The sequence below is a fragment of the Diadema setosum genome, chromosome 6 (genome assembly GCF_964275005.1).
Source record: "Diadema setosum chromosome 6, eeDiaSeto1, whole genome shotgun sequence".
Taxonomy (NCBI): domain Eukaryota; kingdom Metazoa; phylum Echinodermata; class Echinoidea; order Diadematoida; family Diadematidae; genus Diadema; species Diadema setosum.
In genome coordinates this window covers 41,628,633-41,772,811 of record NC_092690.1, presented here as the reverse complement: position 1 = coordinate 41,772,811, position 144,179 = coordinate 41,628,633, and the positions used below count along the sequence as shown (strand labels likewise).

Here is a 144,179-nt window from a genome sequence, read left to right as displayed (position 1 = left end):
TCAGATGAGGTAAAGGTGCTTAAACGTTGTCAAGTCAATGCATGGTTTAAAAAAAAATCACCTCCCATAGACATAACACGTAAACTTGTCTGATTTTGAGTCTTTACCTTTAATCACAATTTCTAGTATGATGACGTCATCATATTTCAAAACCATCACATGGCCTTGAAAGGCAAATGTTCAAAGTGCAACATATCTGAATTTGGGGTAATATTGAGCTTAAACAACAGAGATACGAGCAAATGAATGTCAGAAACAGTACCTCAAAAAAATCAATTCCACTTTTTTATTTAAAATGACGATATGATGACGTCATCGCGTATTCCTGGCAATACTGATGCTTGGAATGTTACTTACAATTCATATACTTTTGTAATATGCAATAGAAATATAGGGTCAACGGACGATTTAAAGAGCTATGGCGAAATAAACAAAGACATGTTTTTTCACTATATTTGCAGAAAGACGCGCACGCGGAATCTCAACTTTGACGCCAGTGCATTCCTTTGTTATAGGTCGTAATCGATCGGAAATCAATGGATATTATTACTCAAAGTATCAGGAATCCAAATCAGTCAAAAAAATTGCATTTTCATGTTGCTTACGGGCTCTGCGTGCGAAATTGCGCGGACGGACGCGCACGCGAGAAAATGTTTGAAACGCTTAAAATTGTCTGAAACTTCGAGATTTCCCATTGGGAAGTCGTTTTGAGCCTTTTAAAATTTTGACGCGCGCTTACGCGCGCGTAATGATGACCTGTGTAACTAGCGTTAAAAAGTAAGATAGAGCGTGACCTGAACTTCATGTCCACCGAAAATGATACAGAAATGACATCTAGTTATGAAGTTATGATCGATCATGTGACAAGGTCCGAAAATCACAAAATGGCGCCTAGATGACGTCATAGATATGTAACTGTCATGAAAACCTTATTGTGGCTAGATTTTGTCATGAGACATGTTGACTGAAAATGTCATGTTATTTCGTAATGTCATTCTTGAGATATTGACGACACAAAATTGTCCAGAAAGAAAGAAGAACGAGACATGAAAACTCGTCACATTGAGGACGAGTTAGGTGATACGCTTGTGGTCATCAGATGACGGTCATCTGTGATCGACAAAGAAAAGAATGTGATATAGGCACCTTGAAGTTATATTGAGCGTGCATGCGAAACCGTTTCTGTAACCACTCGGCCACGGGTCATCCACGGAAATGGTAAGACAAAAAAAAAAAACAATGTATAGATATAACAGGGGGAAAGTCAATGCCCACTCAACTAACGTGGCCTGGTGAACATCTATTGCATTGCTAGACGGAGAAGCGGCCCTGTAACGACTGAGGTCACTATGCCATTTCTGGCAACTTGGGAAAAATACGTCCCGCAGACATAAAACCTATAATCGGCTGGTTTTGATACCTTGCCTTTAATCACAATTTTCAGTGTAATGACGTCATCAAATTACAAAACAATGACATCGTCTTGAAAGACAATTGTTCAAAGTACAACACCTCAGTCGTCGTCATTACATACTATGATCGGTTTGACAAAGTCAACCTGCAAAATGTTGCTGCAGTCGAAGCAATGTGGTCTCCAACACACAAAAAAGAGGGATATGGCGTGTGTGTGTGTCTGTGTGTGTGTATAGGTGCGTTTATATACGAACGTGATTTCTACATGGACGAATATGTAATACAAAATTGAAGAAAAAAAAGTAAAATAAAAAAAAAATGTTTCGTGATCTTGTGGGGTTTGAACCCGCAATCTCACGTCTCTGAGACGGCGCCTTTAACCACTCGGCCATACGTCTCGACGAGAAAATATGGGGAACGTAAACTTATGTATGTGAAAGATACATGGGGAATCGTTTTGTCCACATTCCATTTTCATTTTCAGTTTTAAACTGCAAAATTGTCAATCTGATGAGGAGATTTAAAAGAATAAAATGCATGATTACTGCAGCTTATTGTCTCAGCTACAACATATTAAAGTTTCAGAGGAAATGAAGCAAAATCAGCTCAGATAAAGGTGCTTAAACGTTGTTAAGTCAATTGATGCTTTTAAAAAGAATCACCTCCCATAGACAATACACGTAAACTTGTCCGATTTTGCGTGTTTACCTTTAATCACAATTTAAGGTATGATGACGTCATCAAATATCAAAAGCATGACATGGACTTAAAAGGCAAATGTTCAAAGTACAACATATCTGAATTTGGGATAATATTGAGCTTAAACAACAGAGATACGAGCAAATGAATGTCAGAAACAGTACCTTAAAAAAATTAATTCCACTTTTTTGATTTCAGATGACGATATGATGACGTCATATTGTAATTATGGAAATAATGATACTTGAAACGTTATTTTCAATTCATATGCTTTTGTAATATGCAATAAAAACATAGGGTCACCTGACGTTTTAAAGAGCTATGGCGAAATAAACAAAGACATTTTTTTTCACTATATTTGCACATAGATGCGCACGCGAAATTTCAACTTTGACGCCAGTGCATTGCTTTGTTATTTGTCAAAATCGATCAGAAATCAATGGATATTGTTACTCAAAGTATCAGGAATCCAGATCAGTCAAAAAATGTGCATTTTCATGTTACTGACGCGCTGTGCGCGCGAAAATGCGCGGACGGACGCGCACGCGCAAAATTGTTTGAAACGCTTAAAATTGTCTGAAACTTCGAGATTTCCCATTGGAAAGTTGTTTTGAGCCTTTTAAATGTTTGACGCGCGCTTACGCGTCCTAGATGACGTCCTAGGTAATCAGCATCAGAGAAAGAAAGATAGAGCGTGACCTGAACTTTATGTCCACAAAAACTGATACAGAAAGGACCTTTAGTTATGAAGTTATGATCGATCATGTAACATGGTCCGAAAATCACAAAATGGCGCCTAGATGACGTCATAGATACGTTACTGTCATGAAAACCTTATTGTGGCTAGATATTGTCATGAGACATGTTGACTGAAAATGTCATGTTACTCCGTAATGTCATTCTTGAGATATTGACGACACAAAATAGGCCAGAAAGAAAGAAGAATAAGAAAAAAGACAGATTTTGACAATCACAATAGGTGATACGCTGATAGCGTATCACCTAAAAAGACAGATTTTGACAATCACAATAGGTGATACGCTAAAAGCGTATCACCTAATAAAGGGGCGCGCGCCCGGTGCGATCCCCCTGGATCCACCACTGGTCTTGAATTTACCCCAACTCCGCCGGGGACGCTGCACTCTCTCGCTGGGCGCCATGAACACCGACCGTACCCCATGATAAGCAAAACCAGACATCTCTACTATCTGACTGTTGTCCCCACGAGATATGAAAGTCATTTTATCCCATCAAGTTTCATAAAAAAGAACACGATCCTTTGTTCTGTTTTGTGACTGAATCTAGAAACTCTTAGACGCCACGTTCAATAACCTTTGTCCGAACCCGCCTTCCGAAATTGCAGGGCCCTGGGTATCGGCATTGCACCAACATCGCCCAGGATATACTCACATTATGCCATGTGAAAGATTTAAGGGACACAAACCTCTTAAGGCGCTTTAAGTCTATTTCAACTCTTCCATACAACACCCTGTGCTATTATTAAACATGACATACAGTAGTGTACTCTGACTGAAATAAAGACAGTGTTGAGATCATCATCACATGCACAACTCATTATTCATTGTACATGTGACTTGAATATTTTGTTCAGAGTCAGTGCGAAAAAAACCCACCTCTTATTTCATATTTCAATCAGAAACTACAGTTGTCCTCGCGTTATTCGTTTGTTATTACTATAGGGCATATCAACTATATCATGTTTGAAGTTTGAAGTTTGAAGTTTTTATTAGCAACAACATTTGAACATGTACATTTCAATTATTATGCAATTGTATTTACATACATGTATGGAAAAAAATACTTATCTATTATACTCCTTTACAATAACATGATTAAATGAAGACATTTGAGATTTAAATGTGATACATGTAGCGTAATTCTACAAAGTTGTTGTTAACAAGGAAACCAAAAGTTAGCACACGTGCTAGTCGAGATTGGTCACCTTGATCTTCATACTAAAAGCTAAACGCAAACGAGAAATTATTACATGGTTGGTTGAAATGGCAGTTAATATTTAAATACAATGTACATCATATATTTTATAACATAGAAAACTAATTATACTTGATACAGTATATAATATCTATTAGAGAAGGAAATCTGCAAGGCATTTACGAAATGTGGATCTTTTGCTTTGTTCACGCATTTCTCGTGGCAATGTGTTCCAAAGTTTTGGACCTAAGTAAGAAATCGAAAATTGTCCCTGTGTGGTTCTAAATTTTGGTAAGTACAACATTCTTTTTTCATTTGTTCTTGTCCTGTAAGTATGATGCACAATTTGACAATAGTCATACAAAGGGTGCGGAATAGTACCATTGCAGAGATCGTACATAAATGTTAAAACTTATGTAACCTAACAACATCTAGAAGTTTGAATCGTTGGAACAATGGTTCTGAATTTGTTCGTAAAGTCGAAAATGTTATAGCTCTCAGAGCCATTTTTTGAGAAATATTTATACAATTTAAGTGAGATTTGTAAGTACTGCCCCACACCTCAATACCATATAATATGTGTGGTTGTATAAAAGATTTATACAAAAGCACAAGAATGCGCTGTGGAACATACTGTCTTAATTTATACAATACACCTACTTTCCTTCGAACACATTTATTTACCAATTGAATGTGAGGTTTCCAAGTGAGATGACAATCAATCTGAGTTCCGATAAAGGATGCAACACTCACTTCATCAATGTCTGCGTCAGATAGTTTTATTGCACCCCTCATCGAAACTAACTGGCGTTTTCTTCTGATTACCATATAATTTGTTTTCTTTAAATTGATTGTAATTTTATTGGCATTACACCATGTTTGAACTCTGTGCAGGTTTTCATTTACTTCATTCACATCTATTTCTTTTTGGCGAGCAGCATAAGTATGACAAATATTTGAATCGTCGGCAAACAATCTGAATTCAAAGAAAGAGCAAGAGTGTGGCAAATCATTTATAAATATCAAAAAGAGTGTAGGCCCCAAAACTGACCCTTGCGGGACACCACAAGTTATAGTCTTCGGTGTCGAGACCATTCCTCTATAAGATAGCAGCTGAGATCTGTTGGACAGATAATCAGCAAACCATTGAAGTGGAATTCCACGAATACCATAATGAGCCAGTTTACATAGAAGAATATCATGATTTATCGTATCAAAAGCCTTTTTAAAATCTATAAAGATACCAAGTGTTACTTTTCCTTCATCAAGTGATGTCATTAGTGTATTTACAAGATCAATTAAAGACAATTTCGTACTGTATCTTTTACGAAAGCCATACTGGTGTTTATAAAAAAACATCATTGGACTCAAAAAAATCAACCAGTCTATCATTTACAATTTTCTCTAAAACCTTTCCAATTATTGGCAGAACGGAGATAGGTCGGTAATTTCCAGGGTCCGATTTTGGTCCTTTTTTATATATTGGTGTTACTTTGGCCATCTTTAAGGGTTGAGGATAAATTCCAGTTTCTAAGGACAAATTAAAAATGTAAAGCAATGGCTTACAAACAAAACTTGCTGCATCCTTTAATAATCTTACTGGTAAATTATCATATCCATGTGATTTCTTAGAATCTAATGCAAATAAAATATCGAACACTTCTTTCTCTGTTACTGGCCTCCAAAATAACGATTTATTATTCTTTTCCCCCAAGAATTCCTTTAGATTAATTTGTGTTTCAGGAATCTTAGTGGCCAACTTTGGTCCTACAGTAACAAAATAGTCATTAAGCTCTTCTGCTATTTCTTTTGCAGAAAAAACAGATTTAACTTCATCAACTTTACTAACCACCAACTCTTCAATGTCTAAACTGGCAGTATGTTCTTTACCAGGATTTAACAACTCATTGACTATTTTCCATGTTTTACCCGAATCTTGTTAAATAATTTCATTTAACTTTCATTTTCACATAAACCATTTCAATTTTTGATTATAACATGAGCTTTTGCCTATAATACCTTATAGATAACAGAATAAGAAACTAAAGAAACAGCCCGTAATTTAGGTGTCATATTTGATCAGGAAATGTCATTTCGAAGTCATGTAACTCATATTCAGCGGAATGTTCGATATCAGTTGCGTAATTTAAGTTTCATAAGGAAATATCTGTCTAAATCTGCAGCTGAGATACTTATTCATGCTTTGATTTCTTCTCGGTTGGATTTTTCGAATTCATTGTTGTGTAATCTTTCAAAAAAAGATGTCACAAAACTTCAACGGTTGCAAAATTCTGCTGCCCGATTGTTAACTTTTACTAATAAGTTTGATTCCATGTCACCAGTTCTCCGTTCCTTACATTGGTTACCTGTAGAAAAAAGGGATTATTTTCAAGATTCTGTTATTAGTACATCATTCAGTTCATTCTTTTTCCCCAATATACATAAGTAATTCTGTTCAAAAATACAATCCGACACGAAGGCTACGTTCATCATCAGATGCATTCTTACTCCAAACACCCAGAGGGGTTACGCCATTTCCTGACCCACTTCATCTGACACACTCTTTCTGACACACTTTTTTTGCCATTCATTTTGTACACGGGGCAGTTTTCATGAGACGGCCTCTGTTATTGGCAACTGTGCTAATGAATATTCATCAGCCTTGCGATAATTTTTTCATAATGAATCACTCGGTCTGATTCTGTGTCTGTGATTGGCTTTTAGCTATTGACTTACGCGTGATATCGATCTCCTCAAGGGGGTCCATGACGATATCTGATTACCAGTGTGCGTGTGTGTGTTGAATTGCGTTTTAGTGCCAGTGAGTGTGGCATAACTTCTGCAGGTTTCCTGTCCATTTCTCTCTCTTTTTCTCTCTTTTGCTTTCGTATCATCTTATCTCTGTTATTCTTAGAGTACAATCGTACTACCACAAGTGTTTTCCCCCATTTTTTGAAGTGATTATCTCGTTTGTAACAATTTAGAGGTGAGTTTTTGTTCGAGTGTTTGTTGAGTTTTTTGATTGAACACGATGTAGATTATCTACGTGTGTGCGAGAACATTCATGGTACCCACTCGTTTGTTTCCGTGTGCATTTTTACCGTACAGTGTCTTCATCGTTCGTCTTCCAAGCAGCGGGTTTTCACCCTAGTTTTCCTCAACGTAGTTTTTTACCTCATTTTTTTTTTTTTTTTTTTTTTTTTTTTGCGGTGCAAGATGTTCAGTGTATTTTTTCTACGGTAAAATGCCATCGTTGATGATCTCCGTGTATTCATTACTAGTTTTCTACCTCCGTTTCATTTTGTGTACAACTAACATTGATCTAAAGTCTAACGTAGTTAGCTACAAAGTCTGCGATGTCTGTATGCTGATGTGTTTTTGTGAGCTGGGAGTGACTATGGTGGGAATGATATTCAGGGTTTTGCTGTGGTTGAGATGATAGTGATGATGATCATAATGATTCTGGTGATGATATACGAACCCTTTTGATGATGCAATTTATTTCGTGTGACCATGACGTTGATCATTGATGGCGAGAACGACACGAGTAGCCTCAGCCTAGGCCAAGGACGAGAGTGACACTGTCCACGGGGGCTGTTGCTAGCACAGGAGTGGTCTAGACCTAGAGACCTGCATTTAATCAGTTTTTTTTTAACCTTTTGGTTGTTCACTTGGGTTAGTGCTCCAAAAATTCGTTTCTCTAAAGAAACTCAACCAAAAGCTTGACAATAAGGTTGCCTCAGGGCTATTCTTTAGTAAATATTAGATCTAAATGGCGATGCTAATTTAGTTTTCATTTTAAGAACTCGATTATATCCCATTTTTTTGCTCATTTTTCAAATGATAAATTATTTAGAACTGTAAATTTACTTAAATTCTGATGTACTGCATTCACCATTGTAAAAATCAATAAAAAAGAGCCCGCTGAGCAGGTGTTTCATTCTATCCTTTTCATTTCCTTCCTATCGTGTTGGTTTCCTTCCTGTCACTTCCTTCTTTGACCCTGGACGGAAGAAAAAAAAAAATCCCATCTTGCCATGTAAAGACAGAACACATACCATCATGAAATATTATGACATTAGAATAGTTTTAAAAGATTATGTAAGTCATCAAAATTCTTGTGTGTGAAAATAGATAATAAATAAAAGGTGATTTCTTACAAAGCAGTTCTTTCAAATGTCCAACAGCCTCAGAACAGCTTCGATAATGAAGCTAGTGAAATCTCAAAACTATCGTGGCAACAAGTGATATTGATAGGAAATTCTGACAAAAACTGTCACAACATTTGACGTTTAAATTTGTCTAGTTTTATTGGATTAGGTCATGAAACTATAAATGCCACCGATAAAATCACAATCGCTCTCAATTTGAACAGAGGCAGTAGGGTAGGAATGACTCAGCAAACAGCTGATTATTTATGCGTCGTATCCATGGGCAACTGCGGGGTAACTGGAAGAAGACGCACGAAGTTTAGACTCGAGTCAAGAACTATTATTTATTATCAATTTTTTATTCAAAACATTTTTTTTTTCTTTGGATTTCAGAAAAAAGGTCAAAATATTTCATATTACGCTTCTTAAATGTATTATGAATATAAATATGAAGAATTTTTATCGTGATTTCATGAAGAATTAGAATTATTATGAATATATAAATACTAGACGGGCTGAACAATGAAGTCTAATTTTGCCCCAAGAATTTGCAGCCCACCGTACGTGCTGGTGGTGCATTCCTAGCAGGGAGGCTTCCACCTCCCTGTTCCTAGCGTTCTTGCCGCACTCTCCCAGCCACGTGCAAGCATGCATGCAACAGTCACCAACAGTCACATAGAGTACATGTTTAGCTACTTCACCGATCTCACTCCTGATCTCTTGCAAAGAAAACCTTTACAAGTGTAGAAAATTCTCTCGAAACTAAGCCAGACATGAATTTGGAACATACATTACAGTGTCAAGACCTTTTCAGTGGACTTTGTTTTCGCTATTTGTCTGTTTAGCTCTCGAATGTACGACTTCTTACGTCCGATTTGTTTTTTACCTTACCACGGTACTGTTTTTTCAGCCCCATGCTTCCTCCATATGCACACATGTTGTAAACACACACAAGCCACCGGCACCGCGATCGAAGTTTGAGCGATAGCGATAACATGTGTGGAGCAGACATGCGGATTTCAGCACAGATGAGTAGTTGAACGTATCACGATTGTAAAACAAATATTTTTCTATGTCTCTGCCAATTTGAATTAGGTTATCTAATCATAGATGGATTACGATTTTATTCTAAAATAGATTAGCTATGGCAAGAATTTGCTTACATGAGAGTTATTTGATAACATTGCAAAATAAAACCCCCGTCATTGAATGGAATGTTCCAGAGCTATCGGGGGGGGGGGGGGTGGGAGCATGAATACACTTCGCGTGTAGATCGCGCCGTAGGGAAGATCGCGCCCAAGTTCACTGCCGACTTACTAGGCAGGCACGAAGATTACTAGTACACAGAGGCCCGTACGTGGATGGGTTAAGCAGCTGAAAAAAAAAGGTACTGGAAGCCCACGTAGTAGCAAGGCCTACACGTGGATGGGGTTAGAAATTGCCGCGCGCTTCCAGCTCACCAGCTCCTGGCCGCCTCTTATTGGCCGGCCTTGAGCGCGACGTTCGACAAGCCATACCATAGTCTTGAATATTCATTAGCACAGTAGCCAATAACAGACGCCGTCTCATGAAAACTGCCCCGTGTACAAAGTGAATGGCAAAAAAAGTGTGTCAGAAAGAGTGTGTCAGATAAAGTGGGTCAGGAAATGGCGTAACCCCGCACGAAGTTTAGACTTGAGTCAAGAACTATTATTTATTATCAATTTTTTATTCAAAACATTTTTTTTTTCTTTGGATTTCAAAAAAAAGGTCAAAATATTTCATATTACGCTTCTTAAATGTATTATGAATATAAATATGAAGAATTTTTATCGTGATTTCATGAAGAATTAGAATTATTATGAATATATAAATACTAGACGGGCTGAACAATGAAGTCTAATTTTGCCCCAAGAATTTGCAGCCCACCGTACGTGCTGGTGGTGCATTCCTAGCAGGGAGGCTTCCACCTCCCTGTTCCTAGCGTTCTTGCCGCACTCTCCCAGCCACGTGCAAGCATGCATGCAACAGTCACCAACAGTCACATAGAGTACATGTTTAGCTACTTCACCGATCTCACTCCTGATCTCTTGCAAAGAAAACCTTTACAAGTGTAGAAAATTCTCTCGAAACTAAGCCAGACATGAATTTGGAACATACATTACAGTGTCAAGACCTTTTCAGTGGACTTTGTTTTCGCTATTTGTCTGTTTAGCTCTCGAATGTACGACTTCTTACGTCCGATTTGTTTTTTACCTTACCACGGTACTGTTTTTTCAGCCCCATGCTTCCTCCATATGCACACATGTTGTAAACACACACAAGCCACCGGCACCGCGATCGAAGTTTGAGCGATAGCGATAACATGTGTGGAGCAGACATGCGGATTTCAGCACAGATGAGTAGTTGAACGTATCACGATTGTAAAACAAATATTTTTCTATGTCTCTGCCAATTTGAATTAGGTTATCTAATCATAGATGGATTACGATTTTATTCTAAAATAGATTAGCTATGGCAAGAATTTGCTTACATGAGAGTTATTTGATAACATTGCAAAATAAAACCCCCGTCATTGAATGGAATGTTCCAGAGCTATCGGGGGGGGGGGGGGGTGGGAGCATGAATACACTTCGCGTGTAGATCGCGCCGTAGGGAAGATCGCGCCCAAGTTCACTGCCGACTTACTAGGCAGGCACGAAGATTACTAGTACACAGAGGCCCGTACGTGGATGGGTTAAGCAGCTGAAAAAAAAAGGTACTGGAAGCCCACGTAGTAGCAAGGCCTACACGTGGATGGGGTTAGAAATTGCCGCGCGCTTCCAGCTCACCAGCTCCTGGCCGCCTCTTATTGGCCGGCCTTGAGCGCGACGTTCGACAAGCCATACCATAGTCTTGAATATTCATTAGCACAGTAGCCAATAACAGACGCCGTCTCATGAAAACTGCCCCGTGTACAAAGTGAATGGCAAAAAAAGTGTGTCAGAAAGAGTGTGTCAGATAAAGTGGGTCAGGAAATGGCGTAACCCCGCACGAAGTTTAGACTTGAGTCAAGAACTATTATTTATTATCAATTTTTTATTCAAAACATTTTTTTTTCTTTGGATTTCAAAAAAAAGGTCAAAATATTTCATATTACGCTTCTTAAATGTATTATGAATATAAATATGAAGAATTTTTATCGTGATTTCATGAAGAATTAGAATTATTATGAATATATAAATACTAGACGGGCTGAACAATGAAGTCTAATTTTGCCCCAAGAATTTGCAGCCCACCGTACGTGCTGGTGGTGCATTCCTAGCGTTCTTGCCGCACTCTCCCAGCCACGTGCAAGCATGCATGCAACAGTCACCAACAGTCACATAGAGTACATGTTTAGCTACTTCACCGATCTCACTCCTGATCTCTTGCAAAGAAAACCTTTACAAGTGTAGAAAATTCTCTCGAAACTAAGCCAGACATGAATTTGGAACATACATTACAGTGTCAAGACCTTTTCAGTGGACTTTGTTTTCGCTATTTGTCTGTTTAGCTCTCGAATGTACGACTTCTTACGTCCGATTTGTTTTTTACCTCACCACGTGGTACTGTTTTTTCAGCCCCATGCTTCCTCCATATGCACACATGTTGTAAACACACACAAGCCACCGGCACCGCGATCGAAGTTTGAGCGATAGTGTGGAGCAGACATGCGGATTTCAGATGAGTAGTTGAACGTATCACGATTGTAAAACAAATATTTTTCTATGTCTCTGCCAATTTGAATTAGGTTATCTAATCATAGATGGATTACGATTTTATTCTAAAATAGATTAGCTATGGCAAGAATTTGCTTACATGAGAGTTATTTGATAACATTGCAAAATAAAACCCCCGTCATTGAATGGAATGTTCCAGAGCTATCTGGGGGGGGGGGGGGGGGGTTGGGAGCATGAATACCCTTCGCGTGTAGATCGCGCCGTAGGGAAGATCGCGCCCAAGTTCACTGCCGACTTACTAGGCAGGCACGAAGATTACTAGTACACAGAGGCCCGTACGTGGATGGGTTAAGCAGCTGAAAAAAAAAAAGGTACTGGAAGCCCACGTAGTAGCAAGGCCTACACGTGGATGAGGTTAGAAATTGCCGCGCGCCTCCAGCTCACCAGCTCCTGGCCGCCTCTTATTGGCCGGCCTTGAGCGCGACGTTCGACAAGCCATACCATAGTCTTGAATATTCATTAGCACAGTAGCCAATAACAGACGCCGTCTCATGAAAACTGCCCCGTGTACAAAGTAAATGGCAAAAAAAGTGTGTCAGAAAGAGTGTGTCAGATGAAGTGGGTCAGGAAATGGCGTAACCCCACCCAGAGTAAAACATGGGTATGGTGATCGTGCTTTTTCCGTTATGGGACCAAAATTGTGGAATCAGTTACCTCTTCAGTTAAGGGAACTGTCATCTACAGAGTCATTCAAATCCAAACTTAAAACTTATCTGTTCCTTTCATACTGAGGACTGTAATTGCTGTATGTCATTAATATTGGATCAATATTGTATTTTTAATTGATATATGTTGTATTCTTTATTTGGTATATATTTGCTTTTGTTTACCGTTTTCTTCTTTGTTGAAATGTTTGAATATGTATATGCATGTAAATATATGATATATTTTTTCATTTTTGAAGCGCCAAGAGCACTGAAAAGTGGACCTGTGCGCTATACAAGTAGCCACTATTATTATTATTATTATTATTATTATTATTATTATTATTATTATTATTATTATTATTATGTAGACCACTTCGCAGATGGCAGTTTATTGTTCAAATTTAATAATTCCTAATTTAAACCACTGAAACAAACAAAAACGTATAAAGCTATAGGTATCCCCCACTTGCGCGTACAACTTTTATGTTGACAATGTCCCTCGAATGTTTACAATGTTCTCTCACTGCAAGTATTAAGAAATGTTTTAGGCGCTGTCCATGAGTACATGGTATGTGAATGTCCCATTATGCTGTTTTTCTCAGTTGACTTTTGAGTGCTCATGCGCAGAAAAAAACTTAGAATATTGGTCTAGTGACATGTTGTCATTTGCATATATCGAAATTTATTCAGGAAAGCAAATATACATTTACTAAATGCTGGTTCACGTTACCGTAAATGGGTCCTCTGTTCATTCTCTTTCTACTCTTTTATCTCCTACTTATTGTAGCTCCCAGAACTCACTCGATATCTTTTTGACGCTCTCTGTAGTACATCATGTTGCGTATACTCTAGAGTGGGGGTGCTGTGGCATAGTGGATAAGACTCCCGACTCCCGATCAGAGGACCCGAGTTCGAATCCCGCCCAGTGCTTACATCCTTGGACAAGATGATTTTACCCACTGTGTCCCTCTCGACCCAGGTGTATAAATGGGTACCTGGCAACGCTAAGGTAATAATAATAGCAGGGCCCTCTGGTAGAGCAGTGACAACACTGAAGAGGCTACCCTGGGTAAATAAGACGATATTATTATTATTATTATAGAGAATAGACACAACACACACACAAACACACACACCTGTCATGAGAGGGCAAACTGCATGCCGCTCCCTGTGTACATCACTCCCTCTCCATAGATATAATACGTGAACTAGAACAATAACAAAAAACACAACTACAATTATATAGTTAGTGATGAATTAGTGTAGAAAAGCCGTGTTGATCGATGAGAGTGATAGAATATGAAGAGTTTGTTTGCAAAAAACGATAAGTCCATTTTTGAAGATTTTGAAGTACGGTCTCTGTCATAAAGTACAAAATAATACCTTTTAAATGATATATTGGTCACTACATATAAAGGTACAATTTTGAAGTTATGGTCAAAAGAAGCAAACATTTACTTATTATTCTCTTTATTTTTCTTGACCTTTAATCGCAAATATCTCCATTTGACAAATATGGACTTATCGGTTTTTGCGAACAAACTCTTCATATATAAGTATAGTAAGAGCATATTATCTCATATATATATATACCAACGCTATTTCTAGCATTACACTGAAATGCCCAATAAGAGGTAGTTTGGGAAAATGTACATTTAACAAAGAAAGTTTTATCTGACTGTCCAACAACAACTCCTTTTACGTTGTATTTGTTAATATTTGTGTGTGATTGCTTTTTATTACATTTTTTCTTAGACCGCATTAAGTCCAAATCCAAGTTTGCTATTTAAAAAGAAAAAAGTTTTGAAATGAGGCATACATTTGAAAAATTGCTAGGAAGAAAAACAAGAAAACCTACATTATCTGTGTTTCATTATTGAGCACACCAAAATAAACACATCATTGTTTGTTTGTTTGTTTGTTTGTTTGTTTGTTTTTCACGTGGCGTCGCAGTTCATCTCCCCGTAATCATTGCTATTGTTATTGTTATTGTTATTGTTATTGTTATTGTTATTGTTATTGTTATTGTTATTGTTATTGTTATTGTTATTGTTATTGTTATTGTTATTGTTATTGTTATTGGATGAATGTTACAATCCAAACTCTGGGGGCACAGATTCTACTCCCTCTATAGTGCCTACTTTGGAATAGTCTCAAAGCGTCAGGACCAGTGATGTTTACATAGAAGGTGCCATGATATTCGTTCCTGCGACATTATGTTTTGTTGCTCCCAAATATCTGCACGCTGAGCCAAACAAAAATTCAAATGAATTATTTCCCCTTTCAGGAAGAAATTAAAAAACATCTTTTAGATACACTGTGATACCAATGCTGACTCACAAGCACCAGCCAATGTCACCCGGGCTACCACACTCAGCAGACACTGTGTAGGTTTTCACATTCACAAGTATTGCAGTAGATACAATACAACCTGCACACTAACAGACCCTATTAAAGACCACAGCATGCAAAGTGATATGTTCACACATTTTATTTGTTTCCAACACATGGAAAAAATAAACGTTTAGCACAAACTTAAAAACAAACTAAATCTTGGCACGTCTCCTCGTTCACATCAAAATTACAGAAAACAACAGAAAGAATGAAACAGTTTTAGAGAAACCTTCATTGTTCTTTAAATCGATGGGAAACGCAGATATATATGATTTAATTTAGATAGAAGAGACACGTTTTGTGTCCTTAACTTGTCAGTTAAGGTGTCCAATAAATACTTAGTTATCCTGGCAATATTCATGAGCAGTCTACAGATTCAATAATAACATATCATTCATGCCAGGTAAAGAATACTCGTCAATAGTCAGTGGTATTCATGGTAGTACTGATGATGACTTAAAAACCGGCCACTGGAAAGCGCTGCTAGGATTTCACCGACACGTCCCAAGATCTCCGCCAGGCCGGCAAGTCGTCGTAGTGATGACCTGTTCAGTGGTAACACCTGTCGTAGCATTAGTGGTAGTATCTGTTGTAGGTAACATGGTGGTAGCTGTTGTAGGATTAGTGGTGGTATCTGTTGTACTCTCCACGGTGGTAGCATCTGTTGTTGATTCCATGGTGGTAGCCACGGTAGTAACTCTGGTAGTGGTGGCTGTGGTCTGACGTGTTGTTGTTGTTGCTGCAGTAGTAACTACCGGACGGGGTGGTACAACAGGCCGTGTTTCCTCGGACGAGCCGCTATCCGAGCTGCTTTCATCCGAGTTACTTCGCCTCTCCCTAAGGAGCTGGAAATGGTCGGCGAGTCTACTCCTCCTTCCTGGAATATAAGACAGATCAGAGGGGAATTATTATGTTTCCATGGTGAAGAAAGGAATTAGGCACATCGTACTGTTTTAGTGATTAAAAAATTATTGAAAATATTTCATTTTCACGAATTATACCATTATTTTGTCACTGCCATCACCTAGCACTGCGTATTGGCCCAATTTTCACACATGAAACATACATATTCCCAGTATTGCGTGCTTGCCGTCCTTATTTTGATTAATTTACCATTCATAGATTCAAAGACGATCCTGTAGCTTCTTATTTTTTTTTTCAAATATGAAATTAATTTTAGGTATAAACAGACGGAAAAGAACTGCGATAATAATTTCAAAATGATAAATATGCCTACCCACATTAACAGGCAACAACATTGAAATTAATCAATTGTTTTTATAGACGGATTCAAATGGCTAGAATTGTTTGACATTGTTGATATTACTACTGGTAAACATTTCCAAGTAAAGTTGTCAAAGACTTACCCTCGACCAACATGACGGTCTGGAGGACACAAAGACCCAGGAGGACAAGAAATGACATGGCGGACAGCTTCATCTGAACAGACGAACAATTATAGATATCCTTTTTTACATTTACAATCAAATATGGATGGAATTATAGCAGATAGTTAATAAATTGCACCGCAGCATCCATTTGAATCGTTCGACCAGGAAATACAGATTGGGATTTTATATATATATATATATATATATATATATATATATATATATATATCAACAAACTGAATGAAATCAAATCAGATAACGGGAAAAAATGTTAGACAAAACAAAACCAAAAATTCCGTATTTGCATTTAGGTGCTAGTATAGGGTATCTTGGCAAAAAAAAAAAAAAAAAAAAAATATTGTAGCCCGTAGAAACTAATACAATGAGCTTTAAAACAAACGTACAATATTCTTAGCTGTTCGCATTGTTTCCAAACCTTCTATCAAAAGACATTGAAAGTTGTACTTTGTCAACCTATGTACTGTGCCGCACCGCTCACCCCAAGTCACGTGTTTCATGCACGATTCTCTGGTTATACTGGGGGGGGGGGGGGTTGGGAGATTGAATGCATGTGAGACATTACTGTTGTTGTTGGGGACGCATAAAATTGCCTACAACTCTTGCCCTTTTTACTTTATATGATGGAAATGATAGAGTCGGTCGAATCATGTACATGAATGCACTATTATGATTCATCCTGACTATAATGTGGTTTGTGCAGAATTGAAAGATCAGTGGCTGTATCTTCTGGCTAAAACAACGTAAGACTGAATATTAATCAGGTATATCATGCAAACTATACAATATATAATAACAACAAAATACTGGTTGAAGATTTCAAACTAAGCTAGAATTACTTGTGTTATTTACAAGAGTTTAAAATAATGTAATCTACTTTGCTATCTTGCTCACTCATCTAATATGTAAGCATGATGTTATATGTCTTTAATTGGGGAAAATTATAAGAATAATGAAACTTAATTATGAGAAGCATAATTAGGTCGGCAAATGAGGATAAACGTTTCAAGTATTTCCAAACTCTCCTAAAGGTTACATAAAGAACGCACAAAACCACCTCATGTTCAAGATCACTTTAACAGATTTTAAACTCAAGCAAAATATGCAAAAGTTTCATGAAAAGTGGACCTAGAATAATGAAGTCATAGTCCTACTTACAAAGTAAATGACGTCATGATGTTACGTCATAAAGCCGCTACATTCCCATTTGGTTTGTGCGCAAAAAAAAAAAAAATGTAATTTTTTTCTGGTCAATGATTTAGAAATACTCCGTGCCCCTAACTCGATGCCCCTAAAAGTCATCCTATAGTGGTATATAGGTTATGACAACACGGCAGTTTCATTGTGCAACAGAACAAGTTTTCCTATACTGCTTTCAATTTAGATTTAATAAAAGAATTAGATGAGGTAAATATCTGTGTGCATATTAACAGAAGACTCATAGTGCAATAACGTCATTGCATCGAATTTTCGTTTGTGATTGCAACACAAATTATATTGCTTTGTGAAAGCACGTGAAAATTAGTATCAAGGGAATGTCTCATCTTATGGCTGTCTCAGATAAAACCTATACCGTTTGTTTAGTTGATAGTATTCTATTTATCAAAGCAAACATGAAAAGAGGTGGTATTAAACTCTCAAAGAATCAGGCATAATCCAGGGTGGAATGTCTGTCTGTTTGTTTGTTTGTTTGATTAGTCTGACAGTCTGTTCGTCTTTCTTTTAAATGGAAAATCATGATTTTCTTTAATAGAGTGACTGGTTCATGACATCGTAAAATATAGATAATAATAGATAACCTGATAGCTTTTAGTATCAAAAAGCATTTGAAATGTGCTCTTCATCATACGTTTTAATTAAAGAAAAAAAGCGTTGGTACGCATTGATACATACCTTCAATGGATAAATGACTCTCGAGTTTGATGGCAGATCAATCACTGAATGATTTCTCACTTAATAGACCTGGCACGGCTTGGTGATCTCCGAGCTACAATGCTTCATGAACTGACACTATCAGGAGAAATCACTGATATTTAAGGACGATCAAAATGAAACATCAATCAATTTTAGTCCACCGGAATTTGAACAATGCGGTCGCCTAAAACCAAGGAAAACCCCTATATGAGTCTATAGCAATGGAAGAGAAAACTTCCGGTGTTACAGAGAGGACATAGAGGCGTGTAATCAATGATGTAACTTGTGACTCGGCATAAAAGTTGATCTTATTTTGATCTAGTCTCAAGGTCTGAGTGATTATCTTTTCCACTGGTTACGGACAGGTGACGAAAGCAGGTGACTGTTTCCAAGATTCCATCCTGTCGCAGTAGAAGTCAGTTTCCGCAGACAACAGATTTATTTCCTTTTTTATTATTTTCTTTTTATATTTGTTTTAACGCCAACTACTGCCTTATATGTGAGTACTGGGTGGTGACATATACCTAAGCAGGCCAAAAATTAAGGTGAAGCAAAAAAAAAAAAATATATTCACCTTTCACAAATTCGGGCGAAATTCATATATTCTTCAAAAGCGGCATAGGTAGAAAAACTATTATAGCTGCCAAAGCTGACCGGTATAGGGTGACATACTAATTGTTCATTGTCCTTTTACTTCCCTTTTGCTCAGTTTGAGCCAGGAGAGCTCATTTGTCCCAAATAGTGATAAGTTTGAAGTATTTTTACTCGTTGAGTTCTCGGATGCATGTTTAAAGTTTGTGTAGTGGTTGCTTTGTTTGGTGGGTGTAGTTCGTGTGATTGGTTCAATGATACTTTTGACTTGCTTGAGCATCCAATTTATGACGGAAACCATTAATGTTGGTGTTGCTGGGTTAAAGTTTATGATTGAATTAGAGTGACAATAATTTTCAGGAGGATACGATATACATTTGACTTTATCAACTTACATATGTCTTGACATTTCTCCTTTGAATTGGAAACTTTGAATTGGAAAGAGGCCAGAGCCACGCCCGGCCTATTATACGCCGAATATAATATAATATGATATAATATATATATATATATATATATATATATATATATATATATATATATACATATATATATATATATATATATATATATATATATATATATATATATATACATGTATATATATATATATATATGTATATGTATATATATATGTATATATATATATATATATATATATATATATATATATATATATATATATGTAATACTAGTCGTGACAGGACGGAGGGTACAGAGGACGTAGCGTTTGTTCAGTTTACCAATACCGTCTTCGTCAGGATTGGGAAATTAACGTAACAAAAACCTACTAATTTGCAATAAAATTTAAAGAGAAAAACAAAATAACACAAAAGAAAGCAAAACAGTAACATGACATGAATTATCATGCACTGCACCAGAACTGTAATATGACATTAAATCAACATGCTTTTTGCTTTATTCTGTTCAAGTTTTGTTGCAAATTGGTACCTGTTATGTTGGTTACGAAAGTCCTGACAAAACCAGTAAAAATGTGGAAAGCCTGGTGTTGATAAATGATAAAAGGCATTAAAGTGAACTAACGCTACTCTCCCTGGCTCCTCCTTCCTGTCACAACTATACGAAATAATGCAGCACCCATCACGTACGTGGCCAAGGCAACTTAACGCTATGTATGCTCGAATATGATATATATATATATATATATATATATATATATATATATATATATATATATATATACATACATACATATTACTGTTTTATATATATATATCGTATTATATTTCGCTCAGCGACACATACATTCTGACTTTATTGTTAATAAATTAAAGATTAAACAGACGAGATTAAGATACGACCAGATAAAGGCATCGTTTCACTTGATCTATAAATATGTTGCCTGTGATTATCATTTCATTCATTGTTTCTTTGTTTGTTTGACTACAAAGTTTCATTTCTGCCTGCTCTACAGTTTGACTGTTATAGAATGTCCAAATTACAAGTCAGTCAATGTAATACCCCTTACAACATGTTGATCTTCCCGACTACTCTCTCCTAAGCATGAAAACAAATCAACACATGCATTTCCCTCCCACCTCCCTTCTTGCGAGAAACCCAAAGAAACAAATAAATACTGAGTACTCTTTAATAGAAGATCAAGGGGTTGTGTTCTTGTGCAAATTTTGTATTTAATATTTACAGCGTGCTAAATGCAAAGTTGCAAACATGTAAATAGGTAATCGTAAAAACATGTTAAGTTTTTCGAAATGGCTCACATTGATACTTTCACTTGTAGAGGAGACATGTTCTAAGACTAGATTTTAAAAAGATATAAGATAAAAACAAATATTGTCGTTGTGATATACCCTCTGTAACTGACTATGACTATACTAGGTGAAAGGATCAAAATGCGAGTAAGGGTAACTGTGTGTCAGGAAGGTCACTAGAAGGTGCAGCGAATGTTTCACGTTATCCACGCGGTTCCCCACAACACGGAAACATTAGAAAAAGTCAGGAAGAACTTTAGAATACCACTTTAAAAAACAAAATCCTAAGTTGAGAAGAATTTTAAAATATAGTTGGACGACTTCTGGTTATCATGGCGACCATTGGAGTGGTCTGCTGAGTGGCGCCCTCTGTTGTGAGTTCTTCACTGGTATCTGTTGTAGGCCCCATGGTCGTAGCTGTTGTAGGACTAGTGTTAGTATCTGTTGTAGGTTCCATGGTAGTAGCTGTTGTAGGATTAGTGGTGGTATCTATCGTTGGTTCCATTGTGGTAGCCATTGTGGTAGAAGCGGTTGTGGCTGCAGTTGTTGGTGGTGTAGTTACAACCACAGGTACAGGCCGTGCTTCCTCGGATGAGCCGCTATCCGAGCTACTTTCATCCGAACTACTTCGTCTCTCTCTGAGGAGCCGGAAATGATCGGCGAGTCTACTTCTCCTTCCTGGAATATAAGACAGATTAGACGAAAATTATTCAATATCCGCGTAAAGATTAAAAACTGACAAAAAACCTTTATACCACAGCCAAGATTCTAATCACCTAATTGAACATTTTCGGTTTTTCTTTTCTGTAGGCCTATTGGACCCTCACAGTACATAAAATCGTATGTGTTTCCACTTGCCACAATCAACTTTAGAAACAACTGCTAGTCAGTCTTCCTTTTTTTTTCTGAAATCTTTTTTTTTTTTCATTTTCATTTCAATAATCTACTGTCCATATCATGGATATTTCTTTTGTTCATATACTTTTTACAAAATGAAATATACAATATACAATTTCATAAGCAGCATTTAAATTAGGGGCCTAAACATAAGAGAGGCAATTCTTTTCTTCTTTTTTTTTTTTTGGCCATCATTATAAAACATAAAAAAGTCTTATAACATATCTTATATCAACATCTATATTCAAATTACGCTTAACATATTAATATAAACTTTAGATACAACGAAACTATTATGGATGATAATAGAAATACAAACAAGCAAATACAGAGGAAAAAGTTATTTCTTAGCAAATACAAAGTGACTGTTATCAGCACACAACAGAGGCATAAACAAAATTTTATGAATGACATTAAATAAATCAATTCTTTCAAATTGCTGATGTTAATGGGAAGAATTTCCAAATAAAGTTGTCAAAGACTTACCCTCGACCATCGTTACGGCATGGAGGACACAAAGACCTAGGAGGACAAGAAATGGCACGACGGACAGCTTCATCTGGACGGAAGAACGTTAAACACAGATATCTTACTTGTTTGCAATCACTTATCCATGTTTACAGGTAACATACATGAAGATTGTTGATCACAAGGTATACAGGTATACATTAAAATAGTTTGTTAATAGGAAACATAAAATGAACTCAACCACCACCCCCACCCCCCACATACACACAAACAAATAACGGAAACTAGGCAACAAAAACAAAAATGCATGTAAAGCAATCAAAATTCTTGAATTATCATAATTATGGCAAGCATATTATATAGACCTACGTGTGTCATATCTCGAAGATTAAAGCTATTGTGCAGTATAGGCCTATAGTGAACCTAAACATTTACATACTTTTTTGCACGTTTTTATAAAAGCAATTAAGAGATGCCAAGGTTATCACGCACAGGTACATGTCGGAATTGGAAATAGGAGTTAAAGGGACATTCTAGACGATTTTCATTATTTCACCTCATGTAGTACAAAAATCGACAACTCCATTTATAGATTTGTTGAATTTATCGTGGTTCTTGAGCAGAGAAAAAAAATACTTTGAAAAACCTTAAACAAATAACACCGAACAAGGATGATGAAATAGGAGGTTCACTACTATTTCAGAAATGTAGCAGTGTAATTCCATTACAATACCGCTTGCTTGCGAGTTCACCTGTGTATAATCTATGCATGCCTTCTTCTTTTGTTCTGCTTCTTTGAGCCCCAACTCATGCATTCTTATGGTGACTCTGCATGTCATCATCCTTGTTCATTGCAGTTTGTTCTAAATCATCCCAATCAGTATAAATTCTGAAACTATGTACTCAGTAAAACTAATTTATGGTTGTTCAAATGTAGAAATCTGAAAATCATCCGGAGGTCTCCTTTAAGTAAGAAGAAGAAAGCTCAAGATACGAGTCAGTGCAAAGGACTTGTACTGTGTTTCCTGTCAATTAAAAATATGATAATAAAAACAATAAACACGAGGACACGAGAGTGAACACTTTAAAGACAAGTCACAAAACCTGCTCTTGAAAGTGAAAACGAATACAAAAACAATTTTAAAGGAATAAGTCAAACAAATTTCAAATCAGCTTGTTTCAATCAGCTATCCTGCAAGTAGCCTTAATAGAAAGGATGAATGCATAGGCTGTTTTCAAATTTATAAACTAAAACAAAAAAGCAAACAGCGATATACTCATTTGGAATAAAAAAATACTTTTGTAAAGATTCAGTAATTCTTTGATGTAAGCAAACAGTACTGGGGAAATCTCCGAAGAGAAGAACAAATCTGGTTTATTGCCAATATTTTCTCTCTTTTTTTAAGTTCAAAATCACTATAATAGTTCTTTGAACATGTTGAATCGCGTATTTTACTTGTGATTTGGTAAAGTATTTGCAAGAGTATTAGCATAAGTATTAGTATCAGTATCAGTGATACCAGATTCCTATTGATAACTTTCAGTAACCATCTCAATCAGCGTGCTATCAAAACCATTGCCCTTTTCAGCTATGTTCCCATCAACAAAATAAAACTCTGCAGTAAAGCGATTAACATACCTCCGCTATCTACGGATGTTTCGTCCTCTGTATACGCTGTTAGCAGACGACTAATAAAAATCAATGGATCTGGAACAACTTACTTTGTGATATCCGAGCTGAAATGTGACTTCGACTAGAAACAATTTATGAATAATGTTTATCTCAACGCTCGAAATAAATACCATCATTCATTTTTTTTTTTTGGACCGGAATTTGGACAATGCGGTCAGCAAACGCAGAAAACCCAGATACGAGAATGGAGTGACCATGAGAAAGGACATTACTGAAGAAATGATTACGATAGTTTCTTCTTTCTCTTTGTTTTTAAACCTCAGAACTACTAGTTTCATATAACTCGTTAGCCAACAAAACAAATAGATAATTTTGCTTTTATTCCAATGCCAGTGTAATTTCCTTTTCGATCGAAAACGGAAGCAAGACGGCTTTTCGAAATTCTCATGTAATTGATTAAAAATAAAACACTATAAATCTATTTCGAAGCAAATGAAGAGATATATTTCGCAATTAAGAAAAAAAGAGTTCATTTTTTTTTTTTGTAAGATAAGCGATGTCATAATGTCATTAATTGGCTACTTAGTGAGTTTACTGCAAAAGATTTGGCTTTAATAGGTGTCATGTTTAGTATCGTTGTCATGGTAACTGTTCTCGTCAAATTTCAGGGATGCTTCTTATCATGTCTTATTATCGCTTTCTTTTTGTTTTGTTTTGCTAGTTTGTTTTTTTGGTAATTAGGTTATATACAACTACACACACACACAAACACACACACACACACACACACAGTCTACACACACATATACATACACACATGCCCTACACACAAAAAGGGCAAAGTGTGAACGCCTCCAGCTCTTTTACACGATAAGACTATGCAATAACACACACACACGCACACACAGTATTACATAGCATGATATAGCGGTCTTTAATTCTTAAATAATCTTTCGTTGAATTGATTTCATGCAAATTAATTTTACGAATCATAAACGTTCATTTTCATGTATATAAAACAGATGATTTATCTGAAAACAGAACTCATAGATGTACATGTTTCCACTTATTGCTTTCAAAAAGAACAAAGATTACCTGTAACAAAGCCAACCTTTAAAAGATGCTCCTTGATATAAACAAGTAAAAACAACAAAAGGTAACTTATACTGAAGCTCTTTAGGTTTCTTACTCAGACTTGCACTTTTTAGCCTTTTCAATATTTTCTCGAAGCATTTTTACAACGAATTAGAAATGCTGGTGACCATCATTCTCATAGGCTACTTGAGAAGATGTGTGTGATTTCTGTGAACATAATCATATCACAAAATTCTGCTAATTTTCATAAATTGTTCTCGATGGAATATTACAGATTCTAACCATTTCTCAAGAATATAAATAATCATCATCAGAGGGAGATGTGTTAATTGACCAACTCCCAACTATATTTCCTACTTTTCAAAACTGTCTAGAAAATACGCCACACATTGACATTATCACTTTATACTCCTCAAAACAACCCCCTGAAAATAAGCAATGAATCGAATGCCTTCGTTATCAAAGCAATGACTATTATGACTTGTGTAAAACTTTCATCATATTAATCATCTTACCTTTCATATGATTGAAAATATCAATTATAAAAGATTATCTGGTTCTCCAAAATTATTCATTCCAGTGTTCCACGTCCACCAAGCTTGGCTTTTTAGTGGAACACTCTTTTCCGTCGTTATGATTACTTACTTTGTTGTTACCATGACAAAGTTTGCATTGTTTTTTTTTTTTATAAAATCATTCGTGCACATAATTTATATTGCATTCGACGAACTGTATTATCAGATGAATGAACGTCAAATTGACAATTTTTTCCCGCTTTGAATCATGTTTTCTTTTTCTTTTGTAGATGGAAATAAATAAACTATTGAATGAATTGAATTGAATGAATCTTTCAAATCTTACCATAAGTGTAACATAATGTATTCTCCAGTTGAACCCCCCCCCCATTAAAAACACACACATACACACACACACACATAGACACACACACACATACACACACACAAACACACACACACACACACACACAGCAAATATTGGAACCACACTACGTCTTGCACTCAGACACGCACACTTTTTTTGTTTTTCAATGATATTTTATTGATTTCATTCAAATCATTCATAAATCAACCCATTCTGGGTGTACCATGAACATAAAACGGTACAAATGCCATTCAAAACACAAATCCATTTATCAACTTATACTGCCAATCATCTCTCTTCAACATGACAACTCGATTATAAATCAATCCTACTGACCATTTCTTCACGAGAAAGTATGAACATGTACAAAAAAATATATATATATTCTCTGACTATACTGAATCATGTTACTCACACTCACAAGGGTATATACATAAAAAAGCAACAAAAATACGTTATACAAAGCTAGAATGAAATCATTTCATTGAAAATCAAATCCCCATCCCCACCAACCCCGATTCACTGAAACCTACCCCACACATACACCCACAACCTCCACACACATACACACCAAACACCAACACACATACACACCAAACACCAACACACATACACACATACACCCCACGCACAAACACACCCGAAGCGATACCACCTTCTTTCCTAATGAAAACGACTTCCAAATGTTGATTGATACGTAAAACATACAAGCGTGTAATGGACCGTATGCAGAAAAGCATCGTCCGCCCGCACCCAAATACCGCTCCAAATTCACATTCAAATTCATCAAACAAAACTCATCAAACTCCTAACTGCTGATAAAATCCTATAACCTTTATGCCAAACAAAAACTTACCCTCCCCGCACGCGGCCAATAACACATTATATTGCCTTCACCACTGATAACTACACTGTACTAAAAAAAGAAAAACAAAACAAAACAATACTTAAGCTCTTGTTTCAGAAACATTTTCCCATTTCAGCAAATGTAATCCCAACTTATTTCTTTTTCAAGCAATTTCTTTTTCTTCATCCCGAAAGCTTATTATTCTTTTACAAATTTCCTCAAAGTAGGATTTTTCCCTCAGACCTAGATCTAAAGATAATATATTTCAAAATGAAGATTATTGTATTATAAAATTTTACTTTTGGATCCCTTCCCATAACGCCAAAATGAACATCTCTCCACTCTATATTTCGAAGATCTGCCATCTCAAAATCACTACTCGCTCTCGCACACACACACACATCTCTTATGATACATGACATTCAGTATCCTCCCCTCCCTCTCCTTGTATTGGCTGATAATGTTCCCATCCACATCGGTATCATTTAGCTACGGTCAATACAGGGTATGATTTATATATCACACGCCTCAAATACAATGAAAAGTTCAAGTCTAGAATTTTTGTGCACCATTATAAAGGAATACATAAGGTGTCATCACTTTGGACCCCACCCACTTTTTTTTTAACCCGGAAGTACGTATGTGGCACTAAAAAGAAATAGATAGCGATCTTAAAGTGTGAGCGCGGTAAGGTTATGTTTTTCGGCTGAAGACCCCCCCCCCCCCCCCCTCCCTTTTTTTTTTTTTTTTTGGGGGGGGGGGGGGGGCTTGTCAAGTGGAGATGAGCTGAGGACCTATTTTTTCCTTTACTTGTTAGCTCATGAAACCCAGAAGTGGCCCCCTCCCCCCCCCCCCCCCACCCCCACTGTTGAAAACGCTCCGCCGGCCCTGATTAGTACTGATGAGTAGAAATAGGCCAGTTGACGTTCATGGGCACTCCTGGCCCAAATCTCCCCTACACTGAATAGCAGATGGTATGATTGGTGGCTCCATGGTAGCTGTGGTAGGAATTGTCGTTGTAGCGGCAGTGGTCTGACGTGTTGTTGCAGTTATAGCCGCAGGTTGAGATACTGCTTCCCCAGACGAGCTGCCACTCGAACTCTCCGAGCTACTTCGCTTCTCCCTCAGGAGCCGGAAATGGTCGGCGAGTCGACTGCTCCTTCCTGGTCCGCATATTACAGATCAGAGAGAAATTATTCAATCTCTATTCTCGTAAAGAAATTAAACCAAAACTTTACTCATTACTAGTCAGCCTGTTATACTGCTCATCGACGAAAAAGTGTGTTACTTTCTGTATGACATGCATACGATTTTCATTTGTTTAAATTTGGTGCGTCATCACATTAACCATGTAAACTCGGAGACTGTATAAGAAGAAAAATGTACGTAAAGCCCATTTTGGAAATATACCCCTTTACTGTTATCAAACTTTTCATTCTTTTTTTTAAATTTTTCATGCAAATCATAAAGATAAATTTAAATCTTAGCATCCAACAAATTCAAATCTGTCTAAAACTACAAAATTATTTTCCCGACACTGTATGACTTTCCTGATGACTCATCACAAATACAGTATAAGACCAGAAAGAGATTGCATTTTTCTTTTTGCCGTCACCATTTCCTCTTTGTTTGCCATTCACAGACTATAGTGGGTTTACTTAAATCAAACAAACAGTGATAACATGAAGAATGACCTTAATAAAACCATGTAGGCCCTATATACATGAACTATGATTTGATCATGAAGCAGAAATAAACGGCAACGACATTTAAATATGTGATAACTAAATTTCATGAGCAATGTTTAGAGTGTAAAGTCCGTTTAAACATCGGGTATTTCCTGTGGAAAGTTTTTAATTAAAGCTGACAAAGACTTACCCTCGACCAACATGACGTCATGTAGGACACAAAGACCCAGGAGGACAAGAAATGACGCGACGGACAGCTTCATCTGTGTAGGGAATAAGCGGTAACGCACATAATAAGGTTATCATACTCGTTGGCAGTCACATATCAATGTGGGAAACATTCATAACGATTTGTAACCATGGATATAAAAGTATTCATTTTAATCGTTTACTTAACGATTACCTTCGCGCTTTATGAAAGAGCAAATGGTTTATCTCTCTTAGAAAGCAGGAGAAATGGTATTATCCTTAAGATTATGTCGGAAAAAAGGTTGGAGGAACGTGTACTTTTCATTTTCAGAAAAGGGAATTCTCTTTATGTTTTGTTACCGTTGTCCTTTTGTGACATCGTCTTTATTTTGTAGTATCAAGAAAAACAGTGCTGTACGTTTAATCACTCATTTACATGTTTCTATGTATTTTCCCCTGTTCAAGCATCACTCAATATAACTTTGGTCAATTGACTTTATATCATGTCTTGTATGGAAGGAACCAAATCACATCAAGATAATTGGAGTCTTGTTAATCAGAGATAGGGGCACCGAACTCCAAAAATGCATGGTTTTTAAACAAACTGTCCGATTTTCCTCAAACTCCACTGACGTGTGTTACTAATGTTTCTGTATTCACTCGATTCACACGACATATATCATATGTGGGTTTCATTCTCCTTTTGAAGATCGACTGGGTAATGCAAACCAGAAATCCATCGAATCATTAATTAATACATTGATCTCTTAAGTCACCAAGATTATTTATAATTATCGTGCGATCGTGGCGATGTGCAAAAAAAAATAGTAACGATATCTCGATGTAAAAGATATAATTGGAATGATAAGAAGTATTTCAAAAACAAAGAACACAAACTGTACTTGCCAATAGTATAGCACACATTGTGAGAATGGTTGAGATATCATTGCAGGGTCCCGTTCTTATCAAAAGATATAATCGATTATACATTTCTTTTCCACACAGGCTGCCATAGACGTATAATCAAAATCAATATATAATCAATTATAACTCGTCATAAAACAGGGCCCAGGTCGGCAAACGAAATTACATAAACTTTAATTAAGTTTGCAGGTCCCACACACACATACACACACACACACACACACACACAACTGAGGTTGATGCCTACATTGTTCAGTGACTTTATTACGGTTCTCATTATTTCTTTTTTTTTTCAAATCCCATTAAGAACACATTCAAACATATTTTAATTTATGTAAATTAGTGATTCTAGACTATTAGCAAGGACACGATTACTAAGGAAGTTACTAAAGTTCGGTCCGAACTCATCTTGAAACATTAAGGCAACGAGAGAGTCTGTGTTAAATTGGGAACGGTTTTCCAGAAACACCGAGTGTGTTGTCTTCTTTTTCCGATGTTATTTGAGATATGACCTTCAGAACTATTTTGTGCAGTAAACGATAACTATGAAAATGGTTACTTTAAGGGCCATCTTATAGGAAGCATGCTATTAAATTTTACAAGGGAAACAACAGTCGTTATTGATTTTAATTATCAACCTTTCATTGGAAAGCAGTACGTACCGTTGTTAAGTAGATAGCTTTCTCGATCGTACAGAGACAAGAGAAGACTTGATGGTTATGTAGATCTGACACGACCTGTATCTCCTAGCTAGCTGTGATGTTGATCTCGGAGCTGAGATTTTTCGCGTAATGACTCGATCAGAATTAATCATCGCATTTTAAGGTCACTGAAAATCAAATAACATTCACCCAACATTCACCCAGAGGAATTTTGACATGACGATGAACTATCGAGGATATTCCAAACACGAGTCATCTGGAAATGACAAAGAAAGATTCCGTCATAAGGTGATGGCAGAACCTTTCCTTGTTGTCGTTGTCGTTGTGGTTGTTAAAGGCATAATTTACCATTTGCAGATGAAACAAAAACCCAGCATTAGTGCTTTAAATAGTTGTAAAATGTGAGTTACGGATAGAAACAACCTCTGTCAAAATTTAAATCCATATAATTGATGTAAAGTGTTGTTAAATACACAAAATGTGAACAATAGTTATAATAAAAAATGTTTCCAGACTAAACCGTATACAGTTACGGGTTATTGAGAAAAACCCTGATATCTCTTTATATTTTAGGTTTTATTGCAAATATTTCATATGGTAGGATGTTTTATGATACAACAGACCTACACATATTCATCAAATGTGATATCTTGAACATTTTTGAAATCACTGCTCCCAAAGGTAAACTGGACCTTTAATGGTTTAGTGTCATGGATTGAATGTAATTGGTGATTCAGCTCAAAACTTATGTAACTAATTTTTTTTCGATGCCATATGGGCTTCCTCGTCTATAATATAACGGAAACAAGCGTCGGTTACCAAAATTCCCCCGCAGTGAGTTTGTTTGATTTTTGTTGCTGTGTTTTCCGAGATACCACCATCTGGTATTGCTATTAATTGCAATTTTATTGTTGTAAAGCTGACAGGATGACGTCAAATTTCCGAAAAGTCAGTTGTGGCATCCACTTTTGGTCATTTCTGTGTAGGCCTACGTTGTAGTAAGTGATTAGATTTACTTTCAATATAAACAAGAAAGATTGCCGTTCGTTGTGAAATGAGTGTTGTAAGCGATACTTTGATGAAATTAATCATTTGCTGAATAGAAAATACACTGGGAACGATCTAATGTAATGTAAAGTTTGAAAAAGGTGTTTGTATATATATATATATATATATATATATATATATATATATATACTCTATGTTGATAATTAAGTTATATTTTGGAGATTAAATGACATAAAACATCTACTCTTTTAACCCGTTTCTTACAAGATTCTAATCCTCCATAGACTTTGCACCAGCCACTTTCTTGTATAGTTGGCTTTGAGGTGTTTGCATATCATGAGAAACAAAAAAGGTCATAAAAATAGTTTTACCGCTTCTTTACAAAATAATGTACTTTATGTGAAAAATGCAGGATCTTAATGATTTTACTAACTCTTTTATCTCTCCCTGCCCCCCCCCCCTCTCTCTCTCTCTCACGCATGCACGCACACACACACACACACACACACACTCCCTCTACTATACTCTCCATGTTCCTTTATTCTTATTTTCTTTTGTATGTTGGTTTGTAGGTTTGTGTGCGTGTGCGTGTGTGTGTGTGTGTGTGTGTGTGTTTAGGAGGGGAATGTGCCAATTGTCTCTTGATGATAGAGGTAAACCTGACATTTTCTGTTTATTTCTATTCGTTGTTACTTAGTGAAAGTTTCAAACTGCTGTTATAATGATAACGAAATCCATCAAGATAACAACTGAAAAATAAATGAAATGACTTCCAAACAACAGTGGTATATAGAAAACATGGCTTACACTCACTTTCACCTGACCAATAACAAGAGTTGACACACATTGTCGACACAATATAGACACAACACCGACATACCAACAACACATTGTCGACACCATACCACATTGTCGACACCACATCATACCATTGACACATTGTCGACACCATACCATACTATTGACACATTGTCGACACCACACCATACCATTGACACATTGTCGACACCACACCTTACCATTGACACATTGTCGACACCACACCATACCATTGACACATTGTCGACACCACACCATATCATTGACACATTGTCGACATCATACCATATCATTGTCACATTGTCGACACCATACTATACCAACAACACATTGTCGACACTACACCATAATCATTGACACATTGTCGACACTACACCATACCATTGACACATTGTCGACACCACACCATATCATTGACACATTGTCGACACCATACCATATCACTGACACATTGTCGACACCACACTATACCAACAACACATTGTAGACACCACACCATATCATTGACACATTGTCGACATCATACCATATCATTGTCACATTGTCGACACCATACTATACCAACAACACATTGTCGACACTACACCATAATCATTGACACATTGTCGACACTACACCATACCATTGACACATTGTCGACACCACACCATATCATTGACACATTGTCGACACCATACCATACCATTGACACATTGTCGACACCATACCATATCACTGACACATTGTCGACACCACACTATACCAACAACACATTGTAGACACCACACCATATCATTGACACATTGTCGACATCATACCATATCATTGACACATTGTCGACACCATACTATACCAACAACACATTGTCGACACTACACCATAATCACTGACACATTGTCGACGCTACACCATACCATTGACACATTGTCGACACCACACCATATCATTGACACATTGTCGACACCATACCATACCATTGACACATTGTCGACACCATACCATATCACTGACACATTGTCGACACCACACTATACCAACAACACATTGTCGACACCACACCATATCATTGTCACATTGTCGACACCATACCATATCATTGACACATTGTCGACACCATACTATACTAACAACACATTGTCGACACTACACCATAATCATTGACACATTGTCGACACTACACCATACCATTGACACATTGTTGACACCACACCATATCATTGACACTTCGTCGACACAGTATAGACAATTTGACATACCATCAACACGGACTGACTTGTTGTCTACACAACAATTATGAACGGGGTATGGACAGCTTACAGCGTTTATTGTCGTTAACACTAAGATACTGACACTTATTTTATTGGGGACACTGTGAGTACAGTGGGCTATGGGAACTTTCTGTTAGAAGTCCCTTTGATATGGGTTACCTAGTTGCCTATTGCCAGGGAGCTGGTATTGCCTAAGTCTGCGCCTGCGAGAGAGAATCCCATTATCAGCCCTATGTCTACGGGAACCTGGTGCCCCCTGTTTTAAAACAATTTGAATTCGAGTAATCTCGGAAGCAACAGGTTAGATCGAGCACATCACGATAGTCGTGTGTGCGTTTGTGTAGAGATTGTTTAACATGCTCCTTGCATACGCACTTAATGTGTCGTCCGTATCATGATAGATCTGCAAGGACGTACTTCGATAAATCTAATTCATGATTTATATTACCTCGACATAATTTTTTCTATCGTAAATGTATCAATCTACAATATTATCTTTGAGTCCAACTCCGGGGACTAACTTTAGTATGAAACATCTTCCTCCTAATCCGCCATTTTTACCATCCATCAGGAGTATAGTAGAGATCTCGACCCCCCCCCCCCCCCACTCTCTCTGTCTCTCTCCCTTCCTATAGATATACACTGTAGTGATTACAGATCGAAGAGTGTGGTTGGAATGACGTCAGTTTAAGCCTAATCCACTGACATTGACTGGATTGTCTTTTTTCCACACAGTGCAGTCAATGAGAGAGCATTAGAATATTTTCGTCGTTGATGGGGTGGTAGGAATGCGAGCATAGAAATTCTGGAGGAAGCGGTTTGTCGACTCGGACGCAAAGCGTGGACTGTTGCAATTAACACTTTCTATGCCAATGCGCACAACTCTCATACACAAGTCTATAGGCAGGTAATGTAATGTGGCAAGCAGAGGGTTAAAAAGGCGTTGCGTTACCGGCCGATGAGGGCGCAAATCGGCGGAAATTAAAAAAAAAAAAAGAGACAGAAAAGATAAGATTCCAAAATCGGGAAGAGTCTATGCCTGGAGCTGCTCTCGCTCCATGGTCCAAGGTTTTGTCAGAGATGGAGGCGTGTGACTCAGGCTACCATGGGTGCTGTCTAACACGGCGGGATGTCGCCTCGACCACACCCAGTCACCACTGGTATCGTCGGAATTTCAGTAGCAGACGACAAGACCTCAGTTCGTGCCTCGGTTTGAAACTCGGTGGTATTTACAGAGGGTTCGGTCGAGGGTGAGGGAGCGGGAGAAGTTGGGCATGGTCTCCGTGGAGGCCATGGTCTGCCTGGCTTTCCTCGTCTTCCCGGCCACACTGGTCTCCAGGGCCTGCCTACACCATATCTCCTGCCGGGACGCCGCACGCCCCCTCCATGATGACGATAGCCCCTCCTCCTATAACCTGTTCAGACAAGCAAGACCATTGGAGAAGATCACAGAGCTTGAACAATATACTAAACATTTAATTTGATTTGATTTTAGCCTTTTTTACAATGTAAATATAAAATTACACCACAAAAAAAAAATGAGACTGAAAAGAAACAAATTTATGGGGGGGGGGGGGGGTGAGTAGAAGCGCCAGTTCAAGGGTTACCTTTAGGACGTGTTTGGATGTGCAGCTCTTCAAGGGAGGAATTTGTGTGGATTTGTGTGCATGTGTGTGTTTGTAAGTGTGTATGAGTGTGTATTGTGTATGTAAGTGTAGCTCGATGTGCATGTACTATAGGTGTTACAAAAAACATTTCCCACTTTTGATCCTTAAAAGTTCAAAAACTATGTATCAGATAAGAGCAATATAGCTGAATGGTGTACAATTTTGTTGGAGGTAATTTGACAATGATAGCATAAATCGGTTTCATTAAATTCAAGATTTATTTTAAAGTTAAGTTTCAGATTTTGCTCTGTTTTCATCCCTCTGTACAAAATTTTAATTTTGCACAGGGGTCAATTGGTGTGTATGGGAGTGTGTGGTTAACACCCTGACAATATGGTCCTGAACAATGGCCAGGATTGGAATGCTCTGTTATATATTATTCATGAGAAATTCCACCATTCTAAATTGTAGTGTATGCAAGCACAGGAAAACATGTTCCTATTCTTTCATGTGCATGCATTTTACCCTTTACCAGGAATTCTGACTAGCAGTGCCCAGGGCAATTTATCATGAATTATTAATAAATCATTCATGTGCCTTGGAGCAAGAGTCCAGAAGCCAGAGCTCTGAAAAATTGTATTCGTGGTATTCATGTCTATTGTTCAGGGTCATTGTATAGCACACACTCACATACACATCATTGGTTCTTGTGTAAAGTTCAATTTTGTACAGAGGGTTCAAATTTGACCAAAATCTGGAACGTAATTTGAAAATTCATCATGAATTTAACGAAACTGATTCATGCTCTCATATTCAAATCACCTTCAACTAAATTGTACACTATTCAGCTATTACTCATATCAATGTCAGTGTTAACTGATATATAGTTTTCAAGCCATTAAGGATCAAAAGTGGGAAATGTTTTTGTAACACATGTAGTATGAATGGTGTTTGTATATCCTAGATATCTATGGAATGTTTACATAATGTGTGTATACCCGCATAAGATTTTGTGTGTATGTGTGTCATGTGTCGTTGTGGTAAAGAGAATAAGTCTTTGAAAATATGTTTTCATGTTCCTTGTGTTTCTATTGAGAACGAGGCCCTTTATGGGAAAGAATCGAGATTATGTTCTGAAATGCTTCATATGTAAATCTATATAGTTCATAAATCAAATGCAAATTAATCTTCTGATATGAAACATCAATCAGAAATAATGATAACCAAATAAAGATGAAGAAGCAAAGTACTGAAAAAAAAAATCAATTGATATTAAGTATAACAACAAACGAATAATTAGAGTCAATTCATACTTGTTTTGAAAGAGAATTGACTAGAACTTGATTTGATAACATTATATAATGGACATCACTTCAAAAATCGGAACCATTATCATGTCTCGTAACTTTGAGTCCTGCACGTTAGCAATTTTGGATTTGTTAGGTATACATTGGCAGCATTACGTGTTAGATGTGAGTGAATAGGCCTACCTATATTGAAAGCAAAAAAAAAAGTAGTCAAAAGAAGAGGGGAGCTGTTTGGTTACATAAAATTATCTAAACATAAAAACGGCAACTTGAAGAGCAGTAATATCGGTCACTCGTAGCGTTTTCAACTTATAAACTAATAGATCCGAATTAGTGAAATAGCACGACCCTGTACAAACGCGAACTACTCGTTATTGTGCTATGTGATAATAGAATAGGATTGACTTTTTTCTTACTGCAGATAGTCCAGATAAATGATGCATGGACTCCTCAATTATTAGTTGACTCCTCATTTTTACCCCTCAGAGCATGGATAATGCAACAAGTTTGGTCTGAAACTATTTATAAATGCTACTACACTACTAATTCAGAGAAGACGCGATTCTGTACTGTTTGAAGAAAATGTTACGTATTGTGTCCTATTACTGAGATAATATCGAAATCATGAAAACTAAATGGCGCGTATACCACATGAACGGAGTTTATGAATCAAAATTGCTTCATGAAACATGTCAAATGCTTTGTTCAGGTCGAGAAATATTCTAATCACATTAAAAACTTTGCATTATAAATTTTGTCGAAATTCGTGATAAAACTAAAACTGTATAAAGATTTTTCCTGAAACCGTATAGTATGAAATTCTATAAGTTTTGTGTACGAAAAATTATATAATCTTTTAATTATTTTCTCAAGTATTTTCGATAAACGATGTAGTGGCAAGTATAGAAATCAGTATAGATATTATCATGATTATCTTTCACCGGTTGTATCTGAAACAGATGCAGTGACTAAGGGATTATGGGTAAGCGCGGGAATCAAAGAAGCCATGGTAGCCATGGTAACGTCAATGTTTACCCAGGAGTAAGACAAAGGCTCTTTTAGTTTGTGTATGCAATCTTATACACAAGATAATATAAATCATCACTGTATGGTGATGAGAAAGACGCTAGTAAATCACCATCACTGATGGTGATTTACCATCATTATTGATTACTTTGTGCGTATCACTTATTTCATCAAGATATACTAATCAGTTGTTCTATTGCTAATTACATAACAACAATCAGGGACGGATCCAGGAATTCCGTAAAGAGGGGGGGGGGGCTTTACAAAATCAAAGGGGGTGCACGCACCCTCCCCCCATTTTTTATTTTTTTTTATATTTTGTTTCAGCGAAAAAAAAAAGGGGGCGCGCCCTGTGCGCTCCCCCTGGAACCGCCACTGAACAAAGAAGTATGCTTATATTGTTGCGATCATTTGTCACTTTCTTCATTATTCTTACTGTCCTATCATGACCAATGCTCTCAAATAGAAATTTTTGTCATCAACGAACCTTCAGTTGGAGCAAGAGTCATCAGAATGATAGCGGCACAGACGACGAGAAGAAATAATGTGGTTGACTTCATCTAGATGATAAAGATAAAGAGGGGGAGAGAGTATTACAATATAATACATGTTATTTGTAACCATTGGTAGTTTTTATACCAGTCACAAAGGGAAAGAATTAAATTTCTTCCAGCTATGCGATGTATAGCAATGGTCAATAACTAAAAACTATAAGCGGCCGCTTTTTGTGAATCATTTATCTCCATGAAATTTTTACAACAAATAATTCCTCCGAGTAAAAAAAAAGAAAAAAAAAGAAAAGATAAATAGTTCGAAGAGCATATGAAAACCCTGAAATTACTGAACTTTATAGAATGTTAACATCCCGCGTTTACTTTTTGAAGCTTAATACCAAAAGGAAAACAAACAAACAAGCAAGCAAAAAACAAAACAGAAAATTCCCAGAGATTAGATCGGTCTTTCCTATACTATTGAGGACATGCACGGATTTACGGCACTAATGGGACTTATGAGTACAAATGGTGCCATGCAGCCACTTACCTCGACTGATAACTGGACCTTGCGTTGAAAAATAAATTAGAGAATGAGAAGCAAAACATCCAGTCTGTAACCAGCACAGGATGATCAGAGGACTGGAAGCTTGGGGCAGATTGGTTTATTTTATTCCTGGTTCATGTCCAACATCCGGACCCAAATACAGATTTGATCCACATAATGACCTTAAAAATCAAAACAAAATAGATGAATAATATTAGAAATTGTGCTACATGAAGGACATGGCTGTTCCACAGTCATTGAGAAGAAGGTCATTTATAAACAATGCTATGAGCAGAGAGGAAGCATGTCCGACATATTGAAATATGTGTGGTATGCTTTGTAGCTCATAATGGCAACACCATTTCCATGAATATAGTAATTACAAATTAGGTTAGATGCAAGTATAATAAAAGAGACTGCTTAATAAATCCTCGACTCTTATTACACTTTGTGACAAGCTTTATCTTCCTTGAAAATTCTTAAGATTATTTTGTCGAGATTTCACTTAAAACGTTTTCGTTAAAAAGTTACGACATTTTGATTGAGGGACTTTCTTTTGTAGGTGCTTGTGTGTATGTTTTATATAATTATATATATATATATATATATATATATATATATATATATATATATATATATACATATATATATATATATATATGTATATGTATATATATGTATTTACATATATAATATATATATATAAATTAGGATATAAATATGATACATAGATTATATATAGATATATTGATAAACATAATTATGCACATAATTATATAGATTATGACGAAAACATAATCATTACGAGGTTCTACATGGGAATGACACGTCTTATATCAATTATTTTTTAAGGCAAAAGACAACGCAGGTTACTATTTATTTGTTTAAACAGGGAGTAATTGGTAGATTCCAGGTTTCATGTTGTACCGTACCAATAATCTCATGCCAACTCCTTTTTTATCCAAAGTTTAGCGAACTTTAACATCCAATACGAGAAGGAAAATAGGGAACCTGCATCAGAAGTACAAGAAAATATCCATCTCTTATAATCACCCACTCTCAGTATCCGAATTCACTTTCTCTTTAAAATCATCGGTGACGATGATGATGATGATGATGATGACGCTCCTGTAACCAGAGTATTGCCTTGCTCTTATTTCGATGGAAGGATGTGGGTCACTGAATATATACGTGTAAAGGAAGTTGCACTCGTGTTTTGCCATGTGCCTTTCTTAATGTATATGCACCCATATTCTACTGTAAATATTTTGTTGAATTTATGATGCACTGTTATGCCACGCTGTTATGTGGCTGTTGTTACGTGCCACAGTGAATTGGATGTGGCCCGGTGAAAGTAACGAGTTAAATAGTTACTTGATGCTCTTACTCCTCGAGCCCAGAGTGGCTTTCAATATCTCACAGAAGCTCGTGACTCGCAGTTACGAAATAAAATGAAAGATTAAACGAGAACTTACGTGGTTCGAAGTTTGAGCATCATTTTACGAAGTAACGGCGAGTCTTTAGAGCTTATGTGCCCTACCTCTCCCACCCTTACTTCATACAATTCATTCATTCAAAACAATTCTGTTGAAATTTTTAGTTATTTGTCATACATGTAGACCGCTGGATACAGGTGCACTCTGGTCTCGTTTTCAATATAATATGACTGGCGCATGCGCATCTCGGATCTCAATGATAATGATATATATATATATATGTATATATATATATATATATATATATATATATATATATATATATATATATATATAGTGACAGCAAAGGACTTAAACACAACATGGCGGGGCGGTGCAAGGACAGTTAATGTAATTGGCAGCAAAACTTGCACATATAGCTTGAATAAAGGGGTGCAACCCGACATCAGCCACGTCTAATATGTGCAAGTTTTGCTGCCAATTATATATATATATATATATATATATATATATATATATATATATATATATATATATATATATATATATATATATATATATATATATATACATATATATATATATTTGTTATTGTTCTCTCAGTATCAACAATTTGAGAAAGAGCGAGTCGCTCGAAAGTTTGTGTGCAGAAACAAACCGTTGGTGAATACAGCATGAACTATGTTCCAGTTTTGTTTTTTATCTTATTTTCTTGCCAACACGTGGACAACTTACTCAATATATGTATATATATATATATATATATATATATATATATATATATACACGGGGGTATATCTGTCCAATTTGCATATTAGCAAAATTGTGTGTAAATATACGTTGTCCTTTTACAACTAATTATAACAATGAAATAAAAGCCTTCTATGGGCATGACATCGGCAATTGATCAATCGGAAAATGGTAATTTCTCCAAACAATCACTTTGTTACAGTCAGATTATATCAAATATCTCACTAAAGAGATTATGCTTGCCCCTAACCACGCAAACTCGGCATCTTATCGGGTTATCTTGTGTGTCACTAGATGTCGGGGTGGCGAGGTTGATCCACTGTCACGTCATCAAAGACCACACCCGTCTCAACCAAGAAGGTGCATCTCACTTCCCATGCAGCCTCAACCCATCACACCATCGATATTATACAATAATGAATGTTTATGAGTGCAATGGACAGAATATTTCATGAGGTGAAAGATGAAATGATCCATTCAACGAGGCGCAGCCGAGTTGAATGGATCAAACATTTCATCTTTCACCGAATGAAATACTCTGTCCATTACACGAATGAAAAACATTTATTATTTGTTTTATATAACGCCTAAAATAGATCCATGTCATTTGATGTTTTATTGATTTAGAAACAAGAGAGACACTGAGATCGCGAGAGTGCAGTGCTCACTGAGCGCTTTACGCTGGCGCGCTGTCGCATACACACACTGCAATTAATAACGCAAGCGCGTTGCCGGGCTCTCAGCGAGCGTGCAAGGGAGCAATATCGTATGGATCCAAAATTGCACGGTAAATAGAGCCACGATTGCACGGATGATGACGTCGTAGTGAAATGGGCCGAATGATCAATGTTAAACAACCAATCAAATGACAAGGATCTCTTCAGGCGTTATATAAATGGGAACTAGTAAACCAGACATCACGAAGAGATGATCGATAGAAGGATAGATAGAAAAAGAAAGAAAGAAGGAAAGAAAGAAAGAGAGAAAGATATCCATCGATTCCTACGCACAAACACACACACACACACACACACACACACACACACACACACATACACACACACACACACACACACACACACACACACATAATATATGTAGGACCCTACATACAGATAACGTTCATGTTCTCTTCAACACAGACAACTTCCTCCAGTCTCACCGACAGGTGAACTCCAATTTTACCACATTCACCATCTTACAGTCGTGATTCCGGTAAAGCCCAATGCAACAATGAAAAACGTGACACTATCTACGTTGGCCGCATACCCGATATTTATTGTGTTGTTGTTAAGGCTGGAAACCTTCTCTCAAAGCAACAAGATGGAAATTTTTAAAAAAAAGAAAGAAAAATAACCAGAACATTTCCTTTGCTGTGTTATCGTAAGGCACTGCAATTGGCCATTGATACACACACAAATTACCCATTCCTTCATGATATTATACTCCCCCCCCCCCCCCCCCCGTTGATGTCCCGTTAATGATGAAATGTCAATCTATTAACTCTTTTAATCTTCAGTCCAAAGGTCTGTGTGTAAAATTTGTGCATATTTGCCTCATTGACACTGAAAGGGCTAATCAAAATGGTACTTGATAGTCCCCATGATGCGGCATGTTCCAGAGCTCTAGCGCCGGTCGGAGCTATCGTCAGTATCGGGTGCCTCTGTGGATTCAGCAGACTCTGTGCTCTCAGCCGACTCGGCGCTTTCAGCCGACTCGGCGCTTTCAGCCGACTCGGCGCTTTCCTCGCTGCTGCTTCGCTTGGCTCGATTCAGGCTGCGTTCGGCCCGGTGGAGAGCGTGGCGACCAGACTTGCGGAGGCCGTGATGTTCAGAACCTGACAAGGAACGATCACAAATTGAAAGGGTTACCAGTGGGAACGAAAACTTTTTCTTTCGAAACACATGATATACCATGTCAATCTCTTTCACTTTGTATACCTTATTCAAGCCTACACTAAAAATAAAGAACGCAAGAAAATCCGTGGATTCATTTTCAAACAACGTTTTCCTTTTAAAAGTAGAGAAGTCGGTGAGAAAGGCAATTTTGCAAGTTCAAATATTTCAATTCCTTGAGTTCCCTAAATCTCTACAACTTCGTCTTTTGTATGGTCCTTGACCTCTTTTTCAATAATACCATAATCAATGGATCTGTATGATTATGTATGCTTATATATTTTAACATTAATTTTATGGTAATGGTATGTGACCTGTGAAAAAAAAAAAGAATTGATTGAAATTGAAGTCAATGTAGCCCTTGGTAAGCTCTGAGTGTGAATTGGCACAGAAAACCCTATGGCATTGTATTACACACTGTTCAAAGGCTCTGAAACTAAAAAGGATTAAATGAACGGAATGTTTTAACAAAAACAAAGAAACAAACAAACAAAGATTCTGCACATTATATGACAAACTTCCGAAGTGTCTTTATCACGTAATTATAATGGTTCCGTGTTCAGCCTCAGTAGAACTTTTTTAGGATTACCCTTTTTGACATTTTGCAAAGGGAATGGATGTAGTAACCTTACAAAGAGCTGTAATGGGTCGATTACTGCTTTAATAAGAAAGATCTACCAGCAGTTGGCAACATCAGTGAATAGTTTAACATCTTAACTGTTTTGTATCTCATGAAATTATCGAGGTTGCGTCTTGATGAAAATTAATAAAAGAAATTATATGAAATAAAATAAAATCAGATATTTGCACAAAAAAAAAAATAAGCCATGTTAAGCTCTATCATGTAGACAAGTGGTTGTTCGAGAAATTTACCGGAACATACTACATGTAAAAATAACCAGCGATTCCATTTAATCTTAAAATACAATCTTTGAAATGAATAGAGTGGTATTAAAACCCACAATGAACAGAGAAGATTTGTTTTTCATGGTATAATTGTGTGATAACAAATTTACATCTAAAACCGGGAACTTATTGCTTTCGGCTTCAGTATAACGAGGGGTCAAAGTGTAGACGAAACAAACACTATAACTTGGAGGCATTTATGGAAAGCATGTTTTTTTATGCAGATGGAGAATACCGAACAACCTGCCTCGCTCAGTGTGAGGGCGGGCTATAGTTTAAACAGAGTCATAACAGGAGAGGAAGGCCTGGGGTATGACGGACAATAACTATTACCCTATAACAGGAAATTCTAGCTTCGAAGCTCGCCTGATGTCCGCGCATTCTTTGAGAAGATGTACAACCTATCCGAAGTCCCTCTGTCTAGCCTTTATAGGGTCATAAATCATTGTAAATGGGTACCTTGACTTCTTTTTTGGGTCGAAATATAGTGACGAGACTCTGGGGGGGGGGGGGATAGTGCATATCCTGAAAAAGACTATTACATGTATAAAACAAGACTAATTGTTCTTATAATTATCTATCATAAGTGTTATTGTTATCATTATCATCTTCAACTTGATCTGTATTATCATTATCATTATAGTTATTGATGTTGTTATCATTATTGTCATTATTATAGTTGTTATTTTCGTTATTATTATTATTATTATTATTATTTATTATTACATGTATTATTATCATTGTTGTTAGTATTGTTATTATCATTATTATTATCACTATTCTTATTATTATCATTATTATTATTACTACTACTATTATCATCATCATCATCATTATCATCATCATTAATGATATCATCAGCACTGATGTCATCATCTGAATTATTATCATCTAGGGCCTACTATCACAATTATTTTTCATTATCATCAAAGTCAGGTTAAACACAAAGCCTTCTGTCATGCTGTCAGCTGATAGACTTAACTCACCCTGGGCCTGGTCCATAGTCAGAAGAAGACAGAGAGAAACCAGGAGGATGGCAGACAGCTTCAAGGAGTTCATCTACATGGGGAACATGAAGGCGAATCAATCACTTAGAGATCGCGGCTGCACATTATTACTACGAACAGTGGCAGATCGAGAGGGGGCGCACCGGGCGCACCGGGCGCACGCCCCCTTTCTACTTTTTGTTTTTAAAAAAAAGGGGGGGGGTACGGGGGGAGGGGGGCGCACGCTTTAAGTTTGTAAAAGCGCCTCCCCTTTACGGAATTCTCGGATCCGCCCCTGACGAATGATTATAAAATCAGTCTTCAAATCTTTCTAAAGTATCAATTAAAAGGTTGGTGTAGTTTTGGTTGAGATAGGGATTCAGATTTTAACTTTTGGGTAGATAATTAGAAACCACTTAAGAAGTATTAAGAGCATACAATTCTAAGATAAACTCAATCTTTGATGAAAATCGGTTTTGAAATGGCTAAGAACATGAAGAAATAAAAAAAGAGTAAAACAAAGTGGTCCTTATGAAAGGTGGATTCCATCTTTGTTTTGGACATCTTAGCAATTTCAACAAAAAATATCATCATATAAACTTTGAATTCCTGGTTAGAATTATGTTCGCTTTCATATTTTATAAGAGATTTCTGATTATTCGTATTAAAGAAAGATTAAAAACCTGAAACCCCATCTCAACCAAAACTACACCATCCCTTTAATAGCGCCTAAGTTTACTATTCTTGTTGTAGTGACGATAATGTCAGATTGTTCGAACTCTTTTTTGCACTCATCACGATAAATCTAAAAGTTAAAGTGATAAATAAAATAATGGTAATAATATGAAAAGTGGTATAGGCTATATATCTTGCAATAGAAGATGCCATCACCATTATCATAGCCCTGACACATGTGCAATACTCATGGTGTGATACGATATACAACAACAACCTGTATTGTTTTTTATTGATATAGGCCCTGTAGTATCGATTGCAGAAGCAAAGTGCATTAACATTAGGAATCAACCTTTGTAGGGAAAGGGATGAATTCAATATGAAACAAAGTAAACAAGGTACACAAGCGTGATAAATGAAAGGGAAAATCAAGACAAGTAGAAGTCAATTCATATTTTGATAGAGACTTTTGAGCGTCCATTACAAAAATCATGAAAATGAGCCAAAGCCTGTCACACAAAGGAAAGAAATTTGCGTATCTTTGATCTTCTTTACTCACTTCTAAGAGTGATCTCGAAATTTGACTAATTATCATTTTTCGTCAACTGCATTTGATTAATTTTAAGAAACCTTGTGTTTGAAATGCATTGTATAATCGGTGTCAAAGAGAACTTGGGTATCACAGGACGTATATCAGCATTGATGTGATTGATAAGAAACAAAGATGTGATAATTTTTCGACAGTCCAGTGATGCAGGAAAAGAAAGATAATCAACTTACTTTGGATGCGATTGTCTGATGTCTCACAGATTGGTTAGAAGAAAACGTCAGAACAAGACAGGTTACACGATATCTTGAAACCAATTTCAATGTTGGTAGACTATACCGACTCTCATATTTATAGGCTCTTGCATTATGCAAGTGTTCTAATTATCACTTGATGCGAGGAAAACTCAATAAAGGGAAACAATAAATTTTATTTGCGACAAATATATTAGGAATCTTTGTTTAATATCTTGTCATCTCCGAGTAAATACTTGGTTAACACCAAGCAAACAGCGGTGAAAGTTTACGTGAAAATCTCTCAAACAGTGACCATGAGAAAGGCAAAGAGGGAGCTCTTTCAGTGACCATGGAAAATATCTATTTTGATATTATGTGCAAAATTCAATATTTGCCTGTAAATATTGATATGAAATTGAATCAAGTGAATTCATTTTTATCTTCAAAGGTTATTCCGATTTCCACCAATTCCGCAAAGGCCGAAGGACAGAAGAAATTCTCCGACCGTGAATGGTAAAGACCGAGCCCTTTGTTACTGTATATAGCTTTAATTTGAAGTGACCACAGGTGTGGGAGAGAGATAGAAAGAGAGTTACCGAATTGTCACTATTGTCCATTTGGCCTTCCCCAACGAAAATTTGTTGTTACACAATCTATATTTTCTCATCTATAATGTTATATTTTCATTAATAAGACCTACTTGAGAGGAAATAACTCCATTGTACTGTATGTTTATACTTGTCCAATGTTTGTCTCATTATCTTAAATAATATAGTTATCTTATGTGTTTGAGTTGTTTGTTTTTTTAGATATCTAAAAACATAACATTTATTATAATTTATTACACACTAAACACACCTGAGTGATAAAAGGGATAACTTATGTGTGAAGCATCCTGCTTCATGCTGTATAATCACATTGCGGGATTCGAACCTAAACTCCAAAGTCTTTTACACTATACCACACCAGTGTTGAAGGGTCATACCTGGGGAGAGCTCTTAGACCGTCTTGTCTATCAGCACCACGAGTTATGATCCTCAAACAAACATCTTTCTACACTTGATGAATCATGGAATACACCAACATTTGCTCCTGCAACCATTTCCACATTTCAGTATTTTCTTCTCTAACAATTTCCCATCTTTAATATCCAGGGCTCGATCCAGGTATTCCGTAAAGGTGTGGGGCGCACACAATATTTCTTGCGTTACTTCCGGGTTTCATATCATTTTTCTTTATATTTCTTTTGTTTTAACAAGAAATAAAGAGGGGACGCGCGCCCGGTGTGCCCCCTCTGGATCCGCCACTGACATCTGTAATGAGGAAAAAGCTTCAAAAAACTTTAGGAATGTTAAATGGCTACATTATAAGTGCATTCACCACTGCGGTAACAAAAATGTGTTTGTGTCCTACGGGATGCAGCATTCTATGTTCGTTGTTGCTTATCTGTTTGACTCACTTGTGACATTTTGTCATACCGATTCAGACCAGCAGACAAAGGAAAAACAAATGAAACATACGACATGGTACAACATTGAAACTAAAATTCCATCTTTTATAGTGTACTCAGGCCTATTAGAAGTTTGATAGTAGTTTGTTATACGATGATCCCTCTTTGAATTGTTTTGTCCATCTTTACTCACTAAATTTTGTTGACATAGCGCTATATACAAGTATCAACAATGTGTTTCACTTCTTTTCAATATATCTCAAAATCATCATTCAACAACCTACACAACGCAAAATTAGCAGTTGATTAGGTTTTCTCTATTGAGGTTCCCTATACATTTTTTTTAAAGATGCTTTGAAACATCACGTTTTTGACAGGGTAGGCCCTACTTGGTGTAATATATTTTGATACTTTCTATTCAACGACCATGCGAATCCAAGGTAGAATTTAACTACAGCGGTATTACAGAGTGTACTCCTGAATTACATGGTAATCTTGGAAGTAGTGTAAAGTAGTGTACTGGGTACCGGATCTCCCCCCCCCCCCCCCCAAAAAAAAAAAAAAAAAAAATTAAATTAAATAAATAAATAAATAAGATAAAATAAATAAATAAATGAAAAAAAAAATACAACGGTACCCTCCGCAATGATAACTCTAAAAATAGTGAATCAATCCAAATACAATTTCAGGGTATGAAACTATAATTCATTGCCCACATCTTACAGAAAACCCCATCCAATTTGCTTCAGTGGTCAAAGAGAAATGACGAGTTTTGTAGAGCATGTCAGGAATCCCTTCCCTCCAAGTTCTGTCCATTGTGTTCACACATTCATATGCAGTTCCAAGAGCATAAAAGTGCCTAACTTGGAAGAATCAGGCCCATGACATGCGTTACAATGATCCACTTATCTGTATGACCACTTAACCAAATTGAATGGGGTTTTCTGCATGATACAGCTAAGATGTTATATTTTAAGACCCTGAAGTAGCATTTATACGGTTAAATCATATTGGAAGTTATCAATGCGAAAATCCGATTGTAATTTTTTTGGGGGGGGAGATACTGTATAGGAACAGAGGTCGGAACACCGCAGTAGCAGATGCAGTAGTATGTGGTACCCACGTACATGACACTGTATTTCTATGACAGAGTGTGATATTGCTTGGATCAGCGAAGTGTGTTTGATTTGCTCTGCCAAAAAGCGATTATTCACTCATTGTCGCTCTAGTGAAGGTCACACGTAATGGTCAATATCATACTTTCAAAGAGGACTGAGGTTAAGTGACCATGGGACGCCCACACTTCTATGACGTCATACCTTGAAAGGGATTTCACACAGGGTGTGTCATGGGTTTGGATACCACAGGCCGCAGTTCGTGTTGATTATTTACAATCGTTCCTGTCCTAACTTACATCACGGGGAACAATGCAAGTCAATGTATCAACGGAGAAATCTGGGATAGGTAAAAACAAATAAGAATAATAGTAAAAAAAAAAAAATGTGAGGCTTTTGATAGCAGCTGTAGATTTTTTTTTTTTTATTGGGGGATGATGCTCTTTCAGTCACGTAGCCTATACAGATGAAGTTACCGCATGATGTCCTTGCTTATTCTAGTTCTGCTGAGGTAATCATTTCTTTTCAATACTCTGACACATATAATGTTCACGCACACGTATATCCGTTTCCAGGGGACAAGAAAAAGAAGCACTTCCTTTTCTCGCTACCTGTTTTTGATTTGTTGTGTTTGATCATGTGAGCGCTTTCCGTTTTGTGTTCTCTATCTTCCTGTGAATTGATAATTCTGCTGACGTAACAATATTTACCGAACTCCGATCAAAAAAAAAATATATATCCCGTTCGTTCGTCCGTTCCTTAATTTTTATTTAGGGCCTACATATTATATATTTTTGCTTCAGTACACATTTGGATGGAGTGTGTACACATGAGCCTTTGTGTAACACATGGATTGCAAAGTGCCGAGACACTTACACCATTACATGAGCTCATGTTCTGAATGTCAAACATTAGGTTTAAAAAAAGTAGTATGGAAAACAGCTGTAAATTGCAAGGCAAACATGGAGTAGCCACAGTGACAAAAATGGCCCAAAAAAATGAGCGTAAATACAATCGACCTGTTAAATATCAAGGAGTAGGCCCTACATGTTTGAAATTCTGTGCCTGAAATGAAGTTATATATGTCTATCCCTTCCAGGGGCCGCGGAACATTGTTCAATGTGTGTGTGTGTGTGTGTTGGGTGGGGGGTTCAAGGTCAATTGTACCTACCTCTACAATATACCAACTTAAGAAATGAAGTCAATTTTCAGGGTTGCAAGAAGGACACAAACCGAACTGTCACGAGACATGAAAACTCGTCACATTGAGGACGAGTTAGGTGATACGCTTGTGGTCATCAGATGACAGTCATCTGTGATCGACAAAGAAAAGAATGTGATATAGGCACCTTGAAGTTATATTGAGCGTGCATGCGAAACCGTTTCTGTAACCACTCGGCCACGGGTCATCCACGGAAATGGTAAGACAAAAAAACAACAACAATGTATAGATATAACGGGGGGAAAGTCAATGCCCACTCAACTAACGTGGCCGTGTGAACATCTATTGCATTGCTAGACGGAAAAGTGGCCTTGTAACGACTGAGGTCGCTATGCCATTTCTGGCAACTTGGGAAAAATACGTCCCGCAGACATAAAACCTATAATCGGCTGGTTTTGATACCTTGCCTTTAATCACAATTTTCAGTGTCATGACGTCATCAAATTACAAAACAATGACATGGTCTTGAAAGAAAATTGTTCAAAGTACAACACCTCAGTCGTCGTCATTACATAGGCCTACTATGATCGGTTTGACAAAGTCAACCTGCAAAATTTTGCTGCAGTCGAAGCAATGTGGTCTCCAACACACAAAAAAGAGGGATATGGCGTGTGTGTGTGTCTGTGTGTGTGTATAGGTGCGTTTATATACGAACGTGATTTCTACATGGACGAATGTGTAATACAAAATTGAAGAAAAAAAAACCAGTAAAGTAGCTATGTATTTTGTTTCGTGATCTTGTGGGGTTCGAACCCGCAACCTCACGTCTCTGAGACGTCGCCTTTAACCACTCGGCGACACGTCTCGACGGGAAAATATGGGGAACGTTATGGACTTGAAAGACAGTTGTTCAATATATAACACATTCATCGTACGTTGTCAGTTCGCTATTGACATGACGATCTATCACAGGAATATGAGGCAGGCATTAGTACCTATGAAATTATTATAGGCATGGTTATCAAATTGCCCTAAAATATCCTTATAATTGCCTTATTTTTACACACAGTTACGCTATCCCTTTAAACTCGTCACAGTTTAATTAGAATTAATAACATCATACATTAGTACCATATTCAGTTCCATAGCTGATCACGTTTGCTAATCAATTAAGAGTAATTGTCTAGAATGTGTCATATGGCCAACCTGTATACACACGTATATACACACACACAATGCTAAATGTATGTATCAAACATCTGTAACACAGCTTTGAACTAACTATAGGAATTATCGCTGCACTTATCATCCATACTTTTTATCACTATCTGAAACTCCACAAAAACCACTAATTGACAAATAATCATCAATACAGAAGACTGAATACCTTTTTTACAATGTATAGCTTGTTACATGTATAAATCAGCACAAAGTAACCACGACTACATTGTGTTACTGAATTCATATGAACAAATTTCATTTTGATACAGTATACTATATCAGTTTGAAAAGCCCAACCTGCAAAACTATGATTTTGCAGCAGTCGAAGTAATGCAGTCTCCAACGCAAAACAAAGGTATACTGTGTGAGTGTGTGCGTATAGATGTGTTTACATGCAAACGTGATTTCTACATGGACGAAGGTGTAGTACTCCATTGAAGAAAAAAAGTAAAAAAAAAATTATTATTTTCTTTCGTGCTCTTGTGAGGATCGAACCCGTACGTGTGCAACCTCACGTTTCTAAGACGACACCTCTAACCACTCGGCCATACGTCTCGACGAGAAAATTAGAGGAACGTAAGGTTATGTACGTGAAAGATGAATCAGGAATCGTTTGGTCCGCATTCCATTCTCATTTTCAGTTTTAAACTGCAAAATTGTCAACCTCATGAGGAGATTTCAAAGAATAAAATGCATGATTACTGCAGCTTATTGTCACAGCTACAACATAAATAAGTTTCAGAGGAAATGAAGCAAAATCAGCTGAGATAAAGGTGCTTAAACGTTGTCAAGTCAATGCATGGTTTCTAAAAAAATCACCTCCCATAGACATAACACGTAAACTTGTCCGATTTTGCGTCTTTACCTTTAAACACAATTTAAAGCATGATGACGTCATCAAATTTCAAAACCATGACATGGACTTGAAAGGCAAATGTTCAAAGTACAACATATCTGAATTTGGGATAATATTGAGCTTAAACAACAGAGATACGAGCAAATGAATGTCAGAAACAGTACCTCAAAAAAATTAATTCCACTTTTTTGATTTCAGATGACGATATGATGACGTCATAATGTAATTATGGAAATAATGATACTTGAAACGTCATGTCCAATTTATATGCTTTTGTAATATGCAATAAAAACATAGGGTCACCTGACGTTTTAAAGAGCTATGGCGAAATAAACAAAGACATGTTTTTTCACTATATTTGCACATAGACGCGCACGCGAAATTTGAACTTTGACGCAAGTGCATTGCTTTGTTATTTGTAGGAATCGATTAGAAATCAATGGATATTGTTGCTCAAAGTATCAGGAATCCAAATCTGTCAAAAAAAGTGTATTTTCATGTTGCTGACGCGCTGTGCGCGCGAAAATGCGCGGACGGACGCGCACGCGCAAAATTGTTTGAAACGCATAAAATTGTCTGAAACTTCGAGATTTCCCATTGGAAAGTTGTTTTGAGCCTTTTAAAATTTTGACGCGCGCTTACGTGCACTTAATGATGTCCTAGGTAATTAGCATCAAAAGAAGTAAGATAGAACGTGACCTGAACTTTATGTCCACAAAAAATGATACAGAAATGACCTTTAGTTATGAAGTTATGATCGATCATGTAACATGGTCCAAAAATCACAAAATTGCGCCTAGACGACGTCATAGATATGTTACTGTCATGAAAACCTTATTGTGGCTAGATATTGTCATGAGACATGTTCCCTGAAAATGTCATATTATTCCGTAATGTCATTCTTGAGATATTGATGACACAAAATTGTCCAGAAAGAAAGAAGAACGAGACATGAAAACTCGTCACATTGAGGACGAGTTAGGTGATACGCTTGTGGTCATCAGATGACAGTCATCTGTGATCGACAAAGAAAAGAATGTGATATAGGCACCTTGAAGTTATATTGAGCGTGCATGCGAAACCGTTTCTGTAACCACTCGGCCACGGGTCATCCACGGAAATGGTAAGACAAAAAAACAACAACAATGTATAGATATAACAGGGGGAAAGTCAATGCCCACTCAACTAACGTGGCCGTGTGAACATCTATTGCATTGCTAGACGGAAAAGCGGCCTTGTAACGACTGAGGTCGCTATGCCATTTCTGGCAACTTGGGAAAAATACGTCCCGCAGACATAAAACCTATAATCGGGTGGTTTTGATACCTTGCCTTTAATCACAATTTTCAATGTAATGACGTCATCAAATTACAAAACAATGACATCGTCTTGAAAGACAATTGTTCAAAGTACAACACCTCAGTCGTCGTCATTACATACTATGATCGCTTTGACAAAGTCAACCTGCAAAATTTGCTGCAGTCGAAGCAATGTGGTCTCCAACACACAAAAAAGAGGGATATGGCGTGTGTGTGTGTCTCTGTGTGTGTATAGGTGCGTTTATATACGAACGTGATTTCTACATGGACGAATATGTAATACAAAATTGAAGAAAAAAAAAACAGTAAAGTATCTAAGTATTTTGTTTCGTGATCTTGTGGGGTTCGAACCCGCAACCTCACGTCTCTGAGAAGTCGCCTTTAACCACTCGGCCACACGTCTCGACGGGAAAATATGGGGAACGTTATGGACTTGAAAGACAGTTGTGCAATGTATAACACATTCATCGTACGTTGTCAGTTTGCTACTGACACGACAATCTACCACATGAAGATGAGGCAGGTATTAGTACCTGTATGAAATTATTATAGGCATGGTTATCAAATTGCCCTAAAATTTCCTTATAATTGCCTTATTTTTACACACAGTTATGCTATCCCTTTAAACTCGTCACAGTTTAATTAGAATCATTAACATCATACATTAGTACCTTATTCAGTTCCATAGCTGATCACGTTTGCTAATCAATTAAGATTAATTGTCTAGAATGTGTTATATGGCCAACCTGTATACACACGTATATACACACACACAATGCTAAATGTATGTATCAAACATCTGTAACACAACTTTGAACTAACTGTAGGAATTATCGCTGCACTTTAATATCATCCATACTTTTTATCACTATCTGAAACTCCACAAAAACCACTAAATGACAAATAATCATCAATACAGAAGACTGAATACCTTTTTAAAAATGTATAGCTTGGTACATGTATAAATCAGCACAAAGTAACCACGACTACATTGTGTTACTGAATTGATATGAACAAATTTCACTTTGTTAAATATACTATATCAGTTTGAAAAGCCCAGCCTGCAAAATTTTGCAGCAGTCGAAGTAATGCAGTCTCCAACGCAAAACAAAGGTATACTGTGTGAGTGTGTGCGTATAGGTGTGTTTACATGCAAACGTGATTTCTACATGGACGAAGGTGTAGTACTCCACTGAAGAAAAAAAGTAAAAAAAAAATTATTTTCTTTCGTGCTCTTGTGAGGATCGAACCCGTACGTGTGCAACCTCACGTTTCTAAGACGACGCCTCTAACCACTCGGCCATACGTCTCGACGAGAAAAGTAGAGGAACGTAAACTTATGTACGTGAAAGATGAATCAGGAATCGTTTGGTCCGCATTCCATTCTCATTTTCAGTTTTAAACTGCAAAATTGTCAACCTCATGAGAAGATTTCAAAGAACAAAATGCAGGATTACTGCAGCTTATTGTCTCAGCTACAACATACTTAAATTTCAGAGGAAATGAAGCAAAATCAGCTGAGATAAAGGTGCTTAAACGTTGTCAAGTCAATGGATGGTTTTAAAAAAAATCACCTCCCATAGACATAACACGTAAACTTGTCCGATTTTGCATCTTTACTTTCAATCACAATTTAAAGTATGATGACGTCATCAAATTTCAAAACCATGACATAGACTTGAAAGGCAAATGTTTAAAGTACAACATATGTGAATTTGGGATAATATTGAGCTTAAACAACAGAGATACGAGCAAATGAATGTCAGAAACAGTACCTCAAAAAAATCAATTCCACTTTTTTTATTTAAAATGACGATATGATGACGTCATCGCGTTTTCCTGGCAATATTGATACTAGCAATGTTATTTACAATTCACATACTTTTGTAATATGCAATAGAAATATAGGGTCAACGGACGATTTAAAGAGCTATGGCTAAATAAACAAAGACATGTTTTTTCACTATATTTGCAGAAAGACGCGCACGTGGAATTTCAACTTTGACGCCAGTGCATTCCTTTGTTATAGGTCGAAATCGATCGAAAATCAATGGATGTTGTTACTCAAAGTATCAGGAATCCAAATCAGTCAAAAAAATTGCATTTTCATGTTGCTTACGCCCTCTGCGCGCGAAATTGCGCGGACGGACGCGCACGCGAGAAAATGTTTGAAACGCTTAAAATTGTCTGAAACTTCGAGATTTCCCATTGGGAAGTCGTTTTGAGCCTTTTAAAATTTTGACGCGCGCGTACGCGCGCGTAATGAAGACCTGGGTAACTAGCGTTAAAAGGTAAGATAGAGCGTGACCTGAACTTCATGTCCACCGAAAATGATACAGAAATGACATCTAGTTATGAAGTTATGATCGATCATGTGACAAGGTCCGAAAATCACAAAATGGCGCCTAGATGACGTCATAGATATGTTACTGTCATGAAAACCTTATTGTGGCTAGATATTGTTATGAGACATGTTGACTGAAAATTTCATGTCATTCCGTAATGTCATTGTTGAGATATTGACGACACAAAATTGTCCAGAAAGAAAGAAGAATAAAAAAAAACGAGACATGAAAACTCGTCACATTGAGGACGAGTTAGGTGATACGCTTGTGGTCATCAGATGACAGTCATCTGTGATCGACAAAGAAAAGAATGTGATATAGGCACCTTGAAGTTATATTGAGCGTGCATGCGAAACCGTTTCTGTAACCACTCGGCCACGGGTCATCCACGGAAATGGTAAGACAAAAAAACAACAACAATGTATAGATATAACAGGGGGAAAGTCAATGCCCACTCAACTAACGTGGCCGTGTGAACATCTATTGCATTGCTAGACGGAAAAGCGGCCTTGTAACGACTGAGGTCGCTATGCCATTTCTGGCAACTTGGGAAAAATACGTCCCGCAGACATAAAACCTATAATCGGGTGGTTTTGATACCTTGCCTTTAATCACAATTTTCAATGTAATGACGTCATCAAATTACAAAACAATGACATCGTCTTGAAAGACAATTGTTCAAAGTACAACACCTCAGTCGTCGTCATTACATACTATGATCGCTTTGACAAAGTCAACCTGCAAAATTTGCTGCAGTCGAAGCAATGTGGTCTCCAACACACAAAAAAGAGGGATATGGCGTGTGTGTGTGTCTGTGTGTGTGTATAGGTGCGTTTATATACGAACGTGATTTCTACATGGACGAATATGTAATACAAAATTGAAGAAAAAAAAACCAGTAAAGTATCTAAGTATTTTGTTTCGTGATCTTGTGGGGTTCGAACCCGCAACCTCACGTCTCTGAGAAGTCGCCTTTAACCACTCGGCCACACGTCTCGACGGGAAAATATGGGGAACGTTATGGCCTTGAAAGACAGTTGTTCAATGTATAACACATTCATCGTACGTTGTCAGTTTGCTACTGACACGACAATCTACCACATGAAGATGAGGCAGGTATTAGTACCTGTATGAAATTATTATAGGCATGGTTATCAAATTGCCCTAAAATTTCCTTATAATTGCCTTATTTTTACACACAGTTATGCTATCCCTTTAAACTCGTCACAGTTTAATTAGAATCATTAACATCATACATTAGTACCTTATTCAGTTCCATAGCTGATCACGTTTGCTAATCAATTAAGATTAATTGTCTAGAATGTGTTATATGGCCAACCTGTATACACACGTATATACACACACACAATGCTAAATGTATGTATCAAACATCTGTAACACAACTTTGAACTAACTGTAGGAATTATCGCTGCACTTCAATATCATCCATACTTTTTATCACTATCTGAAACTCCACAAAAACCACTAAATGACAAATAATCATCAATACAGAAGACTGAATACCTTTTTAAAAATGTATAGCTTGTTACATGTATAAATCAGCACAAAGTAACCACGACTACATTGTGTTACTGAATTGATATCAACAAATTTCACTTTGTTAAATATACTATATCAGTTTGAAAAGCCCAGCCTGCAAAATTTTGCAGCAGTCGAAGTAATGCAGTCTCCAACGCAAAACAAAGGTATACTGTGTGAGTGTGTGCGTATAGGTGTGTTTACATGCAAACGTGATTTCTACATGGACGAAGGTGTAGTACTCCATTGAAGAAAAAAAGTAAAAAAAAAAAAAAATATTTTCTTTCGTGCTCTTGTGAGGATCGAACCCGTACGTGTGCAACCTCACGTTTCTAAGACGACGCCTCTAACCACTCGGCCATACGTCTCGACGAGAAAAGTAGAGGAACGTAAACTTATGTACGTGAAAGATGAATCAGGAATCGTTTGGTCCGCATTCCATTCTCATTTTCAGTTTTAAACTGCAAAATTGTCAACCTCATGAGAAGATTTCAAAGAACAAAATGCAGGATTACTGCAGCTTATTGTCTCAGCTACAACATACTTAAATTTCAGAGGAAATGAAGCAAAATCAGCTGAGATAAAGGTGCTTAAACGTTGTCAAGTCAATGGATGGTTTTAAAAAAAATCACCTCCCATAGACATAACACGTAAACTTGTCCGATTTTGCATCTTTACTTTCAATCACAATTTAAAGTATGATGACGTCATCAAATTTCAAAACCATGACATAGACTTGAAAGGCAAATGTTTAAAGTACAACATATGTGAATTTGGGATAATATTGAGCTTAAACAACAGAGATACGAGCAAATGAATGTCAGAAACAGTACCTCAAAAAAATCAATTCCACTTTTTTTATTTAAAATGACGATATGATGACGTCATCGCGTTTTCCTGGCAATATTGATACTAGCAATGTTATTTACAATTCACATACTTTTGTAATATGCAATAGAAATATAGGGTCAACGGACGATTTAAAGAGCTATGGCTAAATAAACAAAGACATGTTTTTTCACTATATTTGCAGAAAGACGCGCACGTGGAATTTCAACTTTGACGCCAGTGCATTCCTTTGTTATAGGTCGAAATCGATCGAAAATCAATGGATGTTGTTACTCAAAGTATCAGGAATCCAAATCAGTCAAAAAAATTGCATTTTCATGTTGCTTACGCCCTCTGCGCGCGAAATTGCGCGGACGGACGCGCACGCGAGAAAATGTTTGAAACGCTTAAAATTGTCTGAAACTTCGAGATTTCCCATTGGGAAGTCGTTTTGAGCCTTTTAAAATTTTGACGCGCGCTTACGCGCGCGTAATGATGACCTGTGTAACTAGCGTTAAAAAGTAAGATAGAGCGTGACCTGAACTTCATGTCCACCGAAAATGATACAGAAATGACATCTAGTTATGAAGTTATGATCGATCATGTGACAAGGTCCGAAAATCACAAAATGGCGCCTAGATGACGTCATAGATATGTTACTGTCATGAAAACCTTATTGTGGCTAGATATTGTTATGAGACATGTTGACTGAAAATTTCATGTCATTCCGTAATGTCATTGTTGAGATATTGACGACACAAAATTGTCCAGAAAGAAAGAAGAATAAAAAAAAACGAGACATGAAAACTCGTCACATTGAGGACGAGTTAGGTGATACGCTTGTGGTCATCAGATGACGGTCATCTGTGATCGACAAAGAAAAGAATGTGACATAGGCACCTTGAACTTATATTGAGCGTGCATGCGAAACCGTTTCTGTAACCACTCGGCCACGGGTCATCCACGGAAATGGTAAGACAAAAAAAAAAAAACAATGTATAGATATAACAGGGGGAAAGTCAATGCCCACTCAACTAACGTGGCCTGGTGAACATCTATTGCATTGCTAGACGGAGAAGCGGCCCTGTAACGACTGAGGTCACTATGCCATTTCTGGCAACTTTGGAAAAATACGTCCCGCAGACATAAAACCTATAATCGGCTGGTTTTGATACCTTGCCTTTAATCACAATTTTCAGTGTAATGACGTCATCAAATTACAAAACAATGACATCGTCTTGAAAGACAATTGTTCAAAGTACAACACCTCAGTCGTCGTCATTACATACTATGATCGGTTTGACAAAGTCAACCTGCAAAATGTTGCTGCAGTCGAAGCAATGTGGTCTCCAACACACAAAAAAGAGGGATATGGCGTGTGTGTGTGTCTGTGTGTGTGTATAGGTGCGTTTATATACGAACGTGATTTCTACATGGACGAATATGAAATACAAAATTGAAGAAAAAAAAGTAAATTAAAAAAAAAAAAATGTTTCGTGATCTTGTGGGGTTCGAACCCGCAATCTCACGTCTCTGAGACGGCGCCTTTAACCACTCGGCCATACGTCTCGACGAGAAAATATGGGGAACGTAAACTTATGTATGTGAAAGATACATGGGGAATCGTTTTGTCCACATTCCATTTTCATTTTCAGTTTTAAACTGCAAAATTGTCAATCTGATGAGGAGATTTCAAAGAATAAAATGCATAATTACTGCAGCTTATTGTCTCAGCTACAACATATTAAAGTTTCAGAGGAAATGAAGCAAAATCAGCTGAGATAAAGGTGCTTAAACGTTGTTAAGTCAATTGATGCTTTTAAAAAAAATCACCTCCCATAGACAATACACGTAAACTTGTCCGATTTTGCGTCTTTACCTTTAATCACAATTTAAGGTATGATGACGTCATCAAATATCGAAAGCATGACATGGACTTAAAAGGCAAATGTTCAAAGTACAACATATCTGAATTTGGGATAATATTGAGCTTAAACAACAGAGATACGAGCAAATGAATGTCAGAAACAGTACCTTAAAAAAATTAATTCCACTTTTTTGATTTCAGATGACGATATGATGACGTCATATTTTAATTATGGAAATAATGATACTTGAAACGTTATTTTCAATTCATATGCTTTTGTAATATGCAATAAAAACATAGGGTCACCTGACGTTTTAAAGAGCTATGGCGAAATAAACAAAGACATGTTTTTTCACTATATTTGCACATAGATGCGCACGCGAAATTTCAACTTTGACGCCAGTGCATTGCTTTGTTATTTGTCAAAATCTATCAGAAATCAATGGATATTGTTACTCAAAGTATCAGGAATCCAGATCAGTCAAAAAATGTGCATTTTCATGTTACTGACGCGCTGTGCGCGCGAAAATGCGCGGACGGACGCGCACGCGCAAAATTGTTTGAAACGCTTAAAATTGTCTGAAACTTCGAGATTTCCCATTGGAAAGTTGTTTTGAGCCTTTTAAATGTTTGACGCGCGCTTACGCGTCCTAGATGACGTCCTAGGTAATTAGCATCTGAGAAAGAAAGATAGAGCGTGACCTGAACTTTATGTCCACAAAAACTGATACAGAAAGGACCTTTAGTTATGAAGTTATGATCGATCATGTAACATGGTCCGAAAATCACAAAATGGCGCCTAGATGACGTCATAGATACCTTACTGTCATGAAAACCTTATTGTGGCTAGATATTGTCATGAGACATGTTGACTGAAAATGTCATGTTACTCCGTAATGTCATTCTTGAGATATTGACGACACAAAATAGGCCAGAAAGAAAGAAGAATAAGAACGAGACATGAAACTCGTCACTTTAAAGACGAGTTAGGTGATACGCTTTGGGTCATCAGATATCGGTCACCAGTGATTGACAACGAAACAATTAAATATAGCGACTTTAAGTTATATTTCTGCAATAATATTTTAGCAAAGTCGATTTTTTTGGACCTTCATTATTGAGATCATAGGTAGTAACAATGCAAACCACATGGAAAGTCCTGTACGTGTGTCTGCGTGTGCAAGTAGGCCCAAGTAGATTAACAGGTTTTCTTAGTACAGTGTATCTCTACGATGACGAACAAATATAAACACGAACAAATTGAAACACGTCAATACAGTGTTCTAAAGATCGTCTTGACTTTAATAGTGGTCTTTTAAAAATATGAACTCTAGCCCTTATTTCCATAACCAAAACTGCTATATCGAATCTTGTCATTAATATGATCAGTTTGGAGAGCTCTTAAAGCTACAAGCCTGTAAAATTTTCCAGCAATTAAGCAATGAATCATCCAATCCAAAACAAAGGAAAATACAGCGAGTGCGTGTCTTTACAGAATGGGATTTATACCCGGACGAAATATGGTGCTATATTGTACTAGTAACTACTTGCTGACTTATTTTAAGGGCTCTGCTGGTTGAGTATCCATGTTTAGCTAAATGAATTATAATTTGGCGATAAACAAAAATTCCCACGAGCAACAGAAACACTCTAACCTCCGATATAAAATAAGGGAAATTGCGTGTTTGTGTTCGTGGGGATGTGTATACTTGAGGAAATAGTGAAACAAATGACATAGGAGTGAAGCTGAACTGCCTAAGAAAAAAAAGGAAAAATAAAGAAAGCCCTTGCAGCTACAAGCCTGTGAAATTTTCCGGCAGAAAAAGCAATGAAACGTCCAAAAACAAAACAGAGGCAAATAGAGAGAGTGTGTGTTTGTTTACATGACAATATGATTTGTACCTAGACGAAAGCGGCATTACCTCAACTAAAATAAAGAAAGAGACATAGCTTCTAACCACGTAACTAAATGGTAAGTCTTTTCGAACCAAGAGTGTGGAACGTAAGATGAATCATGACGATCACCCGTGACCGACACATCTTCAAAGGGAACAGTTAGAAGTGGAAGGAGTGTCAAGCATATTGTCTCAACAAAGCAATGAGACAATGACATTTAGGCATTCCATAATTTCGCTCTAAAATCAATGGTATTAATCATGTAGGCCTACCATTGCTTGCATAGTCCATAAACTTTGCTTTACAAACTTTCAGTGAAACGTGTCATAACATAACTATGTAACTCCATTAGCAGTGACTACTAGATAAACAAAGATATATCAAAATGAACGCTTAGCACATATAACTCAGGGGATTATAACCTGATACTCTGCTCTTCACTGCTCAGATGGCAACAACACTCATCACCTACGGCTGCGTATAGAGAAACAGCCATTACTTAAATAACAGTTTTGCCTTTTATTTGGCAGATCGACACACAACCCCTTTAAACACACTGTAATTGGCACGGAGGGACATGAAAGAACTCTTCATTAATACTAAACAGCATATGCATTCCACTCATGTGGCGCAAGATACCTCTAAAGCAACATAAAGCCTGTCTACAACTCCGTTATTGGGTCAAACAATACAGTACGAAATATCACAGAGATGAGCGAGACGGTATACACCTGGCTTAGAGTAAATCAATTCAGTTCTTTTTCCCACTCAAGTTGAAGTATTTATATAAATGCATAAATCCCCACCTTCAGTATAACAAAACAAACGTAGCGAAAAGGGAAGAGAAGACGAGAGCTGGCAAAAATATACTGCACAACTGCAATTTATAACCTTTTGTGTGACAAGTGAAGCAAAATGTATTAGATGTTATAGCAGTTGTTTTTTTAGCATAAACAGACAAATAGAGGACATGAGACACATTCGTGAAGTCCTATTCTTTATACAGTCCCACATAATTCAGATGAAATTGTTTCTGTCATGCAACCATGTGAACATTTCATGCGTGTGTCGGCGTGGGCAAGTAAGTCGATCAGACAGGATATGTAAATGAATATTTACCAATAGGTCTTTATACTGTTAAAAAACAGAAATCAAACATGGCGATAAGGTCTTTTAAGGGTCACCTTCACATTTACATGTGTATTTTCAAGTCGAAATTTCCAGTCGAAGCGCTTTGGTCTCCAACACAAAACAAAGGGATATTGTGTGTGTGTGCGTATAGGTGCGGTTACATGCGAACGTGATTTCTGCATAGGTGAAGGTGTAGTACTCCATTGAAGAAAAAAGTAAAAAAAAAAGTAAGTATTTTGTTTCGTGCTCTTGTGGGGTTCGAACCCGCAACCTCACGTCTTTGAAACGTCGCCTTTAACCACTCGGCCATACGTCTCGACGAGAAAACATAAGGAACGTAAAGTTATGTATGTCAAAGATGATTCAGTAATCGTCTGGTCGACATTCCATTCTCATTTTCAGTTTTAAACTGCAAAATTATCAACCTGATGAGATTTGCAAAAATAAAATGCGTGATTTCTGCAGCTTATTGTCTCAGCTACAACATACTATAGATTCAGAGGAAATAAAGCAAAATCAGCTGAGATAAAGGTGCTTAAACGTTGTCAAGGCAATGCATGGTTTAAAAAAAAATCACCTCCCATTGACATAACACGTAAACTTGTCCGATTTTGCGTCTTTACCTTTAATCGCAATTTGAAGTGTGATGGTAAGTCTTCTCGAACTAAGAGTGTGGAACGTAAGCTTCTACGTGAAAGATGAATCATGACGATCACCCGTGACCGACAAATCTTCAAAGGGATCAGCTATTAGAAGTGGAAGCCCTCGTGCCAAGCATATTGTCTCACCAATTCCAAAGCAGTGATACTCTTACATTTAGGTATAACATAATTTCCCTCTGAAATCAATGGTATTATTTATGTACAATTGCTTGCCTTGTCCATAAACTTTGCTTTACAAACTTTCAGTGAAACGTGTCATAACATAATTCTGTAACTCCATTAGCAGTGATTGACTACATAAATAAAGATATATGACATTGAACGCTTAGCGCGTATAACTAAGGGGGATTTTAGCCTGACGCTCTGTTCTTCACTGCTCAGATACCAACAACACTCACCACATACGGCTACGTATAGAGAAACAGCCATGGCGAAAATAAGGTTTTCCTTTTCTTTGGCAGATAGACGCACAACCCCTTTAAACACACTATAATTGACATGGAGGGACATGAAAAAGTTCATTACTACTACTGAGCAGTGATGCCTTGTACTCATGTGGCACAAGATACCTCTATAGCAACATAAAACCTGTCTACAATTCCGTTATTGGGTCAAACAATAACAACCTGGAATTTCAAAGAGATGAGCGAGACGCCGTTATACACCTGGCCTAGAGTTAATTCATTCAGTTGCCATTCCTGCTCCAGTTGAGTTATGTAAATTATTTTCCGACCTGTCTTGTGCAGTGTAACAGGAACAAACGTAGAGAAAAGGAAAGAGAAACGAAAGGTGGCAAGCGGGGCACTGTATACCAAGGGCAATTTACAACATTACGTATGATAAATAAAGCAAATACAACCTCCAGCCTCCGACAAAAAAAAAAATGGAACTTGAGTGACTGTGTCTCGTGGGGTAGTTATATACTTGATAAGATAATACGATAAATGACATCGGAATAAAGCAGAACTGCCAAAAGAAAAACAAAGAAAGAGAGAGAGAAAAAATAATAGCGTCCTGCGGGTCTCGAACATCTCGTCCTAAGGTAGTGCATAATGACAATGCAGCGGGTTAAGCGACTATAAAGCCACACGGCTGTCCCGAAGATTGGATGTGAAATTCATAACTTAATATCATTTACAACATGAAAAAGTTCATTACTACTACTAAACAGTGATGCCTTCCACTCATGTGGCATAAGATACCTCTATAGAAACATAAAACCTGTCTACAATTCCGTAATTGGGTCAAACAATAACAACCTGGAATTTCAAAGATATGAGCGAGGCGCCATACACCTGGACTAGAATTAATCAATTCAGCTCCCATTCCTGCCAGTTATCTAAACGTACATGTTCCTACCTATCCTGATACAATATAACAATAACCAATGAAGAGAAAAGGAAAGAGCAAACGAAAGGTGGCAAGCGGGACACTGTAACAAGGGGCAATTTACAACATTAAGTGTGACAAAATTAATGAAGCAAACCCAATCTCCAAACTCCAATACAAAACAATTAAGGGAAATAGAGCAGCCGTGTTCACGGTTTACGTATACTTGATAAAATAATACGATAAATGACATCGAGTAAAGCTGAACAGCCGAAAAAAAAAAAGAAAAAAAGGGAAAAGTCCTGCGGGAGTCGAACTTCTCGCCTTCCCGTATGGCGTTATGAACACCCAGCGCGCTAAGCGATTACGCCAAATGGCTGTCCTGAAGATCGTTTGCGAAACTTAAATTTTTAATTATACAATCGTGACTGTTGACGGAGATGGCGCTATTCAACTTCCCACAAGTGGCCGCGTGGATTCGACCAGTATACAGTTGCAAACAACGATCGCCAATCGTTCCGTACAGATTGCATTCTCATTTTCAGTTTTTAACTACAAAATTGTCGACCTCATGAGGAGATTTTAAAATATAAAATGCATGATGACTGCAGCTTATTGTCTGAGCTACAACATACATAAGTTTCAGAGGAAATGGAGCAAAATCAGCTGAGATAAAGGTGCTTAAACGTTGTCAAGTCAATGCATGGTCTAAAAAAAAATCACCTCCCATAGACAATACACGTAAATTTGTCCGATTTTGAGTCTTTACCTTTAATCACAATTTAAGGTATGATGATGTCATCAAATTTCAAAACCATGACATGGACTTGAAAGGCAAATGTTCAAAGTAAAACATATCTGAATTTGGGATAATATTGAGCTTAAACAAGAGAGATACGAGCAAATGAATGTCAGAAACAGTACCTCAAAAAAATTAATTCCACTTTTTTGATTTCAGATGATGATATGATGACGTCATAATGTATTTCGGGAAATATTGATGCTTGAAATGTTATTTCCAATTCATATGCTTTTGTAATATGCAATAAAAACATAGGGTCACCCTGCGTTTTAAAGAGCTATGGCGAAATAAACAAAGACATGTTTTTCGCTATATTTCCACATAGACGCGCACACGAAATTTCAACTTTGACGCCAGCGCATTCCTTTGTTATAAGTCAAAATTGATCGGAAATCATTGGATATTGTTACTTAATGTATCAGGAATCCAAATCTGTCAAAACAATTGCATTTTCATGTTGCTTACGCGCACTGCGCGCGAAAATGCGCGGACGGACGCCTACGCGCGGAACGCTTAAAATTGTCTGAAACTTCGAGATTTCCCATTGGAAAGTTGTTTTGAGCCTTTTAAAAGTTTGATGCGCGCGTACGCGCGCGTAATGATGTCCTAGGTAATTAGCATTAACATGTAAGATAGAGCGTGACCTAAACTTAATGTCCACAGAAAATGATACAGAAATGACCTTTAGTTATGAAGTTATGATCGATCATGTAACATGGTCCGAAAATCACAAAATGGCGCCTAGATGACGTCATAGATATGTTACTGTCATGAAAACCTTATTGTGGCTAGATTTTGTCATGAGACATGTTCCCTGAAAATGTCATGTTATTCCGTAATGTCATTCTTGAGATATTGATGACACAAAATTGTCCAGAAAGAAAGAAGAATAAAAAGAAATAAAGAGAGATTTTGACAATCACAATAGGTGATACGCTGATAGCGTATCACCTAAAAAAGACAGATTTTGACAATCACAATAGGTGATACGCTAAAAGCGTATCACCTAATAAAAAGAAATAAAGAGAGATTTTGACAATCACAATAGGTGATACGCTGATAGCGTATCACCTAATAATAATATGTAGCCTGACCAGACGCCGTGCGATTTCTGCATGTACAGTGACAGGGCTGTATAGAGTTACCGTCATGTAGCAAATTATAAATAGCAATAAAATGCTATGAAGTAATTTATTTCAGTGAAATAAACTAGTTTTTGTGCATTATGCCTACTTGACCACTGTATTGAAAGCAGTTTCCTTTTGTACTCTTACAATTATCAGTTTACTTTGTTGTGCTAATGAAACTTTTTTCTCTGTTACCAAAGAAAGTAGGCCTATGTCTATGCTCTTTTCGAAATATAAAACTTGAATTGAATTGAATTGAATTGAATTATATTGAATTGAATAGAATTGAATTGAACTGAATTGGGGTAAATTGAATCAAATTGAATAGAATAGAATTGAATTGAATTGAATTGAATTGAATTGAATTGAATTGAATTGAATTAAATTGAATTGAATTGAATTGTCAATGAATTGAAATGAATTAAATTGAAATAAACTGAATTACGACTCTCAATATATTTTTTTCATAGTCGTCTCTCGGCTTATATCCATTTTCATTTGAGATTTCACAGTAGAAACACCTGCCCATGATTTTAGCAGTTCCGTTTTTTGCATTATCTGTGTTTTTCAAATGTAACATAATTTTTAACCTAAGTACCGAGTACCAGAGTTTTGCTCAGAGAATAGAGATCATTTAAGCTAGCTGAGGGCTTCTTGTGGAAGCTTGTAGAAGCAATATAGCTAGAACTAGGTGTATATTAGTAATCGCAGTGAGAACAACGACCCGTTTCTCAAATCCCTTGATCCCCCGACAGACAGCTAGCTAGTAATCCGGTATTATCGATAGCAGATCGAAGGAGCACATTCGACATTGAAGATCGGAAAGCATACTTGTACCGCCGCGACGGAGGCCCTACTGCTGTTGATGGTATTGAACTCTATGTTCAGTCGACATGAATCTTGAGCTCTTAGGTATGATTATTTGTGAATTCATGTGTGTGTTTAACATATTAGTGAATGATAGTTTATTTAAAGGGATATTTAAGCCATGTAGCTCACGACTTTGGCAGGATATCGGTTCTAACTAATGTAAAATATTTATCGTTGTCCCACTCGTCTACTTTCGTGTTAGTTGAAGTTACAGTACCTGCGAATTGTATGATTGGATATGAACTGTGGCGGGAAACGTCGTCAGTCATTGCTTTCAAACTGAGGAAAAGACGGAGAGTCACATTTTACGTGTTCAGTAATAATATTCGAGCAAAATTATGTTTCCAAACACAATTATGGCCCGTCGTCTGCTTTGCCCTTGTGTGTGAATTTCATGATCAGATCATGATGATCTGAGCTAAAATTTTAGTTCTGCCATCTGATCTGGTAGTGGTAACTGCACCAGCGACGCCTGCGCCCCACGCCGGGGTTATAACAGTGCAGTGGTAGGGCCTTTTAAACATCATGATGATAATGCCCTAGGCTCACCCTATTGCCCTAGGCTAAAAGTAATTTGAGCTCAGTTGAGCTCCTCTGCTAGTTGCTAGTGCTGCTAAGTCACTAGGTCTAGTGTGCTGCAATTTAATGTAGCTGCTCTGTCCAAACAAAGGCAGTAAATTACCCTCATCAACAAGTGGTATACTGTCTAAATTAAGTGTTGCAGTAAGCGGCTGTCCGGCGGTTTGCGGCCACTACAGCATATTTGGTTATATAACGCTGAACACTGCCACACACTTTATACATGTACATGTATACCACACATTCACTAACACACTATCATTCTACAAAAAACCAACCGATAACATGGAAAAAATCTCCAACAAAAGTGAAATCTTCTCACTTAAATGATGACATCTCGCATCAAAAACTTCATTTTCGGTACTTCTTAACATCACAGTTAAGGGTTAAGAGTCTAAGAAACTGGATATTTTGTCGTTTTCCCTATGTTTGCGGATTTTGAATACATGTCCTCACGTAGAAATAGAACTTTCGCGAGCCAATGTGGGCCGCCATTTTTTTCCGGAAGTGGATGTTACGACTGAAAAAATAGGAAAAGCATGAGAAAAACAACAATAACACCGCCATGCCTGTTTGCGGTCAGTGCAAGCGCGCGAGCCCTTTTCACATGCTTTCGCAATGGGACTTGGCGCTTAAAATGAGGCGTTCAGCAGAAGATCGTGGAGCACGCGCGTATCGCATAGGAATTGTACATTGGGCCGCAAACCAGACTGCCATGGTCGCAAACCAGTGGACGCTCTGCCGGGTCGCGGCCGTGGTCTTTTTTCACTATCGCGATGGACATTGGTCTTGCGATTTTCACAATATTGTAAACTGGTAAGTGGCCAACCGCTATGATATAACCTGGGTTAAAGCAATTAGCAAGTTTGCGTTTCAGAGTGGAAAAACCCGTATGCGGCCGCAAACCGCCACTTTTACTCTATGTCTTATAGGTTAGCTGCTAAGTCTAGTAAACTTACAATTTCTTTTTGTTTGATTTTTTTTCTTTCTACAGAATCCTTTGGGCAGAACTTCCCAGAGGTAAGAATTTGTAATCATCTTCTTCTTCATCATCTTTTTCTTCTTCTTCTTCTTCTTCTCCTCCTCCTCCTCCTTGTCTTTCTTCTTCTTCTTCTTCTTCTTCTTCTTCTTCTTCTTCTTCTTCTTCTTCTCCTTAATAAGTACAGTACAGTCCACCATCGAGTGTACAATTGTACTAAAATATTTGGCAGGTCTGGTGTGTGTTCATACAGAAACTTGATGTTTATTGATGTTTATTTGCTCTCTCAGACTCACTCTTCCTTTCTCTCTGTCTCTCGCTATCCTCCTGTTGTGGTTAATTTTCCTTTTTGATTTTTCTGGGTTTTTTTTTTTCTATCACCAAAATGTCATTAATGTTTCCTGGCTGAATGGATCTAAATGATTTAAACACAAGAAAACATAAACATGTTGTGGTTAATTTTCCTTTTTGATTTTTCTGGGTTTTTTTTTTCTATCACCAAAATGTCATTAATGTTTCCTGGCTGAATGGATCTAAATGATTTAAACACAAGAAAACATAAATTTATGATTTTGTTTGCCATTATAGCCTAACATGTACACACTGTACATTCAAGAATCTATAGTGTTTAACTGTTTCATGAACACTTTGATCATACATTTTCACGAATGTGGTAATGTTCCATTTAGTCTGGTCAGCTCACAATTGCTTTGTATTTGATAATGTGAGCTTTTTTTGAATGGAGTGGGTACTGAAGAGGAGACCCATGGTTCAATCAGTTAACACAGTGCAACTGAAAAGCATTTCAAAACTTCAGTGCCAAAAGGTTTTTAGACTGGAGTGGAGATATAGATAGTCAGTGATTTAGTATGAAGTCAAACATGTCTGAAAAGTTATCATTTGTTCCTTAAACAGGGTTAGCATGTGCTGCTATCAAACTCTTATCTCCTCACTGTGAGGAAATTTATTCCTGTACTGTTGTAGATTGATATGCTCTTCAAGTTGATTGATATCAGCGGTTCTGTTTATGTTAACCATCAACCAATACATGTGCGGCCATGTTGCTTGTCTCGGTAAGGTATGCTCAGGATTTGGTTGCTTTTCAAGGCTGCATGTGTGTAAGGAAGCACCTATTGAAACCCTGCACACTGGCACCGGTCCAACAGTCTCTGACCAGTAAAAATCACTGCTGAACCAGTAACTCTGTCAAGAATGGACCAGTAAAACATGAACAAACTGGGTGCCCACTGGTCCGACCTGCCTGTCGGACCAGTAGGAAAAATGGGTTAGTGTGCTGCCTTGCCTATTGGCAATTGAGTGAAATCTTACCATTAATTTGTCACAAATTGCTGCAGTATTACTCAGCTATTGATGTGCATCTACCCATCACAGTCTTTAAAAACTTTGGCACATACCAGATTAAATTCAAACACATGAGTACTAATGGCCTGTCATGGAACGCAAAGTACACTTTACCAATCAGTGTGAGTTAGGTGGATAATGATTGATATACTCAGACAGTGAGTGACCTGATGATGATCTTTTCCTGCCCAGGAGAGCGATGGAACCTTGGATTCCATCAGCATGGCGCTGACCTGTGCCTTTAACAAACGAGGCACTCTCCTGGCGGTAGGGTGCAATGATGGACGTGTGGTCGTCTGGGACTTCTTGACCAGAGGCATTGCTAAGATCATCAGCGCCCACGTCCACCCTGTCTGCTCACTCAGGTATGTCATTATCTCTCTTCATTAACCTGTTCCCTATGGGAACCCAGTGGCCTGTGTATTAAATCTATGGCGATTTCAGAATTCAGTATGGGGCAGGTTAGTAGATGAGGTGTTGATGCTAAATGGGGAGACTTTGTGTATTTATCATATTTTTTTCTTGGACTATTTTCATTTGTTATTTTCCCTACTCCTTCAATGTAAGCTTGATATCATTTGTAAAGCACTGTGATACATGTTCACTCATTGTAAGAGCACTACTTTTGTATGGGTGCCTATATTGTATTGTATTTTCTCTCCTATTGGACCACTATACTTGTTTTTGATATAGACCAAAATAATGAACAACATAATATTTGTAACTGTTCAAACCAGAGATTGCATGCAAATTATTACTGATCAATATACCCGAAGCTTTAGTTGTTTATCACATGTTGGTAGTACTAAGTTGGTCAATTGCATGAAATGCCATGAGGTTTGTTGCAGTAACCCATGTCTTACCCGTCTGGTCTGTCTATGCAGCTGGAGTAGAAATGGACACAAGTTACTGAGTGCATCTACAGACAACATGGTATCAGTCTGGGATGTCTCCACAGGGGACTGTGAGCAGAGACACCGCTTTCCTTCTCCCGTCCTCAGAGTTCAATTCCACCCGAGAAATCAGTAAGTCTGGGCCTCGTATCAGAGTTTCAGATATCCATACATTTGCACAAACTATCCACTCACACATGATTGATATATCTTGCAATCCCTGTCCACTCTGTAATACTACTGTATGCTTGCTCACAGGAATAGTTGGCAGTACCGGTAATAAGAATTGTCTTCTAATATGTGATACCTTGTGCACAAGCTGTGTAGTTGCCCTGTGAGAAGGAAAGAAACATTATCTCACCTACTTACTGTTCACTATACATTTTATTGCTAAGGTATTCAATGTTTGTGCTTTTTTTTTCAAAATTATATAGAAGACTGAGCTTGTTTTCAAACTTTAACACAGCATGAGGCACACATAAACTGTGTGTGTACCTAAAACTATACACAGCTTGAGGCACATGAAAGCTGTGTATACCTACAGCTATAAAACACAAGTCTGTCCATCCTAGACTTTGTGTATGTCCATGGTGTGAAGCAAAGACTCAGTGTTTGTGTTGGTGTTGGTTTACAGGAGCAAGGCCCTGGTGTGCCCTCTCAAGTACGCCCCTGTGCTGCTGGATCTCGACGGTTCGTACAACGTGGTACCTCTTGATGATGATGTGAGTTTCTCCATTCTTGTCATGTGACTGACGCACTCAGGGTCTCATGGTTCAAAGTCAAGATCTGAGTAAAGGTGGTGTGGAGACAGTTTGTGAACACAAAAATGTTGCTGTGTATACAGAGCATGATGTAAAGTTTGCTATGGAAGTGTGTATTGTCTCATGGTGCATACATTAAAAGGATCGTATGATTTTGGTAGAGGCATAACTTCAGGTTTCTAACATTTTTGGGTGAGATAGTGAGAAACCTCTTGTGAAATATGAAAGAGCATGTAATTCGAAGAGGGATTCAGTGTTTATTTGATGCAAATTGGTTATGAAATGGCTGAGATATCCAAAACAGGCAATCCTAATAAACGGTGGAACCCACCTTTTATTATGATCGCTTTGTTTTACTTTGTTTTGGATGTCTCTGCCATTCCAAAACCAATTTTCACCAAATAAACTTTGAACTCCTCTTGAATGATATTTATTAAAAAAGGACAGTGCTGACAGTCAACGATATATCATACAAGCAAGTCCATGTGGAAGACTGATTTTAATGTATCATTTTTCTGACTCAATTTCTTTTTTCACTTTGAATGACTTTCAAACAAATGTTTTATTCTGAATGACCCTTAATATACCTGTACTGATTAACTAGTGGGCTATGCTTATTCCTAAGATATAAGATGTTTTTGTTCATTATGACATTTTATTTCTCTCTGTCATTACTCTTTCCAGTTTGACACCACCATAGTTGCATCATTTGATCGGAAAGGAGAGCATGTCTACGCTGGAAATGCCAAAGGAAAGGTGGGTCAGATTGAGATTTTTCCTTCTCTGTCACTCATGCAGGATGCAAGCCTTCCTTTCTCTTCTTGTTGTTGTAGAAAAGTACTTTTTTTTTCAGAAGTTTTCTTCAGTATTATTTGCAAATGATGATAAATCAGGAGTTTGGCATATCAGGATATGACAATGGAAATTGTAAAATATCCTCTGAACATGAATCAGAATCTTTACAGACTCTTCACTGTTTTTGTTTCATTTTGTTTTGTTTAAATGCTTTGGTATTACAGCTTTCTATCTGTCAGCCAAGATGTGCTCTTGATTAAAGAAAAACAAGCACACACATACATTAAAGGTAGGGGATACCTTTTACAGACCTCCCAAAATGCAGCAAAACATTAAATATGAACCTCAGGGGACTTGTTTAGGCCACTGCTGAGAAATTTGGAAGTCAACAGTTATCTACAATTTGAATAATGCACAAAACTCAACTACTCAGTAGTTCTGTGTGGCAGCCACACTTAAGCCTTTTTGTTGCAGTCTTCTGTATTTTTTTTTTAATCTATAAACACAAATCTAAAAGTATAAGAGCTGATGTAATAACATATAGAGTGTGTGGCAAGAATGTATATAGAAATGTTTGTAAGTTTTGATGAACTTTCTTCACAAAATATACATGATGGACACACATGCAGTGCATGGGTCTGCAAAGGTAGCCTAGTAATGTACTGGAATTTACGGTGAGCCCCGAAAAAAATTCCATTCAAAATGTAACGGTCAATAAAAATGTACTAAATGTTACCTTCCACTTTTAATACTTTATGGGAGTTTCTAAAATGATACTCTCTTCAACATACCACTGTATTTATACAACTCTTCATTCAAGGCATGCAAATGGGATTCCCTACCTTTAAAACAAGGTTTGATGGGCATATACTCTATTAGTGAAAAGATTCTATCCTGTCATTATTTCAATGTTTGTGATATATTGCTCTTTATTTAACCTGTTGAGGACGAGTCCCGAGTATACTCAGGCAGGTGTCTGTGGGAAATGCGCCTTGTAGCAATATCAAACCGTCCTCAACGGGTTAAAGTCTTTTTGTCGTTGTCCCAATATTTGTCTTTTTCTGCAGGTGATTGTGATTCACTCTGAAACTCGTAAGCTGGTTGCTTCCTTCAAGGTTACTACAGGAACCAGTAACACTACAGCTATCAAGTCCATTGAGTTTGCCCGTAGAGGAAAGTGAGTCAAGAGTTGATCTGATTATGACTATCTCCTTAAATATCCTCCCTGTGATGAAATGAGGCACACTCAACTGCTCATAACAAGCGGTGAGTTGGCTCAGTCTGTAGCGCGTCTGCCTCCGACCTAACTGACCCGGGTTCGAACCCGAGTCTGGACTGAGCAATGTTGTGTGTAATCGGACCATCCCCTCTAGCAAGAGGCAAAACACCCTGGTCCTCGGATAGGAAATAAAATGGAGGTCCCGTGTGTGAGAGAGTCACAACTCGTGCACGTGAAAGATCCCGCTTCATTCATTTATTCATCGCAAAGAGCAGGGTGTTTAACCGGGTGAAGTGGTCCCACCTCACATCCAACTGGACCCCATGTAAGACCAGCTTAGTGTAGCTGAATATGGGCTATCCAGCCATCTTCTCAGATCCAGCCATCTTCTCCGTTCATTTCCATCATCTCAGATGGAAAATGACAAACAAACAACATAACTTGTCTGAATGTTGTCGATAATTCAGTGACACCATTTGCTACCAGTATTGCTATTCATGTCTGCCCTCAGGATACTTCTATGCTGTGGGCAAAATGTCCCAGTTACCATAATTGCAGCATGGATTTGAGGTCATCAAACTTTGAATATGAAGATATAATGTGTAGCTGTGATAAATCCTACAGTACATGTACTCCCTTTCAACCTCATTTTCATTGTAAGGTTTGAAATGTTCTTGAGCAGCATTATGGAAACTCATTTCCCTCCACTTTACCCACAGTTGTTTCCTAGTGAACTCAGCAGATCGTATCATCAGGGTGTATGAGAGTGGGGAGGTGCTAGCCTGTGGTAAGAATGGTGAACCAGAACCCATCCAAAAGCTGCAGGACTTGGTGAACAGAACACCATGGAAGAAATGCTGCTTCTCTGGGGATGGCGAGTATATTGTTGGAGGTGAGATTCGGGAGACCCACTGCTCTGTATCTTCAGTGCCAGACATAACAACAACATTACAAAACAGTCACACACTTCTTTTTTTCGTGATAAAATGGCCAATTTTCAAGTGTTGTGTACATCACATGCATGCCTATGGACATCACACAGTGCTGAGTCAGTGTTCACTGGGAGTATAAAGTATGCAGTATGAAGAATGAAATGAATGAAAAAGATAAACTGCACATTACTTGAGATTTATTCACCAGTAATCTATTTTCATGTCAAGCTCCAATCAATATTCTTGCACACTTGTGAATTGTGTCTGGCATTGTTCTGTTGATTATATGATTAAACTCCTAAAGAGTAATTTCATTGTTTGATATTGAAAGAATTTGTTGTGTTTATAAGCAGCAAGACTGAAGACATTTATTGATCCAATGTTTTTTCTTTCTTTATCTGAATAACAGGTTCGGCCAAACAGCATGCTCTGTATCTGTGGGAAAAGAAATTTGGTTCTCTGGTCAAAATCCTGCATGGGACAAGAGGAGAGCTCTTATTGGACGTTGTCTGGCATCCTGTTCGACCAATCATAGCCTCCGTCTCAAGTGGTGTGGTTTCAGTGTGGGCTCAGAATCAAGTTGTAAGTAATGTTCATTATCAAGTATCGTAATCATTAAAAGAAAATATGTAATGAAATTTGTGTGATATCAAAAATGACCTCTGAATTGAATTGAATTGAATTGGATGGTGAATTCCTGCAGTCACCCCTATGTGAAAGATCCATGTGTAATGACATATTACAAAGATTTACAACTTTCCTTTATATAATGTCCAGTGTACTAGACTGAATCTGAGTAGACTTAACATCATTTGTGAGGTCAGATGTATCGAGTCTGAAGATACCTTACTATTAATTCTTAATTAAAGGACAAGTTCTCCTTATATGTTTTGATTGGGTGAGTTTGTGATGTCACGTTCAGGGTATTATTATGCCACTTGCCTTCTTAAACAGGCAAGTCAAGTGAAAATATGTTTAATTTTCTTTAGATTTTTGCCATATCATTCTATACATGTGACATCACAAATTCTAGTAGTGTTCTCATCCAATGATGGCAATACTGAAACTTCAAAAATTTATAAGTTTTGAACAGATTGTCCTATTTTCCTCAAACTTTAAACTGATGTGTTTTATTAATATTCTTTTTTCACTCAATCAGCACACATATAGGTGAACTTGTCCTTTAAGAAATGATTTTCAATGCTCTCTGTGTCAGCACTGTTTCCTCACTGATGTTTTCTCCATGACACATCTCAGGAAAACTGGAGTGCCTACGCACCAGACTTCAAGGAGCTCGATGAGAACGTGGAGTATGAGGAGAGGGAGAGCGAGTTCGACGTCGAGGATGAGGACAAGTCGGTGGAGGATCCAACAGGTGAGGGGATGATGTCAGTTTTCACTTCATTGAGACTGAAATCTGGGGACATTTGATCAAGTGTTCCATCAGTGATTTTCACTGACAAATTTGTTCCCAGCCAATCAGATGCAAGAATTTTAGTAGCTTAAAACAGTTGTCAGTGATTGACAAGTTTCAGGAAATGCTGTCCAGAAGAGATCTGAATCTCATTTGACATAATAACTCTTATATTAGGACAATTCCCCCCCCCCCCCCCCCCCGGCTAATACTTGTTAGCGATAAGGTTAGAGTAATGTTTAGGGTAAAAGTTAGGTTTTAGGGTTAGATTTTGGGTTAGGGTTAGGATTAGGTTCAGGATTAGGATTAGGGTTAGGGGAAGGGGAAGGGTCTGGGGTAATTGCTCTAGACCCCTCTAACCCATAGAGTGCCCAGAGAGCTGACAGACTAGGGTCAGTTTCTCTACCAAGTTTTATGTTTTAACCTGTTGAAGACTAGTCCCAAGTACAGTGGACTCCCGTTATAACGAAGTCCTCGGGACCGGCAGTTTTCTTTCGTTATAACGAAATTTCGTTATAACCGAATGAATAAACAATAAGAATACATAGAGTTGATAATGTTGCGGCCCTAAATTTTATTTCGTTGTAACCGGAATTTCGTTATAACCGTGTTCGTTATAACGGGAGTGCACTGTATACTCAGGCAGGTGTTTATGAGAAACGTGTGTTATCACAAAATCAGTTCATCTTCAACAGGTTAACCCGTTGAGGAAGGACTGATTTTGCTACAACACGTATTTCCCATAGACACCTGCCCGAGTATACTCGGGACTCGTCCTCAACAGGTCAAGTAAGAGATGTATACCATTCTATTGCTGGTAGTAAAAATACCCCGTGTTGATCCCATGGGAGAAAGAGGAACATGCAGTCTACAGTGGACATATTCCAGTATTTTCATTTCAGCATTTGTGGAAATATTTGGATGAAAATTATCTTGGCTATAAAATGGATAACAGGCCCTTTTCCCCATGCAAATGATATTTCAGGATGGTATGCAGCCTCTTCCATGTTGAGAATCTATGGTACTAAAAAATGTAGATGAAGGTTTTAAAGTGCTTGAGACTTCACTGTGATGACTCTGTGGTTTAGAGGCTATTGAAGGCAAATGTGAGGATTTTAAGATTATACACTTGTATCTTGCCAACAGTGAAACATCAGTGCATTCTTACTCAAAAGGTTAAGTAGGTGGTAGAATGCTTACTAGCTATACATCCTGTACAATTGTTCTGTGAGCGTACAGAGAGAAGTCCACCATTACGAAGTAGGGCACTCCAACCCTTTTTGGAATCACAAACATATTACCTAGCCCGCCCTCTATAGGCAGTGAATGTGTAACCTCCATGATTCCTATTCAATTCAATTCAATTCAATTCAATTCAAAGTTTATTTCATTTTTTCAACAAAAACATATGTTTCACTTCATACCCACTGTCTGCCACAGAAATCAACAATGTGGAAGACGAGGAGGTTGATGTGACATCTGTTGAACCCATAGCGGCATTCATCAGCAGGTAAGAGAATATTATCGCCTTGAAAGGTTGATTGAATAATTAATCTATATTTTTTAATAGTGAAAAGACTGTCAGTCCATCCTGCTTCAATATTCCCATTCATCCTGAAAAACTACATTTAATCACTCTAATTTGTGAATGCTTGAAAAAGTCGTCACCATGGAGAACAAAATATACTCAATTTAGACAAGTTTTCTTGTCCTAGTTAAGTATATCATCACTTTCACTGCTTTAGCATCCTTCATTAATCCATTGAGGGACAGACTGATTTTGTTACAACACGCATTTCCCACAGCCACTTGCCCGAGCATACTTGGGACTCGTCATCAAGGGGTTAAAAAACATAGTTCAAAAAAATAGTTCCACACAAAGCAATAGTAAACCTACTGTGAGATTAGATTGATCCAGTTGAATTTTGGTTTGTTTTTAACTTTGTATGTCAGTGATGAGGAGGAGGAACCCAAGGATGTTCTCCTCTACCTACCGACGGCACCGGATGTTGAGGACACAGAGGATACCTGGGGCCCTAACACTGATCCTGTAAGTTAGCTAGACATTGGACCAAATTGATGAGATGCTGTAAACTTAACCCTAAAAAGACTGTTAGGCCCCCCCCCCTCGACATTTTGCGCAATTACTCTGCAACACGCAATGCTCTCACCGCGATGCTCTACGACTTTTTTCTTTCAAGTTTCCCGCACATTTTGACACTAAATTTGTGACACCCGGGGGTACGGTTCTGAAGTTACATAACATTTTGTACATGCATGTGAGGCCGAAAATGGCTCAAAAATGTAATTTTGTGTACAAAGTCAATGCAAATTGAGTTTTTTCACATGGTTCATATAAATATGCCTATTTTTACTCTCAATGGCTAAAATTAATTTGTTTTATGAGTATTATGCTTCAAAAAGTGTCTGCCACAAATGTTGTTAAAAAAAAACAACAAAAACAAAAGGTCGAAAAAACAAAGAAATACATAAGAAATTCATGAAACAATAAAATAAATAAGAAATTAATTTTGATACCGAATTTTTTTTCAAGTGCAATTACTAAGAATGCCACAAAGAATAATTAAACCAAAAATGAGCACTTTTGGAGCTTACCGATTTAGATCAAAGAGTCTGATTTCTCGCATAAATTAGCATAATTAATCAAAATAAAATAAAAGAAGACTATTTTGGAAAATTTAAACATACGATCTTGTAGATTCCATCGCACACTACCATTGTGCAAATTTTCGCGGCGATCGCACGATCCACAGCCGAGATCTTAAGGGGGGCCCTTTAGGCCCCCCCCCCCCCCCAGTCTTTCGAGCTACCAAAATAGCCCAGTCTTTTTAGGGTTAATGATCATTGACAAAGAGGGCAGTAGACAGTTTTAACTAATGACCATGTGCATGTAAGAGAGCATTGGTTCATTGTTGTATATTGGTAAATGCTTTTTTATTTTTCTGAAAACGGTATTATTCAGCATTTTTCCCTTTAGTCAACATGTCAGGATAGCTGGTCACTACCAGGACACATTCCATCTTATGTTCACAAATCATTTTGCAGCGTTTAAAAGTTCCGTTTATTTTATACTTTTCCACTGAGCTTATATTATAACTGTTGCATTGTAGCAGTTACAGTAAATGCTTCTTTTTGCTCGTTAGGGAGCCTCAGCGGAATTCATATTCTGGAATGCGGGAGAAATACATCTTTCTTTCTTTTTTTTTGTAAACAATCTTTATGTTCTTGGAAGTGACAAAAGAAAAAATAAGGATTTTTCTTAATTAAGTAGTGCCTTATAGTAATATTAGTGCATGGTTTTTGTGTGTTTTTATTTTATAAGGATTGTTGGTGTTGATGTAAACTCATTGGCCTAAAGTAAAATCTAGTTCATTTTTTACAGTTTATTCCATTGACTAGAACGAATGCAAAACATGCAACCTTGTCCATGTATGTTTCGGCACGCATTCATTGTTGAGCGTCTGTTTGGCGTATACCATATGCTATTAGAATTTAAAATGCAATCAAAATGTTTTTATTCATGCACTACCTTTGAAATGCTGCTGTATGTTCTGGCAGTTGGTTTTATTTGTAATGATAATACTTTTCATATTGAATACCTGCATTCCTTGTAGACTCACTGTAGTCAGAGTTGACTTCTAGTTCTGTTTTAACTCTGTCTATTCAGACTGACGAGCCTCCCCCAACAGAAGCTCCAAAACGCCCTGCCCCCCAGGAACCATCTCTGGTGTCTCCAAGGAAACGCAAGTTGAAAACTCATGACATCAGCTTGAAGGGAGCTCCAACAGATGGTAAGAAACTTGACCCTATAAACTTTGACCCCATGAACTTTGACCCCATAAACTCTGATCCTCTAAACTTTGAGCTTCTCTTACTGGGTTACCAAACATTTCTTGTCATGCAAGAAGCAGGCTTCCCAAGATTTGGTGCAAATAGAAGATATTCCAGAGATATACTCCACTTCTTATCTCACTCGAGCCGAAGGTCGAAGGGGGGGGGGGGGGTCAAAATTTGGGTCTTAACTGATTTTCACCAAACTTGGCAGATGATACATGTAGAATATATATTTGTACAAATGGGCATGATTCCCCACCCAGACAAAACTCCTAGTGACTGCGTGGAAGGTGCAACTTGTGATACTCATGTGAACTTGAGAACCCCAGGTCTCTAGTCTCTTACAAAGTAATGTAATGTATGTAATAACAGTTAGGAAAAAAAAGTATATTGGGATCAGGAAGACTTTCAATCATGCTAACACGATCATGATAGTGTGAAGGAAAATAACACCACAAGCACATCAGTCCCTCAAACTATTACATGTGCTGGCACACTACAGCTGACATAACCTTCTGTATATCTGAGTGTCATTTTGTTTGTTGACATGATCTAGAGTGTCTTGCCTCCCATTTTAGACTACTGTAGTTGATTTCTCATCATGAAAAGTAAACATAGACTTTTATGGAAGATGTAACCATTGTATTTTGTTGTTTTGTTTTTATGTCTGCTAGAAACCCATCCCTTGTTAGGAGGTTCCAGAAATGAAGGCAAGTCACGCAAGAAGACGAATAGTACAGGCAAGGCCAAGGAAGGACGCAGCACAAAACACCGACGGTCACGATACAGGGATGACTCGGATTAGAATCAGCTCTCTCTCTCTCTGATTGGCTGAGAGGGAGGTGGGATAGAGCTCTCTGATTGGCTGAGAGTGAGATGGGATTGAGCTCTCTGATTGGCTGAGAGGGAGATGGGATAGAGCTCTCTGATTGGCTGAGAGTGAGGTGGGATAGGTCCATGAAACAGTCCTTGTCTATGGCTATAGTCTTCAGGAGCAGACTCTGTTCTAGTGTAATATGCTCCTGAAACATGAAAAGCCCACTGAATAGAAACCATCACTGAAAGCAGAAAACAAACTGAGTCTGGACGTGGACCCCAGTCACAGCAATCAAGACCTGAGCTCCTGGAAAATGTTGTGTCTCCCTCGTCAACAGCAGTGCTGGCATGTATTCTGTCGAGACTTTAAAAACGTAGATGGCTGCAAACTATCGTTGATGCTGTAAATGTCCATGCCCAGTATGGTAAGACTGGTGTCAGTGTCTATGTGTATAGCTATGTAGGGGTGCTGGTCACTGCATGAGGAGTCAAGCTCAGCATGGTGCTGTATTATATATGACATTGATTAGAAGTCATTATTACAGACCACTACAGAAGAGATGCCTGAATCTTGGCTCCTACCAGAGAAGACTTCCAACTCCTTTTGTACAGAGTAGATAGTTTCTGTAAATATGTACAGTATGTACTTACATGTTTAAGCAATTTGTACATAGGCTTATTTGGTTTGTATGGCAAAAAAACAAAACAAAACAAAACTAGGTTTCATGTGATCTAGATGAGTGACAGATCATTTTCCCTTCAAACATTCCATGCAGATTGTAAATAGTTCAAACAACAGCTTAATAAATGGGAACGGCAACATTGTAGTCCTGTGGTTCTACATCCTGAATATTCCAGGCAAGAGGGAAGCATGTTTATTCATGTTTCACCAAACTACTTCTGAATTGCATTATAGGGGCCATGGAATTTAGAGTTTTGTGATTAATCTCATTCAGGTAATTTGCTGAAGCTGACTGGTCATTGTCGAAGAGCTATTCAAGTTTAGTTTGATGTCACAGAGCCCAGTGTCCTTTGTGTGTTATCAATAATTATTCTTTGTTCATTCATGGAAACTCCTTCTTACCTCTGAGTGTACAGAAAAACCCATTGTATTCATCATGGAATTACCTTTACCAATATCTTCATACTCACCCTTGGCTAGTGTATAGAAACATTACTCAATTCACATTGTCATTAGGGCATGGATAAAAATGTTATACCTTAAATGATATTCCATGAAGTTGGGCTATTTCATTTGCTTAATATTTGTTAAATGTTTATTGTGATGCTGAATGAACTAAAATCCTAGAGACCTGAAGACATTACCCCCATAGACTCTCCACTGTCGTAATCACTATCAGGTAGTGTTTCTGGCTCATGAATAGATACAGGATATTTAACCTTGTTATTGTTTCAAATTCACAAGTTATTCCAGGCTCTCTTAGTAGTCGTAGTAAATGTCCATTCCATCATACACGTTTCATGTCACTTTGTGAGTTTGTCCTTGAAGGCAGTTTGAAGCCATTTAGTCTAGTGTGGGGAAAATTTTAAAGCACCAATGTTACAAGAGCTGCAAGTTGTTTGTGAAATTTGATTCATCTTGCTTAAATCAACACACATTGCTTGAAAACATACCGGTAATTCAATCATTTTTACAGAGGAAAAAAAAAGAAGAAAAGATTGACAGGACTAATACATACTCGCTGTAAAATAAGCATGCCTTTATGTGTTTTGACACAAAAAAAAGGCACTCAGATAATAAAGTCTGTGGGACTGGTTCATTGGAACTGTATTATAAAGAGAGCGCCCTCTCTACAGGACTTATTTATAGGCAAATATTTGTGCTCTCAGACAAAGCATCACATGTTGTATTGTGTATTTGTCATCTCCAATCATAGAGTCTACACTCTTGACTGAAGGACAAGGCTGAATGTCTGGTGTTTGGGTACCCTTGTGTTAAAGGGATCATACAGTTTTGGTTGAGACCTAATTTCAGGTTTCTAACATTTTTTGTGAGATAATGAGAAATCTCTTGAAATATGAAAGAGCATGTACAATGTAATTCAATGAGGAATTCAATGTTTATTTGATAAAAATTGGTTTTGAAATGGCTGAGATATCCAAAAAAGAGCAATTCTAGTAAAGTGTGGGACCCACATTTTACTACGATCGCTTTGTTTTACTTTGTTTTTGGATGTTTCAGTCATTCCAAACCTGATTTTCATCAAATAAACTTTGAATTCCTCTTAAAATGGTATGCTCTGTACTATTTCATCAGTGTTTTCTTGGTATCTCACAAAAAGTTAAATGCCCAATTCTCATCTCCACCAATACTGTACCATCCCTTTAAGTACAAGTTGTAGCAAACAATCAGAAATGGCATAGGCTAACTGTTTGACCACATATCTCATAAAGAGTGTGTTTTACCCTAGATGTGATGTCTGTGAATTAACTCTCTATGTGCCATGGTGGAAAAACCCTATGTGCCACATTATTCTGAGACACCATCGTAGTCAGGCTTTGAGAAAACATTCTGTTTTTTAAATCTGTGTAACTTTTATAAATTTCTGTCAAATTGGACATACAGTGAGCAAAGTCATAGAGAAAATACTAGGCTTTGCTTTGATGTAAATTGTATGACAAATCTATGATTGTTTTTCTTTCAAATGCCCAGTAGCTACATTTCTGTAAAGGCATGACTTTTGCACGCAAAACAGTGACAACTTAGAATTTATATGCAAATCCAGTAGGGAACACAGCTTGCTAGTCAATCACCACATAAATTGCAAGCTATGTGTGAGAGGAACGGAATTGCGAGAAACGCTTTCATTGTACAAGTGTACTGTGGCATTTGGCGATTTATCAATCAGATTGGGTAGGTTTGTGCGTTTGAGCAGAATATGCGAACTTGGCATGCCGTCGACGGAGTTAGGTGTGCGAATGTGGCACATGAAGAGTGAAAGGGTCTGTACAGTACTGGTTGAGGTGGGGATTCATGTTTTGAACATTTCTAAGTGAGATAATGAGAAACCTCTTATGAAATATGAAAGAGCATGTAATTTTAAAAAGGATTCAACATTTATTTGATGAAAATTGGTTTTGAAATGGCTGAGATATCCCAAAAAGTGATAATAATAAAAGGCGACATGCCACAACTTTATTAGGATCTCTTTGTTTCACCTTGTTTTTGGATATCTCAGCCATTTCAAAACCGATTTTCATCAAATAAACTTTTGATACCTTTAGAATTGCATGCTCTTTGACATCTCAGAGTGGTTTCTGAATATCTAGCAAAATGTTAAAAGCTAAATCCTCACCTCAACCAGAACTGTACACACCCTTTAACAGTGGAGGAGGGATTATCACTTTGTGTAATGTAGTGGATATTATCTTGGAATGACCCATGATAGCCAGGCAGTATTATAAAGAAAACATCTTTCTTGTGCATAATATTCCCAACAATGTGATCCTCTATATTTTAGTCATAAATGAATGAAAGTGTGAAGATCTTCTAAATGACGGTGAAATGTCATTATTTTGTTTTGATTCAAGATGAAAATGATGGAAGAAAGTAAAATTTGATTCATTTGACTGTGATTTTCATCTACAATACAAAGTACTGAACGTCACCTGCTCCAGTTTCTTTGGTTCCATTTCATTCTTGTGGCTTCTGTATTCAGACTTACATGGAGAAATGTATACTGTAGCTGTGATTTATCACTTTATTATATAACACCTACAGTACTAGATAGATCCTTGTCATTTGATTGGTTATTTGCTATTGATCATTCTTCCCATTTTACTATTACATTATCATTCATGCATTGTGGCTCCATTTACTGTGCAATCTTGGATCCATACGATTTGCTCCATTGCAGTCATGCTGAGAGCCCAGCACACTATGCATGTAAAATGCTTGCGTTTGCAGCAGTGTGTGTTTGAAGGCGCACTAGCATAAAGCGCTCGGTGAGCACTCTCTCAATCTCAGACTTCACACATTCTCTCATTTCTAAATTCATGAAGAGTCAAATGACAAGTACCTATTATACAATGTAGGCGTTATATAAAACCAATAATAAATGTTTTTTTCATTCGTGCAATGGACAGAATATTTCATTCGGTGAAAGATGAACTGTTTGATCCATTCAACTCGACTGCGCCTCACCGAATAGATCATTGCATCTTTCACTTCGTGAAATACTCTGTCCATTGCACTCATAAACATTTATTTGTATGATCTGAAGATAGATACGAACCCTTCAGAGCTGGTAGCGTTCTATTCCAAGTCCTAATATCAGCCATGATTTCGACAGAATTATGGCATTTGACATAATTGTAACATGTATCAGAGTACAGCACACTTTATAGTGGTTAAGTAGTGAGAGGCAATCATGTACATTCCTCAAATATCTTTTATAGTTTTCTGAAGTCGCCATATGACACAAGTTTTCTAAAACTCAAGTGAACAAAATTGTACTCTTCCACTCACACAAATATCACTCATTACATGAACTATCACTGCTACATAATGATAGTAATAATACTACTAGTAATATTGGTATACAATATGTAGTATTATTGTTACTATCATCATCACTGTTGTTAATGGTATGAGGGTATAAATTGTTATAATGCTTTTCTTCTACAAGATGTATTTACAAGTCTCTAGGTAACAACTCAACCCAGGACAATCCACACTCTTCAACAATATTTTCAGGGACAAGATGTAGTCACAATACATTGTATTTAAAAAATGTATATTTGTCCTACAAATGCCAACATGTTATTCTTAGCCCAATTATAAGCAATGAGCATTTTTGAACTATTATTATTTTTTTTTTTGAAGGAGAAATCAGCACACAGATAAACAGTCCACTCTATACCACAAAGTCAGGTAACAGTCAAAGTCAAACATAGAAGTGTTTCAAGGTTTACGGAATTCTAAGACCAGAATGTGTCATGCATACCTTAAGACAGAAGATGGCCAACCTACTCCTGTTGTGCAGAGTTTACTGCAGTTTGAATGATACTGTCTGATATCTCATTGGTATAAAGTGGCAAGTACATTTCATAAGAAAGAGAAAAGTCTACATGGAGTGCAAAAATTTCATGAGCTGTTTATTGATAGTAAATAGTTATCCACTTTTTGTACGGACAGTCACAGGTTATGATTTGATGTAACCATGTCTAAGCCATGGTCAACAAAACCTTTCATTTATAGATATGCATTGTACCTGACAACAACTCTTAGGTTTACAATACACTTGTATGGTCCTTCACTTCGCACGGTTAATAAATACCGGTATACAAAAATATTTTCTGCACACATATTACACAGAGTAAGTTAGGCGATCCTCATCACAACACTATAAAGTATATATTACATTTCAAAGTCATATCAACCAGACCAGTTGGCGTAGAGCTCACAACAGCCACACTGTAAAAATCTTCACATTTACCACTCTGACTTAACTCAAACTCTAGCGCTGACTTCGTCCAAGTTCTTCCTTGTCATATTCAGCTGAACATAAAGTGTTGAGAACATTCAAAGATCTCAAGTGATGTCTACAGTCATTTTGACATTTGAGAGGATGTGTGGCATCAGGGAGGCCGTCTCACCTCCCTGGTCTGGTGGCATTGGCAAGTAGTTTACTTTCACCCAGATACATGTGATTAATGTATAAAATTTGACAAACAGGGCCAAGTACATGAAGATTTGACATGCTCTCTACCATGATTGTACAATTCACTGTACTGTAAAAGCGAAAATTTCAGTAATTTCGTATTTTCTTTCTTTTTGTGAAAAGCTGGGAAAATGGATTTCATATTCTTTTAATTTTGTAGAGTGAGAGAGATGAATTATTAATATGAGAAGCAAAAAAAAACAAACTTTTTTGCGCTAGTTTCATGTTGTGAGAAATGTACACAAAGAAAATTGACACTGCGAAAATTGACACTTTTACTGTACTGCTACCAGTTAGTACATAAAATTATCAGCATGAAATTTAAGCTCTAAAAGGACTTAAGATTGATACTTTTTTAAACATATACAATCATCATAATAGTCATAATCAAGATTACCTGGAACTTTTAACGCTGAAATCGTAAAGCACTTATAAGACCGTTGTGCAATGGCAGTCAGTTTTCAGTTAAGAATTTTGAAGCTGTGTTCATCTGCCAGCTTCACATGAAATTACATTATTCATATTGAAGCATAAAATCTTTTTTTTTAACACATTCTTATTTTCTCACGCTGTGCCATATTTAGGATGAAGAACATGGTTGAAGAGTTTGCTTCAGTTATAATTTTTTTATCGATCGAAAATCAATTGTGTCCTAATCTACAGAACAAAATGAAATATCATGCATACGATCAATAAGAACTTAGAAGCAATCATTCTTACAAGCCTCATATTAACAGATGTGTCTGAAACAAGGTGCATAGAAATACTTACATCCTACTCCAATCTCCAGTCATGGTCATCGAAACTAAATTTACACAAGATTTCACTTACACCATGCTGGCAACAATGCTAGTGTGAAACACTCTCCCTTTTTAATCGTAAATGATTTCAAACACTGATACACATGTCACATGCTGTCCTTGTTATTTGCTGCGCTTAGCTATACCAGTGCAGATATCACTAGTACAACCCTGTCTCTGATAACATCCAAGGCACTTTCCAATACAGTACTCTGCAGATCACCCATGCAGCTCCAAAGTGGAAGCTTACAGTCCAAGTCTAGTAGTCTTTCTCTTTATCACTCTATAGCAATGTTCAGCTACTGCTATGTACACCAACAAGATAGCACCTTTATCAGTGGCGGATCCAGAGGGGGATGCATCGGGCGCACACTGCCTCTTTCTTTTTTGTTAAAACAAAAGAAATAAAAGAAGAAAAGCATGGGGGCGTGTACCCTTCCCCCTTTAATTTTGTAAAAGCACCTCCCCTTTACGGAATTCCTGGATCCGCCCTTGTTTATACACAGCTATCCTCCATACAAAGCAGGTTGTCACTCTAGATGTTGCCGGGATGACCTCCTTGTATGCACATGTCAACCTAAAAACCCCGAAAAACAAAACAAAACAAAACAAACAATATTGATAAGTTTCAATAGTGAAGTGACAACCCTCCAAAGACTGGAGTCAGAGTGAACTGAACATCTTTCAAACCAACCAACAGGAAGAAGGTAGAAACTGAGCTCTACGTAGTCTGACACTGAATTTTGATTCTAAGCAATTCTGACTAAAAATATTATAAACTACTGAATGGACTATTAAAGTCCGACTAAGGATACCCCTTTAGTATAGTAGAAATTCAGTACATTGCTCCTTGTCATACCACAAGCTTTATCACATCCATCATAGAAGCCCTCATGAAATACACTGTAGGCACTTCAAAGATTCTTCAATTACAAAGGCCTATAATTCACACTAAAAACTAAAATGTGAAAGGGACAAAACAAAATTCACTGGAGAGATGGTGACACAAAATGAGAGCAGGTACAAAATGTAGCTATCCTAATCAACATACCACAGTCAACGATGATTTGAAATATAAATCCACAATACAAACCACATTCTCTAAGTAAGACTATTTAGTACTGAAAAAAAAAATGGAAACATCTTTTTTTAAAGAGTACTAACACAAAATATTACTAAGGAAGGACTGTACTTGGTGATGGACAGCTTACCAAAAATGCATTATGGCTCATTCTGTCTCCCAGGCTAGGGTTCATCCCACAGACAGTGTTGTTTCTGCTCAGCGTGGTAGTCAAAAGAGTGGCAGCGTTTACAGGTCTTGATACCACACCGGTAGCTGACAACATTCCCTGCCGAGTCCCGACCCCGGCAGTACTTGAGACCACACGGGTACCAGCCGATACAGACCTCCAGGCGGCAGGTACAGGGGAGCCGAACGTCTTGGATGGTGCTACAGCTGGGCCTGGAACTAGAGCTAGGCAGGGCCTGGACTGCATTCATGAGAGATGTGTAGGTCAGGTTGGAACCTGTAGGAATCAGACACCACACAAAGTTATCAATACAGTTTGATTATTACCTTCACAAAATCAAAAGCAGTATTTGATACAAATAGTATGCACAAATCTATGACCTCCTGGTATTGACAGCACCGTGCCAGGCATCTACAGCAATGCTGGTCTTGAGCAAATTTGCAAAAATTAGCATTTGGTGACAAATGATTACCCTTTCACAGCAAAACTATAAAATGATTGGAACATCAAAAATGATAGAATGCACAGAAAAAAAAGTATGAACCAAGGAATGTCTACACATTGAGTACATACATGCAACTTAACTCTTAACTTTCATAAGGCATGCATGTTTATGTTCCACAGTGATACCAATGAGCAAGCTGCTCATTGACACACTTGAATGTTGACATGCAGAGTTCAAATTTTGGAGAAAAAATGATAATAAAATAAACAATTACAACAAAAAAAGGCTCACAATTTTACACAAAACAATTATTCAAATACAGACAAATCATCCTTCTCTTCATCTCCTGCTACATTTATAACTCTCCTTGCACGGACAATAAAACAGCCTGACTGGTGTGCTGACATAGAGTAGGTTTGAAATCTTGAATAAAATGCAATGTACACAAAAGCAGTGGAGACTGGACCCAAGACTAGGACACGTGTCAACATCCCAGATCAGAGGCTTTTGAAAGGAGAAAAACTGGAAAGGGAGCAGCAGCCAGTGCAGGGCACACATTAACTACACATGGCTCTGAGTTATGTACTGTAGGCTTGTTTGACAGGCTACTGACAAAATGTACTCTGAAGTATATTATTCTACATTGTAGCAAGAGTTCTACATATCTTTCCATCTCAGTCAAAGGTTTGTAATAATTTAGAAGGACTTTATAACAAAGATATACTACATTGGGATGGAGATAATGATGGAACAATGTATTCATTATGTGTTACGGTGTTACGGTGTACAAAGAGATGTGTAAACTAACAAACCTCTGATTAATTATAGCGAAAATAGGCTTACAACTGTTACAATGATTCAGTCAAAATCATGTAACTTGCAATAAAGATCAAATAAAAACTTGCAATCAAGTGGCTAAGTTGGATGTTCTTACAGTAATAAAGAAACATGAACACTAAAAATAAATAATTAACAAAGAAATTGTAATTGCAACTGATTGACAAATTGCCGAACATCGACGTAAATAAGCACTGAATTGATCAGTGTTTTAGTAGTAGCCATGATAAAAAATCATGGGCGTACATACTCGAGAAGGATTCGAACCTACGACCTCCTGAATTTCACTAATTTGAATAACAAATTGTAAGATGACAAAGCCAAGTAAAGTAGACTTTAAATTCAGATCATATTCATAAACTAATTACACTATCACATAATTTGCATGCAATTTTGACAGGCATGGATCAGTTGTTTTATAAGTTCTGGAGAGGAATATATTGCAGATAGGAAAGAGCTTTTTTTTATGTCAGTCAGAGGTGTGCGATGGATAGAGGTTACAAGTATGACATGGGATAGATGAAAATTTGACTAGACAGGAGGGATTGTGCAAGATAGGTATACTGTAAAAGTGGAAATTTTCGCGGTGTTGAAATTTTCGCGCATTTCGCGCAGCCCGAAACTAGCGCGAAAAATAAAAGCATGCAAATATTTTTGCTTGCCGTATGTTCCAGTAGTTAATGTCTTGATTCCGTGGAATTAAAAACACCCGAAACTCTTCTCACCCAGCCAAGCGCGAAAAATTAGTCATGCGAAAATATCCACTTTTACAGTAGCTTGCAAGGCTTTTCTTCATACAGAGTACTGATGCAAATTTGAGTACATGATAGATGTTGTATCATTCCCATGCTTAGCTGAAGATACAATGGAGGAAAAGTGTATGCAAGTGCATATTTGAAATATAACATCTTTTGTCAGCAGAAAAAAAGATAGAGCATGTTCAATTCAGCAATTAAAAGTAAAAGAGTTCTTTGGCTGCAAACAATCAATCATTGATAGAGACGAGATAATGCCATTCATTTCTGCAGTGTTAGAAGTACATAGTAGCTTAGACACATCACAACATGCAATTGAGATGTACTGTAATACTGGCATCCTTTTCTTTTTTAACCCGTTGAGGACAGGCTGATTTTGCTACAAAACACATTTCCCATTGATACTTGCCCGAGTACTGTAAAAGTGGATATTTTTGCCCAACTTATTTTTCGCGATCGGTGGGCAAGAAGAGTTTCGCATGTTTTTAATTCCGCTGAATCAAGACATCAACTACCAGAACATATGGCAGGCAAAAATATTCGCATGCTTTTATTTTCACGCTAGTTTCGGGTTGCGCGAAATGCGCAAAAATGTCCACTTTTACAGGACGCGATACTCTGGACCCGTCCTCAACGGGTTAAACAGAAATGGGCAATAAATATAATTGGTTGGAAGTAAACTTCACTACACATTGTACTCCTGTTTCATTTTTAAAAGAAAAACATGAAAAGCCTTCCAGTATTTCTCTTGTAATGCACATACATTGTACGGTGTAGATCATAACATCAAAGGCTGAATATCACCACCTGAATTATTTTGTCTTTATCTGAACTATTTTTTCCCCGTTAAGAAAAAAAAAGAAAAGAAAAGAGTACTTTTCTGAATAAAAACATGAAGCAAATGTGTGCAAACTATGGTACAAACTTTTGTTTCTGAAACTGAATCAGGTATTGACCTTATAGATCCAGGCCAAGGTTCAACAAACTTTCTCACATATCATAAGTAAGGTACATCTGTACACTGTAGACACACACACGTGACCACCAAATCCCCATGGATCACAATGCTGTTTCATACCTGGCACACACAATTCAGAGTTATGGATGGGTAAACAAAGAAAGAATGACACAAAGACCGTAATGTCTGCAATTCAACCAACAGCTCCCGGAGATAGAAGTGCCTCTGAGTGCTGGAGTGCAATGACAATGATTGCAGTGATGAAACATGAACTTCCTTCCTCACAAAATGGTTTTACCCGGTAATAAAGCAAAGAACAAGAGACCAAGTGGGTCTAGCACTCATCGGAGTATCACAAGTTCACCTTCAACCTCTCCTATCCATATTGTACATGTCAGGACCGGCACTCATCCGGATAAGGGATTTGGCCAGATATGGGAGACTCAATGTTCATAGTATGCAGCTGCCGACGAAAAATCGCGTGTACTGTGCCCTGATCTAATCAAAATTTTCTGTCCATGTTCTTGTGGTGATTTGGGGGCAGTGAAAGGCTGAATGTATGATATTTTAATAGATGAAAATTAGATGTGAATGTATGTTAACTATGTTGGGAATATACTATTCATGTTAATAGTTTGTGTAGAAATTTTGTTAGAGTTTGACATTCCCTTATCCCGCAATTACTAGATTGAAAAAAAAAAAAGAACCATCACGAGATCGCATACAGATGATAGAGAGATCCGGAGAAAGGGAGGCCAGATAGGAGAGGTCAGACTGTATAAACCAAAGAAGAAGTAGGAAACTTGGGGAGGGGCCTCCAGGAGGGACATGGTGGCCAATCACACTGGCAATGATACCGTACCTGCCAAGTTTGTAGCAAATTTGACCATGCACTTTCAAAGAGCAGATCGAAATGGGAACACTGGCCCCAACTTTGATCCTAGCCCAAAGGGGGCATCTAAACTGCCAAGTCTAATACATTTAGACATTTCCTCATGATAAAGACTGCTGAAGTAATGAAACAAACTTTACCGGTTGCAACTTTCACTGATATTTTTTAGCACAGATAATTTGCATCATATTAAGAACACTGTCATCATACAAAATGGTACTAACCACAAGTAGAAATTAATTTGCAAAAACAACATGGGTATGTTTACTCAGAATGAAAACGGCAACTCAAAAGGTATTATAACTCACAGCTTTTTAGTCTATTAAAATTAAAGAAACGAAGCAAACATGACATCATTACACAGGCAACCAATATGCAGTGGAAGCAAACTTCAGCAAAGATACTGTGTAAATGTTGACTGTTCAACAATAAATTGTGGAGATCAGATTTTGTCTTGCAAAAATACAAGAATTCCCATATTTCCAACAAGCCTTTCACTTCAAAGAAAGTTATGGCTTTCTCCATTTAATTTCCTTTTTTTTAATCATTTTTATTTAAGGATTTTTTCTTTAAAAGGGGAGGAGATTGGATTGAACTGAAAGGGGCAAAAGTCAAAAGGTTTATGTTTACATGATGAATTAACCCCTACAATTTTGTACATTACCATTTTCATCTCGTGTTGTTGTCCTTGTTTTCAATTATGCCATGTTAATCTTGTTTTCAGCTGTTGTTTTGACCCATCTCATTTGTATCTATTAGAAATTTAGTCTTGACAAAGGCTAAGTACTGTATACGCCGAATATTTTGCGAGGTTTTTATTTTCACGAATATTGCGAGTCAAGTGCTATTCGCGAAATTAAAGACACACGAAAATACTGACTCTGATCCTGATGTGAATGTGACGTACGTGTGTACGCTTCTCCGTTCAGTACAGGACTCCACGATCGCGAATTTAACCACTCGCGAAATTGTTGGGAATTCCTGATTCGCGAAAATTTAGACTCGCGAAATATATGGCGTATACAGTACTCCCTACTTCTATGCCTTATGCATGTGGCAACAGTGTCACTATGGACTGATATCAGCAGTGTATTATCAAAGCTACTGTAGCTTGTTACATGTAAATCAGTCTCTTTTCAGACTGATTTACATACTATGTATGATCAACGGCAAACGGAGTACAAAATGCAATACTGTGCAATGCAACATTACAGGACATTTTACTGCATGGTTGGGTGTAGGCAGCGATGAAAATCCATGGACACACATAAAATATGGCATGAGAAATGATGAACACTGAGAACATTGCATCAAATTACTAACAGTAAAATCAGCAAAGCCAATGGGTACTGGAAGCATTTTAGGCAGAAGTGGGCGCAGGTTGCTCTCGATATATACACAGAGCCAGCATTTGGGAAATCAAGAAAGTTATACCAGTACCCTTGACAGTATGGGCCCACTTTGGGTAGAGGAGAGCAGCTCTGTTGCCTGTTTATCAATATTTTGAGTAGGAAAGAGCGGAATATAAAAATTTTATAATGGATTTTACAGAACTTTAATAAAAATATTTCACAGAGGTACAAAAAAGGATGCTGACCACTTGCACATGGCACTTTCAGAGACCATGTTTTCATGGCCCTCAGGCAATTTTTGCTATTTATTTTCTTTTTTATCTTTAGCTGGCTTATGTTTTTACAGAACAGAAACTATTTTGTTTTCTTAAAATATTACAACTTGATATGGATACTACAAACACAAGTAGTTCAAATGAAGATGACTACTTGAAGGAAAATACATTCATATTTTATCACTCAAAAGGGTCACAGGTTTCAAGGAATCTTGAAGTAAATCTGATCATACAACCACCATCAATGCATTTATGTCTGCAACAGTTTGCTTTCATGTACGATCTGAATAAAACATCATTTTCAGTGTGTTTAGGAGTTATGAATCAATCAGAATATGTTAGCATTTTTGTCTCCCTACCATTCTACATACCTTTCCCTACACACACAAAAAAAAGGAAAGGGTATGGGAAAGAGACTAACCCATAGCTACAAACAAACCCTCTCAAGTCCACCTGATCTCATGGAGATCAAATCAGCTCCTTATAAAATTCTGATGGTAGATCCAACAATATGCAAAAGAGAAAGTAGACACTCCTCTTGAATATTTAGATCTTAAAACAGTCTTCAGCCCCATTTCAACTCACAGCCATTCTCTATCAGGGCACAGGACTACAGCACTAGAATCCTATTCCATGGGACCTCTGTGTTAACTCACAAAATGTAAGCTATTCCTTGCATTGTTTACCTTTAGACCAGGCCTTGATGTCCGCCTCCCTGGTGTAAATGTTCCCCTTTGCCTCCTTGCAAGTCTCCTGGATGTGAGGACTGATTCTCCCAGCATTCTCCAGGTTTATGCTAAGGTCAAAGGTTAGAAGCTCACTTCCTTTGTCTTCTTCTGGGTTGCGAATTGTGCCTGGGTTTTTCTACTCAAGAAAAAAAAAAAACATACAAGAAAACAAATGGCGTAAATAATGTAGAGGAAGATCAGACTTAGGTACAGTGGACTCCCATTATAACAAAGTCCTCAGGAACCACAGTTTTCTTTCGTTATATCGAAATTCCGTTATAACTGTACAAATAAACAAGGAAAAGTAGAAATTACGCGGTGCGTAATATATGTCCCCGCCGGAAGTAGCATATGAGTAGCAAAATGTACAATATAGGTAAAAAGATCAAGGTCAAAGGTCAAAGAAGTCAAAGGTCAAAATTCTATGTAGAAGTTTTGAAGCCCTCACCTAGTGCCATCACATAAAGCAAACGGAATCGAAATCGGGTTAGAAATGGCGAAGGAGTAGCATTTTGTAGCCAATGTACAATATAGGTAAAAAAATCAAGGTCAAAGGTCAAAGAAGTCAAAGGTCAAAATTCTGTGTAGAAGTTTTGAAGCCCTCACCTAGTGCCATCACATAAAGCAAACGGAATCGAAATCGGGTTAGAAATGGCGAAGGAGTAGCATTTGGTAGCAAAATGTACAATACAGGTCAAAAATCAAGGTCAAAGGTCAAAGAAGTCAAAGGTCAAAATTCTGTGTAGAAGTTTTGAAGCCCTCACCTAGTGCCATCACTTAAAGCAAACGGAATTGAAATCGGGTTACAAATGGAGAAGGAGTAGGATTTTGTAGCAAAATGTACAATATAGGTCAAAAATCAAGGTCAAAGGTCAAAGAAGTCAAAGGTCAAAATTCTGTGTAGAAGTTTTGAAGCCCTCACCTAGTGCCATCACATAAAGCAAACGGAATCGAAATCGGGTTAGAAATGGCGAAGGAGTAGCATTTTGTAGGCAATGTACAATATAGGTCAAAAATCAAGGTCAAAGGTCAAAGAAGTCAAAGGTCAAAATTCTGTGTAGAAGTTTTGAAGCCCTCACCTAGTGCCATCATATAAAGCAAACGGAATCAAAATCGGGTTAGAAATAGCGAAGGAGTAGCATTTTGAAGCAAAATGTACAATATAGGTCAAAGGTCAAGGTCAAAGGTCACAACTGAAATTCTGTATAGAAGTTTCAAAGCTCCCATGTAGTGCTATCATATAAAGCAAACAGAATCAAAATCGGGTTAGAAATGGCGAAGGAGTAGCATTTTGAACATTTTGATCACACACGGACGGACGGACGCACGGACGGACGGACGCACGGACGGACACACGGACACACGGACACACACACGTACGGAGCCCGTTTCATAGTCCCCTGCTCGAACTCGTTCGGCGGGGACAAACAATAACAAACATAGAGCCGATAATTTTGCGACCTGGATTTTTATTTCATTGTAAGCAGAATTTTGTTATAACCGTGTTCGTTATTAGGGGAGTGCACTGTATAATGAATATGTTCTGCTGGTTACCATCACATCACAATGAATGATTGTCCAAAATCAATGTTTAGAAGCCCAAAAGCATCAGGGAGAAATACACTTTCTGTAAGCATGTGCTGTATTTGCTGAGCACTGTAGAGTTTGTGGTGGTTTGCCTCAGGTGGGACATTCTTGCTGGTCTGTGAGTATCTAATAAATCAGGGGTAATCCTGCAGGGGCCACAAACAGGGGATGGGGGGGGGGGGCTGTCTTGGGTAGTCAAATAATTCAAGTTCATGCAAGTCAAATGGTGTTTAGTTGCATAAAGTCAAAACACAATTATTTCTCTCAAGCTCTGCATGAATTAACTAGAAATTTCATATTAGGCATTTTCACATCAGCCCGATGTTTCGAAATAGCGCGCTATTTTCTGACTTGGGAAATTGGAAAATATCTCGAGCTTGGATTCTTATCGGGTTGATGTGAAAACGCCTATTGAGAAAGATCAAATATCCTCTGAAAATGTTATGCTTTGTTTTAGGGTGTCTCAATAAAGCACAATGAAGATATAAAACCAATCTTTCCTACCAAAAAAAAAAAATCCCCTTTGTTCAAGGGCTTAGTTGAGATCAAAATCAAATTGAATATTGACACTTTACAGTTCACACTAACCAAGCAAATCCTCATACATCAAAATTGTTCAGATGTACAGTAACTGTATTTCACACTGCTAACATACAATAAAATTATGTAGACCATGCAATTCAAATCTTTTCTGAGTCTTTCACTTTACATACCTGTAAGGAAAACCATAATTACTCAGCAGTTTGTGCTTGCCAGTTCACAGGTCTTTTCTGTAAGACAATCACACACAATGTACTGCCACGCTTGTATGTCTTCAAACTGTCATGAATGTTAACAATCATCTTCATTGCGAGGGATGTCTTCTTTGTATCCAAGTGAAATATTAACATGATTTGAGCATGCATGCTAGTAATAGCATTGCAGCAATTTCTCTTGCACACAACAGTCCATAAGATTCTAATTAGTAATCATGTAATCCTGAAAGTCCAACTTACCTGTCGAAGTTTTGACATTGCATCCGATGAGATGAATTCTGTCTTGCTAAATTTGGTCACGAAACACATAATACGGACTTGGCTCTCTAACCTCTCCTCTTCTCCCAAGACAATGGTCTTGAAGATACGCACCTCCTGCACAGGAAGATAAATGACAAGATTACCAGTATCTCCACAGCGAGTACAAAAGAAATCTTTACCAGGGAATAATTTTCCCAGCATCGCATTAAAATTTGCTATGCATCTTTACACCACGGCTACACAATCTATCTTTTTTTTTTTTCTTTTCTTTTTTTTTGCCATAGAAGAGAAGTGTGCAGGATACCATTTGAAATACACTCAGCAACAAAAAAAGAAAGTAAACACTTTTTCATGTTTATCTTTCTCATAGACTATCTGGCTAAAAATGGTGTTTTATATACTGGTACCATGTTAAAGGTAATTTAATTAGCTATCAACCTTGTAGGTCAATGAAAATGTTAACTTTACGCAGGAGTGAACACATTCATTTTTCTCTTCCAAGGCACAAAAGTAAAAATTGCAAAATGGACAAGTTGTTATTCAAGCGTATTTGCTCTTCCATATAATAATGAGAACAAGACAAATTTAACACAAACGAAATGCAAATTAATTTGCAAAAATCAACCTATGATCTCAATAACATCTCTGTAACCCTCAAAAGATAAAGAAAGGCAAAAAATAATGGAGGAAACTGAAGAATCTTCTGTTAAATCCGCAGTCAAAAGACATAATAGAAAATTATGGTAACAAAGAAAGTTAAATTTGAAACGTTATTTCAAATTAAGAAAATTTGAAATAATATTTGGATCTTGAATTTGTCTCGTGCATTCCTAAATTGCTTAATTAAAAGGTAAAATGAAGAAATTCTGTCGATTATATCACCTTTACGGCTCACTCCCTATGTCATTTAAAGTTTGATTGATGGAAAATGCTTATGTTCCACCTTAAGTTTCCCCACTGTTTTTGTTTTGAATATAAAGGGAAACAAGGGAACGGAAACTTATTTCTGCGGTTTCCTTCATGTCTCTCATTGCTTTAAATTGGTCTTTTGTTATCATTGCTATCTTGGAGGGCATTTGCAAATGAATTTCAATATGTCCAATTCTGCAATTTTTACTTTTCTGCCTTGGAGGACAAAAACAAATGTGTTCACTCATGCGTAAAATGTCCCTTTGTATAAACCTACCAGGTTGACAGCCAATTAAATAATCGTTGATATGGTATATGACACATTGATTTTTATCTAAATCTTCTATGCAAAATATTAACTGGAAAAAATGTTTACTTTCTTTTTTTGCTGAGTGTATATTGTTCATCAGCTGAAATTGCTAATCAAATTTGAGTTGGAAAATCATTCCCTGTTTATACCTGGTTATTTAGTTCTTACTGCATGTCCCTTTCCTCAAACTTTCTGTATTTGATGTACACTGTACAGTTTGTACATCTACAACCGAGTGTTGTGCCTCATAAAAACCAGGTAATACCAATAGGTGACCTATAAATAATAGCATTCACATAATACATGACTAGGTCTATCTAACTGCGACCGGCACCAACGCGACCACAGTAACCGTGTACAAGGAGCGCTCCAGGGTTACGTCTCAACATTATTTGGCAAGACCCGCACCAATCTATTTACCAGAGGTGTAAAAACATTAAACCATGGGCATTCTCAACAGTTTCAAGTAATTTAATTTACCCTTTGTGAGAACCTCAAACACAGCCCGAACGCCGAACACGAAGCGTTCCACAGTATATAACTGTGTACAAGGAGCGCCCCCGGGTTAGTGAGAACCCTGCTGTACCACGCACCAGTATTAGCTTTCTGTAAGTCATTCCTCCCCGACTCCATGGCATAGGCTGAAACTGGCTGCGAGGTCTCATCAAACAAAGATTTTGTACCTCTGCTAGCATTCAGTTTCAGGCAGGAGTTGACCGAAAGATCGGTCTGTATCTGTCCGTCGGGGAATGTTCCGCGGAGACTGCGTCTGGCTTCACGCCCACGGATCCCCTCGGAGGACAGCGTTAATGGCAAAATATTAAAAGAGTCCTCAGGACAGACGGATCTTTCTGTCTAAGGCAGGAGGTACATTCAATATTCATTGTACACAAACTCCAGCTCCACTGGTAAGGCTGAAGGGGAATGATGAAATCTTGTTCTTTTGTTTGTTTTGTTTTGGGGGGTCGGGGGTTTGTTATTTTGTTTTTTGTTTTTGTTTTGTTTTTTTTTGCTTACACGCTCACAAGGGTAGGAGATTATACTGTAAAGTTTGTAGAATGCAAGTGGTACATGGACAATGGTTCAGGGTATCCACAACTTGAATTGAAATTAAAATTTAGCATGTTTGCAAGCTCTGACTCCGAGTCTGAGAATATTGTGAAATTTGTGCGCAGAGCATACATCACAAGCAAGCACAAGTCAAGTGCAGTGCACAATCTTTCGCAGCTCAAGTCCATTAAAGTTATTCTATTTCTAGATACGTAAATCGTAATACCAATTCAATTGAATACCACTGTGGCACTGTCAACCATGATTAGAGTCAAGAACAGCAGAAGCGTAGACAGTAGAGTGTAGAAATTTTGTCTAGGCCCTACCTTAACTACACGCAGCGCTGTCGCGAATCGCGACAGCGCTGCACCCCTTTTCCTTCGCGGACGTTGTTATCGCGCTTATATCGTTCACTGTTTCCTTCATGAATATCTTTATTAATCGTGGAAAACTAAAATATAAGGAACTATCGTAATCTATGATCATCATTCAATAACCGGTATGCGATTTTTTGTTTAATTACGTCTAAGACTTACCGAAATCTATGGCTGAAATCAGGTCTGTAAACGTCCTTACTGCTTCACTCCTCATCTGCGTGTTATATGAATAGCATTCACTCTCGTATACTACAACGTAGGTAGTCGGAGATAGTCGGATGACCCCGACTCAAAAAGGTCAAATCATTGCCGGTGCAGCACGCGCGGATCTACTACAAGTTTTACGTAACACATGAAACGCACGGGCGCACGGGCGTAGGTAAAAAGCAACCACTTCTGAATGCGCATGCGTGGTAGTTTGTTGATTTTTTGAAGCTCTCGAAGGAAAAGATGCCACCGCACGATCTATACTCCGAAAAATTCAACAATAAGGTCTGGATACCAACAAAACGCCGAATTCAACTCAACAATCAGGAAAATATGCTGTAGGTAAGTGTTGCAATTATATTACTCTTAAAATCATACAAAATAAAAGGTATTTTATGTGATTTTGCCGTCAATAGTGACGGTCGGTTACAACGTTGAAACACTAACACATGTCAGACCCTGTTCACAGTGTCTGGTCAGGCTAGGCCCTACCTGTAATTTTGATCTTCAGTCAGATCTTCATTTCATTTTTACAGGTTTCTACTCATAATTTACTCGATATTCGATGAAACATATCATTCATTACCATCCTGCAGATTATTTCTTACCGATTTGAAGTCTATAACCATCTTAACCAGCGTGCCATCAAGCTTTTGAAACTGTAAATAAATGACATCCTGTTTGACGTCTGCGTTGATGGCTTCTTGGACCAAGTCCCCTCCATCGTTCTTCACATTGATGACGAGTTGTGATGTGGCGATGTGCAGGAGCAAAACAAGGGCTGTCAAAAGGCTTTGAGAATTACGAATTAAACGAGCACAGTTCGCTGACACGTCCACTCCCACATATGGCGTACTTCTCCACCTCCAAACTTCCATGATGGAGACTCTTCAGCAATCACATAGTTGGTAGAAACTTGATTTATTGTGGAAAATTAAGGTCTCCTTTTCACCTAGTATCCCACAAACATGGACAAGGCTCTCGCATACATGGAATGAGAGTAGCTACTGGTTCTTCATCCGGCCGTATATAATATACGTATAGCTATAGCAGTAGTATGCGTAGTACACATAGCGAGAGTACGTATGGTGATTATGCGTACTCCTAATGACCGTGATATTCAACGCACACACATAATGACACGATGACCCGGTCAACGCGCGCGTGAAAAGCCGCTGAAATTCTACCGAAGCCAACTCCGAAGCGTACCCTACTCCACCGGCCCAGAGATCAGCGACTGAATCCCAGCATGCGGCTGTACGACGACCTTACCAAATGGGATAAAGGTGATGTCTTGCAGAACAAAGAATCAGCTATCAATTTAGAATATATAATATATCATCAAATGCATAATTTTACATAAAAAACACTGAATGAATGTTTGAATTCGGATAACTGAGTATCTGTAATAACCAGTGTGCAAAATAATGCACTTAATCTGAGTTTTATTCCATGAATTTTCCCTCTACGAATATGTAACCCCCAAGATTATTGGAATCGTCCCCTTCTTCGTTCTTTCGCAAGACGGACCGAAATAAGGTGCACCGTTCTCTGATCGAGCTAAGGCCAAATCCGGCGACGTGTACCACTTTTCTAGGCCATCAAGCCTCAATTCACTGGAAATCAGTAGTCAAAAAACAAAAGAAACAATGGGTGAAAACACATCTGAACTAGCCTGCGTTTACAGCGCCCTGATCCTTCACGACGATGATGTTGCTATCACGGTAGGTATTCGTGTAAAGGAAGGCATGTTATGCACAGTCGTTCACTGATCTGCCGTATTGGAATGAATGGTAGATATCTACAGTACAGATACAGTTGTACCACTCGATAAACATCTGCATGTGGTGTGATGAGTTGGTTTTATGCCATCATGGAATAATAATTATTCCACTAATTTATTATGCCTTGAGTGTAATTCACCCCCACATTAATTATGCGGGGGTTTTACCTCATAATTATCTCATTTTATACAACACCTAAAAAGGAAAATCGACAATAAATATTAATGTAAATTTAGGTAGACACTAACAGTTATGCACTTGTCAATGTAATGACGCACCCCACTACCCCCGGACATGGGTGCGTCATGGTCATTTTTTGACTGACCACACGGGGTTTTTGACGGACACCACAGTCACTTTTTTGACGGACATAACGCTGCAAGTGACGAACACCACAGTCACTTTTTTGACGGACAACACGTTGAAAGTGACGCACACCTCGGTCACTTTTGTGACGGACATCCTCGGTACATGTGACACACCCCCGTAAATACTGAAACGATTTTTGCATATGTTTAATTCAAGCAATTTCATTTTCTTTTGGTTCGTACACATAATTTGTAAAAGTTTCGGCAAGTTTCCCTTACCATGTAAGCACCGTATTGTCATTCACCGTACATCACGCTGCTGCTACGACAATAGTATTCCGTATAGTAGTACCGGTATGTATTCTGTGCATGCAATCCATACATGACAATCACAATAACATGTGTGCAGAATTTGCGCTGTGTGTGCGCGGCCATTGCTAGTGCGGTGGATGCATACTGCTGCAGCGTAGGTAGGTACACACCACGCCACGGCATTTATATTCCCGCCCGAGTACTGCGTAACTACAGCCTACTACTAGTAGTCGCTGTACGTAGAGATTCGCACATCTAACGTCGCGCGCGCGTCTGGCCAGCTGGTCGGGCTATCCCGCGAGCAGAAAATGGCATGCAGCAGGCAATTCCTCTGCTGCCGTTTCGACAGGAAAGATTGAACTAAGTTGTTACATCGCTGAACAGTCCCTGGTTTGAGATTGAGTATGCATGATTTCATGGGTTTGTTGGAGGGAAAATGAAAGGAGAAAGGGTGGCTTTTAAATTCTTTGCTTGCCAGATTCTGGCAAGCATTTTTTCCTCTTATTCCAAAACGCTTCCCGACTTTGATTTTCACTTGCCGCGGGAAAGCGCTCACTGTAATTTCACTCGCGGTACGTGTATCCAGCGTGCAAAATTGCGTGTTATTTTCCATAGCTAAGTGACGTACCATGACGCACCCCTCAGTCAAAATTTTGACCAACAATGATGGGATTTTGACGCACCCCTCGGTCAAAAATTTGACGGACAAAGCTGGTAAAATGACGAACACCTGGGTCACAAATTTGACGGACCAAACGAGGAAATGACGCACCCATGTCCGGGGGTAGTGGGGTGAGTCATTACATTGACAAGTGCATTAGACCCCTGTCCGATGCGGGTCGATTGCCCATCACGTGACATTTAGTTAACAAGGGCAATTGTGCACTTTACGGCTTTATATTATCGGTGCGAGATTTTACCCTAATCGAGCAGTACGTGCGAATTCAAGTTCCTATCAGGCACCGCGGTTCGACAGCGGGTCTTCCGGCACTGTACTGTATCGATGTGTGTGAGATCTCGTGTTGGGATGCATGCAGTGTGTGTGAATGTGTCAACGTGCGTGTGAGTGATGAAAGATCTTCGGTATGCCACATAGTTGCTCAAACGCCCTTCCCTGCTGCCTGTGCGGCGCGGCGTCATCGAGCACGAGTTGTGCATTGATTGGCACACAACTGGAACGCAACGAGTGGTAAACTTCTGTGCTTCAATCATGATTTTAAATGAATGAATTTTGCGTGATATATTAAGCAGGGTATCACTAATTAAACCTATTGCGGAGGGCATATGTCCGCTGCGGCCTTGGCGGAATTATTCTGTAAAATAATGATACAAAAACACAAAATCTTATCTCAATTCATCAGTCTGTTACAGTGTTTATTTCGTCTACACGGTCTACCAGACGCCGTGCGAAGTGTGTATAGCTACCGATTTACGGGCACCCACTACATGGACATACACACACTAGCGCAAGCCTCGCCCGCGTGGTTGGTTTGCGCGATCAGCTAGCTCTGCAGAAGCACCGTGAGTGAGGCGGGCTTTTAGTGACCTTATCACTTGTCAAACGGCGTTCCATACAGCAAGAGAAGCTCGCCAGCTGCTCAGTGCGGAATGGTTTATGGGATATCACTTTAGCACACGGCGAATGAGGTACCGATAATATAGGGCCGTAAAGTGCACAATTGCCGTTAACAAGTTCCATTGCACGCTGTCACTGTCAGCCGTGCAATTTTGTTTGAGCAAGAGTGGATAGTGCATAGTATGGCTGATGTCGCCCATTTCCATTGACTCCCATGTTAAAACTCACAATTGACTCGAAGCCTGAAGGTAGCTGCTGTTCCATCGCACAGTTCTGATGTCACAAACAAACATTTGCCGTGCGCTCTCAGCAATTACAAGCATGCTTACAAGGCTTCCCTATGTACCCCTCACTAAAAAAAAAAAAAAAAAAAATATCCGAGTACTTACATCTAGTCTATATTTTGTAGTTATGTATTTATAACTAAATTTAGTTGAGAGAAATACAATATAATGAACTTACCAATTCGGTCGTCTACCTTTCTGGAGGGTAAAGTTCAGCTGCATCAGCAAGAAAGGTGGTGAAGAGATCCTCCTCTGTGGTACTGCCTCCACAATGAGGTGAAGCCCCAACTTGTATCTCTGCGGGTGTGCGTTTCAGATAGTTGTGATGCTTGATTTGCCACCACAGTCCTTCGATGTTGTTCGTGTGTTCCTTTGAAATGGGATCGACAAATGTAATGAATGAGTAACGGTTAGATGGTGAAATCCTTGTGTTCCTAGTTGGTCGTATGCCTTCCATTCCAACAGTCTGTGACGATGGTAATGCACTTGTCAATGTAATGACGCACCCCACTACCCCCGGACATGGGTGCGTCATGGTCATTTTTTGACTGACCACACAGGGTTTTTGACGGACACGACAGTCACTTTTTTGACGGACATAACGCTGCAAGTGACGAACACCACAGTCACTTGTTTGACAGACAACACGTTGAAAGTGACGCACACCTCGGTCACTTTTTTGACGGACATCCTCGGTACATTTGACGCACCCCCGTAAATACTGAAACGATTTTTGCATACGTTTTATTCAAGCAATTTCATTTTCTTTTGGTTCGTACACATAATTTGTAAAAGTTTCGGCAAGTTTCCCTTACCATGTAAGCACCGTATTGTCATTCACCGTACATCACGCTGCTGCTACGATATTCCGTACAGTACAACTGTACTGTAGTATGTATTCTGTGCATGCAATCCATACATGACAATCACATGTGTGCAGAATGCGCTGTGTGTGCGCGGCCATTGCTAGTGCGGTGGATGCATACTGCTGCAGCGCAGGTACAGCTGTAGGTACACACCACGCCACGGCATTCATATTCCCGCTCGAGTACTGCGTAACTACAGCCTAGTCGCTGTACGTAGAGATTCGCACAGCTAACAGCGTCGCGCGCGCGTCTGGCCAGCTGGTCGGGCTATCCCGCAAGCAGAAAATGGCATGCGGCAGGCAGTTCTTCTGCTGCCGTTTCGACAGGAAAGATTGAACTAAGTTGTTACATCGCTGAACAGTCCCTGGTTTGAGATTGAGTATGCATGATTTCATGGGTTTGTTGGAGGGAAAATGTAAGGAGAAAGGGTGGCTTTTAAATTCTTTGCTTGCCAGATTCTGGCAAGCATTTTTTCCTCTTATTCCAAAACGCTTCCCGACTTTGATTTTCACTTGCCGCGGGAAAGCGCTCACTGTAATTTCACTCGCGGTACGTGCAAAAAAGCGTGCAGTTTTCCATAGCCAAGTAACGTACCATGACGCACCCCTCGGTTCAAAATAATGCGTGTTATTTTCCATAGCCAAGTGACGTACCATGACGCACCCCTCGGTCAAAATTTTGACCGACAATGATGGGATTTTGACGCACCCCTCGGTCAAAAATTTGACGGACAAAGCTGGTAAAATGACGAACACCAGGGTCACAAATTTGACGGACCAAACGAGGAAATGACGCACCCATGTCCGGGGGTAGTGGGGTGAGTCATTACATTGACAAGTGCATAACCGGTAGTTCCACTTCCAGGTTTAATGTGCTTGATGAGTGATTCTAGCATCGCTCGATCCCTCTTGTTGTCCGACAGTCCTTCGATGTTTGTGTGTTTCTTTCAAACGGGATTGACAAAGTGTAATGAATTATTAACGGTTAGATGGTGAAATCCTTGTGTTCCTAGTTGGTCGTATGCCTTCCAACAGTCACTGATGATGGTAGTTTCAGGTTTAATGTGCTTGATGATGAGTGCTTCTAGTGCCACTTGATCCCTCTTGTTGTCCGGAAATGGAACAGGTAAGACTAGAGTTCTTTGGTATCCCTACAAATCCCTCAAATACCCACTGTCCGTCGACAGATCTCCCTCTGTTGTATTTGCACTTTCCAAATTTTGATTCGTCGATCTCGACGACTTTACCTAGTCCACCAATGGGCGAGTTGCACTGGAGCTTGTGGAGAACAGCCCACTGACACACCTCTCTACAGTAGTTGTACATGTAGTAGTCACTGACAGTTTCCCTGCTTATTGTGACGACTCTTTTAGATAAGTAGATCTAGAGCTAGAGCGACTCAAAGAAGTTGATGCAAGCTACAGAACCTGAAGTTGATGCAGATAAAGATAATGGAAGAAGATGAACTTGATGTAGAAGGAGTTGAAGAAGTTGAAGTGGAAGGAGTATCCGCAGCCATGCGAAATCTTGTACCATCACACTCGTGACCATTCACTATTTGTAATGTCTGGTACTCGCTATGACTGTATGCACTAGAAACAAAGGAAAACATAAACTTCACAGTCTTTGCATTGTTATTCATACACAAGATCAAGTATGAATATGAATCATGTAAATTTATATTGAGAAAAAATAAAAAAATCATTTGTGAATTGATGCAAAAAGAGACAGAAAAGTAAGGCTTGAAATGTGTTCTTGATTTATTCTTGATGGTCTTGATTCTTGATTTTTATGAAAATATCTTTACTAAAAATTTAAAAAAAAAGGTATCTGAGCTCTTAATATATTTTGTAGTTTTATGTATTTGTAACTGAATTAGTTGAGAGAAATACAATGTAATGAACTTAGCAGGTTCGGTCGTCTACTCCTTGGAAGGGTACAGTTCAGCTGCATCAGCAAGAAAGGTGGTGAAGAGATCAGCTCCTCTGTGATACTGCCTCCACATATATTCGATGAGGTGAAGCCCAAACTTTCCTCTCCAGGTGTGCATTTCAGATAGTTGACACTTGATTTGCCACCACAGTCCTTCGATGTTGTTCGTGTGTTCCTTTGAAACAGGATTGACAAAATGTAATGAAGGACTAACAGATGGTGAAATCGTGTGTTCCTAGTTGGTCGTATGCCTTCCAACAGTCACTGACGATGGTAGTTCCAGGCTTGATGTGCTCGATGATGAGTGGTTCAAGCATCGCTCAACCCCTCTTGTCGTTCAGTAATGGAACAAGGAAGAGTTCTTTGGCATCCCTACAAATCCCTCAAATACCCGATGTCCGTCAACTGATCTCCCTCTGTTGTATTTGCGCTTTCCAAATTTTGATTTGTCAATTTTGATGACTTTACCTGGTCCACCAAAATGTAACGTTTAGAAGTTATAAAAGACCTTTGCTCTGTCCTTAATCTGAGGTGAGTTTCTGGCTGTTTTCTAACTCGTAGGCTGACAAGCTGCAGACCCTGATGAAGGCAGCCAATGTGTCTGTGGAGCCCTACTGGCCTGGACTCTTTGCCAAGGCTCTGGGCAGCACTGACATCGGGTCCCTCATCTCCAACGTTGGAGCCGGCGGTGGAGCGGCTGCAGCGGCCCCAGCGGCTGGAGGAGCAGCAGATGCACCAGCTGAGGGTAAGTCAGAGTCTAGAGAGAGAGTCCTGGGCTTACCGGAGAGAGTAAGGCCAGGACTTACCAGCAAGGAAAGGGTCCTGGGTTTGAGAAACTTGGTTACAGCAACAGATTAAAACAAAAAAAATATTGTGCCATTTTATTTTACAAATAAAGCATTTTGCGATTTGAGACTTTGTAAGATGATTTCATGAGGTAGGTTTGTGTTGAAAATCTCAGCTATGGACTAAGAAGGAAGTGCTATTCCTTTTCAAAAAGCAAGGAACATGTGATTCCCCAGTTTGGATACAGTATACATTGTATTGTGTTATAGGAGTATATAATATCCCTGTTACCTTTTCTGAATATCGGTCAACTTGTGAAATTCATGGGGAAAAGAAAAATGAAACACTTTGTAATATGTCATTTACAGTTACGTGGAGTACATGTTAAACTGCCCCTTTTCGTCATTCATTCCACTTAGTAATAATCTAGCTATTGTTCAGAGGGTGTGAAGATGGGACATTAAAACAAATTCACTATAATCTGTTGTGGGCCAAGACTGCAAAAATTTTGAGGACTAAGTAAACAGCACAAGTCAATAATAATAATAATAATTGTTTTGGATATAAACTCCAAATTTTATTGTCCAAGAATGGAAATTCATTTTGCCCAATTGATCATGGGCCCGGCAGCCACTGAGCAGCGCCAGATCGACGTTGCTCTAACCTTTTCAACTGTTGAACGGCAAACAAGGTAGCTGCAACTCCCATCTTTTAACGTCTTTTGGTATGACGCGGCGGGGGTTTGAACCCACGACCTCCCGATTGTGAGGGCAGCCGCTCTACTCACTGAGCCAACACATCGGTACACTAGATTACAGAAAGAATGTTCTCAATGTGAGAGATTAGCATTTCTGCATTATCAGTATCGCCCCATTGTGAATGTAGGGGAGATCATTTGGTGGCTCAACTAGGCAAATTAGAGAGCAGCATAGGCAAGTCTTCCCATCGGCATGCATTTCATTCACTCATGAGTCATGAGCTTTCCCCGTAACACCCGTTAGCATACAGCTTGGGTGTCGTTTGTCTTATGAAGTGAATTGTATCAATGTATTATTGAATCATTACCATTTGCTCCCATTTGTTTTGTTCCCATTACAGAGAAGAAGGAGGAAGTGAAGGAAGAGTCAGAGGAGTCGGATGATGACATGGGATTCGGTGAGTTTTTCTTACAGAACGCCATTCTAAGTACTCTTATGGTGTGAGCTCTATATCTGGCATTGTAATGTTATTGCTGAATCTCACCAATGGTATAGGGAGGGAAGAGGCACATTACGTTGGTTGACCAGAAAAGATTGTTCAAATTTACCCTTCATGATTGATGATATACATCAGCCACACTTAATTGAATTTGTATTTTCGAAATGATGTACAGTAATAACATTACTCCTTATGCCCGTCTCTCCCCCACCCCCCCCCCCAAAAAAAAGAAATGATAACAGAAAATAGAAAATCAGATTGTGGGGGGAGGGGGGGGGGACAACATGTAACTGTAAAGTGGCCATAGAATCTTGATCACAAATGTGCCTTGTACTGGCAAATCCTGTTACTAGGGAGCATAGCTGTGATACACCAATAATATGAACAAGCGAATTTTGTAGCAGTATACAAACCAACGCCTTAATGAGAAACAGTGTTACAGTGAAACCTCACTATAAAGAGGTTGGATATAACAAAACCGTCTTATAACATTGGGATTTTGGAGGCCCAAATTCTTCATATTTCTTTGTTTTTGTGCCCTAATGATGTGAGAAGCCAAATATAGGGTAATCGTCAACGGTTTTTAGGTCCTCATTTTAAAGGGACTGTACAGAACTGGTTGACGTGGGGATTCATGTTTTGAACATTCCTAAGTGAGATAATGAAAAGCTTCTTATGACATATGAAAGAGCATGTGATTTTAAGGATTCAACGTTTATTTGATGAAAATTGGTTTTCAAATGGCTGAGATATCCAAAAAAAAGTGCTAATAATGAAAGGTGACATGCCACAACTTTATTAGGATCTCTTTGTTTCACCCTGTTTTTGGATATCTCAGCCATTTCAAAACCGATTTTCATCAAATAAACTTTTGATACCCCTTAGAATTGCATGCTCTTTGACATCTTATAGAGTGGTTTCTGAATATCTCACAAAGCTAAATCCTCACCTCGACCAGAACTGTACACACCCTTTAAGAGGACTCTCCTGTACAAAGTCAAAAGATCAACCAGCATCGGGTTTTCTAAAAGATGGATTTCAGTCTTGAGTATTTTTATGTTTTACTGCACTTACAGGGAGGTATAGACAAATCAGAACCTTGCTATTTTTTTTTTTTTTTTTCAGGGAAGCATGAATTTAGGTACGGTAAGTTACACTGCCTAACTTGAGAATTGCTAAGATAGCTAAGTTGTGGATCCTAAAATACCTGGCTTGCAAAAGCACTGAACAGAGTAAACAGATTTGCCAGGAACTAACACCTTATATCATTCATCCAGAAACACATAACTTGTATCGCCAGTTAACTTCAAGGGAAATCTCTTATTTGGACACTGTGAAATTGAAGTAATTGATCGTCTGTTCTCTCCCTCTTCTCTCTAGGTCTGTTCGACTAGTTCTGATGCTGTTCCAGCTGCTGAGAAAATCAAAGGCTGTCAGTTTCCCGCCAGGATCTGTGTGTCCCTCTCAACATTCAGTGGGAACACACCTTTCAGTGTCGCTATTTCAAGTCTCAAGTTACATTCTTGAAATTGTTCTTGACTCGCTAATAAAGAGCCGTGTTGAAATGGACGGTGTTTGATTTTTTTTTGGCAATCCAAATCAGTATGCATTTGTGAGCTTTTGTCCAAACGGCCTTCAATTGTGTTTTTATGAATTAGATGTAGTGAATGAGAGGACAAGTCAATGAGTGAATTGGAACACATACTTGGTATAAAAGATTGGAGACTAATTGAAATGAATAACATGGGGGGAGCGCAATATTATACAAATAATGAATGTTTATGAGTGCAATGGACAGAATATTTCATGAGGTGAAAGATGAAATCTATTCAGTGAGGCGCAGCCGAGTTGAATGGATCAAGCATTTCATCTTTTACCGAATGAAATATTCTGTCCATTGCAGGAATGAAAAAACATTTATTATTTGTTTTATATAAGGCCTAGAATAGATACTTGTCATTTGATGTTTTATCAATTATTTAGAAACAAGAGAAACTGAGATCGCGAGAGCGCTCACTGAGGCCTTTACGCTAGCGCGCCGTTGCGTTGCATATGCACACTGCAAACGCAAGCGTTTTACACGTGAAGTGTGCATGGTGTGCCGGGCTCTTGGCACGCGTACAGTGGAGCAAATCATATGGATCCAAGATTGCACATTAAATGGAGCCACAATTGCACAGATGATGACGTCATAGTGAAATGGGCCGAATGATCAATGTCAAACAACCAATCAAATGACAAGGATCTCTTCAGGCGTTGTAAAATTCCTGTCAAAATGGAGTTGTATATGTGAGTGTATGGAAGTCGCTTCAAGTTAGGATTAGACTCGAGAGTAAAGTGTGAATGTGATATGTCATGTGTATAGTTTATATGTAGAGATGTATCTGTGTGTGTCTGTGTGTGAGTCTAATCATGTGGTATGTCTGTAAAGTATGTTGGTATGTGAATGATGAGTTGGTTTGTATTGACTTGGTGCATGTGTTGCTTTCAGATTAAAGTCATGAACCACACTACACAACACTGATGTGGTTGTTCCTTTGGATTGAAATCAATAACCACACTACTACACTTGATTGCAATATTTAGTAGTGCACACACATGATGATGATCCACAGCATTTGTATAGCGCCATATATCTGTCACAGAAACATTCAAAGACGCAGACTCCTCCAAGACAGTTAGCAATTAAATGACTGGTGAAAAATGTGAGTCTTGAGTGAGGCTTTGAAGTGATCCAGTTTGTCAATTTCACGGAGGAAAGATGGGAGGGAGTTCCATAGGCGAGGAGCAATAGAAGAAAAAAAAGAAAAAAAAAATACATATCTGCAAAACTCCTGTAGAGAGCAACAACTGGACTCTGTAAAGGCTATGTACAGTAAACTGTGTGTTTGTGTGATTTGTTGGTTTCGAACATTGACAGATTTGAAACATAATGCCTTTTCATAATTCTCATGATGCCCACATTGGCATGACCCAGAATGTTTATTATAGCCGAGTGAAGTACACAACGCTAGAGCTTGAAGTCATAAACTTGCAAAGCAAGGGGAAAAAAGCAACAACAACCACTAGTATTATGATACACTCGGAAAGATGAATTGGGAGAGTCCAGGTTAGGCTGCTTATCGTTTGTTGTTACAAGAAATATTGCTCTCCACAACTATCAAATTCAAATTCAAATTCAAATTTATTTCACATGCTAAAAAGAAAACATCACGTTCACAATAAAACAGAAGAGAAAAATATACAAACAGACATAGCACGTGAGGGATCAGTAAAGGCCGTATGAAGCCTATCGAGGCCGATTCCCTTACAAACAATAAATAGTACGCAATTTCCATCAAATATACATCAAGGAACAAAAACAACAAAGAAACATCACACCAATAAAAAAAGAAAAGAAAAAAAAGGTGGCAAAATTATTACAACAATTACTCAATTGCACTTTGTATTAATAACATTTTATATTTACGTTTAAAAGAGGACAGTGTTGGACTCTCTTTAATAAAAGTTGGCAACTCATTCCAGCATTTTGCTCCAGTGTATCTAATTGTAGTCTTAGAGAACTTATATCTGTAAGAGAACTTATATCTGTAAGTCAACTATGCTCAAGTTGACTTGAATACGATATACACAGCAAAAAAGTAATCCCCCTAAATCAAAATAGCATATCTTTGAACAAATGGGTCTCGAGCAAGATAATATTGCTGGGTTATTTTTACACTTGTTTATTAACTTTTGTGTTAGAACCATGATTGAGCACACATTGAATGCCAAATACAGTAGTAATTTGTCAAAAATCACAAAATTCAATGGGGGGGGGGGGGGCTCAGTACACTGCAAAGAAGGAGGTTTTTTAAACAGTCTTACTCTAGTGAGTATCTATGTGCCACCTTGCTGTTTTATTGGATTTTTGGATTTATTTATTCAATACTCCATAAAAAACCATACAAACAAACAGAGAAAATACACAACATATAAGTACAAATGCAATACATTCAAATTCATATTGTCAAGTGTGTATAAAGTAACTGATATGACTGCAACGGATTCAAAATATAAACATCAACATAAATTATGAAGCATTAGGAACTTGACATCAACTTTGTCATCTATTGTTTGATCCCCTTATGCCATATTAACGGTACATGTTGGCATTTCTTGCTCCGCCTGTGCAGTGTACTCGCCCAACCACAAGACAACTCTATGTTCATACGTGTGCCGTTTCATGTTGGTAAACAATATCTGACGTTTTGGTTTTGGTTTTGTTTTGTTTTTGTTTTTGTTTTTGTTTTTTTATTAAGCTGCATGGGTTTGCAGTTTAAGGAGGGTTGAACATAGCCACTAGAAATGTGCTCACCTAGCTAAAATAACAAACCATGAAAAGTGTCAGGATAGGTGTGAGTTGGTCAAAGTATGGATGATAGAACAACAATGGCACTTAGATATAACCAGAAACAATTATTTCGCAGACCCCCAAAAATGACTCGTGACCTTTGAAAGGCAAGTATTTTTTTTTCTTTTTAATGTGTGCACACCCATGCATGACTCAACAGATCATTTTCAATTTATCACAGAAGTTAGTCAATAAGGGTAGAAATAGTCCTGCCGAATTATTTTGCACAGAACCTTCTCATTCAAAATTAATTCCATTTTGATTGGGAGTTACTGTTTTGTATGAAATTCTATTTTATAAACATCTGTAAGCTCAGACACATACAAAGGGAAGACTTCCTTCAGAATCAGATTCAAGTACTTTTAGAACTAACTGGTTTACACGCTTCTAATAAAAATAGACTGGTTTCAATCGCAAATAAGAGGAAGTGATTTTAACCCCTGTTCTCAATTTGCACACAGAAATACTGCAGTACTACTAAGTAGTATATGAAATATTTTGGTCAGAGGATAACCACAACACCCCCCCCCCCCCAAAAAAAAACAAACAAACAAACAAACAAAAAGCAAAACATGCAGCGCTAAGCTTTGAATTGGAACGAAAGAGATATTTGATAAAAGAATACAAGATTTTCTAGTGAGCTAATACACACACAAGCTGTCAAATATCATTTCTACCCAGATAAAGTGCAGATAAGTTCCACCTGTGATGAACTATAGCTTGTTATATGCGAAAATGAATTTGTAAAAATGAACGAAATATTTTTTTTTCCAGTCGGAGATGTTTACCATTAGTCATTTACATGATAATATATCCTCAAAGGACACAGGGAGGTTGGATCAAATTCGAATCATGTTTTGAAGTTCAGACTGCGTCAAGCCATCATGCTCACTTTCATAAAGGAAGATTCAAAGAGATAAACAACTTCTCTTGGTATACCATATATCGGTGTAATCCATCGTAATCCACTGCATTCTGTGTTTTGTGTCAGGTTGCAGCAATAATTTTCTATAGAGGGCGCTCCGCATGGTTCGGATGCATTCTGATGTGTCGGTCGTTTTGAAGGAAATGAAACCTAAGATGAGGATAGGCCTATGCGGCAATCACAGTCGAACACATCAGTGCTATATATGGAGATTTTTAAAAAGCCGATAATCTATTCTTCACAAAATTATGGATTATACTTAAATTCTTAGTTTTGGTGCAGCCAACGTTGAATGAGAAGGCTACAACAGTTCGTGATATCACGCATGGACAACGATCATGACGATACAGTACTGAGGTTCGTGAAAGATAAGATATTCCCTCCTCTCAACATTGACATAATCATGTTACGGGGTAATTATGATTTCCCCCGTTTTCTGATGAAAAAGACAAGTCAAGTACTTTTTAAATTATTTTAGTGTTGAATGTTTCTTTGAATATCATTTATACAAATAAGTTTGATTCCATATACATCACCAATTCTCCGTCCCTTATAAATTGGTTACCTTAATATATATATATATATATATATATATATATATATATATATACACTCAGCAAAAAAGAAAGTGAACACTTTTTCGAGGTCATGTTTTTCATAGAAAATTTTTATAAAAATCAACGTATTCTATACCATATTAAAGGGAATTTAATTGGCTATTAAGCTAATAGGTTAATTAAATAGAAAACTTAACGCATGAGTGAGCACAATCGTTTTTGTCCTCCAAGGCACAAAATTAAAAATTGCAAAAATTTACATGTTCTCTTTCATTTGCAAGTGCGCTTCACGATCTAACATTGACAACAAAAGACCGGTTTAACACAATGAGAGACATGAATGAAATAGGAAAAATAAGTTTATGTTTTGTTTGATAGATACTTTATTTTCTGCAAATCAATATACATAAGTTACATGATCATGAAGATGCAGGAAGTATACAAAGTAAATTCAACGCAGAGTCGTTTGACTTGCATAAACCGCGATACATATAAGTACATAATCATGAACATGTAGGAAATATATAAAATGAATTTAACACAGTCTTTTGACTTGCATAAACAACGATATGAAAGAAATATAATATACAATATGCATGTCTATGCAGCAGTGATAAGAATAGCATTTATAGTTAAGAAACGATTATGCAGAGGGCCGCCATTATAAGCATTGCTTGAAAAGATGGCCGGCCCGAGGAAAAGATAAGGACGTACTAGATTCGTAACGATATAAATTCTGCTGCGAAAGTAGCAGGGGAAAATAAACTCTAGTGTGTGATGGTGGTGGTGGTGAATGTGTGCGCAGGTGCTTGAAGGTGCACAATGGCAGATAGGCTGGAATTTAGAATAATAAAATTGGTTTACTGAAAGAGGGGACGATATGCGTTGTTGCTATCGGGAGACCAACATTAATCGTATAATTTGTTTGTTTTTAGTTCGTATTTGAAGTATACTGTAATGAAATATACTTCTTTAAGGTTGCTTTAAATGAAAACAAGGAGGCACACTGTTTCAACTCCTCAGGAAGAGTGTTCCATGTATCCGGACCTTGATGTCTAATTGACTTTTGAGCAAGTAAAAGCTTCGGATTACTTAAATGAAAATCATGGGAACGACGAGTAGGGTATAAATGAATATGGTCATTGGTTACTAGGGTATTATGAAAAAATGGTAATAAATTTCGAGTGTGTTTATACATAAATATGGCAGTTAGGTATAGATGCATATCATGGGCTTTCAAAGTTTTTAGGCGATAAAATATGGGATCAGTGTGAGCCAAAAAATTTGAATGTGTGCATATACGAAGAGCCTTTTTCTGGAGAAGAAAAATTGTATTCAATTTTGTTTTGCTACTGTTGCCCCATACAATATTACAGTACATTACATATGGTGAAAATAAAGTATTATATAACATAATTAAAGTTTGATCATTAATTAGATATTTTATCCTTCTTAAAACACCAGTTGCTTTAGATATTGCTGTTGTAATATTCTGAACATGAGTATTCCAAGATAGATTGCTATATGATCTAGGGTCACTCCTAGGAACTTGGTTGAATGTTTCTCAGCAATGTTTATATCATCAATAAAAATACTTTGAGGAAGGGTGGGTTGGGATTGCAACGTATGAAAGTGTATAAAACACAATTGTCTTATCAATATTCAATGAAAGCTTATTACTTCTAAACCATTTCGAGATATTGCTTAATTCCGTATTTAATGTATCAACCAGTGTTACAATGTCCCTGTGGGAATAAAAATTATTGGTGTCGTCTGCAAATAAGATGAAATTTAAACGAGGAGAGGAGTTAATAATATCATTAATATAAATCAAAAAGAGTAGGGGCCCGAGGATAGACCCCTGAGGGACACCGCATAACACGTTAGAATATGTTGAGTGAGTGGATTTAAATGCAACATATTGTTTTCGATGACTTAAATAACTTCTGAACCACGACAGAGTAATCCCTCTCACACCATAATTATGTAATTTTTCAAGTAAAATGTCATGATCAATAGTGTCAAACGCTTTACTAAGATCCATAAAAACTCCAATTATGTGCTCCTTTTTAGTAAGCGCATCAATAATATTATCAGCAGATTTAATTATAGCATAATCGGTAGAAAATCCTTTTCTAAAACCAAACTGATTTGCATTTAATATTTCATTTTCAATCATGAACGAGTGGAGACGCTTGTAAACTACTTTTTCTAAAATTTTCGATATTGCAGGTAACAATGAAATGGGTCTATAGTTTTTCACCATTAAGGGATCTTCTTTTTTATAAATGGGGATAACTTTGGCCGTTTTGAAGGAGTCTGGATACTTTCCGTTGAGTAGGGATAGATTGAATATATGGGTGAGAGGGGCTGCTAGGGGGTAAATTATTTTTTTTAACAAGTTCACACTTAAGTTATCAGGCCCACAGGATTTACTACATTTCAAAAATCGAACAGTATCAATAATTTCCGATTCATTAATTGGAGTAAAAAACAAAGAATTTTGATTACTTTCAGATAAATAATCTTTATAATTCTTTATATCGTTTATGGGAATAGATGCTGCCAAAGAAGGACCGACATTAACAAAAAAATTGTTAAAAATATTTGCAATTTGATCAGGATTGGTAATAACATTATCGTTGTGAGTAATGCTGTCAGGACATTCCGTAGGTTTCTTTTTCAGTATTTCATTAACGGTCCGCCAAAGAGCACTTTTATCATCCTTATTAGATTCGAGTTTATTCGAAATATATGATTTACGTGAAACTCGAATCAAAGTAGTTAGTTTATTTCTATATATTTTGTACCTTTTCACGTTTTCAGGAGTAGGTTTTCTCAGAGATATTTTATAAAGACGGTTTCGAGTGAGAATAGAACATATAAGACCTTGAGTAATCCAGGGTTGCCGAGCTTTTTTCCTTCCATTTCTTTTGGGAGTTAAAGGAATGTGTTTATCACAATAATCTAATAATTTTTGTAAAAAAAAATTCATAAGAAGAGTTAACATCTTGGAGTTCAAAAACGTCATTCCATTGTTCTTCAAATAAATCTTGATTCAATGAATCAATATTATGTGGCGTTACGTTTCTATGCATTTTCAAATATTGTTTGGGTTGGTGGCGTATTGGGGTTGTTACAGATTTATCATTAATCATAAAAATTGGTAGGTGGTCGGATATATCTGAATAAATAATGCCGTTCGTATAGGTTTCCGTTATTACATTAGACATTATGTTATCTATTAATGTTCTGCTATGGGTGGTGTTATTTATTCTGGTGGGCTTATTGATGTGGGGATGCAGTGAATTGGAAAATAATATGTCATGGAAATGGGTGGGTTGTAATAAATCTATATTGTAATCTCCCATCAAGAAAATGGATTTTCTCTCTCCGAAGATTTCATTAACACAATGGTCAAAGTTATCAAAAAAAGATTGTATGTCATTTTGTGGAGGACGGTAAATGGTACCAACTATAATATTTTTTTCATTATCATTTAAGATTTCAATAGATAAACTTTCTGCTTCCTGAATACACAAATCAGTTCGAATTTTAAATTCAATTTGATTATTGACGTACATGGCAACCCCACCTCCTTTGCCATACTTTCTATCATTACGAATAAAATTGTAATTTTCAATACCAAATAGGTCCGGGGAATTGGTGTGCAACCATGTCTCGGTAACTCCTATGACGGAAAATGGGAAATCATTGAGGGAACTTAAAAATAATTCAAATATTTCAAAATGTTTATTTAAACTTCTTATATTAAAGTGAATTAAACTGAAATTAGCACAAATCTGATTTGCGTTATTGAAAGGAAATTGACTGTTAAATTCGTTGATAGTGAAGTACTGGCTTGTATGGTTCACTAGCTGTTGGTCATCTATTTCAAAATCAAAATCCATTTACAATGAGTGACAGTACGTGATAGCTGCATATCATGCTGGTGCAACGTGAAGCGCAGTGCACATCGTATGCACAGGGTGTATACGATGAGGTGCATCGGTGCGTGGTGTGCTGTAACAAACTATAAAGGAGTGATTGAATACTTAGAGCCAGAGTCAACATAATTACGTTACTACTAGTAGTCATTTGACAAAAACAAACAAACAAACAGGGGAACTTCGCTATAAATCTGCGTATAAATGCACATTTAACTATTGTTGACCTTATTGAGTCCTCAATGTACCATACAAACTCTACCAAAACTCTTGCACTGTTCTCTTTATTTTTTTATAACCTCTAAGAAAAACAAAGTGGGAAACTAAAGGAGAAAAATAAGAATTTTCTGTCAAGTCAAACTTCAAATGACAGGGAATAATAAGCATAAAGATGATTGAATGAGCAGAATTTCTTTATTTGTTTCTTTTAATCTAGTGATTTAAGAATCCATGTGACAATTTCATTAACCAAACATTATTCACAATTTCCTAATTTGAAAAAAAAACCCTCAAATTTGTACCATTTTTGTTAATTATTTCTTTTTCTCTTATTAGATTTCTTTGAACTTTGTTTTGACATAAAGATGCTTTATTTTTAGCCTTCGTTGATCTTTTGGGCTTTAAAGATATCATAGAGATCAAAGGTTTAGTTTTTCAACTTAATTCATGTTTCTTTTTCTGTGAAATTTGTTGTTTGTTCTTATTGTTCAATAGAAGAACACATACGCATGAATGACAAGTTGTTCAGTTTTGCAATTTTTACTTTTGTGTCCTGGAAGAGAAAAACAATGGTGTTCACTTATGTATAAATTTTCCCTTTATGTTGACCTACCAGGTTGATAGCCGATTAAATTACCTTCAAAATGGTATATAATACATTAGCTTTCAGCAAAATATTCTATGAAAAATCTAAACTTGAAAAAACGTTTACTTTCCTTTTTTTTTTGCTGAGTGTATATATATATATATATCCTTATATATGAAGAGTTTGTTTGCAAAAACCGATAAGTCCATATTTGCCAAATGGAGATATTTGCCATTTAATGTCAAGAAAAATAAAGAGAATAATAAGAAAATTTTTGCTTCTTTTGACCATAACTTCAAAAAATGTAGTGACCAATATATCATTTAAAAGGTATCATTTTGTACTTTATGACAGAGACCGTAGTTCAAAATCTTCAGAAATGGACTTATCGGTTTCTGTGAACAAACTCTTCATATATATGTATATATATATATATATATACATATATATATATATATATATATACAATACAGGTTTTCCCGGTCAATTTCATACTTTTGTCATTCAAGTTCCTATTCTGAGCATTCGATTTCACGCATTCCACGCTCGCAGCACTGAATCAGCAATCAAATTCAAAATCCGGTCATTCGAATTCACTATCCGAGCATTCAAATTCACTATCGGATTCACTATCGGAACATTCAAATTCACTATCGGAGCACTCAAATTTAAGAGAGGAGCACGCACTTCATCAATGAGCATTCAAATTCATGTCAAGCTGGCGACGGAATCTCGTCGGTCATTCAAATTCGTGAATAGGCAACCATGTTCCAAATAACTGCATTTAATTTAAAAGAAGTCCTGAATTGGTTAATTTGGGGCCGTGTATGCATGTGTTTCTCACTTGGCTTTGAATGGGATTTATGATGATTATTATTTTGCAGTATAGAGGTCCACCTGTTAATTGACAATTTTGAACTCACGCTCAGCAAATAGGGATATACAGACACATGTCCCTGGGATTGCACATAAAATGGAGGTCCCACGTGTAAAAGAGTCACAACTCATGCACGTAAAAGATCCCACTTCATGTATTTATCGCAAAGAGCAAAACATCTAACTGGACCCCATATGGAAGACCATATTTTGCAGCTGAATATGGGTTATCCAGCCATCTTCTCTGATAGAAAATGAAACAAACAAATGAAAATTAGGCACTGTATAGGCCTACAGACGAGCATAATACGGAGGGTTGGTTGACACTTTCGAGGAAAAAAACACACAATTTCGACTATATATATTGAAACTGATGCATGATCATGAGCATTTAATACGTGTTGTTTGTTGTGTATTGCTGTCTTATTGATCTAATTTTGCGGTACTATGTGAGATCATTGTGTGTCAGTTTGTCTTAAATTGATGAAATTGTCATTATGTGGCTGGTGTTTGGGCGTTGTCAGCATGCAGTATATCATCAAGAAATATGATTACTAGTCGTTGTGTTGTTTGGATGTACTGCTGATTGGACATTGCAATTTGAAATTTATTGAGATGAAAAACAAAGAATACATGAACAGAGAACAATGTAGCACATGCAAACAATCCTAATCACACTATATGCAAGCATTTATTGGTTGTGTTGGCCCTTTTTCCTTTTCCTCCTTTTTCCTTGTTAAATTGATTGCACGAAGTAGGAACTTGATCGCCTAAAAATGAATTTGAATGCTCCAAACAAGCTCATTGGGACTATCACGTGACTATCGCATGAATTTGAATGCACGAGTAGGAAAGTTGGTGCTCGCATTTTGAAATTGAATGCCCAATCGTGAATTTGATTTCACGAAAACGAAATAGAACGCTCATAAATGAAATTGATCGCTCGGATTGTGAATTTGGATGCCCCAATACTTTCGCGTGCGTGCGCTGCGTGAATTTGAATGCACATTAATGAATTTGAGTGACAAAAGTATGAAATTGACCGGGAAAATCTATATTATATATATATATATATATATATATATATATATATATATATATATATATATAATATATGTACATGTATATATATATATATATATATATATGTATACATATATATATATATATATATATATATAATAGCAATAAATAGTTTCTGCTCGGAGTCCTAAGAAAGTATAGATTCACAACAGTAGGTCAATATAAACTCCGTTGGAGACGTAAATTTGACGAATTTTCGCCCATAGGGCTTTGTCTAGTCAATACATTTGACAATTTATTTTGAAGCAGATCAAAATAAAAGATGCGTCGTCACTGTGATGGTGGCGCGTCCATAACAAGATGCGCACAAACACAAAAAGCGCACAAGGGCGCACATAGACAAATAGCGCACAAGGTAGGACGTCACAAAGAAAACTAGGAAGGTAAGGAAAATACAAGAAGCGTACAAAATAGGACGTCACAAAGAACAAAGAGAAAGCACGTCACAAAGCAAGGAGGTAGAAAATTGCAGATGAGAGAGAGAGAAAGAGAGAGAGAGAGGGAGAAGGAAACGAAGATAAAAAAGAAGGATTATTCCCTAACGGAGAAAGAACGGAAAGAAACATTCAGTCCATTGGGGTGAAGGCAGCCGAGGCGATAGATTAGTTGCTCTTCTCGTAGTTTGCGGATTTCGTCTGGGCCATTATGACAGGTCGTCATTACACCGATTTTCAGGTGGTTAATGGTGTGCCCGGGTCGGTTGAAGTGCTGGGCCACTGGAAGTCCCGGTGTATTGAGCCTTACTGATCGGAGGTGTTCGGTTGCGCGGTCTGCTAGTCTCCGTTTCGTCTCACCTATGTAGATCTTGTGGCAGGCTGTACAAGTGATCGCGTAGACCACATTCTCAACGGTACAGGTGAACCGATCGCGAACAACCCAGGTGTATTTAGGACCTTTGATGTGTGCTGCCCTATCCACATGGCTACATGTGTTGCACCTTCTCCTTCCACAGGGATGGGTACCGCATTCCAAATCTGCTTCTGACTGTGCCTGGACCTTCAACCCCGTGTGTACCAACAGATCCCGTAGACTCCGGTCCTTCTTGTATGCTACGAGAGGAGGCTCTTTGAAGATTTCCTTGGTGGATGCATCTTCCTGTAAGATGTGTGTGTTGTCCATAATGGTAGAAACGAGCTTTTGCGTTGATGGGTGATATGTCAACACTAGTGGTACTCTGTCGCTGTTACGTTGTCTCCTCGGTTCCAGGGCTTCTTGCCGGCTCAAGCTAGACACTTTTCTTGTCGCCTTCTTGACAACCTGTTCAGGGTAGCCACGCCGTTCAAAGAAACCGGCCATTTCATGCGATTTCTGTTGGAAGTCTTCATCATCACTGCAGAGACGGCGGAGTCTAGTGAGTTGGGAGAACGGTATTGAACGTTTGCAGCTGGGTGGGTGAGATGATGAGTAGTTCAGATAGCAATGCGCATCAGTAGGCTTGTAGTGTACGCTTGTCTTTATTCGATCTCCTTCTAGGCTGAGTTCAATGTCCAGGAATGCGATCGAGTCAGCGGAAATTTCATGTGTGAATTTCAGTGAGTTATGGAAGTTGTTGAAGTGGTTGATCAGCTCATTCAGGTGTTCGAGGGAGCAGGATGCAACTCCGACGTAGTCGTCGATGTACCTCTTTAGAAGCAGCGGTTTGGGGCCTTGGAAACTCCTTATAATTTGCTCCTCGATGAAGCCTATGAAAAGGCAGGCGTACGAAGGGCCCATTTTAGTTCCCATGGCAACTCCCTTCTTCTGATGGTAGAAATTTCCATTGAACTGGAAGGTGGAAAGTCCCAGCACTAGCTCCGCAAGACGCAGGATGGTGGTGTCATCTGGCCGGTCAGGAGACGGGAACTTCTGCAAGAAATGCTGTATTGCCTGTAGGCCCTCCTTCTGAGGGATGATCAGCTCATTGTACTGAGGGCCTACAGGCAATACAGCATTTCTTGCAGAAGTTCCCGTCTCCTGACCGGCCAGATGACACCACCATCCTGCGTCTTGCGGAGCTAGTGCTGGGACTTTCCACCTTCCAGTTCAATGGAAATTTCTACCATCAGAAGAAGGGAGTTGCCATGGGAACTAAAATGGGCCCTTCGTACGCCTGCCTTTTCATAGGCTTCATCGAGGAGCAAATTATAAGGAGTTTCCAAGGCCCCAAACCGCTGCTTCTAAAGAGGTACATCGACGACTACGTCGGAGTTGCATCCTGCTCCCTCGAACACCTGAATGAGCTGATCAACCACTTCAACAACTTCCATAACTCACTGAAATTCACACATGAAATTTCCGCTGACTCGATCGCATTCCTGGACATTGAACTCAGCCTAGAAGGAGATCGAATAAAGACAAGCGTACACTACAAGCCTACTGATGCGCATTGCTATCTGAACTACTCATCATCTCACCCACCCAGCTGCAAACGTTCAATACCGTTCTCCCAACTCACTAGACTCCGCCGTCTCTGCAGTGATGATGAAGACTTCCAACAGAAATCGCATGAAATGGCCGGTTTCTTTGAACGGCGTGGCTACCCTGAACAGGTTGTCAAGAAGGCGACAAGAAAAGTGTCTAGCTTGAGCCGGCAAGAAGCCCTGGAACCGAGGAGACAACGTAACAGCGACAGAGTACCACTAGTGTTGACATATCACCCATCAACGCAAAAGCTCGTTTCTACCATTATGGACAACACACACATCTTACAGGAAGATGCATCCACCAAGGAAATCTTCAAAGAGCCTCCTCTCGTAGCATACAAGAAGGACCGGAGTCTACGGGATCTGTTGGTACACACGGGGTTGAAGGTCCAGGCACAGTCAGAAGCAGATTTGGAATGCGGTACCCATCCCTGTGGAAGGAGAAGGTGCAACACATGTAGCCATGTGGATAGGGCAGCACACATCAAAGGTCCTAAATACACCTGGGTTGTTCGCGATCGGTTCACCTGTACCGTTGAGAATGTGGTCTACGCGATCACTTGTACAGCCTGCCACAAGATCTACATAGGTGAGACGAAACGGAGACTAGCAGACCGCGCAACCGAACACCTCCGATCAGTAAGGCTCAATACACCGGGACTTCCAGTGGCCCAGCACTTCAACCGACCCGGGCACACCATTAACCACCTGAAAATCGGTGTAATGACGACCTGTCATAATGGCCCAGACGAAATCCGCAAACTACGAGAAGAGCAACTAATCTATCGCCTCGGCTGCCTTCACCCCAATGGACTGAATGTTTCTTTCCGTTCTTTCTCCGTTAGGGAATAATCCTTCTTTTTTATCTTCGTTTCCTTCTCCCTCTCTCTCTCTCTTTCTCTCTCTCTCATCTGCAATTTTCTACCTCCTTGCTTTGTGACGTGCTTTCTCTTTGTTCTTTGTGACGTCCTATTTTGTACGCTTCTTGTATTTTCCTTACCTTCCTAGTTTTCTTTGTGACGTCCTACCTTGTGCGCTATTTGTCTATGTGCGCCCTTGTGCGCTTTTTGTGTTTGTGCGCATCTTGTTATGGACGCGCCACCATCACAGTGACGACGCATCTTTTATTTTGATCTGCTTCAAAATAAATTGTCAAATGTATTGACTAGACAAAGCCCTATGGGCGAAAATTCGTCAAATTTACGTCTCCAACGGAGTTTATATTGACCTACTGTTGTGAATATATATATATATATATATATATATATATATAAACACTTGTATATTTTCAAGATTCTGATATAAGTACATCATTCAGTCCATTCTTTTCCCCCGGTATACCTAAGTAATTCTGTTCAGAAATACAATCCGACACGAAGTCAACGTTCATCGATCAGATGCATTGTTTACTACAAATACCCAGAGCAAAACATGGATGGGGTGATCGTGCTTTCTCTGTTATGGGACCAAAATGTGGTATCAGTTGCCTATTCAGTAAAAGGAAACTGTCATCTACAGAGACATTCAAATTCAAACTTAAAACGTATTTGTTCCTCTCACACTGAGGATTGTAACTGCTGTCATTAATGTTCGGAACAATATTGTATTTATTATTTTGTATATTTTGTATTCCTTATTTGGTATAATAAAATATGTTTGTTTTTTGTTTGCCATTTTCTTCTTTGTTGACAGTTGGTTGACATGTTTGAACATGTATGCATGCCATATATCTATCTCTTCTTTTTGAAGCGCCATGCTCATGACGGCATGATGACGTGCACCCGAATAATTTTTACCCTTTCCAAAACAATATCACATATTTGTCTTTTGTTAATGGCCACACTGTGATGCTTGAATATTTCTTGGCGCGTTTTTTCTTTTATTTTGTGATTTACGAATAAATGCTTAAGTGTTCCACTTACCCGACTTTACCCTCTCAGGCCAGTTTGGATTTTTATTAGGGACCATACCTGGGCCACTATGACATCGTCTCAGAAAGTTGCAATTAATCTTTACTCATCCTATAAACAATCAAATGCTGCTGCGTTTTTTTTTTATTTGTGTATACTATGGCAAATATGAATAAAATGTAAAGCAGTTTCTGCACAGCATCAAACTCACAAGAATATCAACAATGTAGTATAGTAACTGTTTGTTGAAAAAAAAATGAACTGAAAACCTCTTTCTACAGGTTGAGAATGAAAAGCATTACAATATCACATTTTACCTGTCACATCGGTAGGGATCATAAGTCCTTCTTTTCTATTAACACTCAAAACTAGAGGCAACTATAACTAACGGATATTCCTATAGACCCTTTTTGTTTCATCACAGACGTTAGTATTATTCCTTTTCGCATAGTATATTTGGCTTAAACAACCCTAAGAAATATCGCTAGAATAATATCTCACCTTCTACTTCTCAAGGAAACACCTCACTAAAGGGGAAATGAAGTCTAAAATTCAAGTAAGCCTGATAAGAAAGAGTAAAATCTTACGAGTTCGACGTCAAACTTTTGATCGAAATCGGGTGAAAAATAAGGAAGTTATGACATTTTGAAGTTTCGCTAATTTTTCATAGAACAATTCTTGAACGGTCAATTTATGCAAATGGCAAAGTGAGCATGTCATCCCCTCACAACTTGCCATATAAAGTTTGTACATACACATTTTGAAATTTCCAGTTTTTCATTCAAGCGTAATTATGCCCCGGGCTTTAATCTTGGAATATCTAACTGATCACTATTCTGCATGGAGGTATTCAATCCGGGATAACATCATGTTTCAGATTTCGATGACAGAAACATTGAATTTCCATGATTTTTTTTTTTTTTTTTTTTTTTTTTGTGGACGATCAATGGAAAATTGTGAGGTTATGAGTATGACATTGTAAGCTCACATCTGACTGCATGCGTCGCTTGCTACCTGGAACCGTGGCCCGGATAATATGTTTTCAGATGGCACCTCCAAGATGTCCGTCCGGTCTGGACAGCACCACTGCCGTGGCCGGGAACTTGTAGGCTCCATGAACATGACAGGAAGAAATTCAAATATTTGGAGTGTTTGAAATCCATCCGGTCTTCCCATCTTGCTGTAAGAAAAAGAAAAAGAATTAAAATTATATTAGAATTAAGTTGCCATGGACTGGAAGAACAATTCTAATGTACGCAGAAACGAACGTCTCTAATAAAAATCATAAAATCAACAATGTTTTTAGATTGCGCAAATTACCTAGAACCATGGGCGTAAATTCCGAGGGGATGCACCCCCCCCCCCCGAAATGGAGGAGGGGGATGGCCTGTATAAACATCCGCCCCCCCCCCCCAAATTTGAAAAAAAAAATGGAGGAAGCAGAAATTAATGTTTCAATGGAAACATTAAGGTTAGCATGTACAGTGACGGGGCATTTAACCACTATACTTGAATATGAGACCGTATAGCAAATATTTTTCACATAACCAGGGCCCTGTTTTATGAAGAGTTATATTAGATTATATAGTTGATTTCAATAATAAGTCTATGGCAGCCTGTGTGGTAAGGAAATTTATAATCGATTTTATCTTTTGACAAAACGGGGCCTGTAGATATCAAGGGCCTATATAATGTATATCTTCACAAGAATTTGGAACAATCATCCCCTAGCATTCCCACTGATCAGGTACTAGCCATCCCCTTTAGTGTGCACCAAGTCTGTCACTTCAGTTACAAACAAAAAAAGAACACAAAAGATCCACCGCATGTGGGAGGGGATATCTTCTTTCAATCAACCCTTACTCCTCGCTTGGTTTCCTTTAAAACAAAAACAAAACAAAACAAAAACAAAAACAAAAACAAAAAACTTTAGTAGGCCTACACATGCACTATGGGGATTCCGATTGAAAGCTTTCCGAATTCAATCAAAAGTTTTCATTTGTACATTTGTATTTGTATTCTAATGTAGTGGGGATGTTCTCGGGGTTATCTGGGTGATGTTGGTGTGTGTGCGGGTTACGCCCTATATACTGGACTAGTGGTGCGGGATTCTTATGGCTATAATTTTATAGGCCCTTCCTATTCAGTGGGTTATATAAGGGGCGAACACGAAGCACCATGATGGATGACCGAGTGGGAGACGGATCTGCATAAAATAAAAGCAGAAGTGCCCCAATATATTATTGTGATCCATCACATCCCCCACCACTTGTCATCGTCCCTTGATGACATAAAAAAAGGAAAAAAATGTTCACTCTAAAACATGTAATAATCCCTGAACCTTCAGAAGGTGGTTGGCCCCGACCAAGTCTCTCAGGATACCGGTGAATTTGGCCGTCTTCTAAAAGCGGGACTGCTGGACCTGGCATCAGTGTTCCCAGTGTCATCATCCCTTTCTTCAATCTCATCATGTTCAGTCCCATTCATGCTCTCTTCCTCCACTTCATCATTTCCATCGACAACCGGGTCATCATCACTGGAAACTATTGGGACATCACCATCCGGTCTCCCACGTGGGCGCAAGAATGGCAAGATGCTGCAGTGGCCACTGGTTCAGAGCCTTCACTGTCGATGTCTAGAGCACTGGAAGACTCGACTTCATGATGAACAGAACCAGGATCCTGTGACGGAAGCCAAGGACATTTAATTGTTTCATTGAGTGCTGTGCAAGCAGACTTTCTCTCCAGACTTGTTGCTTACAACAGACGTAATTGAATCTCTGCAATTATACAGGGTACTTTTGTCATATCCGTAATTTTTATAGTAGGCATATTCATTTTGCAATATATAGTTCTACTGCATATCTTTTCCCCTTTATTAGGCCAATGTGATTCTGTAATTCACTTGATTTTTTATTCTTTGTTGTAAATGCCATTTATACTGACCAAAACTGAATCATAAAAAAAAGAACAGTAGATACGTCGAATCAAATTTCATCACGTATATAGGCTACAACAAGCCAGCTGGCACTGATAATTATTCTTCCCGGAAGCAATTTTCACTGGAACACGGCCTCGCAAAAGAAATCGAAACTTCTACAGGGTAAAGTATTAAAAACAAAATTAAAGATTTACAACGCAATCTATAACAGGCAGGTCTCTCAAGAATTAGATTACTGTAGTGCCACCACTCACCCCTGAAAACAATAACATTACAAGGGTTTGATACGGTAGGCCTATTTACATCTTGAACTTGAACTTTATTGAGAATAACACCTTTTGGCCCCGTGGGGGCATATAAAGGCTTAAACGTACATAACATACAATGTAAACATACTCTCTAAAAAAAATCAAGTGAAAATATTCACTCTTAAAGGAGTGAATACAAAAAGAGTGAAATTAGAGTGAATTTCGAGTGAATTTCGAGTGAAAATGTTCATTTTCACTCGTTTTAGAGTGACGTCAGGGATCACTCCAAAATCTTCGAGTGATCCCTGAGGTCACTCCAAAATGAGTGAAAATGAACATTTTCACTCAAAATTCATTCCAATTTCACTCTAATTTCACTCTTTTTTTGTATTCACTCCTTTAAGAGTGAATATTTTCACTCGATTTTTTTTAGAGAGTAATATAATACTATAACGATATAGAACATATTTACAAAATTAATAAATATATACATGCGCTACAGTTGTCAGCCGTCACTCAATCTGTGAATCAAGGTTTACTTGGCAGTAAGCAAAATTAATGGTTTATAGTGACCTCGTCTACAGCCACTATGTCTATTTTCCAATTGGTCTACTGGCATATCGTCTATTACCGATTCGTCTAATACCCATTTGGTCTACAAATCGTTTTGTCCAGTACCCATATTGTCTAATAGTCACTTTGCCCACTACCCGTACTGTCTAGTACCCAACTCGTCTAAGGAGCATTTCGTCTACAAAACAATTGATCTAATAGCCAAATCGTCTACACTCACAATGTCTATTTGCCATGTCGTCTAATATCTATTTTGTCTACTACTAGTTAGTCTACTCCCACCTCGTCTACAAGTCATTTAGTCTACATTCACTTTGTCTAGTTATCATATCGTCCAACCCTTAGTTTGTCCATACCCAATATGGTCTATACCCATCTGGTCTACTCCCAACTCGTCTACTCGGTTGGTCTACTTCCACTACTACCAACTGGTCTACTCCCAACTGGTCTACTCCCAACTAGTCTACTCCCAATTGGTCTACACCCAATTGGTCTACTCCCAAGTGGTCTTCTCCCAATTGGTCTTCTCCCAATTGGTCTACTCCCAACTTGTCTACTCCCAATTGGTCTACTCCCAATTGGTCTATACTCGTCTATACCCAACTGGTGTACTCCCAACTGATATAGTTTTACTCTCAACAATTTACCCAAACTGATCATTTCCATCTGGTCATGCTAATAATGAATATACCACTTTCAGAGACTCCAACCCAAAGCACCTTCTGATCTGGAGATTCTCCCGCCTGAAACCCCTAGCAAACGGGAGACTCCATTTTGATATGTATGAAGCGCGAAGTTCCTAATAGGTTTCTAGATGCTCTCTGGTACTATATAAGGCTTATTTTGTCAACATACAATAGCAATAAGTAAGAAATCCTTTTTAACGGGAGACACAGAGCCAGGGCGGGAGAAATTAAATCTCAAGCGGGAGAACAGGAGATTTTGCAAAAATGTGTTTTCGGCGGGAGATCTCACGTCGAAAACGGGAGAGTTGGAGTCTCTGCACTTTGTCTAGTGTCTAGTCCGTCTCACTGTCATGATTAGCACAAAAATCAATATTGGACTATTCTAGTTGTTAATTATTCCGCACATGCTGAATATAAAGACATAAATCAATGGTGAGACATGACTATCCAGTCTACATTCTGGCCGTAAAATATCTAATGATAAACTAGCTCAGTTACAATCCTCCATCACAAACGAATTGTCAGTCATATACGAAACAGAATTACATATCGACCGACCACCCCAGTCCACCCGTACCTCCGTGCGCATGCATGCAGCGATCTTGGCGGGATCTAGTCTAGCGGGCGACGTATTTTTAGCCTAAATCAGTCGTTGATTGCCAGTCAATAGAGGGCGCGACAGCGTGGAAGTCAAGTTGACTAAAAATACGTCTAGTAAGAAACCTCCGAATAGAGGCGTGGAACCGGGTGTGGCAAGACAGTTGCCAGTCTTCAATATTGAAGTTTCATTGGCTGAGCACCAATGTCAATCAAAACACATTGCAGAGCCCAACGGAATTTTAGTCTACTCTCCTAGGTTGTCCTAGTTGCCTTTCAGTGAAAATAAAATTGTCCTGTCTCTTTCATATTACTATAGTATTTTGCCATTCTTTCCCATTCATTTTGAGGTCTAAAACATCTTATACCTTACTTCAAAAAAGAGAATAATAGCAGGCAATGTAACTGCATGCATTTGAAAAGTCATGAGGGTTCTGCACGTGAAAACTACTCCAATATTACTGCCGAATGCAAACCTCTCACTGTTGTTGTAGAATCTACGAGATATTCACTGCGATTGTCGGTTTTGAAAGTGTAATTCATGAATTTTTCCCCATTGGTAATTTTTTTCACTTTGAAATACTCTATACTTTCATATTAAATCTATTGAGATATTTGCTAAACATCAATTAAATCTGCCGTCAAGATAACAATCTCTATCGCCAAGCACCATTAACATTAAACAGGCATTTCGTGGGTGATCACACTGTCATAGGATATCCCGTCCGTGGTACATTTCCTGTGAATGGGAAGGAGAGGATCTGCGACACAAAAGGATTCCTACAAAGCCAAAGTGCCAGGGGAATATGGTGCATTCCTTTCAATCATGCATATTCCGAGACGCCAGTCTCACAGAAGGCTGAATTATATAGGTACTGATCAACAATTTCAACTCAAATGTAGATAAAGACATCTCTTCTGGCCATTCAAAATGCATACCTATGTAGAAAATGTGAAGCTGAATTATGTGGATGGTGTACACACACACAATGAACAAAAACACGACATGTTACGCAACTAGAGCACAACGCACAAAATCTATGACCACGTCAAAAGCGCCAGAAAACACTCATGTGGCCCAAATGAAGCGTCCATTTTCACGAGAAACATCTCGTTTAGAGGAAAGCCATGAATGGTTGATTTTATATATATATATATATATATATATGTATAATATATATACACAAAGTTATTTAGATATATCAGAAGTAAACACTGTCTGCCTTTTATGACAAGGTTTCATAAGAATTGTGTTCCGTCATGTCCTTTCCGAAGTTGTTCGAAGGATTGTTAAATCCGAAGACGAAATAGGGTTCGTAATTGGGGAACTGGGGTATTTAGGGAATCGAGGATTTTTACTTAACTTTTGATCCTTTAAATTTAGCACTTTCACTTCACCTTTGACATTTTGACCTTTGACCTTATGACAAGGTACTTCCAAAAGAATCTCACTGAGTTATACTTGCATACACTAAGTTTCAAGAAAAATCCTGGAAGCATCGCATAGATAAGAGAAAAATGGTGAAATTGGAGGAGTTGACCTTAACCTTCGACCCTTGACCTATGACCCCTACATTCATTACATAATCACTGCCAGTCAGTGCATGCATACGTACTAAGTTTCGTGAAGATATCTTGCACCATTTGTGAGATATGGAGAAAAAAGTGAAATTTAACATTTTTACTTGAACTTTTACCTTTGACCTCGCGACACTAAACTCTCTCTGGAGAATCTTCATTTTGTAGTTCATGTATACACAGAGTTTCAAGAAAATACCTTCAGGTATTGCGTACATATGGGGGAAATAATGAAATTTTGTGCATTTGACCTTGACCTTTTGACCTTTGACCTTAGCATGTGTGCCCAAACGTTGATAGGCATAACTTTACAAACTCATACATCTACACGCAAAGTTTCATTAAGATAACTCAAAACAGTTTTTTTTTAGTTCCGCTGTTCACAAAGTTGATTACAGACGGACGGACGGACGGACAACCCGAAAAACACAATGCCTCCGGCGACATTTCGTGGCGGAGGCATGGAAAGAAAAAATCGCAATCACAGAGACACAATCCTTTTTGAACCAAATTCCATCACATAGGGTGACGAAATCAGTTTCGTCCAGAATATTGACACTTTTGTCAGAATTGCACCAATCTCGATATGCGATACATTGTAGTGATAAACTCTACCATTTTGTTCTTATGTCAAGTAGACATAAGATCTTTATGATTGTATGTGGCGGTTCTGAACATGCATTCTAAATACCAAAAAAAAAAAGTTGTAGATAAAATATTACGGTAATAAAACCAATTCTACCATAGATATGCTTTGTAAATGAATTGCACTGTAAGTCATTTTATTACGTTTCTTAATGTGCGATATGTGGAATTTCGTCAAAGAAATAATCAATGTAGTTGGGTTAGAATTTATGATATAAATTTTCCAACAAAATAAGTTTCCCAGAAGTAAAATAGTAAATTGTCATAGCTCCAAGGATGTACGGTTTTGAATAGGAATTAACAAGTGATTGGCATTTCCCATTGGGTAGCAGGAAGGACAGCTTTAGACTTGCGAGAGCAGGCGACAAAGATGACGAAAGCAGTTTTGCCCTCGATATTGGTACACTAACATTTATATCAGACTTGCATTCTTCCTATAATGGGCGATGGTAACAAATAACCTCCAATTAACATGAGATCTATGCTACCGTTCTGACGTCACCGCTTTCACCTTTTCCGTGTCTCATGTATTTGATTCCTCTAACCCATAACACATGTCTCTTGGTGGAAACTTCTTGATATCACAGATTGAGAAACTTGCAATTACAGAGTACCTGGTATGACTTAAGTTACAGTCACTTGAGCATATTCTGGACCAAATTAATTTCGTAATGGTTGTCACCTTTTATTCACAACCTTCTCATGTACTTCAGCCTTCTAATCCAACGCACATTTCTCCTAGATTAAACCTCTTGATATTGCACAATTCTAAGCAAAGTGATATAACGAGTTAATACATTACGTAAGCATATTCTTGGGGGAATTAATTTTGTCACCGTTTTCGCCCTTTTTGATACCCTTATTTACAACTCTCTCACGTACTTAAGGCCCTAGACCGAAGGACATGTCTCATGGAGGAAACTGCTTGATATCGCACATTACAGGCATAATTTACCATTTGCAGATGAAACAAAAACCCAGTATTACTGCTATGAAATAGTTCTAAAATATGAGTCAGGGATAGAAACAACAACTGTAAAAAATTGTATCCGTATAATCGATGTTATAGTGTTGTTAAATACAAGAAATGTGAACAACAGCTATAATTAAGATGTTTCCAGACTAAACCGTCTAAATAAGGTTTATTGAGAAAAACACTGATATCCCCTTTATTGTGAAAAATTTATATACTAGGATATTTTGTGAAACAACAAACCTACACACATGCATCAAATGTGATATCGTGAACACTTTTGAAATCACTGCTCCCAAAAGTAAACAGGACCTCTAACAAGCATGCAATTCTTAGCAAAGTGGCATGAGTTCTTGCATCTCCAAATCATACTTAGGCCGGAATGATTTCGTCACCGCTGTTATCGTCTTTTTTCACGTTTTATTTACAGCTGCCTCGTGTATTTGAGCCTCGAATCGAAGGCCCATGTCTCTTAAGGTAACGAAAAATCTACAACGGTGACGAAATCGATTCATCTCACAGCATGCTTGGGTAATTCATCAAGTCGTAATACCACTTTACTTTATTTATCAAGAAGTTTAATCGACGCTTAATCGATTTTGTCACCGTTGCCCTCCATTTCGTCACCCTTAATTACAACTGTGTCATTTGATGGCTCTTATCGAAAGAACCTGTCGCACGGAAGACTTCTTGATGATATATAGCACATTGAGAAATGCAATTCTAAGCAAGGTGGTCTAACAATTTCATATATAATATCGCCTATAGGCATATCCTGGGCGGAATGATTTCGCAGCCGTTTTTCGTCACCATTATTTACAACTGCTCTGACTGTATCATGTTAGTATTTTAAATGCACATTCAGGACTTTAACATAAATATCATATCATTCGGAGGTTATTTGTTAATTATGATTTCTTCTTCTCTGGTTTGACAAGGACATTGAAAGTTATAACTCATAATTCCATCATGAAAATCCTGGTCAAACTCTTTCCCTGATAGGGAAAAAATCCAACTACACCACATTTGTCACAAGCGTGTATTTTACTGTCAACAGTCAACCAACAACTCCACGTTGTCGCCTGCTCTCCAGTGCTCTCGGAAGTCTGAAGTTGTAATTTCGTTACCCATCTGAAATGCCTATTCAGCACATTAATCAAAGAATTTGTCAAATGGAGGTTATCTCTAGGTACTGCGAATAAAAAGTCGTATAACCATGAAGCTACAACAACACATCAATGTTTCAGCTTTGCTTCAGAAGCATAAAACTTATATCATTATAATTAGAGGTTATTTGTCACCATCGCTCATTGCGATTGGTGCAATTCTGAAAAAAAGTGTATCATAGCAATATTCTGGATGAAACTGATTTCGTCACGCTTTTGTGAAGGATTTGAGCTCAAACAGGGTTATATTGTGTTATACGCACATAAAAAGATCTCAAAAGTAGACCCTTTCAATATTCCGAAAATGACACAAGGCTCATAGTTCCTAATGATATATGGGTTGTTATTCCGAAGGTGTGATGGCCTGAAAATGAAATTGCGTTCGTTTTTTCGAAGGTTCGTTAATCTGAAAATGAAACAAGGTCCTGTTTTCCAGTGATTCTTTAGTCCAAAAATGTAAAAAGGTTTGTTAATCCCATCACAACATGATCACAATTGTACACAGTAGTCTTTCAGAGGATATCATCAATACATGCGTGACTTTTTTTTTTTTTTTTGGGGGGGGGGGGAGGGGGAAGCCCCTAGGTAGCCTCTTCGTAACAATTGTTACTATTTATATGTCATGCATGGTTCATCATAATGATGTTATAGATGACTATGGGAGCATACGGCGGAGAGGGACATTATTGTTCATGTTTCCATTAACAATGCAATTTGCAAATTGTACAATTGTATTCCAGTTCGCCAGTGAGTGTATCGGGGTGTTTGTGTATTTTTCACATCTCTGGTGTATATGCCTATTCTCGTTAAATTTTCAATGCGTAATATCATACGTTTTATTATATTCAATTCATTTTTGTTCTCATTTTTCGAAAAGAATATAAACATTTCACTTTCTTTGGTAACAGAGAATAAGGTTGCATAATCCAAACAAAGTAAATTGAGAAAAATATAATTGTGGAACTTTGGATTAACAATAACCAAATATTACAGTCTTCGGTCTTTAAGAGAAGTTCATTTTATTTTCGGAACTTGAACTTTATTTCGTTTTCGAATTAACGGTCCTTCAAATACCTTCGACAAAGAAAATGAAAGAAGACAGTATCAATAAAATCCTGTCAAGACAGATTGGAAGAGTTTATTTCTTACAAATCTAAGCAAATAAGTATCTACGTAATCAACAACAGCTTTCTGCTAAACGAGATATTTCTGGTGAAAACGGTGCCAGACGCTTCAGCTGAGCCACTGACACGGATGTTGACTGGCGCTTTGGACTCAGTTATATAGATTTTGTTGCGCCCCACTTTCTTAACATGTGTGGGGGTTTTTTGTGTGCATCATCCACATACTTGTTGGTGTTATTCAATTTAGCTTCACATTTTTTCTGCATAGGCATGCATTCCGAATGGACAGAAGAGATATCCTCTTATACATAATTGTTTGTGTAGAAAATTCCCTTTACTAATATTCCCGTACCGCCATCATTAAGCCTTCTGTAAGACTGGCGTCTCGTAATTTCGTGATTGCAAAGAATGCACCATGTTTTCCCAGGGCCTTTGGCTTCGCAGGAATCCTTTTGTGTCGCAGATCCTCTCTTTTCCCTTTCACAGGAAATGTACCAGGACGGGTTTTCATATGACAGTGTGATCACCCACGAAATGCCTGTTTAATGTTAATGGTGCTTGGCAATAGAGATTGTTATCTTGACGGCAGATTTTATTGATGTTTAGCAAAATCTCAATAGATTTAATATGAAAATATAGAGTATTTCAAAGTGAAAAAATTACCAATGGGAAAAATTCATGAATTACACTTTCAAAATCGACAATCACAGTGAATATCTCGTAGACTTTACAACAACAGTGAGAGGTTTGCATTCGGCAGTAATTTTGGAGTAGTTTCCACGTGCAGAACCCTCATGACTTTTTAAATGCATGCAGTTGCACTGACTGCTATCATTCTCTTATTTGAAATAAGGTAAGATGTTATACACCTCAAAATGAATGGGAAAGAATGGCAAAATACTATAATAGTGTGAAAGAGACAGGGAAATTCTGTTTTCACTGAAAGACAATCTGCATTACACCTAGGAGAGTAGACTAGAATTCCGTTGGGCTCTGTAACGTCTTTTGATTGACATTGATGTTCAGCCAACGAAACTTCGATATTGAAGACTGGCAACTGTCTTGCCACACCCGGTTCCACGCCTCTATTCAAAGGTTTCTTACTAGACGTATTTTTAGTCAACTTGACTTCCACGCTGTCGCGCCCTCTATTGACTGGCAATCAACGACTGATTTAGGCTAAAAATACGTCGCCCGCTAGACTAGGCGGGATCCCGAATGAGGAATATCGAGTACGAGTGTAATTTGATTTTCATTGCGTTTGGTACACTAGTGAAGGTACTAACGATCCGCGCGATGTGGGCGTGTAGTTGGATGGATTGACACCGGGTGCTCGCGTATACTAGTACTGTGTTCCGTTTGTGTGTGTGTGTGTGTGTGTGTGTGTGTGTGTGTGTTTACGTTTACATGTATGTAGTGCTGGGATGTGGTTACAGTAACTGTGAGAGAGATGCGGTAGGTTGTTGTCCAGTGGCCGGGGTGACCTCTTGTTTCGGAACCTTCGAGAGAGTGTGGCCCAAAAGACGCAATGTTCAGATCATTCTACTGATTCACAAAATTAGCAATTTACCAATATCATTTAGCGAAAGACTGTTATCACACGATGGCAAGGTGCGATATTTGAATACTGAGTTGTAATTGCTTGATTGTAATTACTAGCAGACATACTCGTAGACGTATGGTGGTATAGTTGTGCATATAATAACCGATATTAAATGTACTTTTAGAATTTGACATGAATAAATGAATGTTATGGAAATTTCGTATTGTTTTTAGTTGCTGTTCTCGTGAATGTTGACTATAATTTGAAATAACAGGTCTTTTGTGTGTGTGTGTGTGTGTGTGTGTGTGTGTGTGTCTGTGTGTGTTTGTGCTGAGTTATACATGAAGTATGAAGTGTGTATGGTTTGAATGGAGTTTTGGAAATCTGCTTTGTAAGGAAGAGGATTGACACAAAATGGAAAGAAACTGAACTGTTGTGTGATGTAACATTTGATTTATTTTTGAATAAATAACAACTTTAAACGTAAACATGAAAAGTCCCAATTATTGGGTAAATGGATGCAAAGTTACGGGCCATAATAGAAACTTGCTCAAAAAACTTAACGTTGACCTCAAAAAGGATATTGACCCCTGCCAGTGACCTTGGACTTTGTGTTGACCGTTGCATACCTCAAAATTTTTAAGTCTGTATTACCAATCTTCCATCCAAGTTTGATTGAAATTGGAGCACTTAATGGCACCTAGAAATTCAAGATTTTAACGCGTAACAGACAGACGGACAGACGGACGGACGGACAGAGTCTCGGACAGAACGACCCCAATGTGATCCCTTATACCTCAGTCACACTTGGGTCAAACCCACTATCTCGGCGCAATTGCGTGAAATATGTGTCGCCCGTGTTTTTGCTTTATGGACATTGAATGATCACGCTAGGATGTTTTATTTATTATACAAGGTTCACTCTTGGAAGATAAAATCCGTATCAATGACCTTCTTCTGCCAAAAAATGAGAAATCAGGAAAGGCATCCGATGTAGTAATGAAATACCACGTGTCGCCGGTCAAATATTTTCTAAATTTCCGTATCTTGCCAAAATTTAGAGAAGAGCCACTGCCCCAAAACTTAATTAATGTAAACATACATGATCCCTTCATTATATAATAGTCAAAGTTTTTTATATAAATGTTTTGTTTTCAAGAAGGGATGAAATGAAATGTGTCACCAATTGTATATAGTGAAACTTACGTTAAACCATATTTTAGATCAGGATTTAATTTCTTTCCATCATCGCAAATATGTTTGTTTTCCTTCGTTTGGCCCATCGAACATTTCGTTAAGACAGCTAGCCATGCACTTCCCATTCATAAGTTAGAAGTATCTTACCAGAACAAAATAAATACATTCCATAGAAACGTAGATTTAAGAGATGTAACTTACGTTACCATTTTAGGGCAATATGGACAGACCTATGTTGCTGATATGTATCTCAGCATCAGTTAGCAGTTGGTGAGAGGGAAGTCAGATGGACAACAAAATCAAACTATCAAAGAGCGATTTTTGTTCAGCAGCTATTTATTACCGCATCGTGTAACTTACGTGATGAAACATACGTTACCATGAATGTATAGGCCTTGTCTTTAGTAATTTCTTAATAAATAATGAAGTGAGCCATCTACGGTAATATCCACAGACAGCTTGGCAATGCATTTGTACAAGGGTTAGTGTCGGAGCGTATTTGGTCCTACTTTCCTATTTCCCAGCATTAGAAGCCGACAAGTAAGTATCTAAGTTTATATGAAAATTGTATGGCTTTTACTAGACTAAAAAATCTAGTGTATTGTAGGTTCAAGAACTAGTCAGAGCTTCTTTAGAAAAGCTAGACAATAAAGCAATAGTTTCGATCACCATTCAATTGATTGCATGTGCCTTGAAAACTACTTCTAATAGCATTATTAAATGTAACGTATGTTTCAAATGTAGTAACGTATACCTTACTACATTTGAAACATACATTTAATAATACGTTACATTTAATAATACATGGAACAACATATATTTGGAAACATATATGTTTCCAAGTATATGTTGTTCCACAGACTGATGATACAAGGCAATTTAACTTTGATGATATCAAACTTATGTTCACAATGAACCAATACTAGAGTTTATTTCATTATTAGCAGTCGAATTTTGAGAATAAAAGTTGTATAAAATGAGTCCAACTATTATCAATTTAAGTAACATTAATGATTCATTCAAGTTTTTGTTCATGAAATATTATCAAATCAAACTAGGTCTTTCTACGGTATATGTTTCATTTATACCAATCTTATGCTAAAACTCACCAACGTTCTTAAGCAATATGATCATTTCTTGATTTGAGAAATTAAAGTTGATAACGTAGTTCATGGGTGATATTTTATCCACCTCGTCATAGTAACGTAAGTTACAAATGATAAGTTTCAGGATTCAGTTCTGAGTTTGTTTGTTTTTTTCTAAATATATGAGGTATATATATCTCATATACTGGTTGTTCAGTCCCTTATACGTTCGTTTTATAGTTGACACTTTAAGACTTTGAATGTTAGTTACATTTGTCTCATATTGAAGTAACATATTTTCAGGCGGTTGCCAATGTTCGGACAAAAATCTGCAGAATCATTATACTGCTAAAGTTCCCAAAGTTCGAAAAAGCAGTGTTGAATATTAAAATTGTGAGTTCTCAATTCTTTATTCGCGCATGACGATGACCTCAATATGCATCTCTCACGACTAAGGATGGATACTCCAAAGAATTGTAAACAAAAATTGAATCCAGATTCCACATGGAATGGCGCTAGTCACATTTTACTGTTTCCTTGAATATCAAGTTTTAATGCATTTAAATCATGTGTTTACAAATGTTATTGTGAACTTAATTTTGATCAATTTTCAAAGATATGCTGAACAGATTTGAATACTGGGTGGCGGGGCACCTTTGAGCTTATTTAGGGTTCCTCGCGAAACGTGTATTGAGTACATTGCAGGCAAGTAAATCATTCATCTTAGTATCAACGTAGCTATATATTATATGAATCATCTTTTTGTGTATATGTTTCAACCTTTTTTTGTGCATTTAACCGTTTGCAGGGATACATCAGTACGTGGCAGACAGAATAAAGAATACTGACAATGTACTTCTAAAGTGTGTTCCTTTTCATTTTTTACCAATCTTATGATTGTGTAGGTTGAATGGATGGAGTGTTGAAGTTTGGACATATAAATGCTTATTTAGGGTTCCTCGCGAAACGTGTATTGAGTACATTGCAGGCAAGTAAATTATTCATCTTAGTAGTAGCTATATATTGTGCATGAATCATATTTTTGTGTATATGTTTTAACCTTTTTTTGTGCATTTAACCTTTTACATACATCAGTACGTGGCAGACAGAATAAAGAATACTGATAATGTACTTCTAAAGTGTTCCTTTTCATTTTTACCATACTTAATGATTGTGTATCAAAGTTAAATGGATGGAGTGTTGAAGTTTGGAGATAAAATGCTTATTTAGGGTTCCTCGCGAAACGTGTATTGAGTACATTGCGGGCAAGTAAATTATTCATCTTAGTAGTAGCTATATATTGTACATGAATCATATTTTTGTGTATATGTTTCAACCTTTTTTGTGCATTTAACCGTTTACATACATCAGTACATGGCAGACAGAATAAAGAATACTGATAATGTACTTCTAATGTGTTCCTTTTCATTTTTACCATGCTTATGATTGTGTATCAAAGTTGAATGGATGGAGTGTTGAAGTTTGGACATATAAATGCTGCATGATTGCTTCTGCTATCCACCACAAAAATAACACAGCAAGTTTTTCACACTGTGACATTATCTTTTTTTTTTCCTAAAAAATTGTCATAATTAGAACATAAAAATTTAAACCAAATGGGGCACCAAGAGTGTTCAACCTATTTCACTGGGAAAAAAGAAACTGGATGAAGTAGACTTAAATAACAAAAAAAAAAAAACTATAACTAGTAGTAGACCAGTTGGGAGTAGACTAGTTGGCAGTATAGACGAGTTGGCAGTAGACGAGTTGGCAGTAGACGAGTTGGGTGTAGACCAGTTGGGTGTAGACGAGTTGGGAGTAGACGAGTTGGGAGTAGACCACTTGGGTGTAGACGAGTTGGGAGTAGACCAATTGGGAGTCCATAGACGAGTTGCGAGTAGACCAATTGGGTGTAGACCAGTTGGGATTAGACCAATTGGGAGTAGACCAGCTGGCAGTAGACCAGTTGGGAGTAGACTGACTGGTCATTAGACTAATTGACTATTAGACAATGAGTTGTAGACCAATTGGCTATTAGACAAAATGAGCTGTAGACTATTTTATTCATACACCTTATGATTAATAGACGAAAAGGTCAATAGACATAATGGGTGTTAGACGAAATGTGACTTAGACAAATTGGACATTAGATAAAATGGCTAGTAGACGAAATGACAATTAGACTAATTGGCATATAGACAAAATTGTTGGTAGACGAGTTGGTAGTAGACGAAGTGAGTTTAGACGATATGGCATTAGACTAGGTGGACAGTGGACAGGGTGGTTGTAGACGAGGTGCCAATTTACCAAATTAATTACTTAAATACTTAAAGGGAAGATTCAGCAGTGGGGTAGAGAGAGGTCTAAACTAAAAAAAAAATGATTTATGATATCAAACAAAGACTATCAATTTTTAATACTTTGTATTAAATTTTGGTTGTATTCAACAATTATTTGAATAGAATTAATTCTGATACAACATAAATAACGAAAATGTGAAGCTTAAAATTTTGTGTGTGGCCACTGCATTTTGTTCAAATTCAAAAAATAACTGTTAGATACATATTATAAAGGCAGTATCTTTTCCAGGATGCCTGACATGCAGGTATGGTGTCTCAGACATGTGGCCACATGAAAACACTGCTGCATTTTCAAATGTCTGGGTGTTTTATGAATATTATATTTGAGGTAAATGGATCGATTATAAATTAATCGATTTACAAATTTTTCATCACTTTTGAATTGTAAGTTCTCTAAAGACTAAGACAAAAATGCAAATAGGTTCTAAAGTTACAAAGTTATAACATTTTAATCGTAGTATACAATAATAAAAGTTTTTTTTTTTTAGACAGTTGAAAGCTTCGATTATGTTCCACTATTGAACCATCCCTTCAAGTCGGAGCCGGATAAATAGTAATGGTGCATAAGACATTATAGTTTCTAAGTAAAACAGTAATATTAAGAGTCATGGAATTAGGAGGGGAAAACCACAAAAATGTATTCTACGGGGAGGGAAAGGGGAGAGATGGGGGGGGGGGAGCTAAATGGTGGCTTAGAGGACTTGAATTCCACCATAATACATGGGCAAACTTGGCAAGTAGAAAATCTTTCTATCTGCAACATTAAACAGCTTTTCCATTTTATATGTATTTGGCTTAGTATAATAATAACTTGGTAATAATTCTGACCTGGTATTTTCTAATGAACTGCATTAAAAAAGGACATGAAATTCATCACCAATCTTTTCACTTTTACACAGAGTACAGTGCCTTTCATCATAACTAATATCTCCACATCTTCCTAGTACTACGGGGAGATGGGTAAAACCCAATCTGAATTTAGTCAAGTTAATGGCATATATTCGTGGGAGCATTAATAAGTATTTCTCAAGGCCTTTTTTTTTCTTAAAGATTCAATAGTTTATCGCAGGCACTTGATGATTCAATAGAAGAATACCAACTTTGGATGTAGTGGTCATCCAATCTTTCAACCATGAAAGGTTACATGTTTGTGATGACCAAATCCCACTAAAACCACAATCTGAAAGAGTTCTTCTAACACATTTTAACCATTCTGACTGATAACCTTGGGTGTTACGCATCTGAAAAGACTATAGATGGTAAAAGCAATATTACTCTCGCTTTTGTGTATGAGTTTTGCCCAGAAATTAACCATTCTGTACCTCATGTGGTTTGCTATTGGATAGTGTCCAAGTTCACCTGACACCATGCAGGTAGGAGTTGACAATTTAAAGCTAAGAACTATTTTACAGATACCGCATACGTCGCAAGCTCGAACCTCGATCTGTATTTGAATTGTAAGCCTAGTAATAGTAAACAATTCCCTGGATCGTCTGTGTTGATAACAAACAACTCGCACGTGTGTACGTGTGCGCATAACCGCAACCGCCGGAGGTT

The 144,179-nt window shown here is 37.7% G+C and overlaps 5 protein-coding genes across 6 annotated transcripts; 3 read left to right on the top strand and 2 right to left on the bottom strand.

Annotated features, from left to right (window-relative positions):
• The first annotated feature begins 66,891 nt into the window (after positions 1-66,891).
• LOC140230251 (retinoblastoma-binding protein 5-like) lies at positions 66,892-80,659 on the top strand. The gene is made up of 14 exons (XM_072310430.1): positions 66,892-66,970; positions 68,502-68,527; positions 70,041-70,213; positions 70,733-70,873; positions 71,376-71,463; positions 72,187-72,258; positions 73,365-73,474; positions 74,236-74,408; positions 74,858-75,030; positions 75,706-75,823; positions 77,303-77,372; positions 77,816-77,912; positions 79,551-79,674; positions 80,392-80,659. Exons 1-14 carry the CDS (start codon positions 66,952-66,954, stop codon positions 80,520-80,522), a joined length of 1,515 nt encoding a protein of 504 aa, XP_072166531.1. The 5' UTR covers positions 66,892-66,951; the 3' UTR covers positions 80,523-80,659.
• A 4,620-nt stretch (positions 80,660-85,279) lies between these two features.
• LOC140230250 (out at first protein-like) lies at positions 85,280-100,938 on the bottom strand. 2 transcript variants are annotated; one of them, XM_072310429.1, is made up of 6 exons: positions 100,574-100,938; positions 97,092-97,226; positions 94,468-94,645; positions 93,595-93,642; positions 88,229-88,543; positions 85,280-87,594 (listed from the first exon to the last, which is right to left on the bottom strand). In XM_072310429.1, exons 1-5 carry the CDS (start codon positions 100,841-100,843, stop codon positions 88,263-88,265), a joined length of 912 nt encoding a protein of 303 aa, XP_072166530.1. In that variant the 5' UTR covers positions 100,844-100,938; the 3' UTR covers positions 85,280-87,594; positions 88,229-88,262. The 2 variants fall into 2 exon arrangements, with proteins under 2 accessions (XP_072166530.1, XP_072166529.1); XM_072310428.1 differs by lacking the exon at positions 93,595-93,642.
• Positions 100,939-101,463: 525 nt separating this feature from the next.
• On the top strand, positions 101,464-110,608 carry LOC140230254 (uncharacterized). Its single transcript, XM_072310433.1, has 4 exons — positions 101,464-101,689; positions 107,588-107,771; positions 108,911-108,967; positions 110,390-110,608. Exons 1-4 carry the CDS (start codon positions 101,615-101,617, stop codon positions 110,401-110,403), a joined length of 330 nt encoding a protein of 109 aa, XP_072166534.1. The 5' UTR covers positions 101,464-101,614; the 3' UTR covers positions 110,404-110,608.
• Positions 110,609-122,126: 11,518 nt separating this feature from the next.
• Positions 122,127-123,308, bottom strand: LOC140229814 (uncharacterized). Its single transcript, XM_072310046.1, has one exon. It carries the CDS (start codon positions 123,306-123,308, stop codon positions 122,127-122,129), a length of 1,182 nt encoding a protein of 393 aa, XP_072166147.1.
• A 94-nt stretch (positions 123,309-123,402) lies between these two features.
• LOC140229813 (uncharacterized) lies at positions 123,403-124,849 on the top strand. Its single transcript, XM_072310045.1, has 2 exons — positions 123,403-123,463; positions 123,561-124,849. Exons 1-2 carry the CDS (start codon positions 123,403-123,405, stop codon positions 124,847-124,849), a joined length of 1,350 nt encoding a protein of 449 aa, XP_072166146.1.
• Positions 124,850-144,179: the final 19,330 nt, after the last annotated feature.

Bases quoted from the DNA above. Each gene is read 5' to 3' on its own strand.
- LOC140229814 (XM_072310046.1), bottom strand. From the start codon at position 123,308: ATGGGCCCTTCGTACGCCTGCCTTTTCATAGGCTTCATCGAGGAGCAA.
- LOC140230254 (XM_072310433.1), top strand. From the start codon at position 101,615: ATGGGTGAAAACACATCTGAACTAGCCTGCGTTTACAGCGCCCTGATC. The intron at 101,690-107,587 runs GTAGGTATTCGT...TCTAACTCGTAG, and splicing joins ACGATGATGTTGCTATCACG to GCTGACAAGCTGCAGACCCT. The intron at 107,772-108,910 runs GTAAGTCAGAGT...TTCCCATTACAG, and splicing joins AGCAGATGCACCAGCTGAGG to AGAAGAAGGAGGAAGTGAAG.
- LOC140230251 (XM_072310430.1), top strand. The intron at 71,464-72,186 runs GTGAGTTTCTCC...TACTCTTTCCAG, and splicing joins TGGTACCTCTTGATGATGAT to TTTGACACCACCATAGTTGC. The intron at 77,913-79,550 runs GTAAGTTAGCTA...CTGTCTATTCAG, and splicing joins GGGGCCCTAACACTGATCCT to ACTGACGAGCCTCCCCCAAC.
- LOC140229813 (XM_072310045.1), top strand. From the start codon at position 123,403: ATGGTGGTGTCATCTGGCCGGTCAGGAGACGGGAACTTCTGCAAGAAA. The intron at 123,464-123,560 runs GTAGGCCCTCCT...CTGACCGGCCAG, and splicing joins CAAGAAATGCTGTATTGCCT to ATGACACCACCATCCTGCGT.
- LOC140230250 (XM_072310429.1), bottom strand. From the start codon at position 100,843: ATGGAAGTTTGGAGGTGGAGAAGTACGCCATATGTGGGAGTGGACGTG. The intron at 94,646-97,091 runs GTAAGTTGGACT...TTTCTTGAGTAG, and splicing joins CAATGTCAAAACTTCGACAG to AAAAACCCAGGCACAATTCG. The intron at 88,544-93,594 runs GTACTGGTATAA...TGATTCCTACAG, and splicing joins GTGGGCCCATACTGTCAAGG to GTTCCAACCTGACCTACACA.